The 140,989-nt window shown below is 51.5% G+C and overlaps 4 protein-coding genes and 1 long non-coding RNA gene across 11 annotated transcripts; 3 read left to right on the forward strand and 2 right to left on the reverse strand.

Moving 5' to 3' along the window:
* The first annotated feature begins 12,142 nt into the window (after positions 1-12,142).
* Positions 12,143-71,357, forward strand: OLFM2 (olfactomedin 2). 3 transcript variants are annotated; one of them, XM_070623708.1, is made up of 6 exons: positions 12,143-12,315; positions 66,219-66,368; positions 67,990-68,136; positions 68,384-68,603; positions 68,943-69,049; positions 70,240-71,357. In XM_070623708.1, exons 1-6 carry the CDS (start codon positions 12,244-12,246, stop codon positions 70,915-70,917), a joined length of 1,374 nt encoding a protein of 457 aa, XP_070479809.1. In that variant the 5' UTR covers positions 12,143-12,243; the 3' UTR covers positions 70,918-71,357. The 3 variants fall into 3 exon arrangements, with proteins under 3 accessions (XP_070479809.1, XP_070479808.1, XP_070479810.1); XM_070623707.1 differs by lacking the exon at positions 12,143-12,315 and adding an exon at positions 27,855-28,124; XM_070623709.1 differs by lacking the exon at positions 12,143-12,315 and adding an exon at positions 43,624-43,988.
* A 3,781-nt stretch (positions 71,358-75,138) lies between these two features.
* PIN1 (peptidylprolyl cis/trans isomerase, NIMA-interacting 1) lies at positions 75,139-87,953 on the reverse strand. Its single transcript, XM_070623710.1, has 4 exons — positions 87,657-87,953; positions 84,911-85,126; positions 76,615-76,725; positions 75,139-75,723 (listed from the first exon to the last, which is right to left on the reverse strand). The coding sequence occupies exons 1-4, from the start codon at positions 87,712-87,714 to the stop codon at positions 75,614-75,616; spliced, it is 495 nt and encodes a 164-aa protein (XP_070479811.1). The 5' UTR covers positions 87,715-87,953; the 3' UTR covers positions 75,139-75,613.
* A 7,076-nt stretch (positions 87,954-95,029) lies between these two features.
* UBL5 (ubiquitin like 5) lies at positions 95,030-96,604 on the reverse strand. Of its 3 annotated transcripts, none has more exons than XM_008530874.2 (5): positions 96,464-96,604; positions 96,102-96,168; positions 95,815-95,898; positions 95,638-95,675; positions 95,030-95,205 (listed from the first exon to the last, which is right to left on the reverse strand). In XM_008530874.2, exons 2-5 carry the CDS (start codon positions 96,155-96,157, stop codon positions 95,162-95,164), a joined length of 222 nt encoding a protein of 73 aa, XP_008529096.1. In that variant the 5' UTR covers positions 96,158-96,168; positions 96,464-96,604; the 3' UTR covers positions 95,030-95,161. The 3 variants fall into 3 exon arrangements, with proteins under 3 accessions (XP_008529096.1, XP_070479815.1, XP_070479814.1); XM_070623714.1 differs by having other exon boundaries at positions 96,383-96,551; XM_070623713.1 differs by having other exon boundaries at positions 96,350-96,520.
* On the forward strand, positions 96,570-100,658 carry LOC139083921 (uncharacterized). Its single transcript, XR_011541058.1, has 2 exons — positions 96,570-99,240; positions 99,485-100,658. It is a non-coding gene; the product is annotated as an uncharacterized lncRNA (long non-coding RNA).
* Positions 100,659-101,199: 541 nt separating this feature from the next.
* On the forward strand, positions 101,200-108,570 carry FBXL12 (F-box and leucine rich repeat protein 12). Of its 3 annotated transcripts, none has more exons than XM_008530875.2 (3): positions 101,200-101,654; positions 101,746-101,818; positions 107,126-108,570. In XM_008530875.2, exons 1-3 carry the CDS (start codon positions 101,551-101,553, stop codon positions 107,945-107,947), a joined length of 999 nt encoding a protein of 332 aa, XP_008529097.1. In that variant the 5' UTR covers positions 101,200-101,550; the 3' UTR covers positions 107,948-108,570. The 3 variants fall into 3 exon arrangements, with proteins under 3 accessions (XP_008529097.1, XP_008529098.1, XP_070479812.1); XM_070623711.1 differs by having other exon boundaries at positions 101,333-101,654; positions 101,746-101,905; XM_008530876.2 differs by lacking the exon at positions 101,746-101,818 and having other exon boundaries at positions 101,326-101,654.
* The last annotated feature ends 32,419 nt before the right edge of the window (positions 108,571-140,989 follow it).

Below are 140,989 nucleotides of genomic sequence, written 5' to 3' on the forward strand. Positions count from 1 at the left end.
CGGCGGCCCAGGGTTCAGATCCTGGGCATGGACATGGCACCGCTCGTCAGGCCACGTTGAGGTGACATCCCACATCCCACAACTAGAAGGACCTGCAACTAAGTTATACAACTATGTACCGGGGTTGGGGGGGGGCGCGTTGGGAAATAAAGCAGAAAAAAAATGCCAACATGGGGGAAGATACATCCTCACCTTTAAAGGCATCATTCTTTGGAGCATTGTAACATCATTCTTTGGAGCATTGTAAAAGCAGATGTACAATGCATGCTCAACAGGCCATGTCAGCCCTTTTGGAAAAACAAGGTCAGGCCAAATTAGTTTTAAACCAAATGGCTTCCTCAGATACCCCAGTATATCCTATTGTTTGTCATTTATTCAGCAGCTGTTACACGAAATTTATCTCACTTTCTTACCAAGAACCATTTGCTCAACTCTTCTCACAGACCATATCTTTATGCCCATATGAGCCGTGATTAGTTCAACTAGCACCACTACTCATGATAATAATGACCATTGATTGATCGTCGACGTGCTGGACACTGTTCCTCCAATGTTTTCCCTGGATCGGTTTATTTATTTCTCTTCACAACCTTTGAGGAAGGTTCCGTTACTATCCCCATTTTGCAGATGAGGCTACTGAGGAACACAGGGGCGGAGCAACTTGCCCAGAGTGTAGGGCTAAACAAAGAGCCATCTTCCCCCTTAGGGGAATTTTCTCCCTCATTTTAAAAAATTGCATCCAATACACAGCCCAGAGTTTGAATGCAGATCAGCTGGCATCAGCTTTTGCCACCTCCGATCCCACCCTGGTACAGGTATTTTGGGGAGGAACAATTAATAGCATCCTGAGGGCTCTTTAACGAGCTAAAAGCTCATTAAAGAATTAGAAGCTCAGCCTTACTAAATTAAAGGGTAATTGACAGAGGTACAAGGGGGGAATTCTGGGCCCTGTGCGCTCAGCTCTGTGTATTTACTCAGCATCATTGCCAGCACCCAGGCGGCTGCTAGGAAAGCCCCCAGCTGATTTGCATATTCAACAGCCATAATTAATCACACTGCTTGTGCTTCCTGAGCAATTACACCCACTGTTCTGAGCTGGGCGAAGGGCGGGAGGCCAGTGTGGGGGCTGCCTGTGGCTTTATACGTGGTTGTAGGGGGTGAGTAGAACAGAAGATTGTACACATACTCACAACACCATTGGAGATACACACAATGACATACACGGACTAAGGGCCCAGGAAATCAGACCCTCATCTTGTCACCTCCTTCCTCCCCGCCACAGCTGCGCATCCCCTCCCAGACCCACAGGCAGACTCAGAGAGGCGGACACACATTATACACGTGCCTACACCCTCAGCCAGATCCGGACACCCAGTTGTGCCTGCACACACACTCAGAGCCCCTCACACGCACACACAATGGTGTTCATTAACCTACACTCAGAGACGCAGTCACACCTGGAGAGAGGCCCCCATTGCCACACACAGGTCTACCGCAGGGTGGGAACCTGACACCTGCTAGGCACGTGGAGGGACACATGGCCCCACACAGAGAGCCACCAACACATAAGCTCCATACCCAGGCCCAGGTAAACTGCATCATGGATGTTTCAGAGATCCCTCCCTCTACACCACATGTTCGTTCCTTTGTTCATTCAAGCAGCAAATATTAAATGCCTATTGTGTGCCAGGCACTGTTCTAGTTCTGGGGATCCAGTAGTGAAGACCTCTGCGCTCGTGGAGTGGGGCTGACAGGCAGTAAGCAGATACATCTATGACACGGCAGGTGGTGCTATGGAGAAAAAGGCAGGAAGGAGGACAAGAAGGGTGTTCTTTGAGACATGGCGGTTAGAGAAGGCTTCCTGGAGGAGGCATCCTGGAAGCAGAGGCTCATAAAGAGAGAAGAGGGAACCATGTGACATCCCACACAACCAGGCCCAGAGGCACTGACGAAGAGGTACAGATTCACAAGCAGGCATGTGCCATGCAGACCCACACTGCCCCACACCTGGCCACACAAAGAGGCCCCATCCCCACAGGGATAGGTGTGTGGCCTCATGTCCCGAGTGCCCCAGACACCAGAGCTTCCTTTTGAGAGGGTGGCCCTGGACTCTGAAGGTGACAGTGGAGGTACTGGGCAGACAGGGGAAGCTGAGCAGAGGGAAGACCAGTGGGAGACTGAGAGGCTGTCCTGTCCTTCCTTGATGCTGATCTTATCTTTTTTTTTGGTGAGGAAGACTGTCACTGAGCTAACATCTGTTGCTGAGCTAACATCTGTTGCCAATCTTCCTCCTTCAATTTTTGCTTGAGGAAGACTGGCCCTGAGCTAACATCTGTGCCAATCTTCCTCTATTTTGTATGTGAGACACCTCCACAGCATGGCTTGATGAGCGGTGCGTAGGTCTGTGCCTGGGATCCCAACCCTTGAACCCTGGGCCACTGAAGCAGAGTGCGCAAACTTAACCACTATGCCACCGGGCCGGCCCCTGCTGATCTCATCTTTATACATGCTCCGCCCCTTGACATATTTCTTATTTTATTTTATTCCTTCATTTTGGGGGTAAAAAAAACACAACATAAAACACCATCTTAACCGTTTTTTAGTGTACAGGTCAGCAGTGTTAAGTGTATTCACATTGTTGTGCAACCGATCTCTAGAACTTTTTCATCTCGTAAAACTGAAACTCTGTCCTCATTAGACAACTCCCCATGCCCCTCCGCCAGCCCCCGGCCCCCTCCATTCTCCTTTCTGTCTCTATGGATTTGACTTCTCCAAGACCTTCACATCAGCAGAATCGTCAGCATTTGTCATTTAGTGACTGGCTTCTGTCACTCAGCATAACGTCCTCCAGATTCATCCATGCTGTAGCCTGTGTCAGAATTCCCTTCCTTTTCAAGGCTGAATAATATTCCATTGTGAGGACGGACCACTTCTTGTTTATCCAATCGTCCATCAATGGACGCTTGAGTTGCTTCCGACTCTTGACCATTGTGGATAATGCCGCTGTGAACACGGGCGAGCAGACAGCTCTTCGAGACCCTGCTTTCAATTCTTTTGGATCTATACCCAGAAGGGGGTGGCTGGATTGGTATATTTCTTTTAAAAAATTCATTTTCATCGAGGCATACATTATATACAATAAAATGCACTGATCTTTTTTTTTTTTTTTTTGAGGAAGATTAGCCCTGAGTTAATATCTGCTGCCAATCCTCCTCATTTTGTTGCTGAGGAAGACTGGCGCTGAGCTGACATCCGTGCCCATCTTCCTCTACTTTATATGTGGGATGCCTGCCACAGCATGGCTTGCCAAGCGGTGCCATGTCCACACCTGGGATCCAAACCAGCAAACCCTGGGCCACCGAAGCTGAACGAAAATGGACTGATCTTAAGTGCTCCGTTTGATGAGTTTTGACAATTGTCTACACACCCCAAACAAGATGTTGACTGTTTCCAGGACCCTAGGAAGTTCCTCATGCCCCTCCCGTACCTCCTCCAAGACACGCCCTCTCCTTGGATGCAATCCTAGTGTTACAAGACCGAAGAATGAAATACAGAAGGTGGACGGAGACAGTGAACTGCCGGCTCCGGGTTTCAGCTCCTCTGCTCTGACAGGTGGGGATTTCACCCATCTGAGCCTCAGTGTCCACAGCGGTAAAGTGGGGTGAACAATAGCGCCTGTATTGGGTGCAATTCTTTTTTGAGGAAGATTAGCCCTGAGCTAACATCTGCTGCCAATCCTCCTCTTTTTGCTGACGAAGACTGGCCCTGAGCTAACATCTGTGCCCATCTTCCTCTACTTTATATGTGGGAGCGGAATGTGCGCACTTAATCACTGCGCCACCGGGCCGGCCCCACCTAGCCATTTCTAAGAGTCCAGAACGGTGGCATTAAGTACATCCACACTGGGGTGCGGCCATCCCCACCATCCATCGCCAGAACTTCCTCATCTTCCCCAACGGAAATCCGTACCCATTAAACACCAACTCTCTATTTCTTCCCTTCCCTCGAATGAGGGCATTTTTGTCCTCAGCATCCTTCTCCGTGTTTATGGCCTTGGGGCCGTCTCCAGGGACGAGCCACGGCACGACTTGGAAATGACTAACCTCTGCCTGACTGGTACACTCTCGAACATGTTCTTTTGCAACTTGCTTTTTGGCTCCGCCAGAGGCTTCTGCAGCTTCTCCATGTGGACACGAGTCTTTCCAGGCCAGTCGTTTTCATCACTTTTCAAACACTGGCCTCAGCACAGTTCTGTTCTCTTACTCACGAACTTTTAGGTGTTTGCCATTTTGCTCTGTTTCAAACATCCCGGCATGTGTGTCCATGGAGAAGTGTCTCTAGGGCGTACTGGTATGTAAGAGTGGAAATTCTGGCTTATAGGGAACAGGCATCTTCAGCTGTCCTGCATATGATCTTTGACCAAACCTCACTATGTCCCTTTCCTCTCACCATTCTCCTGAGGCACCCTGGTGGCCCTGAGATAAAGTCCCCTACCTGGCAGCTGTGGTTTCACTTGTCTCTAGACTGCACCAGGAGACCTAATCTCTGGCACCTTGTGGCCCCAGGGCCTTTGCGTCTGCTCCGCGCACCACGCCTCGTCAGCTCTTTCTCATCCCTCAGGTGTCAGCTCCAGCGTCACTCCCTGACCCTGACTGTCCCCCAGGCTAGATCAGAGCTCCCCAAACAGGCTCAGAAAACCCTGCCCATCTGCACAGACACCACCCTCTTAATTCTCAATTACTTGAGGACGGAGGCTGAGTTGTTCATAACCACACCTCCAGTGCAGGCTGGGCCTGGAGCGAGCACCTGGTCTCTACCTGTGAATGAATGGAGGAGTGCCTGCATCTGGGGCTGGGGTGGGGGCTGCACAGAGACCTGGGCTCCCACACCAGCTCTGCCACTTCCTAGCTGTGTGACTTCAGGCAAGCGGCTTCACCTCTCTGAGCCCCTCACTCGCCTCTCCTGTGAAACCCTCCCCAGGGCTGTTGCAGGGGTTGAAATGAGCTCCAGCCGGGCCTGGCTCAGGCTGGATCACTCTTGGTAGGAGCTGCTGTGGTTCTGAGCCAAGTTCTGGCCCCGTAACCTTGGATTATGGTCTTGCTCCTTCCTGGCTTGGCAGGGCTGGGAAGCAGTGCTGGGTCTCCTTGTCCCGCCAGCTCTTCCCTCAATTCCCAGGCCGGTAATGGGAACCACATGCGCTGGCTGGCTGCCCGCCCGCCCCGCTTCCCTCCTCCTCTGCGAGAGAGGCTCCCTGAGTCACCCTGTCCACCTCCCCGCTTCTCACAGCTTCATTCCCACGCTGCCCTGCCTGGGGTTCGCATGTCAGAGGGCGTCTGTGTTGTGTCCTGGGTCCCTGCGGCTCTCTGCGTGTGTGAGAACTGTGCGCCTATGCTGTGTGTCTGTGTGCGTGACTGTGTCTGAACTGTGCGTCTGCGGATGTGTTTTGTACAAACGGTGTGCCTCTGTTGTGCGTCTGCGTATGAGCTGCCTGACTGTTTTGTGGGTCTGTCTTGTGGGTCCGTGCATGTGTTAAGCTGTTAAGGACGCGTCTGTTTTATGAATCTCTGTGTACAGGAATTGCACGCTTGTGTTGTGTGTCTTTGTGTGACTATATTGTGGTTTTATGGGTGTGTTGATGTATGAACTCCATGTCTATATGGGGGATCTGCCTGTATAGTGAGTGAATGGTGGGGTTTGTGTATTGTTGTGTTGCGGGTCTGCATGTGTGTTGGGTTGACTGTATTCCCAAGGGCCGGGTCGTGGGTACCTGTGGCTGGTTCTCCTCCGATGTTCCCACATCTGATGGTGGGTGCGTGTTTCTGTGGCCCTTGTACCTGGGTTGTGCATCTGGTTGTGTATTGCGTGTGGTTGTGGGTGCTGGTTCTGGGTGACACTGTTCTGTCTGGCGTGACGTCGTACTTGGACCACGTATCCGGGGATGGCGTCCTTGGATGATTGTGTGTTCATGTTGTGCATTTGTGTGTCCCTTCGCTCAAAGCCAGGGCTGGGCAGCTCAGAGACACACTCAGCGTGTGTGTATGTGTGATGCCTGGAGGGGAAGGAGTCCCTGTGGTGGCAGCAGTTCCACAGTTAGAAATACTCAAGAGAAGGAAAGAACGGGGCTGAAGGGTGGGGACAGTCTGTGGGGAGCCCCAAGGGCCGAGGGCTAGACTCAGGAGCCTCTTGCGGGACCTGGAAGGGGCTGTGCTCCACTCTGTGTGAGCACCGGGAGGGGCGGCACTGGGACCCTGGGTCTGAGGGGCACTGGGATGCTCAGCGTGGAGATGCGGGGCTGCAGAGGGTGATGCTTGGCCCACCTGGGTGGGGCCCGGCCTTCTCGATGCCATGGGAACACCAGAGGACCTGGCCCAGGTGTCCCCTGCACCCACAGCACCAAGAACCTCGTGTCTGCTCTACACCCTCTCTGTGGCCTTGGTCAAGTGTCTTGAGCTCTCTGAGCTTCAACGCCTCCATGTAAAAAAGGGGACGAAGGTGATGATGTTGGAGCAGCTCTCCCCCCGTGACATATAGGACCTGGAGCATGAACACCCACCTCCCTCACCCTCAGGTGGGGAAACTGGGAGGGGCAGCTTCCAGGCTCTCTCCCAGGGGTCCCCAGCAGGACTGACACTTAGTTGCCTACATGAATTTGATGGGAAAGGAAAGACGAACAACAAATAAGCCAATATAATGCTCCAGAGGTCGACAGGTTGGCTTTGAATCAGATAGAACCGGGTTTGAATCCCGGGTCTGACGTTTATAGCTGGGTGGCCTTGGTCAAGTTACTTAACCTCTCTGAGCCTCAGACTTTTTGTTCTTAAATTGAGGATGATATTTCCTACATCACAAGGTTGTTGTATAAGGGGTATAAGGGCTTCATGAACAGATGAGGCTCTCTCCAGATGGGCAAAGGGAATGAATATGCCAAGCACACGGCAATCAGGGTTTAGCTATTGGGAATAAGGACCCAAACCAGGAAGCTTGGCACTTACAAAACTGTTAGGAGGCGGGAGGATGGCACTCTAGGCAACGCCTACAGGATGGCTTTCTATAGAACCTCACTTCTGAATTGGCCCACCCAGAAGGTTCTGCTTCTATTATTCACAGGAAGGTGGGGAATAACCCACTGGGAACCATTGACTTCAAGAACACATCACCATAATGGATATGCAAAATGTGGTCCATCCATACAATGGAATATTATTCAGCCATAAAAAGGAATGAAGTTCTGATACATGCTACACCATGAGTGAACCTCAAAAACTAAGTGAATTGGGGGCCAGCCCCATGGCCAAGTGGTTAAGTTTGTGTGCTCTGCTTCAGCAGCCCGGGGTTTCACCAGTTCAGATCCTGGGCGCGGACCTACTACTGCTCAGCAAGCCATGCTGAGGTGGCGTCCTACATAGAAGAACTAGAATGACCTACAACTAGAATATACAACTATGTGCTGGGGCTTTGGGGAGGAAAAAAAAAAGAGGAAGATTGGCAACAGATGTTAGCTCAGGGCCAATCTTCCTCACCAAAAAGCACTAAAAAACAAAACAAAACAAAACAGAACTAAGTGAAAGAAGCCAGATACAAAAGGACAAATGTTGTAACATTCCACGCATGTAAACTCTCTAGAATAGGCAAATTTACAGAGACAGAAATCAGATTAGAGGTTCCAGGGGCTGGGGGTGGGCAGAATGGGGAATTATTGCTTAACAGTTACAGAGTTTCTGTTTGGGGAGATGAAAAAGCTCTGGGAACAGACCGTGTTGAAGGTTGCACAACACTGCAGAAGTAATCAATGCCACTGAATTGTACACTTGAAAACGGTTAAAACTGCAAATGTTATGTTATATATATTTTACTACAACTTAAAAAGTTAATAATGTAATATACCAAAAACCATTGAATTGTACACTTTAAAGGGTGAATTGTATGGTATGTGAATTATACCTCAATAAAACCTTTTTCTTTTTTTTTTTTTAAGATTTTATTTTTTCCTTTTTCTCCCCAAAGCCCCCCCAGTACATAGTTGTATATTTCTCGTTGTGGGTTCTTCTAGTTGTGGTATGTGGGATGCTGCCTCAGCGTGGTCTGACGAGCAGTGCCATGTCCGCGCCCAGGACTCGAACCAACGAAACACTGGGCCGCCTGCAGCAGAGCGCACGAACTTAACCACTCGGCCACGGGGCTAGCCCCTCAATAAAACCTTTTTCTTCTTTAAAGAATATGTCACCATCATTGCAACTTAGAGATTTGGAAGACACCCTCATTGTCACTTGCAACTACATCTCAAAAAAGCCTGATGACACTGGTGACATTGCTGACTGAGACGGTAACATCACTGGAGGAAAGCCAACGCCTCCACAACTGTGTTTGCCGGAAAGATGACCTCCTCCCACTTCTCCCACCCACGTCTCTTGCTTCCAATTGATAGAGCCTAACTGGATACACAAGTCTAGCTGCAAGGGAGTCTGGAAACCATAGTTTTTGGCTTTGCCTCCTCTGCACTGTAGGAATGCACAGGAGGAGGCTGGGAGGGTGCTGAGACTCAACCCACCATCTTTTGGTTTTGCTTGCACAGCATTCTTTCCCTCTTTAAATGGTGAGATTTCCATATCTGCCGCCTCTGCTTTGTTTTTTATCCAATGTAGGTTAGATGGGGCTAACTCCACTCTGACTCCAGGGGAGTGATCTATGAGTGAGTTCCAGCCATGCCACATAATCACTTCCTCTGAACCCATGGTTGGCTCAGGGATGGGCACATGACTTGGGATGGACCAATGAGAGTCATTATTTTTCAAGCTCTTTCTGCTGAAGTTGCTGAGCTTGGAAGGCAGAGCTTCAGGGAACTATTTTTGTCACCTCTTGGCTAAATGGGAATCCTTTGCAGAGAATAGTGAAGATGAGAAATGGAGAGAGACAGAATCCTCATGATGTAACAAAATCCCCTGGATCCAACCATGCCTGAATTCCATTACGCCTGGATTTTTTTTCTGTTATGTGAACTAATAGATATATTATTTTTTGCTTAAAACACTTCAAGTTGCCTTTCTGCCACCTGCTACCAAAGGAGCCCTGAATAATATAGAGAGGAATCAGCAAGAGCAAAGGCATGTGTAGACATGCATGGTGTAGATTTGTTCACTCATTACATTCTTCTTGATCATCTTTTTGGTGTTGGGCCCTGTGGAGAGTATGAGTATGGGAAAACACAGGCCTGGACTGTTTCTTCCTCTCACTGGACACAAGCAGGGGTCACAAAAGAGTAAAGCCAATGGCTGCCCAAGCACCAGTTAGGAAAAGCCAATGGGAGTTGGGAGTGGGTGGGGATCCAGTGCCCCTCCTCCCTGCCTCTGCACATTGTGGAGAGCAGACTTCACTCAGTGGTAGACCCTGAGCCACCCGGCCCATCAGTTTGGCTGCACAAGGTCCTTGAGAAGCTAACTCTCTTCAATGATGGTCCACAATTCTGACCAGTACACTAGCCACAGAGGACAGCAGACGCTGTGCTCATCACTGACCATGCAGCTGTCAACAATATAACTAGGACACTGAGAATGACCCTACCTACGGTATGACCAGCTCATAATTTTGACCATAGTGTGGCCAGGTCACTGTCCAAAGCAAGGGCAGAACAATGGCCACAGCATGACCAGGACAGCAATTGTGACTCTGACCACCACACAACCAGGAATGACCAGTGGAGACCACAATACTGACCACAATGCTGACCCCAGTTCAACCAGGATGCTGATGACAGCACAGATCACAGTTCAGGAGGACACTGACCACAGCACGATCAGGACTGAGATTGCCACTGACCGCGGCTGTGGTCATGACCACAGCAGTGAATGTATTGGCCAGGGTCCAGCACAACAGTTTGCCAGAATTTAATATGGGGATTTAGTCACTCTTAAGCTTTAAGAGTAAATGGAGGGCCAGCCCAGTGGCAAAGTGGTAAAGTTTGCACACTCTGCTTCAGTGGCCCCGGGTTCTCTGGTTTGGATCCTGGGTGCAGACCTACACACCACTCATCAAGCCACGCTGTGGCAGCATCCCACAAGGACTTACAACTAGGATATACAACTAAGTACTGGGTTTTGGGGAGAAAAAAAAAAAGAGTAAGATTGGCAACAGATGTTAGCTCAGGGCCAATCTTCCTCACCAAAAAAAAAAAAAAAAAAAAAAAGAGTAAATGGGAGAAGGCGAATTCACTCTAAAGTGGCAAGCCACCATCTCCCCAAAGGCTGAAGCAGCAAAAGAAGGAGGTGGTCACCAGAGTCCAAGGGCCGCAGCCACCTGGCTGGAGCTGAACCATGGCGGAGATTCCCAGTGGGTCTGAGACCACAGAGGAGACACAACAGCCACCCCCAGAGACACCCAAACTGGAGAGAGAGGGAGAAGTACTCTGGCTTCTTCTTTTCTGTCGCCTTCCAATCTCTCTCTAGGCCTCCCATTGGCCAAGCCTAGCCAGATGCAAGGGAGGCTGGGAAATGTAGTTTGTAGAGGGTCAAGGGAGGCTGGGAAATGTAGTTTTCAGGGGCCATCTCCCCTGACACAGAGCAGAGAAGGGGAGGGTGGGGAATGGACCTAAGAGCATGTTGGCCAATGCCAAGCACACATCACAGGCCATAGCTTGACCATGACAATGACCATCACACTGGACAGAGTGCAACGAGAACATTGTTCATGGTCCTGAACACTAGCACTAACAAGGGCACCACTCTGTAGGAAAGGGACGAGCAGTGGCCCCCCGCCCCCACTCCAGTGTTGGCCACTCTTGATCAAGAGCTTGCAGGTTCCACCAGCCCACATCCCTCTCATCCCCCGTGCCTGCTGCAGGCTTGGCCTGAGGAGTCTACAAAGGACTGTCTCCTATGTGGGACGAGGAGGCAGAGGGATAGATGAGAGGGGCTTTCTCTGGCTCAGACTGTTTTGTGTCCCAAGTCCCATGGCCAGTGTCCTTGACCCCACGCTTCCTGGTGGTAACGCCCTCTGGGGACTGAGCGCTGGCTGGGTGCTCTATTTACTGGAGAGTCACAGAAGTCTCCCAACAGTTCTGTGAGGAAACAGGTCTCCTAAGAGAAGGAAAGTTCTTTGCCCAAAGTCACATGGCCTAGAAGTGACAGAACCAGGGTTGACCCCAGGTGTATTGGACACCAAGCTCTTCTTCATTGCTTTGACAAAAGCATCATGGGGTGTTCTCTGCCTGGCACACAGTAGGGTCAGAAAAATGCCAGGTCTCCCCACCTCCATATCTTATGGCCAATTCCTTTGTAATCTAACTTGCTTGCTGGGGGGGCGGGGGAGGGCGGGTAGACCACTGAGGTGGGGATATGGGGAGAGGACGAGGAGAGACAGAGAAAGGCTGGAGGCCAGACAAGGACGCCCTTCACATGCAAATGCATGCACGTGGAGGTGGCGTTAATATTTTGATTCTCTGGGATCTGGTCTCACCTTGGGCCCTTGCTAGCCTGTTCCAGGTGTGGCCGGGAGGGGAGACTTTGAGCCGGAGGGCCCCTGGGGAACTGGGTGGGGGGTGGGGGGGGTGGGGGGGACGTGAAAACAGGATGCTCCTTTGGGGGCCAGGCCCACCAAGTTGGCCATCCCCATCGGCCTCCTGTCTATGGGTCCCCTGCCCCCTGTTTTGGTCTCTCATCCCCCCCTCTCAATCTCTGCCCCATCCTCCTTGTCCCGGCAATGACCCCCTTCCCCCAACATCCAATTTCATAGGCTCTGCCTCAGTTTCCCTGTTGATTCTTGAGTTCTTTAAGGAGGGGGCCTCTCAATTTCTCTTCTTTGCTTCCAGGCCTTCCTCTTTCCTGCTCCCCACGCCCCTTGAGCTTCCTCCTGCTCCCATCTTCAACGAGGGTGCGATTCACAAACACGAGACGGAACCCCCTCCCCCATCTCGGTGACCCGCCCCCATCGCCGCCGTGGGGGGGTGGGGCTGCCAAGTCTTGTCCTCAGCTGCCCTCCTCCCCGGTGCCAGCTCCCCCATCCCCGCCCCCAGACCCCCGCTCCGGCGGCGCCCGAAGACGAGCTGGGGGCGGGGCGGGGGCGGAGCCCGCGACAAAGGCTGGGAGCGAGCGCGGGGGGCGGGGTGGGCGGAATCCCGGCCCCGGCGCGGCTGGGAGGCGGCGGCCGAGGGTCGCCCGGGCCGGGCGGGCGGGGTGGCGCATGGTGGCGGGCCCCGCGCCGAGGCGCCGCTAGGGCGGGCGGGGGGACGGGACGCCGGGCCGGGGGCGCGTCATGTGGCCGCTCACGGTCCCGCCGCCGCCGCCGCTGCTGCTGCTGCTGCTGTGCTCAGGCCTCGCCGGACAGGTAGGGGCCTGGCGGGCAGGTGCGGGCGCACAGGGCTCCCGGAGACACGGGGCTTGGGGCTCCACGAGCCATCCCCCCCGGGTTGCAAGGGGCGGGGGTCGCAGCGGGGGAGGGGCTGGGACGTCCACCCGGGCTTGTGGGAGAAGAGGAGGGGGCTTCAAATCCAGCCTCAAGCTGGGATGGTTTGGGGGCCCACCTGACCCCACCTTCGGGGTTCCCAGCCCCTCGATGACCCGGAGCCCACACCCGCCATCTCGCTGGAGCTGAGTGGGGTTGCGGGGGGGGCGGGGCTCGACTTCACGGGGCCTTGGGGTGTCGCTTACCTTTCACTCCCCCATTGTGGCAGGAGGTGCCCGGTTTCTGCAGCCCCCCACTCCTCGCCTGCACCCCCAGTGTGGCGAAGGGGGCGGGACTCACGTGTGAGTGACTGATGGGGACGTGTACGGGGTGCTGGGTAAACGTGTGTGTCTTTGTGTCATGGCTGGGTGTGACTGAGAGTTTGTGAGTGTGTGTGTGGCTGTGCGGGTGTGTCCAACTGTGCATGAGTTGGGGTGTGATCGGCAGAGGGTGTCTCTATGTGAGGGGGAATCTGTGTGACAGTGGGAGGCTGTGCCTGAGGGTTGGTGTGACAGTGTGAGGCTTGTGAGCCCGTGGCCGAGAGTCGTGTGTCTGTGTGTGACTAGCGATGTGACAGCGAGTGAGGACTGTGGTAATCCTGGCAGTCTTTGGGCAGCCCTAGCTGTGTGTAAAGAACTGTGGGTGACAGTGTCCCTAGGACTCTGTCCATCTGCCTGGGTGTTGTACAAAATGTGTGTGACCAGGTGTGTGGCTGTGTGAGCGCTTTGGGGCGACCATGTGCCATTGTGTGCCTTTGAGTAAATCACTCTCAAAAGGGGGTGTGAAGGGCGAGGGCTGGGTGCGCAAACGTGTACACCCATGCATCTGTGTGTGTGTGTGTTGGTGCCACACACACTCCATTCATGCTTTCACAGAAGGAGATCTTTTTCTCCGTGGTACCCTATCTCTTGGGCAGGCTTCGGGGGGCCTTGCAAAATGTGGGGGTCCAAGCTTTCTTCAGCGATTGGCAAACCTCTTTCCTCCTCCATCTTGGGGATGGGAGCGCCCACAAGTTCTCCGACCGCTACAAGCTCAGAGGGAAGCTGGAAGGGGCAAAAATAAAATATGAATGATAATAGCAGCTAACGGTTAAGTGCTTCTTCTGCACTGAGCCCTGTTTCAAGCACACAGAATGAATGAAGCATTAGCATTTAGCCCTCGCGGCACCCTTCTAGTGGGTTCCATCGCTACTCTCATTCTACAGATGGAGAAACTGAGGCACAGAAAACTCACGTCACTCGCTCAAGCTCTGACAGCTCGGGGGTGGCAGAGCTAGGACTGAATCGAGGCAGTCCAGCTCCTGAGCCCACACGTTTACCTGCCTGTTAAATAATCCACTCCATGGGTGTGGACAGTGCCTGTGTAGACACTGGGAGGGGTTTTCAGGTAGAAGCTCAGAGGAAAAACAGTTCTGGCACCTTTTCTTTCCTGGTCAAGAGACGAAAGAATCAGACCCTTGTACCCAGCCGAGGGGGGCGTTGGGAGAGACGGAGGTCGGCTCTAGATGGAAGTATTTCCAGGTCACAAGGAGAGAGTGGGGGGTCCCTTCCTTTGCTCATGCGTCTCCCCATCCCAGAACCTCCGTCCTGGCTGGTTCATCAGGCTAGCATCAGGCTGCACAGAGCAGGTGCTCCATGGATCTGTGAGCCTGAGAGAAGTAGAGAGACACTGAGAGAGACAGAGACCAAAAGAGGCACACACTTGAGAGAGCGGAGTTGAATTTGGCTCCGAGAAGGATCCTTGGAACCCCGACCTGGGGATTTTCCCCGACCCCTGCCAGTCCCTGGGAACTCTAGATTTCCTGTCCTGTCGCCAAGACTGGCTGAGGGCGTGGGAGGGGGATGTGACAGGTGCTGCTGAGGCGCGGGTCCTACAGACTCCAGCGCGGGGAGGGAGTGGCCTGGGGGCGGGGCTAACAGGAGGTCTCAGGGGGCGGGGCTAAACAGCGGGGGCGGAGCTAAGTCTTTTGGGGCGGGGCTGGTGGGGTCCTGCCTCGGGCTGCAGCGCCTCCAGGCGGCCACCACGGGCACGACAGCGTCGTAAACCGGTCTCAGCCCCCGGGGTCTTGGGAAGGGAGAGGTCTGGAGAATGGATGCTCTGCCCCTTCTCCGCCCCCGCCATTGCCTCCCAGAGCTGCTTCCTCCGTCCCTGCTGAGTCCGGGGCTCCATCCGGGGTCCTTTCTAGAAATCATTCATTCGTGCAGTCAATCAACAGATACGGTTAAGCACTAGGAATCCAGCCAGGAACCGTTATCAAATCCCTCCTCTCCTGAAGCTGACGTTCTGGGAAGAGAAGCAGGCAAGGACCGAATAAATATTTAGTACAGTATCAACAACGAAATAAATGTATACTATAGTGCAAGTGGCATGAAGAATAATAAATAGGATAAAGGGGATTAAAGAGTGATGGTGGTGGGGTGGGGCCTCTTTTAGCAAGGGTGGTCAGGGATGGTGTCTCTGGGAGGTGGTGTTTGAGGTGACACGTGAAGGAGGTGAGAGACGGAGCCTTCTGGGTATCCAGGAGAAGAGCATTCAAATCGGGAATAGCAAGTGCAAAGGCCCTGAGGTAGGAGCGAGCTGGGTGTGTTTGAGGAGCAGCAGGGAGACTGGTGTGCTGGAGAGGAGTGAGCCAAGGGGAGGTTGGGGGGAGATGAGACCAGGGAAGCTAGGAGGGGCCAGACCACGTGGGAAATTGTGGGCTGTGGGTAGGAGTTTAGATGTGACCCTGAGAACAGGGGGGAGTAGCACCGGTCAGAGGAGTCATCCATCCATCCAGGGTCTGTCCCAGATGTTCCGAGTCTGGCCCCTGAATCTCCTGGAGCTACCGGAGAGCTTGCCTGGTCCAAGCCCCAGCATCTTCCCTGTGGGAAAGATGCCCCCTTCCTGACTACTGGGAAGTTCTTTCTAAGATCTAGTTATGTCTTTGGCACTATCTGAGTTTGAAGTCACCTCTTTCTTGGGGTCCGCTCAGGATGGGAGGGGACATGCAGTCCAGTGTGTATTGCCTGCCTCAGGGCCTTTGCACTTGCCATTCCCTCTGCCTGGGACACTGTTCCCCCAGGTCAATACTTGACTCCATCTCTTTCCTTCTTCTTAAATGTCACCTCCTCCATGAGGCCCACCCTAACCAGCCAAGTAAAATAACCTCCCCACTGCCACTCTCTGAGCTCTTATTTTTCTTCATAACCTGTTAACCCATAACAGCTAACCCTAACCCTAACCCTTTTTTTAGCTGTTATTTTTCTTCATAACCATCATCAGTGCATTTCCACGGTTTGTTTATTCATTTGTTGCTGTTCAGTAAATCTCTGTTGAATGAATGAACGAATCCCCCTCCTCTTCCCACAGAGTCTTTCTTTCTCAAACTGTGGGACTCTTACGCCAAATGTGGCTCGAGGGGACAACCTCCCCTTGGACCATCCCACACCCTCTTCCAGTCAACCATGGCTCCCGGGTCTGAGACATCAGCAAAACCGTTCTTCTTCGTCTGTGGCTAAAATTCCACCATTATGGGGCACCGATGTTTGGGGTTAAGACGCTGTTCTCCCGGGCTCCTCTAGAAAATGTAAATGTCCCAGGAGGAGGGAAATAAGAGGAAATCTTGAAGCCTCCCAGATAATAGCGAATTGGACATTTTCTTCCCGAGCAGAGCGGGGCTGGACCGGGCCCGAGAGGGAGGAGCTGGAGCGACACCTAGTGGTGGGATGGGGTTTGTGCAGAGACTGTGTGCGCGTCAGGGCCCCGCCCCGGGAGAGGCCACGAGGTGCTTGCTTGGGGTGCAAAATTGCAGGGCACGCCAGAAAACCTCAGCAACCAAGATCAATATTATTTTAATGCAACATTTTAAGAAAATCAAAATTAATGCGAAAAATGGATGATAAACAAAATATCAACATTTTAAATAAAGACTGGATCCAAATTTGCTCTTTTGCAGCTCACATCCATGACGTCGCATCCCTCACATTAGGGACCGTGTACCTGGCCTTGGCCAAGCTGGGCACAGGGACATGTGTGTGCCATAGGCACATCTGTGCGTGTGTCCGCACAGTGTCTCTGCCCCTATGGGTCCCGCATGTGGGCATGAGCGGGTCTCCTGCGAGCCCAGCAGCTGGTGTGGGCAATGGCTTTGTGTCTCCAGAATTCAGTGTCGGTGCCTGGGAGGCAGTAACCCGCTGTTTTCTGTTACTCACGCGTTCGTGTACAGTCACGCGCCGCATAACAGCGTTTTAGTCAACGACGGACCGCATATATGATGGTGGTCCCAGGAGATTCGCACCATATAACCTCGGTGTGTAGTAGGCTGTACCATCTAAATTCGTGTCAGTACGCACTATGATGTTAGCACAATGATGATGTCGCCTAACGACGCATTTCTCAGATCGTGTCTCCGTCGTTAAGCGATGCGCAACTGTGTTGATTTAGAGAGCAGTCATTGTGGATCTTCGGTGCTTCGAGCCTTATACAAACACCGAAAGCTGGGGGACAGTTTGAGCTCTCCCGGGGTGGGATGGACGATTGAACTTCTCTCAAGTTGAGTCTCGCTGTGCCGGGGAGAAGGCGTTGGGACAACAGCGGGAGACTTTGTTCCCATTTTTGGGGGACTCTTGTCCGAGAACATTGACGCGTCCTCACGCCCAGTGGAAGCCTGGTCTGTCCACAGCCGCATCCATCTAGAGTTCAGCTACAAACCAAGAGAAACCGCAAAGAGCGGAGCGGAGGCAGAATAGATCCCAGGAGGTCTGCCTGCAGAAGCCTATTTGTGTTGCTTCTGGACGCCTCAGCAGGCTCCTAGTGCCTGTTCCTTCTTAGGTTACACACAGTTCCAACAATCTGGGCAGCTGGCATCGCAGCCCCACCTGGCAGGTGAGAAGCCAGGGAGTCACAGCGTGACAAGAAAGAAACCCAAAGCACGGTCAGCTGAAGCCATGGAAAGAAGTGGCAAATAGCTCCTCACCTTTTAGGTCCTGAGGGAGTCTTGGTTCTTCCCAAGAAAAACACCTGGAGAGGTGAGACCCAGCCGTCAGGGAGACAGACATAGCAGGCACATAGCGGAATGTCAAGAGTCGGGCGGGCTTCCTGGAGGAGGGGGCATTTGAGTTGGGCCTTGAAGGAGGAGTGAGTGAAGATTAGAGGGTGGGCATTCCATGCAGAGGAAGGTCATTGGCCAAGCTGGCAAGACCTGACAGCACATGGTGGGTCCTGGAAACAAGAATCAGGTGGAATGGGGATGGTGCACACGGGGAGGTAAGAAAGGAGGTGAGGGGCCAGCCTGGTGGCGTAGTGGTTAAGGACATGTGCTCCACTTTGGCGGCCCAGGGTTCGCAGGTTTGGATCCTGGGTGGAGACCTAGCACCACTCATCAAACCATGCTGTGGCAGCGTTCCATATAAAACAGAGGAAGATTGGGGGCCGGCCTGGTGGCGCAGCGGTTAAGTTCACGCACTCCGCTTCGGTGGCCCAGGGTTTGTGGCTCGGATCCTGGGCGCAGACCTATGCACTGCTTATCAAGCCATGCTGTGGCAGGCGTCCCATGTATAAGTAGAGAAAGATGGGCAACAGATGTTAGCTTGGGGTCAGTCTTCCTCACAAAAAGGAAAGAAAGAAAGAAAGCAGGTGAGCTTGGGGAGGTAGGTTGTGATCTGACTGTGAGGACCTTGAAAGGTGGGTTGAGGATATTATAATTTATTGAACTGGCAATAGGGAGCCACAGAAGGGTGTGTGTGTGTAAATGTGTTTGTGTTTAAATAGAAGGGTTTTAAAAATGTTTTATTTTTAATTGTGGCAAAATACACATAACAAAATTTACCATCTTAACTATTTTTAAGTGTCCCGTTCAGCAGCATTAATACATTCACATGGTTGTGCATCCCCACCATCCATCTCCAGAACTTTCTCATCTTCCCAAACTGAAGCTCTGTCCCCATTAAACACCAACTCCCCCCCACCTCCCCCAGCCCCTGGCCCCATCTTCTCCTTCCTGTCTCTGTGGATGTGGCTCCACTGGGGACCTCACGTAAGTGGAATCAGACAGCATTTGTCCCTTTGTATCTGGCTTCTTTCACTGAGCATAATGTCCTTAAGGTCCATCCATGTTGTAACATGTGTCAGAATTTCATTCCTTTTTAGGGCTGAATAGTATTCCATTGTATAGATATACTATGTTTTGTTTAATCATTCCTCCATCAATAGACACTTGAGTTGCTTCCACCCTTTGACTATTGTGAATATGCTGCTGTGAACATAGGTATGCAAATATCTCTTCGAGACCCTGTTTTCAACTCTTTTGAATATACACCCAGAAGTGGGACTGCTGGATCATACGATAATAATGCGTTTAATTTTTTGAGGACCCGCCATACTGTTTTACCATTTTACATTCCTACCAGCAGGGCTCAAGGGTTCTAATTTCACCGCATCCTTGCCAACACTTGTTATTATCTGACTTTTTGATTCCAGCCCATCCTAATGGGTGGGAGGTGATCTCTCTTTGTGGCTTTGATTTGCGTTTCGTTAAGGCTTAGTGATGTTGAGCATCTTTTCACGTGTTTATTGGCCATTTGTATATCTTCTTTGGAGAAATGTCTAGTCAGGTGGTTTGTCCATTTTTAAATTGGGTTGTTTGTTTTGTTGTTGTTTAAACAAGGTTTTCGAGGCAGGAAGGAGACATGGTTGGATGTGTGTGAGGGACAGATCCTCTGGCTGTGACATGGAAGATAGACTGGAGGGGAGAGGATAAAGGTGTGAAGACAGAATTATCTCAGAAGCTGACAAGGCCTGAGGCAACTTGGTGGCAGCCAGAGGCACAGCTGGACAAACATTTGGGGGCAGAGGGAGCGTCCCTCTCATTGCCCGCTGTCCAAGGTCCTCAACCAGACCTACCGTCTCCTTCCCAGCCTCCTCCTGGAATCCTGAATCAGGTGGGAAAGCAGAGATGATGGGAGAGAGGGCGCCGAGAGACTGCTAGGGAGAAAAGAGGGAGATATGTTTTAACACCGTTTCCAAAAACTTGCTGGAACCAAGCAAAAAACGAAAGGCAGGCCCAGGCTGGAAGGCTAGCACCATCTCTTCTGAGGGATGCAAAGCTGCGTATGGGTATGTGTGGACACGAATTCGTGCCTTTCTCACGTGTGAATGAAATACCATGGGGGCTGAGGTGGCCCAACTGACAGAGGACGCCTAGGTTATTGCAAAAGACTCTTCGGGGCCGGCCCAGTGGTGTAGTAGTTAAGGGCATGTGCTCTGCTTCAGCGGCCCAGGCTTTGCTGATTCAGATCCCGGGCATGGACCCACACACCGCTCATCAAGCCATGCTGTGGTGGCGTCCCACATAGAAGAACTAGAAGGACTTACAACTAGGATATCCAGCTAGGTACTGGGGCTTTGGGGAGAAAAAAAAAGACTCTGTTTTGCTTGGTTTGTGTTTTCTAGCTTTTCTCTTGGAAAGTTTTATCATTTTTACTGGCTGCGCACCAGAGATGGACTTATGTTTTATCATGGATACCTTAATTTGTATTTTTAAGTAAACTTTCTTCTTGGTGTAAAACATGTCTGCAGAGAAGTGCACCAATCATAAAGGTCCAGCTTGGTAAACTGTCTGAAAGTGACGTGGTGTTACCAGCACCAGGTTGAGAAACAGGACTTTGCAAGAATCCAGAGGTCCCCTCCTGCTCCTTCCAGGTGCCACTCACCCCCAAGAGTAACTGCTAAGCTGATGTCTCTCATTAAGTAGGTTTTGCCTGCCTTTTTTTTTTTCTTTTTGGTGAGGATGATTGGCCCTGAGCTAACATCTGTGCCAAGGTTCCTCTATTTTGTATGTCGGATGCTGCCACAGCATGGCTTGATGAGCGGTATGTAAGTCTGCACCCAGGATCCGAACCCATGAAACCCAGGCCACTGAGTGGAGCATGCAAACTTAACCACTATGCCACCGGGCCGGTCCCAACCAATCTTCCTCTTTTTGCTTGAGGAAGATGGCCCCTGAGCTAACATCCGTGCTGATCTTTCTCTACTTTGTATATGGGATGCTGCCACAGCGTGGCTTGATGAGCGGGGTATAGGTCTGTGCCTGGGATCTGGACCCGTGAACCCTGGGCTGCCGAAGCGGAGCACGTGAACTTAACCACTACGCCACCAGGCTGGCCCCTTGGCCTGCTTTCTAACTTAATGAAGTCATTAAGTGCGTAGATTTTGGTACCCGGCTTCTTTTGCTCGATGCAATGTTTGTAAGATTCCTTCATGTTATTGTTTTGTGGTGGCTTGCCTGTTTCCATTGCTTTATGGCATTCCATTGTGTGAATCTGCCATGATACACTCATTCTGCTGTTTCTGGGCATTTGAGTCGGTGAAGTTTGTGGCTGACGCCAACAGTGCTGATATAAACACTTAGACACGTGTCTTTCGTGAATGCTTGTTCATATTTCTGTTGGGTATATATGTACAGTTAGATTCTCTTTATTCGCGGTAGTTACGTTCTGTAAAGACCCTGCGAACAATGAATTAGCGAATACAGAATCGCTGCATTGAATTATTGCAGGGTCAAATTCCTGCAAACCTCTAGTCACAACATTTTTGTCAACTGAACAACATGCACCCTTGTTTTATGTGTGTTTCTCTTTAAAGATACCTTATATATAGTCAATTCGTTAGTGTCAAACTCACAGCCAAAGGCGCTGTGACTCTCGCCTGAGTGAAGCTTATTGAGGAGCCGTATTTTCTCTGGAAGACACATCACAGCCTTCTTGCTCTTAGAAACACTAGACAGCACTTCAGCACTATGCGTGGGGGCCACTTAAAGTCGTGAAATCACCAATAAAAAGCACAAAAATGTGAAAAATTTGGTACTAAAGAGACCGTTTAAGAGACACTTGTTTTAGCTACGAGAGCTGAAACAAGAAGGCAGAGCGTGGCCGTGTTGGACCTCACTGGGAACATGCACGTGGGTGGCTCAATTTTTGGCCACTCTGTGCTTGTCCGCCAATGACCACAAAAGCCCCCGAGGGTTGATTTGGGGGTTACAAATAAATTGTACCAAGGAGGCGAGTTTGCCAATATGGAACCTGCGAATGATGAGACTCAACTGTAAATTAATACCTAGGAGCAGAATGGCTGGGTCGTAGGGGAGAAATATATTGAGCTTTACTGCCGAACAGCCTTCCAAATGTTCCAAAGGTTCTTCAAAGGGCTTCTCGACTTACCCTCCCCCTGTAGTGTCTGAGCGTTCCAGTTGCTCCACGTCACCACCAGCACTGGGTGTTCTCTTTCTTTTTCATTTTAGACATTCTGATGGGTGTGCAGTGGTATCAGCTTATGGGTTTAATTTACATTCCCTGATGACTAATAATGTTAAATACCTTTTCACGTGTTTATCGACCACTCGGATATTCGCATTTGTGAAATGGCTGTTCCAGTCTTTTGCCCGTTTCTCTGTTAGGCTGTCTGCCTTTTTCTTATGGATTTGTAGAAATATGTGTGTATATACAGATTTTATATTTATCTGTTCATATGTGATACAAATATAAAATCAAGGTATGAGTTTTTTGTTGGATATAAGGATTGCAAATGTCTTCTCCTACTCTCTGGTTTGTCTTTTCATTCTCTTAATGGTGTCTTTTCATCAATAGAGTTTCTTAATCTTTTTTTGTGTGTGTGAGGAAGATTGGCCCTGAGCTAACATCTGTGCCCATCTTCCTCTATTTTGTATGTGGGACACTGCCACAGCATGGCTTGATGAGTGATGTATAGGTCTGTGCCCGGGATCTAAACCTTCGAAAGCTTGGCTGCCCAAGCAAAGCGTGTGAACCCAACCACTATGCCACTGGGCCTGCCCCAGAATTTCTTAATCTTAATGTAGTCCAAATAACAATTTTTTTCTTCAAGATTAGGGCTTATTAGTGTCCTGTTTTAGGAATCTTTGCTTACTCTAGAGTAGTGAAAATATCCTTCTATATTTTCTTCTAAAAGCTTTAGATGTACAATCCATCTGGAATTGATTTTTGTGTGTGATGTGAGGTAGGGATCGACATTCATTCTTTCCCCTATGAACAGGTCCAATGGACCCAGCACCATGTAGACTCTGGTGCTCAAGTGTCCAGGATAGAATCTTGAGGGCCTTTGGGAAGGTTTCTTTGCATGTCTGTGCCTCTGATTCTTCACTTTTTTTTTTTTTTTGGTGAGAAAGATTGGTCCTGAGCTAACATCTGTGGCAATATTCTTCTATTTTGTATGTGGGACGCTGCCACAGCATGGCTGATGAATGGTGCTAGGTCCGCGCCTGGGATCCGAACCTGTGAACAGCAGGCCACTGAAGGGGAGCATGTGAACTTAACTACTATGCCACAGGGCAGGCCCCTGTTTCCTTATTTTTTAAATGGCAATTGTAATCCTATCTTCTTCACAATGGTATTCTGAGGGTTAAATGAGTTATGAAGTGTACATCACAGCAAATGGTGCCTAGCATGTGATACATACTCAATAAACCTTAGCAATTATTGTTATTGTTTCTGAAAGTTATGAATTTTTTTCCCGGCAATTTTCAGGGGAAAATACATTTCTCTCAGTGGCTCCCTGTCAGTGTATTCAGGTTGCTTTTACAGAATACCATAGCCCAGGTGGCTTATAAACAACAGAAATTTATTCCCCACAGTTCTGGAAGCTGAGAGGTCCAAGATCAAGAGGCCAGCAGATTTGGTGTCTGGTGAGGACCCACTTCCTGGTTCATAGATGGCTTCTTCTTGCTGTGTCCTCACATGGCGGAAGGGGCAAGGGAGCTCCCTGGGGTCTCTTATGAGGGCACTAATCCCACCCCCATGACCTCATCACCTCCGAAAGGCCTTGCCTCCTCGTACCATCACCCTAGGGGTTAGGTTTCAACACATGATTTTGGAAGGACATGAGCACTCAATCCACAACACTCCTCAACATGATGCTTAGTGTGGTGATGGTGGCGGAGAGGAGGCGACACTTTCTGGAAATATTTCTGCATCAGGATCAGCCGGCATTGGTGCTGGTTTGGATGGAAGAGTAGGGAAGAAGGAAGTAAGTAAAGGGGCACAATCTCTAGGTTCTAACTATGGGTACATCTGGCCAGGAGCAGGCCAAGGGAAGCAAGGGACCCAGGGTGCAAAATTGAAGGAAGAACTCATTTGCATGTCAGGGCAAGCATAGAGCACCTTAGGGGAGGGGCCTTGCAGGAAAGTTTAAGAATGCTCCCCCCAGGGGCTGGCCCAGTGGCACAGCAGTTAAGTTCACACCTTCTGCTTCGGTGGCCTGGGGTTCGCCAGTTCGAATCCTGGGTATGGACATGGCGCCGCTTGGCAAGCCATGCTGCGGTAGGCGTCCCACATATAAAGTAGAGGAAGATGGGCATGGATGTTAGCTCAGGGCCAGGCTTCCTTAGCAGTAAGAGGAGGATTGGCAGCAGAGGTTAGCTCAGGGCTGGTCTTCCTCAAAAAAAAGAGAAAGAATGCTGCCCCCTTTTTAACAGTTTTATTGAGGTATAATTTACATACTGTAATATCCACTGTTTAAATGTGCAGTTCAACGGCTTTTAGTAAATTTACAGAGTTGTGCAAACATCACCCCAATCCGGTTTTACAATATTTCCATCAACCGGAAAGGTCCCTTGTGCCCATTTGCAATCCATCCCCGCTGCCACAGTCACTCCAGGAAATCACTAATCTACTTTCACTTTGCCTTTTCTGGACATTTTGTGTAAATGGAATCATACAAAATGTGGCCTTTTGTGTCTGGCTTCTTTCACTTAGCAAAACATTTTTGAGGTTCACCCATGTTGTAGTGTATACCAACAATTCATCCCTTTTCATGGCTGCATGACATTCTGTTGTATGGATGTACCACAATTTGCTTATCCATTCACCAGTTTATGGGCATTTGGATGGTGTCATTGATTATGAAAAATGCTGCTATAAATGTTCATATATAAGTCTTTCATGGGCATAAGCTTTCGTTTCTCTTGGGTAGAGGAAATTGTTGAGTCTTATGGTAAGTTTCTGTTTAACTTTTTAAGAAACTGCTCAATTATTTCTCCAAGTGGTTGGAACATTTTATAGTCTCAGTAGCTGTGGGTTCTGATTCCTCCACATCATCACCAATACTTGGCACTGCCTGTGTTCTGATTAAATTTGTGCTGGTGGCTGTCACGTGCTATTAGTCCCGTGAAACACACAGGTGGAGATGTCCAAGATGCAGATGGGCATGGGGGTCTGAGCTCCAGGTGGAATCTGGGCCGTAGAAATACCTCTGGAAGTCTCAGCTGTAGATTGATTTAGTCAGTCGATTAACAACAATTTCTTGAGCACCTACTGTGTGCCAAGCACTGTTGCAAGCCGTGGGGATGCAGCTGTGAAAACACAGATATGTAGGTGCCCTCGTGAAGTTGGAAGTCTAGTGGAGGGGACAGACCATAAACAAATAAAAGTACAATACAATGTCACACGGTGACAAATACTGTTCAAAAAAGTAGAGCAGAGCAAGGGGCAGAGAGTGGTGGGGGCTGCCATCGTAGATGAGGTGGCCAGGGAGGGTCTTTCTGATATGATGGGGAACAAACCACTCCAGGTGTTTCAAAGAGAGGGAATCTAATGCAGGGAGCTGAGGAAGGGGCTCTTGTGTGGGAGCTGGGGCCATGGGGGGGATGTGGTCACTTTCAGAACACACCTCCACCCCAAGCAAAAATAGGAGAAATACCCTGGCCTCTCCCTTACTCTTCATCCTCCAATCTCCCTCCAGTGCCTCCCATTGGATGAGCCTAACAGGAAGCCCAGGTGCAAGGGAACCTGGGAAATGTAGTTTACTGGAGAAGGGTGGGGCATGGCTCTGACCCGCACAATGCTAGTGCAGAGATATAAATGAAGTAAAGGACCAAACTGTATGCGTATCTGTGGTGATAGTGTTCTTGGTAGAGGGGACAGCAAGTGCAAAGGTCCTGAGGAGGTAGTGTGCCAGATGGAACCAAAACCCTGGGAGTAGGTGTGAGGGACCAGGCACAGTGTACAGAATGAGAGGAGTTGGGACTTAGGACAAAGCCCTGGGAGGTACAAGCATTTAGGGAGAAGGCAGGAGACAGTGATGGTGCAGAGAGGTGGGGGCAGAACTAGGAAATGATGAAAGGTCTCTGAAATCAAGGGACAAATGACTAACCTGTGAGAGTGAGTAAATAAGGGCTGGTGTGAGGCTGTGGGACTGGCTAATGGAAGACCACTGGCTCCTTGGGTAAGGGGAGTTTTGGAGCGAGGCGGGAGGTGAGGAAGTAGAGAGAGCAAGTGCAGGTGGAGGTGTAGACCACATCAGGGAGAAGCCTGGCCGGAAGCAGCTGGCGCAGTTTCTTACAGCATCAACCGTGAGGCAGCGAGAACGTATCACTGGGTTCCAAATTTTCTAAGCCAGGAAGCCTTGGAGCCCAGTGGTTTTGGGGTCCAAAGCCAGAGAGATCTAGGTTCGAATCCTGAGCCCCGTTTATGGGCTGGGTCACCTTGAGCTGGTCCCCTCTCCTCTCAGAGCCCAGTTTCTCCATTTGTAAATCGGGAAGTCGCCTACTTCTTATGGGAGGTTGCAGGCGGTACGCAGCAAGCTCATTTGTAAAGTGTTCAGCACTCATAAACACAAGCTGTAGTACAAGGAGGCAAGGACACATCTCACTTTTTAAAGCTCGTTATCAGTTGCAAATAATAACAGTGGCAGCTACTATTTATGAAACACCATGTCTCAGACACCCGCAAAGTGCTTTACAGGCACCATCGCCCCTGACCCTCCCCCAGCTCACTCTGCTCCAACCGCATTAGCCTCCTTCCTGTTCCTTGAATGCTTCTGCTCCTGCCCCAGGACCTTTGCACTTGCTGTCCTGTTGCCTGGAACACTTCCGTCAGTTATCCAAATGGCTCCTTCCCTCACCTTCTTCAGGACTCTGTTCAAATGTAATTTCCCCCAACCACCCCGTTTAAAGTTTACTCCACCCCTTAGTCTGCAGCCCCCTTCCTCCCAGTAATGTATTTTCCTTCCCCCCCCCCCCCATTTCTTGTCTGTCTCCCCCCATTGAAGCTGCACAAAGGCAGGCGTTTTTGTCTGTTGTTCACAAGGCTTGGGATACCGTAGATGCTCAATAAATCTTTCCCTCGATTCTCAGGACACCCACGCCCTCTACACGTATTAGGTTCACGCACCCTCACAACCACCCTCTTTGCAGATGAGGAAACTGAGGCAGAGGGAAGTCATGGGGGGAGGTCACACAGGGGCAGAACCTGCCTCTGGGTGGCGTCGAGCTCAGGAAAAAGGACCGTCCAAGCCCCCCGAGGCGGCGAGCCCCCGGGCGAGCGGCCACGGCCGGGAAAGGCCTGAGTCATCGCCGCCTCCAGAAGGCAGCGGCCGCGGGCTCAGGGCGCCGGCGGCGGCGCGAGGTGACGCGGGGACGCCAGGAGGGGGCGTGAGTGCAGGGAAAACAAGGGAAATTAAAACCCGCCGGGCGCTCCTCGCCGCGCGCGCCGCCGGCTGGTGCGTGGGTGGGAGGTGGGAGGTGGGAGGTGGGAGGTGGGGGCGTTGCACTCCCCCCTCCCCGGAGGGGCTGCCCGCGAGCCCGGGGCCTGGAGGCAGGTGCGAAGCGTCCGCTCCCCGCCCCCACCCCGAGTTCGAGTTGCGAGCGCAGACCCGCCTGGGACTTGCCGGCCAGAGGCAGTGCCCTCCGTCTCCGCCGGTCATGCTGCCCCGCCCGGTGTCCTGGGGACCGCCCCCCACGCCGGAGCGACCCCCCGTTACCGCGCCTCCCTCCAACCGATCGCGTCTCCTCTGGGCTTCCCTCGTCCCGACGCGAGCGAGGGGTCCCCAGAGTGGCCCTGCTACCTGGGAAGCCCCTTCCCCCAGGAAAAGGAGACCCCTGGCTGCCCGACTCAGGGGAGCGCGCCAGACTCTCGCCCCCACGTCCCCACCCTGCGCCCCCGGGTTTAGAGCGCCGGGGCCGGTGTCCTAACCCGAGGTGGGTGGGGACTTGCCACTCCGGACCCCCGCGCGCTTTGGGTGGTCGGGGGGGGGGGCGGTTGCCCATTGTCCGCGCGGGGCCGGGCGCCCAGGGTGTTCACGGGGGCTATGCGCGGAGGGGGGCCCGGGAACACCCCGGGGCGGGGGTGGGAACCCCGCTGGGGGGCGGGGCTGGGGATGCCGCGGCGGTGGGGGTAGGGTGGGGGGGTCCCGCCTGCGGGGGCCCCCGGGGGCCGGTCCCGGGCACCGGGCAGTGAGGCTGGGGTGGGTTGGGGGGCAGCCGGGCGCCCCCCGCCCCCCGCGGGCTCCGGGCCGGAGCCGTGACGTCACGGCGGCTGGAAGTGCCCGGCGCGGAGGCGCGGGGGGGCGGGGGGGCCGAGCCGGCGCCTTATAAGCGGAGCCCGCCCGGCGCGCGAGCCGCAGCCCGCGTCCCCGACCCCCGGCCGGCCCCGGCCCCAGCCCCCAGCTCGCGCTCGCGCCCCGGGGCGGCGGGGCGGCGAGGGACGGCTCGCAGGCGGCCGGCCGAGCAGGGAGGCGCGGCGGGCGGCCGCGGGGCATGAGGCGGGGGCGCGATGTCGGTGCCGCTGCTCAAGATCGGGGCCGTGCTGAGCACCATGGCCATGGTCACCAACTGGATGTCGCAGACGCTGCCCTCGCTCGTGGGGCTCAACGGCACCGTGTCCCGCGCCGGCGCCTCCGAGAAAATCGTGAGTGGCCGCCGCGCGGGGGGCGCTCCCGGGAGGCGTGGTGCCCGCCGCCGCCGCAGCCCCCGGGGGCCCGGGCCTCGGCTTCCCCGCGCGCCCGGCCGGGGGCGCCCTCCCCGGGCTGGGGCTGGACGCGGAGGCGAGGAGCCCCGGGACCCCCAGGCCCCTGCGCGCCGTTCCTTCTGTTCCTGCTATTCTGCTGCTTTCTCACTATGAGCGAGCAGGGTCCGAGCGGCAACAATGTACTCGGCTCTGCGTCCCGGGCGGAGGCGGCAGGGGCTGCGGAATTGAGCCGGTCCGGGCAGAGTGGGGCGGAGGGGAGGGCAGATTCGGGGGCTGGGAGGGACCCCGCCTCTGCACGGGAGAGTCTCGAGGTCTCTGAGCGTCTCCACCTTCAGCATCTCTGCCTGTTTGCGTCTCGGTGTCTCTCCTTCTCTCTCTGTCTCGCTGTCTCTCTCTCTCTCTCTCTCTCTCTCTCTCTCTCTCTGGGTCTTTTTTCTCTGGGTTGCTTCTCTCTTTCTGTCTCTCCCTGTTTCTGTCTGTATGTCTGTTGCACTGTCTCTGACTTTGTATCTCTTTTTGTCTCTCTTTTTCTCTCTCATGCACACACCTCCTCCCCCCCCCCCCTTCTCCCTCCTCAGTACCTGCCTCTCATGTGCTGCATATTTATTGCCCTAACTCGCCCCTCCGAGGAGGCAGGCGGGTCTCAGACAGGGGCAGGAGCTGACGCTGCCCCCAGAAGCTCCAGGATTACCGCCGGCCATCCTATCCTCCTCTATCACCTTCCTCTTTCAGTTTCCCTCACCACAGAGCTGAGGGCGGGGGCGGTGCCCGGGGACTCAATCGGGGTTAATAAAGGTAGTCCTGGTGTCCTGGGGAGAGGGGAGGAAACTTCACTCAGCCTCCTCCAGATATGCATTCCCCACCCCTTCTCTTCTTCAGTCTGTTGGCGGAACTCCTCCCAATATTTGGAACTGGGATGCGTGGGGCTCCCTCTCCTGCTCGATATTTCCCCAACTTCGCCAGCGCCCCTGTTTAGCCCCCAGTGGCCATCACAGCGCCTCTTCCCTCCCCTCACTGAAAGGAAAGAGGTCTTTGCTCCCAAGGGTTGCAGGCGAGGGGAGAGGCGGGTGCCATGCACTGTGCCCGGACTTCGTGCAGCCCCCCGGGAAGATGGCCTTGCACTTGGCACCGGTGAGGGCTGTCAGTCCAAATTCTCAGACTGGAAGCCAACATGCGAAGCAGTGTCTTTCTGTGTGTCTCTCACATCGAGTGATATTATTTGCCTGTGTCCTGGTGTGTCTGTCCCTGCGTGAGTTTTTGTGTGTGTATGGGGGTGCGGAGTGTGTGTGGGGGGGGAGTTTTTGTGCGTTGCCAGCATGAGAGTCCAAGTGTGTCTTCCTGTGTGTAAGGGTGGGTCCCAGAATGAGCGTGGGCGTGTCCCTGAGTGCATGTGTCTGGGCTGTGTCTAAGTGTGTATCTGCAGTTGTATGTCCCTGACTGTGGGTCTGTGTGTGTTATATGGTTGTGTGTGTGCATATGAGTTTGTATACAGGAATCTGAGGCAGCCTCGTAGCTGTTGCCTTCTGAGGGGGGAGAGAGATGATGGCTCAGTGGAATCGAAGCCAGATTCCTCTCCGCCACCATGTAAAGAGTGTGAATCTGTGTAAATGTGTGCGTGTATTATGTGCAGCATAGGGTGTGTAAATGTGAGCATATGGTGTGCCTGGGGAATGTGTACCTAAGTGTGTAAGCATGTCTCTGGGTTATGATTTTGTGTGTGCATGTGTCTGTGCAAATAAATACATATGTGTACAAGTGTGCTGTGTGTGTTTGTGTGAACATATATAAGTGTGTGTGTATATGTGCAAGTGGGTATCTATGAATGTGTGTATGTATGCATGTGGGTAGATTCCTGTGTGTACCATGTGTTTTCTGTGTGTGTTTGTGTAGGTGTGTGTTGCACCCAAACAGACCTGGTCTCCACTCTAGCCCATCTGTATAGCTAACAGCACCTTGACCCAATGCTTCCATGAAATCACTTGCTAAAAGCTAATGGTTCTCCCATCCCCCTGATCCCCACCCCATCCCTCAGTTTCACGAAGCCTTACCAGGAAGGGCTCTGTGGAGTGAGATGCCAGGGGACTCAGGGTAGGACCTGAGAGGGGACTGTGACATGAGGGTGCTCTAGAAAGTGTCTTGGGAGTCTGATAGACCTGGATCAGAATCCAGACTTTCCCCCAACTTCTCTATGACTCGCTCTTGACTCTGGACCAGTGACTTCATCACACTGACTTCACCTCATCTATAAAATGGGAATAATTCCTACCTTACAGAACTATTGTGGGTAAGAGAGCTCCCCATCCATCCATCCTTCCCTTTATCCCTCCATCTATCCATATCCATCTTTTCCCCCATCCTTTCATCCATCCATCCATCCACTCACCCATTTATCCACCCATCTCTTTATCCTTCCATTTGTCTCTCCCTCCATCTCTCCATCCATCTATCTTTCCATCCATCCATTATCCATCATTTGTCTCTCCATCTCTTTCCATGCATCCTTCCTTCCATCTGTCCATCTCTCTATCCATGCATCCACCCATCCCTCCATGTGTCCATTATCCATCATCCAACTATCTCTTCATCTATCTTCTATATATCCATCCTTCTATCTATCCATCTCTCTATCCTTCCATCCTTCCCTCCATTTTGTTTGTTCAACTAAACTATTGGGTGCCTCCTCTATGTCAAGCATGTATATGTTTGAAGGCTTCAGCTCAGTACCTGACATGGTAGATGCTCAGTTAGTGACAGGACTCTGAGTTAATCATATCTGGGTTTGAATTCTGATCCTGCAACTTACTAGTGGCATGACCCTGGGAAAATTATTTCCTCTCTCTAAGCTCCAATATCCTCATTAGTCCAGGAGAGTTCAGAGTCCCCATGAGACCATAGGATCCATGAGGATGTCAGTGTTTTGCTCACTACTGAACCCTAAGGCCTGATGCATAGTAAGCCTTCGATAAATATTTGTCAAGTGTCTGAATCAGTATCTTCATAAGAATTCACGAATTTCACCTTCAAATGGAAACAAATGGCTGAGTGCATAGTAAGTGTTCAGTAAGGAGTTCCTTGTTCCCCATTGTAGCCAAGTACATAGTAGGCATGGAATAAATATTTGTCAAGTGTCTACATCATTAATCCACCTTCCCATGGATTGGGGAGAACAAATGGAAGTGACTGGGCACAGAGTAGGTGCTTAGTAAGGAGGAGTTGTAAGAAGGTATAGAGACCCAACATGGGTAAGCTGAGGGGTTCAGGAACCCAGGTAGGGAGAATTCCCAGTGATGAGGCAGAAGGTTGGATGCTGGTGTTTGACTTAATAAAAGACCTTAGTGGTGAGGAGGGGGTGGGCCCAGACCCTCTGGCTGTTCTTGTCTCTGGCTTCCCCTCCCCAAACAGATCAGAAGAAGCAGCTTAGCATTCTAGGGGATTCTAAGAGATGGTGTTACAGACCATCTCTGGAAAGGAGTGGGGAGGAAGCTGCCTCTGCTACTACCTTTGGCCAACTCCCAGTCATAAACCATCCTGTGGGTTGGGAGCCTTCCGCGGAACGGTTCCTCACCTGGGGGTCATAAATCAGAACCAGACTAAGAGCTGTCAGCCCCACTGCCAGCGACTGCCGTCATTATAGAGCCTGAAGTGAGTTACCTGCATCTTATATGCTATGCTCTTGCCTGTCCCCTCCTTCTTAAGGACTGGAGGGAAGGAAGGGGAGATGGCGGAGGGGTATTCTGTTTGGGGAGGACCCTTTTCCTCGAGGGAGGAGTGGGGAGGGTCTGAGCAGCACCAACAAAAGGCTCTTTGAAGACTTCCCTGTGAAGAACCAAAGCTCAGAATCCATGCCTCTTCTTGACAGTTTTCTGGGGGAAAAGGCCCCAGATACTCTGTATCAGTCGAGAGAGGCTGAGTTACGCTGTGGGAACAAGCAGCCTCACATCTCCACAGTTTGACATAGCGCGGGATTATTTCTGCCTTGTGTTGTGTATCCATTGGTGACTGGAGAGCTCTGTCCATGGTAGCCACCCAGGGACCTGGGATGATGGAGGCTCTCTGGTGACATGATCGTTGAGGCGGGAAAAGGAGCTCACAGCAAACCCCCCACTGTGGGGGGGGGGGGTCACATGTGACATTTCATTGGTCAATGCAAGTCATGTGACATGCCTAACCTCAAATAGCACCTACCGTCACCTGGACAGAGAGGAGTGGCCAAATATTTGTGCCTCACTCTGCTGATCCCTCCTCCTCTTATCCTAAGTGACAAGATTCTCTTAGAGAGTGTCTCCATTCATTCATTCACTCTTCTCTTCAACACATATTTATTGAGCACCTACTATGTGCCAGACACTATTCTAGGTGCCATGGATAAAAGAGTGAACAAAACAGGCAGATATCCTTGTCCTCATGGAACTGGCATTCTAGGCAGGGGTGGGGAGAAATAAATAAGTATAAAGATAAGTCTGTAATATTCCAGGTGGTGGTACAGGTGCCGTAAAGAAACATAGAGCAGAATAAGGGGGGTGGAGAGTGATGGGGGGACTAGTTTAGATTGAGTGGCCTCTCTGAAGAGGTGACATTTGAGTAGAGATCTGAAGGAAGTGAGAGAAGGCTCATATCAAAAGGAAGAGAGTTACAGGTAGAGGGAACAGCAAGTGCAAAGGCCCTGAGGTGGGAACATGCCTGAAATGTTGGAGAAACAGTGAGGAAACCATTGTGGCTGAAGGAGAGTGAGTGAGGAGGGAAAGAGAGGTGACAAGGGCAGGGAGGTGATAGGAGGTACATCATGCTGGGGGAGAGAGCATTGTAGGAATTTCAGATTTAACTCGTGACTCCTCGTGTGCTCCCTATCCTCCTTTCATACTTTTCTTTTCTTTTTGCATTTTTAACCTTGTAATATACTCTGTGTGACTTATTTATCTTGTTGCCTGATTCCCTCACTATCATGTCAGCTCCACAAGGGTGGGATTTTTTAAAAATCAATTTTTGTCAACTCTTGTAGCTTCAGGGCCCAGCGCAGGGCCTAGCACACAGTGGGTGTTCAGTAAATACTTGTTAAGTGAATAAATGGGATGCTGGGGAGGGTTCTGAGCAGAGGAGGGGTGGACTCTACTTAACTCTACTTAACTCGGGTGTTCACAGTTTCCTTTCGGCCCCTGTGGGGAGGGCAGACTGTGGGAGGTGAGGGTGGGAGCTGGGAGACCAGGGAGGAGGCCACTGCCCTGGTCCAGGTGAGTGACGATGGGGACTGGACCAGGGTAGGGGCCAAGGAGGTGGAGAAAAGAAGGCCCATTGTGGATTTGACCCGCATCTGCTGTATTCACCTGCTCCCAATTGTGGACTCCAGTTTTTGCTCAAAATGCAAGGAAATATTTAATGAGCATCTACTTTGTACTGGGAATGGTCCTGGGCTATGGACTATAAAGATGAATAACGCCCCCGACTTCCATCAGATCGCAGGCTCATCGACAGTACTTGTGTCACGACATGGTATATGTGGTGATGGGGATGTTTCGGGAGTGTTATGGGGGCACAGAGGAGGGATGCTGAAACCAGCAAAGATGCGATGGAGTTTTCCTGGAGGTGGTGATGCCCAGGGTGGTGTGTCCTAAAGTCAAGAAGAAATTGGCCAGGTGAAGACAGAGCAGGGGCATTCCAGACAGAAGGAACAGCCTCAACGAAGGCTCAGAGTAAGGAGCATGCTGGTAACCACAGAGAGTCTGAAAGCATCTCAGAGTCGCTGGAGACTTATGTGCCAGGTTTGGAGGAGTGTGGAAGTGGCCTGAGTGGTCAGGAGGGTCCATTATCACAAAGGGATTTGGCCTGAGGTGCCAGTACATCATTCTGAGTGTCAAAGGATGAGAAACTTGGAGGCATTTGGAGCAGGAAGGACATGTGAGGCTGCTGTTATAATTTTCAAGTGGCCTAATTGTTAGAAAATCCTTCTAGATTGTGCGTGTGAAATTTGCCTCCTTTTAACTTTTGCCCACCTCACTTGCACCAAATCTTAACTCCTTACCCTGGCCCAACTCATTGGGCCTCAGTTTCTTCATCTAAAATGGGGATCATAGTAGAATGTACCTTGATAGCATTGTGCTTAGCAGTGTGCCCGACACATGGAAGGTGCTTTAAAGGTTAACTATTGTATTATTACAAGACTCTACCTGCCTGAGTGTCGGATCTTGGACCAGTCTTCCGTCCCTGTCCACTCTTCTTTCTCCCGCCTCTGGAATTTTGCACTTGCTGTTCCATCCTCTGGGAACACCCTTTTTCTAGCCCTTCCCCTAGTCAGCTCCTTCTTACTGCTCTGGTCCCAGCTCAAATGTCACCTCCTCCAAGAGACCTCTCCTGACCACCCCAGCGAAAATGTCCCCATGCTATTATTTGAACCTGTTCTATTTTCTGCCTAGTACTCATGATTATATGAAATTATCTGGGTAATTGTTTGTTTACCGCCACTAGAATGGAAGTGCCATGCGAGCAAAAACGTTGTCCCTCTTGCTTATTACTGGGAGCTTCTCATTTGTGGCAGTAGATATTTCCTGAATGGTCTCAGTTCTGTCCCTTCTTTCCCCTAATGACACCTGTGAGCCTTGACAAGTATTTCTGTGACCCCCCAAATCTTCTCCCATGGCTTGGAAGCATCTGTTTCCTAAAGCTTTTTTTCTTGTGTCCTTGTTTCTCAACCCTTCTGTCTTTGAGTGGATGTCCAACAAACGTGCACATTGCTAATTTCACATCCGGTTATGGAGTGGTCTTGCCCCCAGAGAGCAGAGCAGAGTCATCCCCAACTAGCAATCATTGAGCCTGTCTATGTGCCAGTCCTGTGCTGGGGGCTGGGGATACACCGTGAACAAGTGGGACTCTGTCCTTCCCTCACAAAGCTTCGTAGGGAGACATAGTGAACATAAAATTATGCAAATCGCTATATAATTACAGTTTGGTAAGGGCCACGAAGGAGAAGATGTGGAACCATAAAGCTGTGCAATGGGAGGGGGTGGCCAGGGAAGGCTTCCCTTGAGGAGGTGACATTTGCCCAGAGACATGAAGGTTGAGTGAGAGTTGAGCAAAGACAGAACTGGGAAGGTGGAGGGAGAGAAGCTGAGAAAAGGGGATGTGTGAAGGTGTTGGGGTGGGATGGCAGGTGGCATTTGAGGATCTGGTGATGTGGGCAGGGGCCTAAACCCATCACAGGTTGCTGACCACCGCCCTCGGCCAGCCCAGCCCAAGTTTGACACCAACATATAGAAATGGTGCGAGGTGCTGCCTGCGCCCATCCCGTCAGCACCATGGACAGCCACCAAGGGAGGGTGGTCTGGGCCTTGGGGCCGCTGGAGGGAAGCACTGATTTTTGCCTCTTCGTGTCTTTCGTACCCCCCAGCATCCTTCTCACCTCCGGCCCTGGGCAGCTGGTGCCTCTTTGTGAAGCTCCAGCGGGGAGCAGCCGCGAAGCTGGGCAAGGAAGAAAAGCAACTGTCTGGGGGAGGTCCAGGCTCTCTGAAAGAGTTTGATGTGGGGTTGGGTGTGTTTGTGTGTGGGAGTGAAGAGGCTGCCACTGGGAGACCTAGGGGGCCGGGCTGGTTCCCAGTCCTTGTCTCTCTCTGTCTCAGCCTTCATGCTTCTCTATTTTTAAACTCTTGTCTTTTGCGTCTCACTCTCTGTCTTTCTCTTTCCCTTTCTCCCTCTGGTATCTTTATTTCATGAACTATCTTTATTCTTCTCTCTCTGTCTTAACTGTGTCCACAACACATAGTGGACATTCAGTAAATGTTTGTTGAGTGAATACTGATGGTTATCTGTGTCTGCCTGTGTCTCCATGTCTGCCTTTCTCTCTGTCATACTCTCTGTCTTCTCTCTATCTGTGTCTCTGAGTCTGTTTCATCCTGTCTGTCTGTCTGTCTGTGTGTCTCCTTCTGGAATTCTGTTTCCATATCACCATAGTTGCTGTGTCACAGTCCAAGACCCTGACAAGGTGTAGGGGAAAGACTAGAATTCTCAGATCTGAGAGGCCTCTTGAGACAGGATGGAACAAGAACCTGTGTTGGGTATTGGTCAGGAATCTGTGAGTGGGACAGGATGAGCCAGACTAGCACAAACCCCCGGAGGCCCTGAAGGGGACCCGGGGTGTGTGGACCCCTGGGGATTCTGGGGGTGGGGGCTAAGCTTTGATTGGAGCCTGGGGGGGGGGCTGGTGCTCAAGCTCCCAGTGACCCCCTGTCCTCCACTCCCCATCCCCACTCCCCCTGCTGCCCAGGATGGCATCTCTCTAGGACCCAGCCACCAGCCCCAGTGCTGGCTCCAAGATGGAACAGCTGTCTGGGCTGCAGCTGCAGAAGCTCATTTTGAACAAGGGAGATGATTGCAGGAGTGACTGGGGGAGGGCGGGGGGAGGGGAGGGTAGCTAAGGGCCAAAGGAATCAGGCTCCATTGTTGCTGCTGCCGCAGCGGGTGCTTTGCCCAGGAGATGGGGAGACCGGGCGAGGCAGGAAAAGGCAGAGGGAAGTCTCTCGGCCCAGCCGCGGGTCCATCTGTCCCCACTTCTGGTCCTCCCTGCTGTGAAGTGTCTCCGCCTGTCTCTGGCTGTCTCTCCCTCTTCCTGTGTGTCAGCGCCTGCCTCTCCGACTGCCTGTGTCGCTCGGTCTCCTTCTAGGCTGTTGGCCCGTCTCCTGCCCTGAATTTCACTTTCCCCATCTCTCTCTGCGTGTATCTCTCTGTCTCTCTGCCTTTCCTCTGCCTGGGTCTCTGCATATCTCTGAGCCTCCCCGCCTGTCCCTCGGTGCTGCCGTCATTATCAGAAGCACAGCGCTTTGCGATGCCCTTTCCTTTCTTGTCATTTCTGTGATACTCAGGGACTGGAGACAAATAGAGACAGCAAATTCCCAGGAAGCGATGGGATCGTGTCCTTCAATAAAGGGATATTTACAAAGATATCTCAATTAGGACTAATTAATTAGGCGAACTGCTTCCCCTGCCCTCTCCCCCCGCTGTGGTCCCACAGCCTCCTGGGAGAGAACCAGCCAATGAGGGAATGGCAGAGTCTGGTGCTCAGACGGCGTCTCAATGTTTAATTTATAGCAGCCTTCTCCCCACTGCCTCATCAATCCATCCAGAAAGCCAAGGTGGCCACAGGCGTGTAGACTCGGGTGGAGGACAGAGACCTGCCGGGCCCCCAGAGTGTGCTGGGGTGTGTGCATGTGTGTTGGAGCCTGCCCTGCATGTCAGGGCGTGTTGTAGCCTGTGAACATGTCAGGCACGTCTTCATGGCAGGCCTGCCCGTTGTGTAAGGAGAATCTGGTGGCCAGTGGGCGTGTCTGAGCTCAGGGGACATGTTGGAGCAGGTCAGAGCATGTCTCTCATGTGGGGAATGAGTGTCAGGGAGCATCTCTCCTCAGGGGCGTGATGAGGTATGTCTTGCAAGCCCCTTGGCAGAGATAATGGACGCATGACAATATCTACGGCTTCCAGGAGGAACTGGTCAGGCCCCGCCGCAGCTTCACACTCTGAGTGTCCCCAGCCCTTTCAGCACTGCTGGCTCAGGAGGGTTGAATTCCAACTCCTGATGCACTATTTTCTCCTCTGTCCTCTGTAGCTTCCCTCCCCTAGTGCATAGCTGCAGGGCCCCCAGTTTCTCCATCGCTATGGGTCCCTTAGGATTACTTCTCAACCTCACCTCTGCCTGCGCCTTCCCGCCCCACACAGTCTGGTGATGCAGCCTTCAGTGTAGTGCCCGTCAGAGCGATGCAGCCTTCAGTATAGTGACAGGTCTGGTGATGCAGCCTTCAGTGTAGTGACTCTCAGAGTGATGCAGCCTTCAGTTTAATGACAAGTCTGGTGATGCAGCCCTCAGTGTAGCACCCATCAGAGTAATGCACCCTTCAGTGTAATGACAAATCTGGCAACACAGCCCTCCGTGTGATGCCAGGGTAGTGTTTGGGCCATAAACATACCTCAAAATGTGACTTTGGTTCTGCAGACAGGCGCTGGCTGGGACATTCGGTGCAGAGAGAAGGAACGGGAATTTGCTCATTCCAGTGAGTGCATTCTCTGGCTATTCCAGGAGGCCAGGATTCCCCAACCCTGCTGGCCGAGGCTGGCTCCATTAGCCCTTGTAAGTGCCATATGACCTCAGCAAGACACTAGGCTTATTAGCAAAGCATAAATTCTGCAGGAATATTTCAGGACTGACTGAAAGGCTAATGAGTCAGTCGGGGAGACCTAAGAGGGCAGCTGACAGAATAGACACAGATGTCAGTTCCTACGGAGGAGTGTAGGGATGTTCGCAGATATAGGCAGGTGGCCACAAATGGACGTGGAGAATTATGCATGGAAGGGCATGGAAATTCTTGAATGGACTCAGATATGTAACATGTTTGTGGCTTCTGGGTAGACGTATGTGTGTATGTGGCTGTCCAGAATAGCACACAGAGGGCCATGGGTATTTATAGGGAGGCATCCACCTGTGTGATGGGCACCCTGGAGCAGAGCTGTTTGTGGGTCTAGGCAATGTGCATTTTACACATGTGGCTATAGAGCAGCGTGTGGAGATGGATGCTCATGGAGAGAGGCAAATAGACACGAATATATCTGGTGTACACATACAGTCGTTCCTCAGATTGACTTGTGGGCTCATGCATTGTGCACAGAGTGTATGGGAATAGAATATTTGTGGATGGGTCTGAACGAGGAAAATGATCGTGGCTGTGGGCAACAGTGCAAGATGTACATAGTCTTGCACTTGCCCACTGATGCACGCCAGCATTCGCCTAGATTTACACGAATGTGCACCCGTGTACCTAGCTAGTCGCAGATATGTCCAGATGTTCCATGTGTGTCCGGAACATAGATGCTCGCAGGTGCCTATGGATAAACATGGATGTCCACAGACAGTCGCAGGACTCCTGTGACACAAATACCCATATGCCACTATTTTGGGACGTGAATGACCAAATCCCCCCAAACTCCTTGGACTCTTGGTGAGGTGAGATCTCAAAGCCAACAAGAGTGGCCTCAGAACTGCCCCTGTGCCCTTTTTGGAGGACTAAGGAGGTCCAGAGTCACATGGGTGCCTGGGTGACTGGGCAATACCATCCAAGAATACAGAGCCCTGAGCTCTGCCTCGACCCCAGGCTGTCTTAGCTGAGATTCTCCCGTTTGACACCCCCCCCTCCATCAGAGCTAATTATGGCAAGCAATGCTCAGGAATGGCTCAGAGCGGTGCCCTGCTCAAGAGCCAGTGCATGTTGGGAACAACCATTATCGCTGAGTGGATTGTTACTACCATTACGAATATTCTCCTTGAGATGCAGAGAGATCCTGGTTCTTGGTGTCTAGTTTTCCAGCCTTTTCCCTCATCCCCCTACCTGTCCTGGCATCTGCCCTAGCATCCCGCCAGCTTCCCAGCTTCCTCTGTTTCTCTCCCGCTCTCGCTCGAGTCATTCCTTTAAAGTGCTGGTTTGCTCTCTCACTGTTGGTCGCTTCCCTGACATCTCTCTTCATCCTCATTTGCCTCCAAGCATCACAGTCCTGGTCTGTCTCCCTGGGGGTGGGTGGGAATCAGAGAGTCTGTTTGGAATAGACTAACAGCCCCCTAAAATGAAAGAGGAGCTTTGGATAAAGAATGCGGGGAATCTCCCAAAACCAATAGCTGGAGTTCCAGGGACTCGAAAGGCCACCATTCATTCACTCAGTTATCAATTCAGTTAGCAAATATTTATTACACACCTACTGTGTGCCAGGTAGACAAGATAGACAAGGTGCTTGCTCTCGTGGAGCCAACATTTTAGTGGGAAGAGATCAGTAACAAACCAACCAACCAGAAATTATCATCTATTAAAAGCGTCAAGTTAAACCAGGGTGAGGGATGCTGGTGGAGGCGGGGCTACCTTGGATTCAGGAGCAAATCTCCACTTTCTTGTCCCCTCCTCCACTCTGGGGGCCCTTCGCTACTGCTCCCCTCACTCCAGTCTGCCCATGGCTCTGGGTCTCTGTAGCCCTCGATTTCCCAAGCATCTTCAGCTCCACAGCCCCACACCTTTTAATTGCTTCAGCCTCCATGTCCCAATTCCATCTCCCTGGATGGAGAATTTACCTCTTTCAATTGTATCAGGAATATACTTGTCCAATTCTCCGAGACTGGACACCTTGGGCATGTGGGGACACATGGTTATGGAGGTCTCCCACTCAGTAAGGATTTGTGGGTAGGGGCATGCTCTTGGAAGGGGCACTGGGAGGGGAGGCAATGATAGACATCGTCACTCATTGATTGATTGATTCATTCATTCGACAAACAGTGATTGAGTGCCTGGAGTCTCAAGCACTGTTGTAGGTGCTGAGACAAAGGTGTGACTTCGATGGGTCTACCTCAGTCTCGTGGTGTGTTTATTACATTGGAGTGACAATAAACATGTAAGCAAATAAATAAACAAGTTAACTTTGGATAGATGAGTGCTGTAAAGAAACTAACAAGGAGATGTGAAAGAAAGTCACTGGGGAGCCCCATGTTGTTGGCATGTCAGGGTAGGCTGTCTGGGGAGGTGACTTTTTCTCCAGCTTTATTGAGATGTCATTGACATATCACATTGTGTAAGTTTAAGGTGAAATAATTTGACACATGTATATATTGTGAAATGGTGACCAGATTAGGGTTAGTTAACACCTCCATCACTCACATAGTTACCTTTTTGTGTATGTGTGGTGAGCACATTTAACATCTACTCTCTAAGCAACTTGCAAGGATTGTTGACTACAGTCGCCCTGCTGTACATCAGATCCTCAGAACTTATTCATCCTACAATTGAAAGTTTCGGGAGGTGGTATTTGAGCAGAGACCTGACAGATGAGAAGGCGTGGGCCATGGAAAGAACAGGAGAAGAACATTCTGGAAGAGGGAACTACAAGTGCCAATCCCCCTGACATGGGAATGAGCTTGTGGTGCCTTCTGGAAAGAGAGGGCTGGGGTGGCTTGAGAGGAGGAGGGGATGAGGTTGTACAGGTCAGCAGGAGACACTGCATGCATGACCTCACAGCCCGAAGTTAATTGCTGGTTTTTATTCTAAATGCAACAAGAAGCCGCTGGACAAGTTGCAGTGGGGAGGGGCCCCATGATCAGCTTTCCCTTGTTTAAAGATCCCTCTAACCTCTGTGTTGGGGATTCCAGGGAGAGAGGGTGGAAGCCGGGAGGCCGGGGAAGAGCTGACTGCAATAGGCCAAGCAAAAGCCACTGGTGACTGGGCCAGAATAGAAGCATCCAGAATGATGAGCAGTGGACAGATTTGACATGTGTCTTAGAATTAGAGCCCTCAGGACTTGCTGATGGATCAGATGTGAAAGATGAGTGAAAGAAAGGAACAGAGAAACAGGGTGATAGTTGGAGAGAGGCATGAGGCTGAGGGAGAATTTCTAAAAGATGGAGGGACCAGAGCAGATCGGATGGTAGCTGGGTCACCTGGCAGGAAGAGACAACGGCCTGAACCCCCTTCTACACTCTATGGAAGGCCAGTGTCTCCCCAAGATTTCTTCCTCCCTGGGGGGCTTATATTCTCTTGGCCATTCCTGCTTCCCACTTCCTGCTTCTGCTGAATTATTATTCTCCACTTGGCATCTTGTGCCCTTTCGTCTCTGCTCTGACCTTTCCCTGGACTGAGAGCTCAGTCCTCGAGGTGGTGGAGCAGCTCAAATGCCAGGGCAAGTCACTTGATCCTGATCCTGAAAGCAGTGGGGCCATTTGCCCATCCATGTATTTATTCAGCAAGTACTTCTGAGGACCTACTATGTGCCCGTCATGGAAGATAAGATGGTGAGCCAAGCAGACCTGGGTGCATAGAGCTTCCGTCAAAACTGAGAAGACAGGTAGTGATCAAATGTTCACAAATAAATATAAATGGCACCTGTGGTAACAGCTTTGAAGATAAGGTCCTTGGTGTTACTGGAACTTGTAATAAGGGGATTTGATCCAATTTGGAAGGTCAGAGAAAGCAAGAGCTGAGATCTGAAGCAGAGAGTAAAGGGTGCTCTGGGTAGAGGGGACTGCTTATGCAAAGGCCCTGGGGTGAGAGAAAGTGTGGATAATATGACAGACTAAAGAAGGCCTTGGAGGGGAAGGAGAGTGTGGGATGAAAGCAGAGAGGTAAGGAAAGGATAGACCCACAGGGCCTTGTGGCAGGGTTAAGGAGCTTTATTTGTATCCTAAGAATTAAAGGAATCTACCAGTAGGGTTTGGCTGGGAGGATGATATGATCAGATGTGCATTCTGAAGGTTCCCTGAGGCTCTCATGTGTAAAGTGGGCTGGTAAGAGAAAGGGTAGATTGAGGTAGACCAGATAGACTTTCTGAATTGTGAGGGTGGCTTGGACCGTTGAGTGGTGACAGACATGGAGAACCACGCATGACTTCTGGAAACATCTAGGAATTAAAGTCAACCAGTCTTGGTGAGGGAGTGGAAATGAGGGTGAGGATAATGCCTGGGTATCTGAAAGACTGACCTGGGAGGGTGGAGATGGTGACGTAGAAAGTATTGGATGAGAACTGGGTTTTGGAGAGAAGATCTTGCATTCCGTTTTCAGCGTGTTGAGATTGAGATGCTTTGTAGACATCCAAGGGTGGGGGGTCAAGGAGTCAGATGCATATATGGATTCGGAGTTCTGAGGACATGTATGCACGCAGGTGGTCATGGGAGATTTGGGAAGAATAAGAAGACTTAGAGAAAGATCAAGGTAAAGAGAGAGACTAAGGCTGAGTCTAGAGCAGTGGTTCTCAACTGGGGGGTGATTTTGCAGCCAGGGGACATTTTGCAATGTCTGGAGACTGTTGTCACAACTGGGAGGGGGTGTTAATGACGTCTAGTGGGTAGAAGCCAGGAATGCTGCTGAACCTCCTACAGCGCACAGAATTGTTATCCAGCCAAAATATCAATAGCGCTGAGGTTGAGGAACCCTGGCCTAGAGGAACATTTAATGGCCAGGTGGAGGAAGATGAATCTGAAAAGGAGATGCACTGAGGCTGGAGGGAACCATGCAGGCATGTGTCATGGCAGCCAAGGGAAGGAAATGTATCAAGAAAGAGAGGAGTCAACGGAGTCGAATCCTGCTGAGAGGTCAAGGAAGATGGTGGACTGAAAAGCGTCCATTGGATTTTGAAACATGGAGGCCATCGGTGGACTTTGCAGGAGCTGTGTCGGTGATACGATGGGGTCAGAAACTAGATAGGCATGGTGGAGGAGCGAGTTCAGGAAGTGAGGAAATGGAGGCGGTTAGTGTAGGCAGCTAAGAAGAGGAGGAGAGAAGCAGCAGACATATGGAGGGAGGAGTCAAGTAAGTTGTCTTATTTTTTAATAGGAGAGACTTGAGTTTATTTAAAAACCAATGAGAAAGCTCTGCTTGAGAGAGAGAGGTTGCGTATGCAAGATAAAAACAGAGCACTGATTGCATAAGATTCCCAAGAAGGCAGAAGAGGACCAAAGCAAGAATAGCCACATGAACCTTAAGATGAAGAGAAGCTCCTCCACTGCAAAAGGAGGGAGGGGTCTGGATGGGGCGTAAGTTCGTAAATTATGACGGGGAGAAGAGAGATTCTATTTTATGGTTCTTATCTTTTCTGGAGCATCAGGGAAGGTTACAAGAGAATGGAGAATGTTTCGAGTCTTCCTGTTTAGCTCAAATTGGCCAGTGACAATGTGCTGGCCTTCCCCGTGGTGCACGCTCATGAAGAAAGCCTTCTTCAAGGCCCCTTCCTGAACTCCTGGCCTGAGGTTTGGCATCTGAGCCTAGAGAGCACTTGGCTGAGGGGATGTCCAACTCCAGTATTTATGAGGTAAGACCCATGATGGGTTCTCATTAAATCTCCAGCTCTTGGAGATTAATGCCGTTTGTAATAGCCCATCAAGAAAGCCTTATAATAATCCTAGGAAAAAAACCATAAAACCTACTTTAATGAATTTTAGATGATGACTTTGGAAAAATAAAATCCCCCCTACCCTTATTAATCCTGGGACACACCAATCATTTGCAGTGGACATTCCTCCAGAGGCCTGAGCACCTGTGGGGAAGTGCTCCAAGCATGGGGAGATGCTCATGCATGAAGAGGAAACTTCAGCTATGGATTTCTCACCTGACTGTGAAAGTTGGGCAAGGGCAAGGTGGACTCAGATACTGAGATAGACCTGGGCAAAACTGGGTTCTGAGATACACCAGGCTCAGCTCAGGCCCCGAGACTGGGGATTATTCAAGTTCTGGGACAGAATAGGAATAAACTCCTGAGGTCTCAAGATGCTTAAGATGGTTGACTCTGGGACAGACGAAGGTCAAGCTCAAGCCCTGGATAGACAAAGGGTGAGCCTGGGTTTAGGGATAGACTGAAGATAAACCTGGTTCTAGGAGACCAGGAATGAAAACAAGTCCTGGGTGAATGAGGGCTACAATATGAGCTTGAGATAGACAAGGCCAAACCCAGGTTCTGAGATAGACCAGAGGTGAACCTGAGTCCTGAGATGGACCAGTGCTGAACCCACATCCTGAGATAGACCAGAGGAGAGCTCAGGAAGATAGAAACAAAAATGGGCTTATCTTGGAGAAGTTGGGGGAGAGCGATTTGCCCTGTGGGGATCTCCCTACTTGTTGAGCCACTTTGCTCAAACTGTTGAGTACCTCTGTGATTAATGTCTATTGCAAATGAGGTGGCATGTCATAGGACTAATGATGGGAAGTGAATTTTGTTTTCCAATGCCAGGTCACCCTAGAACCCAGCTTCGAGCCAGCTCAAGCCCATGGGCCTGGAAACATCTCAGCAGAGCTGACAGCTTGAGAATGCTCAGGGTCCCTCCATGTTGACCACAACCACTCTGATGCAGGCTAGAATGTTGCCCACACTCCACACAGGCTCATCACACACAGGGGCTCACACATTCATACTGCAGCAGATACACACACAGAGCACCCAAATTTGTGCCTCAAACACACAGCAACATGCTTTGCATAGACATGCACGCTGACACACAGCCACACACAAATCCTCAGACACACATGCATAGACCACATCATGGTCTCACAGGTACACTGCCAGCCAGCCAAGGCAGTGCATTCAGACTCCTACACTGTGACGCTTTTGTATTTACAACGGTGGCACAACCCTAGTGGACATGGTGTTCTCTGAGAACAGTGCCCCCTGCAGTTGTGCAGAGCAATGCCTCACTTTTCACATTCACATGTACAGTCTTGTACATGCTTACTCAGTCCCTATTTTATACACTCATATGTGTGGTTTCATGTACTTGCTGATGCTTGCCCACTTGGGCCTATAAATGGCTACACACCTGTGTGTTCTTGGCCACATGGACACAGGCGTGCCACACATCCATCTCATACACTCACAGGCTCTGTGCTGGTCAGCGTGGGTGAGGCTGAGCTGCGTAACACAGTCCCCACGTCTCAGTGGGTTAGTACAACCGAATGAGGTATTGCTCGTGCTACAAGAGGGTTGGCAGAGGTCTCCGCCTAGTGTGGCCACTTGGGGACCCCAGTTGATGGAGGTCTGCACTTCTACACGCACTTCTGCAATTGCTAGGGCAAGAACATGGCGAATCACACACTGACTCTTAAAGCCCTCGCCCGGAAGTCACTTCCGCTCACATGGCATTGGCTAAAGGAAGCTGCAGGGCCCCGCTGGGGAAGTGCAGTCCTATCACGGGCCCAAGAGAGAAGAGCTGGAAGATTTGTGAACAGTTCTCTTGACTGCCACAGTCTCTTACGCATTCAAAGAGTTACACACTTACATATGCAGGTCCACACACGCGCACTTTATTTCCTCCCGTATGGGCCAGTCTTTGTGACATGTGCCTCTTCGTGAGATGAAGCAGGAGGCCATACATGCCCTCCCCATGGCTTGCCTCCTGAGCTCTTTTGCCTTGTGGCACATCTGCGGGGTGTGCTCCTCCCTCCTGTGCTGGGGGTCCCAGAGTAATGGGTTTCCAAGCCAGAGCTGGAGTCGGAGCTGAGAAAACCATGCAAACGCCTTCTCTGCCCCTGGAGTGGGCAGTATTTTTCCATGGACACTGGGGAAGAATAATGATAGGCATTGGGAGATCTCCGTATTGGCCAAGAACCTTCCCCATCTTGCCAGCTGCAGCTTGGGAGGGGAGCCTGGAGGGGAGCCTGGAGGGGAGCCTGGAGGGGAAATGGCAAATCCAGAGAGACCCCAAACCTCCCCATGCCCACGACCTCCCACTGCCACTGGGGACCCTCTCCTTCCTCTCACACGGCCCACCCCACTCCTCCTTCCGACTACTTAAATATTCCAAGGCAGGAAACTCATGAATATTTATAGGGCCTGGCAGTGAGGGAGATAAAAAAAAAAAAAAACAACATTTGGAATTTATGAACCAGGATCCGTCTATAAATAACAGGCCTGTGGCTGATGGGGCTCTTCCCTCACCCACCACATTCCAACTTCAGCTCCAGCCCCAGAGCTACTCTTCCACACACACACGCACATACACATGCATCCACACAGCTTGGCTGTGGACACACAAATCCTCATCTTTCGGTGCCCTGTCACACATGCACACATCTGAACACAGCTGGGCCCACAGACAGGTGTTTGCACCTGCCTGGGGTCTGACCCACTGCCTCCCTTCCACACACTGACACTGACATGCAAAATCTGCCTGCACATGTCCAGGTGGCCTCCTGTGTCCACATTCAGGCAGATACAGACCCTCAGGCTCAGACCAGCACACACAACACACAGTTGCACACAATCACACACACATGGTCCCAGCTCACGACACCCCCCTCCCTGCCCCACGACCCCTCCTTGGGACCTCGGTTTCCTCATCTGCATAAGGGCGATGCTGAGAGCTGTTACCTCATAGCGTTGTGCGGATTTTTAAAAATAACAAATGGATACCAAACGCCTGTTGTGTGCAAGGTACTATTCTAGGTGCTGGCGACACAGCAGTAAACAAAAACAGGTAAAAAAAAAAAAAAAATCCCTGCCTGACATTCTGCAGGAGAAGAAAGATAACACGCAAAATTAATGCATCAGTGATGTAGTGTAGGAAGCTGATAAAGTGGGGGAGGGGTGGGTAGAGCCAGTTGTAGTTCTGACTCTTGCGGGCAGGGGAGTGGTCCGGGAAGCCCTCTTGCAACAATGACATTTAAATAAAGGTTTGAAGGAGGTGGAAGGACTTCCAGGCAGAGAGAAGAGCCAGTACAGACACTCGATAGAGAAGAAGCATGCTGGGGTGTGGCAGGGACGGCAAGGAGGCCTGTGTGGCTGGAGCAGAGTGAGCGAGGAGGAACGTGGAGGAGGGGAGGGCAGGGAGGACAGGGAGGGCAGGGGCAGATCCTGAGGCACCTTGTGGTCCAGGAGGACGACTTTGGTTATTACGCCTGCCCGAGTGAGGTGGGAGCCATGGAGGGTTCTGAGCAGGGGAGGGATGGGACCTGACTCAGGTGCTCACAGGTGCTGCTGTGGGGGGAACAGACTGCAGGCGGGTGAGGATGGGAGCCAGGCACCAGGGCGGAGGCGACTGCACTGGGGAGATGGCTATGGAGAGGGAGAGAAGTGAGTAGATGCTGATTGCAAAGCTGTGAGAGAAAGAGACAATTAAGTTTCTCTAAATGAATGCGTTTCAAGGATTCACTCTTTAATTCCAGAAATCTTTACTGAGCACCTACTGGGTGCCAGACGCTGTTCTGGTTTGAGGACACAGCCATAAACAAAGCAGGAAACATCCCTGCCCTTGGGCAGCTGACAGCCTCATGGAGGAGACAGACAAGAAACCAGATAAATTTTAATGTGGGGTCAAGGGGTAGTGCGTTTTACGCAGAGAAATACAGCAGAGTGAACGTTTGACAGTGATGGGGGATGCATGCGGAGATGGGAGGACTGGGCAGAATTGGGGATGCATTTTGAAACAAGAGCTTCTCTCGGGATTGGCTGACAGATTGCCATAGGTATGTGGAAATGGCAGAACTGGGTGGCTGGGTGTGAATATGAGCTTTGAAGGGACACCCACATAAATACCTTCTTACATTGAATGTTCATTGTTTCCGCCCAGCTTAGGTTGGGCTCCCCAGAAGCAGAGCCTGAGATGGGGGTTTGGAGCACATAGTTAATTGCAAATTAATTGCAAGTAAGAAAGAAGGATTGGGGAGAGAGATGGGTTGACCAGGGGTGACGTCTCAGGTGAATTCCAGACTTGGCCTGATCCAGTGGGTGGGGGCCCACTGGAATGTAAATTGCACTGCATTGTACATTGCACTCTGGGCTCTTGGGCCCCCGCATCAATCAATCATTGGGGTGGGGGACGCCTCCCCGGCATCTCCACAGTTTGCTGGCTCCCAAAAGCCAAGGGCAGGTCTCCAGAAGGTCACGGGTGCTAGCTATGAGCCTCGGCTCTCAGCAACTGTCGGGTGGGTACGCCCAGTCAGTGGAGAGATCTGGGCAGAGCCCCAAGAGTATTTCCTGTACCCCCAGGCCCCAACAAAGAGGGTCATAGGAGCACTGGGCATTTATGCCAATCATAGCATGGATGCCTGGCACCAGAACCTGTTCTCGGCTCTCTCGAGGTGAGAATCAGGCCAACCTGGCACCAGGGCTCCCCTGACACAGCTGAGATCCTTTCTGGATTCATTAACGGCCGGAGCCTCAGCCCTCTGCTTCCCAGGCTTGTCTGGGAATTGCAGGATGGAGCCGAGAGGAAGAGACGCTGCCCGAAGCAGGTCAGAATAGCTCATTTAATCCTCCCGTGGCCCTCTAGGAAGGCACTGATATCATCCCCATTTTGCGGATGTGGAAACGGAGGCACAGAGACGTTAAGTCACTTGCTTGAAGTCACACAGCTAGAAGGGGAAGGAGCCAGGATTTGAACTCAGGTTGTTAGGCTCTGGAGTCTGTGTACTTCAGAGCTACCGTCAACTGACTTAGACCCCACAACCCCTTCAAAACCCAGAGCCGCTGTATCCAGCCTGGGAGGGGAGGGGAAGAAGGGAGAGGAGCTGAGAGAACAGAACAGAGGATGTGTGGAGAGCGGGGGAGAAAGAGGTCGCCTGGAGGACTTGGAGTGTGCAGGAGGCATTCATTCATTCATTCACTCATTCATTCCCTGATGATGCCTGCCTACTCTGTCCAGCATGTGCTGGTGTTGAGGCCACGGTAGGAAAGAAGAAAGACCCAGCCCTGCCCCTTTGGAGCTCACAACCTAGCAGGGCATGCAACATTCACCCAGGCAAGGAAAAGAATGAACTAACTGTCAGAACTTTGTGAGAAGGAAGGGGTAGGGAAGTGTGGAGACACACACAGGAGGGGACCCTGAGCTGTCTGCAGGGATGGGGAAGGCTTCCTGGAGGTGGTGATGTTTCCTCTGAGGCCTGAAGGATGCACAGAGTTTGGAGAGTCCTGGGGTAGCTGGCAGGAGGACGGCAGAGTAGAAAACCAGCGTCTGTACAGCTCCACAGACCTGGGTTCATAATTCCAGCTCTACCACTTAATATACAGAGCAAGCAGCATTACCTTAAAGTTTGAAAAAATTGTACAAATATTTATTAAGCACCTACTGTGTGCCAAGCGCTGTTCTAGGCATTGGGAACATGATAGCGACCAAGACATGAGGAGTTTGCACTTGTACATTTCCCTCCTAATGGGAAGGAGCCACATCAGCCAATAAAGATGTAGGGTATGGTTTCTGTCATGACAAATGCCAGGCAGGGAGAAGGGAACTGAGAAGGGTTTCTTTAAGGGGGTAATCAGGGAAGGCTTCCCTGAGGAGGTGACTTTTAAACTTCGCTCTTCACTGTGGACAAGAAGGATCCAGCATTATCACCCTTCCTTCAAAAGCCTATGGCAGGGGGTGGGGGATGAAATGGGACAGTTGACTCCAGCAAATGCTCCCTAAATGTGTGGCTTGGTGGTTAAGACAATTTTAGAGAGAGGCAGCCTGGGCCCTGAGTCCCATGTGCTGGTCATTTACCTGGTGACCCTCAGATCCATTCCTTGCCTTTCTCTTGTTCTCTGTATCATGAGGAATTGACCCCTGAAAACTACGTTTCCCAGGTTCCCTTGCTCACTGGCTTCCTGTTAGGTTCAGCCAATGGGAGGCCATGGTGGGAGTTTGGAGGTGGGAGGAAGAGAGAAGCCAGGGGATTTCTCCCCCTGTGTTTCTTTGCTGCAGGCAGTGGCCTGGTCTCCTCCCTGGGCTCAGTTCCCAGCTGCCATCCGCTCAGGCAGCCATGATTCCTGCTTGGTGGCCCCAGCTCCTGGGCTCCCGTAACAGCCCTCCTGCCTTTCTCTGAAAATCTTGCAGCTTCTTTCGGTTGCTCTTCTTTTGATCATTTCCCTTCCCCCATTCCCTCTTTGAGCCCTTGTGGCTCCTCGACACCACACCCCCCATATCGAATTCCCTCCATGGAGCATGGCCTCTGTTCCCTTAACAGACTGATGGCAGGTCAGGCGCTGCCACTTGACTTTTCCTCCCTGACTTCCAGTTTATAAGCCCCCCAACATCACATAGCTGTTGAGAGGTGGATGGAAACAGTACCCTCAGTAGCTGACCTTACACGGTTTTTGCTACGTACAGTCTGAAGCTCTGTGCACACAGGCACTCATTTACCTCCACCACAATCCTAAGAAGTGGGTGCTGCTGTTAGCTCTGTTTTGCAGATGGGGAAACTGAGGCACAGTGAGGTTCAAGTCACTTGCCCAAGGTCACAAAGCTGGGAGGTGGCCCCAGGAGGCACTCCCTGGCCCATGGGCCGTGTTGGCAAGTTGGTGACAGTGCTAATCATTACATGTGGAGCTGGTCCCTGGCAAGTGTGAGGGTGGAGGTGATGCTGAAATTCCTTCTCAGATGGACATAGGTGCCGGCGACCACAATGCACGCTGATTGAAGGCCCTTCTGGGACCCAGTGCCTGGTGGAACAATCTTCAGGCTCCTGCTGGCTCCTGTCCCAGCCCTGGAGGAGAGGGGGCAAAGCGCTTCTCTCTGGCAGCTTTGCTTGGAGCAGCTGCTCAACGCTTAGCCGGGATCGATTTCCCGTCCATTCTCCCTAACAAAAGGGCTCTGGTGACCCAGGTGGCTGTCACTGCCCCCTCCCCTCCAAGCGGAGGATGTGCCTCACGGCCGGAGCTGTTTTCTGCCTTTGAGATTCATTTCTTTGAAAGCTCTGGAAAACTCCAAAGGATGGGCTGAGTCAGCCCTCAGCGTGCTGGCCTGGAGCTCGCCGATGGATTTCTCTGCCTCTCTGTCTTGCCCTGGCCAGTCCACCCTCCATAAGCTTCCTGACCAGATCCTTCCACCCCCACACATGGTTATGGGCTGAACTGTGTCCCCAAAATCGTATGTGGAACTCCTCACCCCTAGGGCCTCAGAATGTGGCTGTATTTGGAGACAAGGTCTTTAAAGAGGTAATTAAGGTAAAAGAGGTTACTAGGGTGGGCTCTAATCCAATAGGGCTGGAGTCCATATGAGAGGCGGTTAGGACACAGACACACAGAGGGACGACCCCGTGAGGACACAGGGAGAAGACGGCTGCCCATAAGCCAAGGAGAGAGGCCTCAGGAGAAACCATCCCTGCCCACACCTTGATCTTGGACTTCCAGCCTCCAGAATGGTGAGGCAGTAAACTCCTGTTGTTTAAGCCCCCAGTCTGGGGTTCTTCGTTACGGCAGCCCCAGCAAATGCCTACACAAACCCTTCGTGGCTTCCCACCCCGTCAGGGTGAACTTGAGTCCATCACTGAAGACCCTTCCTGATGAGGGTCGTGGTCAGAGTCATGGTTCTCTCAAAAGAGATGAGTGGAGAGAACTCAACAAAATGATGATTTTCAGAGGGGTGGGCCTGTTCTCTGCTGAAGATCCCTGAGGTCAGCAACTGAGAGGAGCTGTTGCCACCCCCGGGCCTCAGAGAAGGGCCTGTAGCTGTAGGAGGGGGCACTGGTTTGCTGTGGCTGCCATAACAAAATTCCACAGACCAGGCAGCTTTAAACAACTGACGTTTAACTTCTCACCGTTCTGGAGGCTGGAAGTCCAAGATCAAGGTGTCAGCAGGGTTGGTTCCTTCTGAGGCCTCTCTCCTTGGCTCATGGGCAGCCATCTTCTCCCTGTGTCTTCACGTGGTCTTCCCTCTGTATGTGTCTGTGTCCTGATCTCTTTATAAGGGCACCAATCCTATTGGTTTAGTGCCTACCTGAATGACCTCATTTAATCACCTCTTCATTTCTTTCTTTATTTTTTTGGTGAGGAAGATTGGCCCTGAACTAACATCTGTTGCCAATCTTCCTCTTTTTTGCTTGAGGAAGATTGTCGCTGAGCTATTATCTGTGCCAGTGTTCCTCTACTTTGTATACAGGACGCTGCCACAGCATGGCTTGGTGAGCGGTGCTAGGCCCGGGATCTTAACTGGTGAACCCACGGGCCACTGAAGCAGAGTGTGTGAACCCAACCATTACCCCACCGGGCTGGCCCCCTAATTACCACTTTAAAGACTGTGTCTCCGAATACAGTTACGTTCTGAGGTCGGGTGGGGACACAACTTAGCCCATGACAGGGGAGATACCCAAAGGAGCCACCGGCTTCAGGAGAAGAACAGCCATAGTGGAACGAATGACTGCTTGGCAGGAAGGGAACGAGAGGAGTAAATACCCCCCACTCTCTCTCCTCTGCCCCCCAGTCTCCTGGGACGGCTCTCATTGGCCGGACTCCATTGGAAACTGGAAGGCAGGGGATCCTGGGAGGTGTGGGCTGCGAGGATGGCCTCCCGGAGTGCAGAGTGGATGGAGAAGTGGAGAGAAGAGATCGGGAGAGGCAGACAGAATATTCCGGCTCACCTTCCAGCTCCCCGATTTGAGCTTCAACTCCTCATTGTAACATTTTTAGGGGCGCCGTACCTCTTTCTTCCAGAGTGGAGCCCGCATGAGGGCAGGGGTCTCTGCCCGACTCGTGTGCTGCTGTGTCCTCCAGCCCAGCACATAGTAGGTACTCAGTAAATATCTGTGGAGTGTACAGATGCTCTCTCCCCTTCAGGCCTTTGGAACCTTCTCCTCTTCACCCTACTGACTCCTGCACATCCATCTCTCTGTTTAGCTATTGCTTCTTCCAGAAGGCTGTCCTTGCACCCTCAAAACCAGGTTCCGTAGCCGGCCTCTGCTCTCTGGCGCCCCGCGCTGCCCCTATCACACTTGTCACACCGTTTATAATCGTCTCCTCCTTTCTCTTTCAAAATCAGCTCACTTAACCCTCAAAACACCAGTGTGAGCATCACCCTCCTCCCCTTTGAGAGACGAGGAGACTGAGGCACAGAGAGAACGAATAACTTGCCCAACGTAACGCAGAGCCAGGATTTAAATGCAGACCGTCTGGTCTCCAGATATCAGGCTGCCTTTTTGTGTTCGCTGTCGGCACTCACTAGCTTATTTTTATTCCATCGTCAATTTTATTGCTCTCACTTGTATATTACATTGCCTGTGTTAAGCTACTTGAATATATTAACAACAACCTCAGTGACATCAGTACTATTCTTAGCCCCAAACTACAACTGGGGAGACGGAGGCCCAGGGTGGTTAAGTCACCTGCCCAAGGTCACACAGCAGAGCTGGAATTTGAACTCAGGCGACCTGGTTCCAGAGTGGGTGCCCATCAACGATCATGTTGGGTTGCCTCGCCTCGGCTAGGGGAATTGAATGACTTAGAGACTCATTTCTTTGAAACCCTGGGATGTGTGGCAAAGATGCCGCCAGATGATAAAAGGTTTGGACTCCAGATTAACTTTCCACCCCCAAGGGCACACACGGAGCCCATAGAAGTGGGTTTTCAGGCAGTGCTGGCACCTGGCTGTCCCTGTGACTTATTAGCTGGTGGGTTAGTCCCCTGTCACCGTCTGGCCATGCCGTCCAGCCTTCGAGGCCTCTCTCCCTCCCTCCAGCCCCCGCCTGGGACCCTCACAGCAAACACCCCCATTTTGTGCAGGGGCGTCCATGGCCATCGGCGTGAAATGCCTCAGCCAGCCACGGAAGATAAATTTCCCCCATGACGACCTTTTCCACACGCCGACGGATTGATTTCGGAAATCCATCTCCAGCCACTACGCCCAGCCCCGGCCCCCACCGCGGGCGCTGATGGCTGCAAATTTATGCCCAGGCCAGAAATTGAATTCCTGTAAGTTGAGGGGACTGTCGGAAAAGCTCACCCAGGCTCATTTTTACTTCTGACAAACTTCAGGCAAGAGATGAAACCTGGGCCAGTGTCTTCCAGCAACAGCGACCGTGGTGGCAGGGAAATGACCTCACTGTGGGCATTTTTCTTACATCCTCTGACTTCACCTCGGCCTCCCAGGGCCGAGAGATCAAAAGCAGCGAGACCCACAGGGCTGCGTGGTTAAAGGGGATTCCCATTTCTGACCAGCTGATGTCAGAAGAGGGGCATGCTCTGTGTACCTAAAGGCAAGCCTTTTGGTCCCCCTGACAAATATTGATCCATTCAGAGGGAAGGGAAGTAAAGCTTCTAATTCATCTCCATCACCAGCCAGGCCCCTGCACCAGCTCGGTCTCGGCAACTTTGCGAGGTTCTAATTAAGCTTCCTTGCATTGGGCATCAAAGTTTGGATAATTTCAGAACCCCTCGGCCCCACTCCACCCCCTGCCAGAGACCCGGAGGCCAGGGAGGGAGAAGCAGAGATATCAAGTGATAGCTCTGGGAAGGAAGAAACCCCATCTTGCTAGAAAGATCTCTCTTGCTTGCCTTGAAAAATGACACATCTGATGCAAATGTAGCTGCTTCTCTTTGGTTCAAAAGCTCCTAAATATTAAAGAAATGAATCCTTGATGTCTACAAAGGAAGGATCAAAAACGAACCTTTCTGAAAAGAGAAGAGCTTTTATTTCACTGTGAACTTTTCTAGATCTAGCCTCTGGCAGCGATGCCTCCAGAACACGGAGTGCGGGAGGGTGAAGAAATAAATGCCTGCCATTCATGTATTCACTCATTCAGGAAGTGTCTGTGAGGCAGCTCCCGCATACCAGGCATCGGGCTGTGAGCCAGGGAAGCTGCAGGGAGAAATCAGGACCTGGTTCCTGCCCGCACAAGGCGGTGCAGCACTAGTCCCTGGCCACTAGTCCTTAAAACTGGCAAGGTCATCAGAACCAAAGAAAGACTGAGAAGGTGTCACAGACCAGGAGAGATTAAGGAGACGTGACGACTAAATGCAATGTTGGGTCCTGGATGGGATTCTGGACCAGAAAAAGGACACGAGTGGAAAAATGAGGGAAATCCTGTAAAATCTGGAGTTTAATAATAGTGATGCCCCAATGTTGGTTTCTTAGTTGTGACAGAGGTACCAGGGGGAATGTAAGATGTTAACAACAGGAGAAATTGGGTTTGTGGCATATGGGAGCTCTTTATCCTGTTGTCAAAACTTCTCTGTAAATCTAAAATTATTCCAGAATAAAAAGCGTACTTTCAAAAAAGTCCACAGGGGACGTGGAACAATTCCAGAACAGTGCCGGTTCTGTGAGTTGATCTAAAAGCTCCCGGTGTCTGGGAACTCACTGTGTCATTGACTCTTGACATGTCTCATCATCCTGAACAACGACCTTGTGAAGCCTGGACATTATGATCCCAACTTTTAGATGAGGAAGCAGAGAGGTTAAGAAAGGCACAGAGGGGTTAAGCTACTTGCCCAATATCACACAGGGAGGAGAAGATCAGAATTTGGACCCAAGCAACCCAGGCTGTTAAAATCTACAACAATTGAGGCTGGCCCAATGGCGCAGCAGTTAAGTGCACACATTCCGCTTTGGTGGCCCGGAGTTGGCTGGTTCACATCCCAGGTGCTGACATGGCACCGCTTGGCAAGCCATGCTGTGGCAGGCGTCCCACATACAAAGTAGAGGAAGATGGGCATGGATGTTAGCTCAGGGCCAGTCTTCTTCAGCAAAAAGAGGAGGATTGGCAGCAGATGTTAGCTCAGGGCTAATCTTCCTCAAAAAAAAAAAAAAATCTACAACAACCTGTTCGTGCACAGGTATTTATTGAGAAGCTACTCTACCTCTTAGGGGCTGACTAGAGAAACCGAACTCTTCTAGGCCTTTCAGGGATTTTAATCCAGGGAAGCGGTTACAAAGATGATGGAAGAGACGAGAAACTAAACAGAGGATGGAGATGAACCTCAGAGATTAGCAACAGCAGAGAGCCTCTATCCCCTGAGGACCGGGGTCAGATAGGAGAGGTGGTATAAATGGGGCCCAGGAGCAGTGGGAGCTGAAGCCACAGAGGTGATGGAGCCGCTGCCAGAGCACAGGAGGCAGAGAAAGGGGGGAAATACCCCTGCTTCTCCCTTTCTGCCGCCCTCGGATCGTCCATGAACACTTCCCATTGGCTGAACCTTCCTGGAAGCCAGAGGGCAAAGGAGTGTGGGAAATGTAGTTCCCAACCTTAGAGAGCAGGGCATGGAGGGAAAGGGAATGGAAAATTCAGCAGGCAAGCAGCTTACACTTCAGTGTGTGTGTGTGCGCGCGTGGCAGGGGGTCGGGGCAGGGGATGGATTCAATCCCCATTTTACAAACAACAGAGGCAAAGTGATCTGCTTAGGAACTCAGAAAGAAGAAGCAGCAGGTCCAGGATGTGAACATTTATTGTGGTTCAATCTTGTCCGGTTCTTCTGAGGACCAGTGAGAAATGAGCTGCAAGCACTTAGAATAGGGCCTGGCTCACAGGATGTGCTCCCTGCGTGTTAGCTCTCATTGATGACGGTGATAGTAATTGTTGTCATTGCTGCGATGCTAAAGGACCTCCCTGGGCATAGAGCTGCCACATCGCACTGTCACAGGACTCTGTGTCTGTGGGGGTGGGGTATTAAAATGCCAGAGGGGCATTTAAGCGGGGCGCAGCGGGGGACAACCTGGAACCAGAGCACCCCACTCTGCTGAGGCCCGAGTAGGTTTTCCCCACGTGGACGGGGAGGGGGAGAGCAAAGAACACAGCATGGACAAAGGTCCAGAGGCAGGAAAAGGGGAACTGAAATAACCATGTGGGTCGAGATAGGAGAGCAGTGAGGCGAGCATTCAGCCAGACCCAACGGGGCGGGACTGGTCATTGTGTCCAGGTGACCTTGAGCTTTATACTGAGGGCCCTGGGAGCCACGAATGGTCTGCTGTGGGAGCGACACATCTGGCTTCTCTGGGGGGAGTGGATCAGAGGGCAAAAGGCTTGGGGCCAGGCTTCTCCGGAGGGAAGCACTCTTCTCCCCGACCCTGGGCACAGTGGCTAAGAGCGAGGACTTGAGAGCATGATGGCCCGGGGTCCAAATCCCGGCTCGGACACTTACCAGCTCTGTGAGTTTGGGCAACTGACGTTCCTCTCTGTGCCTCAGTTTTTCCATCTGTAAAACGGAGCTGGCGTTGGTACCTGCCTCCCTGGGAGAGGGCAGACGACAAGGGCTTAGTGTTTGTAAAGCAGCTCAGAAGAGTGGCTTCGTCCTCTGTGGCTGCGGTAACAAAAATGCCACAGGCTGGATGGTTCAGGCAACAGACTGATTTCTCACAGTGCTGGAGGCTGGAAATCCAGGTCAAGGCAGACTCGGCGTCTGGGGAGAACCAGATTCCTGGGTCATAGACAACATCTTCTCGCTGCGTCCTCACAGGGCAGAAGGGTTCAGGCAGGCAGCTCTCTGGGGTCACTTATAAGGACACTAATCCCACTCTCAAAGGCCCCGCCTCCAAATACCACTGCATCGAGGGGTAGGTTTCAACATATGGATTTTGGTGGAGGCAGAAAGATTCAGCCTATAGCAAAGAGCGAGCTCTGTAAGTGTTAAATCCAATATGAAAACTCGGTGGGAGGTGCTGGGGCCTGGCGCTCTCCTCCATCGGTTCCCGTGACTTTTAAGCCCTTCTCTCTGCTGACAGCACCCAAATGCGTTTCTCTAGCCACGCCCTCTCTGCTCCTCTCCCCCGCCTCTGACGTAACATTTCCACCTGGATAGGGTCAGAAGCATCATGAAATGAATGTGCCTTCAGGCTGGACTCGATTTCCTTCTCCCCCCAGATCTGCTCCTCCCCCACTCCCCGTGGGCTCCTCCTCCAGCCTTCTTCATCTCAGTAAATGGAGTCATCCTTAAGTCCCTTCTTTCCCATCCCCCCCACACCTGGTCCCTCAGATCCTGTGGGCTCTGCCTGTAAAACATGGGACTCCACCCATTTGTTTGTCCCCATTACAGCTACCCTGGTACAAGCCCTCATCAGGACTCAGCTGGGTGACTATGGGGTTGGGCAGCACATTCAAAGGCCCTGGGGTGGCTCGGGGATGATTGAGGATCTGAAAGGAGACCCGTGAGACTCAGGAGGTTCAAGTGGGAGTTTGTTTCCTCCAAGAAGGCTCTCCTCAAAGGAGGTGTTCTTGAGCGTGGGGGCCTGGGGGACGTGCACTTTCTCAAAGCAAGCTTGTCTGATGACTGGCGCAGCCCTTGCATGAGAATTTGTAGCCTCGATGCGGATCCCTGTCCATGAACCCCACTCTTAGGGCTGTCTACACGGATCCCTGGTGGTTCCAGCACAGTCTGGCCACCCTCAGAGGGAATTAACTGTAAATTCTCGCATGAGGCAAGCCTTCAGCACACCTTCCCTGGACTCTGGGGAGGGAAGTCAGCCAAACTCGGAGACCTGTGTCTCTCCCCACCTTTCCCAAGAAAGTCTGTTTCACTGATTATTGGTCCACAATGGCCCTGGGACGGCAGAGTCTAAGATATCCTGGAACATAAGTACGGCCTGGACCGGGGCTCACGGGGTGCTGGGGGCCTTCTGTTGAGGCTTGAGGGCCTTCAGAGGGTGAGAGGATGGGGCCGGCCCAGTGGCGCAGCAGTTAAGTTCACATGTTCTGCTGTGGCAGCCCGGGGTTCACTGGTTTGGATCCCGAGTGCAGACATGGCACCACTTGGAACGCCATGCTGTTGTAGGTGTCCCACGTATAAAGTAGAGGAAGATGGGCACAGATGTTAGCTCAGGGCCAGTCTTCCTCAGCAAAAAGAGGAGGATTGGCAGCAGATGTTAGCTCAGGGCTAATTTTCCTCAAAAAACAAAAAGCAGAGGGTGAGAGGTTGTGCTGTGCTGGGGAGCCTTTCAAGGCAAGATGGGTTAACTGTGTTGGGAGGGGATGAATGAATGAATGAATGAATGGACTTGCATTGCCCCTCCGTTCCGGCCCCTCTCCTGGCCATGGGCTCTCACAGGCAAAGCCCCCGTGGCTCAGGCTGAGGGAGGCCCCGGTTCCCTGTCTTGGCGCGGGGAAGCTGACATCTTCTTTAAGGTCTGTCAAGCTTATCACTCAGGGATTTGCCTAGTGCCTTGAGGTCTGACAGGGCAGCCTGCTATTATCTCAAGCCCTCCAGAGGGACGCGGCCTCCGTCACGGCTCAGACGTGGCAGACAAGCATGTCCCTGATCATTCATCACAGCCCTTGTGCCTTCCCGGCACTCAGAGAGAAGCCACGGCCGCCTCGGAGCCTGCCGGGCGCCCATCTGCAGCCAATCTGAGAGTATTTCTCCCTGGGAGAGACGGAGGCCGGTCGGGTGGCAGAAGGGGAAACGTACAGTGGATCCGTGAAGATGTTTGCTCTCTCTCCCCCCGGCCGATGAGCGAACAGTCATTCAGCAAACATTCACGGGCCAGGCCTGGGGGATTCAGCGATGAGCAAACTCCCCACCCCCATACTGTCTCCTGTGCGGGGGGCGGAGGCAGGCTTTGAGCCAGTGGCCACACCTGTGAGGTCCTCTGGCCATTCTGATCAGGGCTCGAAAGAGGACACAGGAGATGTGGCATGGTGGTGTAGACTGTGGAGCCAGATGGCCCATGTTCGAATCCTGGCTCCACCACTTACAGCTGGGATGTTCTGAGCAAAAGAAGTGATCCCTTCCCCCGCCGCCGAGTTTCTTCACCTATCAAAGGCGGATAGTGACTGAGCCTTCCTCCTAGCATTGTGGTGACAGGTAAATTGGTAAAAACATGAACAGTGCTTAGAACTAGGCTCAACATATAGCAAGAAATAGAAGTATTAGGGAAAAAAGCACAAGATGCCTTGCGAAGGTGGGGGGTCCCATAGGGCAGAAACAGGGGACTGCTTTTAGAAGAGACATTTAGAGACCTTTAGGCTTGAGCCCCGGGGATGAGGAAGCGTTAGCCCAGCCGTGAGACAGGGCGAGAGTGTTGACCGCAGAGGGTCCAGCTGGTGCGAAGGCGCGGAGGTGGGGAAAGCACGGTGTCCAGGAAGAGTGAGGCGGACTGTAGTATGCCAGAGAGAACATGGCAGCGGGAGCCTTGTTGATTGCCTGGCAAATGAAACGGGACTCCCCCTACCAAATTCTGTCAAGGACAGGAAGCCAGCTGAGCCACCCGGACATGGGGAGGGAGCAGGCATCTCTGTCCCTCTTCCGTGGGGCTCGGCTCCCTCATTCCCTTCTCTCCGATGTTGGACTTTCTGTGACGCTTCCTCATCCTGCAGCCTCAGCCCCAACTCCACAGGACTTCCATCGATCCTTCCAGATCGTCTCAATTCAGCGCCTGCACCGACCTCTAGCCATTTTGACTTCAGGAAGTTACTAAACTGACTTCCAACTGTTAGTAATAGTAACAGTAATAGCAAACGCTTATAAAGCGCTTGCTACACGCTGATGACTGTCCTAATTGCTCCTGCGTATATTATTAACTCATTCAAGCTTCTCAGCATCGCTGTGAGGTTGGTACAGCTTTTGTGTCCATTTTACAGATGAAGAAATGGAGGCACAGAGAGGTCAAACGACCTGCCCGGGTCACACAGCAAGTGGGTGGCTGAGCCAGGATATAAACTCAGGCAGCCTGACCCCAGGACACTGCCCTGAACCGTCTGGCTCTACTCTACCATCTGAGTCGGAATAAGAATCATCCAGAGGAAACGAGTCATTTCTATCGTAAGGACATTGTCTGGAAAGATTCGGTGACATCACACGGACTCCTTTTTGGGAGGACCGTGGGAGAGATCCTTGCCTGTTTTGGTACCAAAAATAGCGAGCTTTCTCCTGAGCATCTGGCGTGCTTTTGTTTCGGGACACCAAGAACCGCAGAAATGACCAGCTTTGCCTTTTTTGAGTTGGCTGCTCAGAAGCCTGGAGCCAAATATATGGCCCAACCATATGCTGGTCGTTTGAGTTTTTAAGAGATGAGTTTTTCTTAGCCTCATTTCTGGCTCTATGTCCTCCCTTTTCTCCCTTGCAAAAAACAAAAAAAAATTAAGGGATCGAAAAAAATCTTTACAAGACCACTATGTGTTCGTTGTGGAAAACTCAGAAAGTACGATAAGCGTGAAGACAGCGACAAAAATCCCGACTAAGCCCCAATTTTAATGGCTGCGTAGTATTCCCTCCTGTGGGCGCATCTTAGGTTTTGAAGTCAGTCTCCTGGGGTCAGATAACTGGAGGGAAAAAATTCCAGCCGTGCAGTTTTAAACAGCGCTTTAATAAGCATCGTTCTGGCCATCGGGTGCTGGGCCACACGACTTCCCAGAGCGGGATTCTGAGACTCGGATGGGCTGAGCTCGATGCAAATGCAGGAACCTTCAGGCTTCGGCTCTGGTTTGGCAGACTGCCCTCCAGGAACATGTAATTCCCACTCTTGTTTAAGTCGAGCTGTCTGTGGTCTTTTACATATCCTTGTAACACTCTTCAGCAAATCCTCGCTGCAACCAGGCAGGGCACAAATAAATATATAAGCCTCAAGCCACTTCTGCTTCCTGATTAAATTATCCAGCCTCAAACGCAATAATATCCTTGTCTTATTAAGAGGCAGCCGCGGGCGCTCTTTCTGTCGGCTAATCCCCATGGCCTGTGCTGGCTGGCAGGCTGGCTGGCTGCCCCCGGCTCCTGGATCCCTCGGCCCCACCGGGAATTGTTTCTGAACCAAGATGTGGGTGGCTGAGCTGGAGGCTGAGAAGGCTGCTGGGTGTGACAGCAAGAGCAACTTTGCCTGCGTCTCCCTGTCGGTCAATCCTGGACCTGTTGCGGAGTGGCAGCTTCATTGGGGCGACAGCCACAGCCCGAGGATCTGGAAAACCCCAGCCAGGAAAGACAATTGGAGGCCCAGCTCCCTGGGCACAGAGATTCCCCTCTTAGAGCCCGTTAGTGGGAGGATTCAACCCACCACTGGCGGCTCAGCCAAGTGTCCAGCTTCTCCATCGCGTCTGCCACGTCCCAGGGGAGACAGGCCACCCAGTTGGGGGTGTCTGTACCTGGAACGCTCACCTGGGCTCTCACACCTGCCATTTCCTTTTGTATAGACCCTTCTCTAGCCATCGGACTGTGACACCCCCGGCCCCCCAAGAGTGTATGACTTTGGTCCCATCTAAACCCCCTCTGGGAGAGCTGGCATTTGGATTCTCAAACAGTGAGCCTTCCAGAACATTCCACCGGTCCCCGGGGGCATGAACTCGCCTGCGTGTTTGAACTTGAACCCCGACAGGCAACACTCCGGGTCTCCACCATGCCCGAGATTTGGCAGCCAAACCCCAGGCATTTAATTACACGGCCGCAGAGAACACTCGAGCGAGGTGCGCGCGACGCAGACAATTATTTCAGGAAAGCCGCGGAGGCCTCCTCTCCTCGCCACTTAAATCTCGCTTCTCTTTTACAATTCAATATTTCAATTGTTGAGAAAATGGCTTGTTTGCTTCAAAGGACACGCTAGGCAGTGTCGGAAGGAGATGTTAATTATGTTGGACCTGCTTTGTCTCTGCGCCACTGAGGCTCCCCGGGGCTTCTGTCCAAATTGCCAGGGGAGCACCGCGAGGGGAGCACGGGTGGGCTGCTCCATCTTCCATGCGCTGTGTTTTGCTTTTGTTTTGAAAGAACTGGATGTGTTGTGAAAGGCGACAAAGCTGGTTCTGCATTGTCCCAGACCCAAGCGGGGAGGCTGTCTCGGGTCCCCCTTCCTGTCTTGGGTCGGGCTCCCTCAGAAGCAGAGCTGGGGGAGAGGAGTTGAGTGGAAATATCCACCGGGGAGGTGAGTCCCCGAGGAGCCAGTGGGGGAAGTAAGACAGGAAGCGAAGGAAACGCACGCAGGGCGAGCTAACGAGCAGGCGGCGCGGCGGGCACAGGGCCCAGTGGGCTCTCCGGGGAAATTGCAGGCAACGCGCAGCTCCGGGTTCTCCCACCCGAGAGGCAAGGGCCACCTGGACCCCCCCTGCGAGCGAGGAAGGCAGGGAAGGTGCGCGACTCCCTTCCTCCATGGGAGAGATGCAGACCCGTAAAGAGGGGGTTCCCCCAACCTCGGAAGGGTGTGCCTGCGACAGTTGCGGACGGCGTTTATGAATGGTTTGTTTTTCTTATAAATTAGCGGGGGCGTCGGGCTCTTCTGTGTAATGCTATCACTCGCCCCCGTTCCCACAAGCCTGGAAAGGAGGATGTACTGAGTGGGAGCGGAGAAGGCGGGCTGACGGCTGGCGTCTCCGGGGTGGCTCCTCTCTGCGCAGCTCGTGGGACCCGCCTCTGCTGGGCGATCGGGAGCGGCTGCACAAAGGATCCATTATCGGGGGGCTTTGTTTTGCTATAAAACGCTGGGGTTTTATCAGAATTTATTCCGGGCCCAAAGGAATGCATCCTGGAAAGGACCAGAATCTTCCACTTGCCCCCTCTATGGCCACCGCCCGTCAGTGCTCGCAGGGACTCTGCCCCCGTCTCCCGCCTCGGCCCCCCACCGTCTATTCCCCCCACAGCCGCCAGAGGGCGCCTGTGAACCCTTGAGTCAGGTCCTATCCCTTCTCTGTTCAGAACCCTCCATGGTTCCCATCTCACTCAGAGCAAAAACCAAAGTTCTCCCCACAGCCTACAGGCCCTGAACGCACTGCCCTGTCCCTGCCCTGTCCTCCTCTACCCCAGCACTTACCCCCTTGCTTACTCCGCTCCAGCCACACCAGCCTCCTCCATGTTTCCCAAACACACTAGGCACAGCCCAACCTCAGGGCCTTTGCACATACTGTTTTCTTTGCCTTGAACATCCTCAGATATCTGCATGGCTCCCCCCATCACCTCCTTCGGGTCTTGACTCAAATGAATCCTTCTCTTGGAGGCCTTCCCAGGCCACCCTAAAATGGCAACCGCTTACCACTCCCAACACCAGTGTACTCCATCATTTCTTCCTTGCATTAGTTCTCTCTGTGGCACTCATCACTCTTCAAATATTTGATATTTCCTTGTTTATTTTCATGTCTCTCTAACGTACGCTCCTGGAAGAGCTTTTGTTTGTTTCATCCACTGCAGTGTTTTCAACACCCAGAATAGAGCCTGACATGCAGTAGGCGCTTAATAAATATTTGTTGAACAAATGACACCATCAAGCCCTGATACAAACAGAAAGATTGGGACTGTGACTAACTCCAGTATGTTCTGGGGAAGCTGGAGGGCCCGTTCAGGGAGGAGTCAATGCTTCTCGAACAACGTTTCTCAAATCCCTCCAGATACTGATTCACATTTGTGGGGCCAAAAGGGTCCCCTCCTTTCTCCCCTTCTCCTGGCTCATTCAGCCCTCAAGTTGAGCTCACGTTGTGCGGCGCCTCCTCTGAGACCCCCAGATCCCCCTGCACTTTCTTGGAGGCCTTCACTGCAGCGTATCATTCTAGAAGTATCAGCAGGATTATGCGTTTGATATCTATCTCCTCCACATCCATGGGCAGCGACCGGATATGGTTTCCTCACCCCTCTCTTCCCAGCCCCTACCCCAGACTCCATGCCTGGCATAGAATAGGCGAGCACTAGATATTTTCTGATTTTCGTATTTGGAAAACTATGGCCCTCTCGAGTTTCTTGATGCACACTAGCATTTCGAAGGCTCTGATAAGTCCTGCATTAAAGAAACTTGTTTCACCCAGCAATGCATAAACTCATTTGACCACAGCACCCGTTTTCCAGTGTGTCTGGTGACTTGCCACTGTTCCAAGGAGCATGACATGGGAAACACAGTCATAATTGATCCCTGAATTATCTGAGTGGCATAAACTGACTTGAAGTTTAATTTAGGAGGGATCTGAAAATGACACCTTCTGTTCAAGGGCCTGGAAGTCTCTTGAGGATTCTGTCACTCATTGGCCATGACCTTGCCTGGGTTCTCAGGACCAGCGGTTGAGGGGGGATGACAACAGTAAGATTGTACTTAGTGCCTCCTGAGGTATGTCCAGAGTCACCGTGGGCTGGGGAAGCAGAGAGGAAGGTCCAGGTTTAGGGGTCAGTATGAGTGGGTCTATTTCTTTCTTTTTTTTTGGTGAGGAAGATTGGCCCTGAGCTAACATCTGTGCCAATCTTCCTCTATTTTCTATGTGGGACACCACCACAGAGTAGCTTGATGAGCAGTATGTAGGTCCACACCAGGGATTTGAACCTGCGAACCCCAGGCTGCTGAAGCAGAGTGCGCACACTTAACTGCTGTGCCACTGGATGGGCCCCAAGTGGGTCTATTTCTTTTTTTTTTTTTTTGAAGAAGATGATTAGCCCTGAGCTAACATCTGCTGCCAATCCTCCTCTTTTTGCTGAGGAAGACTGGCCCTGAGCTAACATCCGTGCCCATCTTCCTCTACTTTATATGTGGGATGCCTACCACAGCATGGCTTGCCAAGTGGTGCCATGTCCGCACCCGGGATCCGAACCGGCGAACCCTGGGCCGCCAAAGCGGAACGTGCGCACTTAACCGCTGCACCACCGGGCCAGCCCCAAAGTGGGTTATTTCTAATGGTGCATAGGGAGGCAGCGTTGTGTGTGTCAGAACATGTGCAACAGAGTGAATTCCCGTCTCGTGGAAGGGCTCGAATCCCACCATTTCTTGCCATGTTTCTTAACCCCTTGTCCCCCAGTCTTGTCATCTGTAAGATGGGGCTCCCTGAGGAGGGACTGAGATCCGTGCATCGGGCACCCAGCACACAGTCCGGCACTTTCCAGGGGCCCGGCGAAAGGCATCTGTCCTTCCCTGGGCCTCCCATCTCCCCCAGCGGGGGCGGGGCAAATCCCCCACTGGGTTCCTGCCCTCTGACCCCTGACCTCCTGCAGACCCTCTTCCAAAGCCCAGAGGAAGGCTGGCAGCTGTACACTTCGGCCCAGGCACCCGACGGGAAATGCATCTGCACGGCCGTGATCCCTGCTCAGAGCACCTGCTCCCGCGATGGCCGGAGTCGCGAGCTGCGACAGCTGATGGAGAAGGTACGGACCTTCCGGGTTCCCCGGGGAGGCTGGGAAAATCTCCCCTCCCACCCTGCCCTCTGCCCCCGTCCAGGCCGGCTGGGGCCAGGTGGAGCTGTGCAGGTTATTCAGAGCTGGCAGACACCCCGGCTCCCCTCCAGGAGATACTTTAGTCAACATCTGTTTGGGCCTTCTTCCGAGGGGGAGCAGAGCGCTGTGTGGGGACCCAGAGGAAGGAGGACCCCAGGGGAGCATCTTGGTGTCCTGTGCGTGAGCTCTGTCCCCTGTCGTGCACGCCCCACTCAGCCCTTCAGTTCCCCAGAGTCACCTGCTAGATGTTGTGTGGCCCTTGGGGCGGGGTCTCACCCTCCATCCCATGAGACTTACAGAAAGCTTCTCCCCTTCTCATGTCGGTCAATATCAAACGCTCCCCATTCAGTACATCCCCAGTGATGTCTCAGTGCCCTTTATAGATGGACTGCTGTCCCCTGACACCGCCCGGCTGAAGTCCCCCTTAGTCAGCCCTGAGTCGATGTTGAGAGGGACCAGCAACCTCCCACCATCGTCCTATAGAGAGGGGAGCTGAGGCCCGGCAGAAGAGACCCCTGTCGGCGCTGGAGTCTCGCGCCCGTTAACTCTGCCCACGACCCCAGAACTGCTTCCGCCAACGGTTTGGGCCATCCACGCGATGTCCTCTGACTGTGGACAAAGGCTGTAAAGATGTACTGTGGTGTCCAGGATGGGTATCAGGCCGTTGGTTTCTGAGACGGTCCAAGTGTCACGTGAACGGTGGTTCAGGCAGTTGTAGATCTCAGCAAGCGTTCCGTGCTGTCTCTGGGTTCACCTTGGCCAGGTGGAGCCCACCTCAGCCGGGTGGAGGTGGGAGCCAAGGGGGCCTCCGTCTGCGTTAGGAGAGGCCGGGGCGAGGGAATTCAGTTCGCTCAAGTAGCCAACACGCATTTATTGGGCACTGGGGATGGCGCTGTGGACAAGCCAGATGCCGGGTCTGCCTCCGAGGACCCCACCTGAAGGAGGGAGATGAATAAGAACATTCCACATTGTAGTCACAGCTGGGAAGAAAATAACCACGTAAAGGGAGAGAGGGTGAGCCGCTGCTTGAGGCGGGTGGTCAGAGAAGGCCACTCTGAGGAGGTGACACTGGAGCTGAGACCTGAAGAATGAGAAGGGAAGACGAGAGGAACAGCACTCCAGGCAGAGGGACCAGCAACTGCAAAGTCCCTGAGGCGGCAAGGAGCTTAGAGTCTGAGAGACACAGGCGGCTGGTGGGTGGAGGGGGTGAACGTGGAGAGGTGGCAAGCGTGGGGGCAGGACCAGCGCGCGCGGTGTGCAGGAGACAGCGGTGATCCAGTCTTCCTTTTGAAAAGCTCCCTCTGGCTGCTGTGTGGAGAACGGAGTGCTGGGGACAAGGTGGGAGACGAGGTTAGGAGGTGAGAGGTGAGAGGTGACAGTGGCCAGACCAGGCGGGAGCCGACGGATAGATTGGGCATGCCATTGGCAGCTTGCTGGTGAGCCCAGGGGAGAAAGTTGGGGGTGTTTGTCTGGCCTCTGGCCCCGCCCCGGCTCGTCTGTGGCATCCAGGGGGCGAGCGGAGCCTGGCTGTCCCTCACCTTCCCGTTCCTAGGTCCAGAATGTCTCCCAGTCCATGGAGGTCCTCGAGTTGCGGACATACCGTGACCTCCAGTACGTGCGCGGCATGGAGACCCTCATGCGGAGCCTGGACGCACGGCTCCGGGCGGCCGATGGATCCCTCTCGGCCAAGAGCTTCCAGGTGGGTCCTTCTGGGTTGAGGTCAAAGGTCAAGAGAAGAATTGGGATGGGTGCCCATGAGTTCTGAGAGTGGGGTCACATCTGGGAAGGGCTGACGGTTGGCTGGAATCCAGGGTCCAGGATGGACCAACTGTCAAGGGCCAGGTGTGCATCAAAGATAATGGGTGAGGTCATGGGTCAAGGTTTGGGGTCAGGTCTGGGTCAAAGATCAGGGGTCGGGTTCAGCGAGCATTCCACCTTGGTGGCAGGAGCTGAAGGACAGGATGGCGGAGCTGCTGCCCCTGAGCTCGGTCCTGGAGCAGTACAAGGCGGACACGCGGACCATCGTGCGCCTGCGGGAGGAGGTGAGGAATCTCTCCGGCAGCCTGGCGGCCATCCAGGAGGAGATGGGCGCCTACGGGTACGAGGACCTGCAGCAGCGCGTGATGGCTCTGGAGGCCCGGCTCCATGCCTGCGCTCAGAAGCTGGGTATGCCTTGACCGTTGACCTTGACCCCTGACCTCCACACTCAGCCCTCATACCACCTTTGTGCCCAGAACTGGACACAGTTTTGACCTGTAACTTCTAAACTAGGACCCTTGACCTCCCTCCCCAAGGTGAAAAATAGACCCAGAAGCTGGAAATGGCCTTGACTCTTGACTTCGAGTCCCTCATCCCCAACGTAACTATCTTGGGACCAGATTTCTGGATCCTCCCTCACCCCTGGCCCCAGCTCTTCCCAGTTTGATCGCACCACCTCACCCTTGCCTGCCTCCCTCGGGCTCTTTCCATCCCCCACCCTCATCCCGCCCTCTTCCTGCCTCCCAGGCTGTGGGAAGCTGACAGGGGTCAGTAACCCCATCACTATTCGGGCCATGGGGTCCCGCTTCGGCTCCTGGATGACCGACACGATGGCGCCCAGTGCAGATAGCCGGGTAAGTAACTGCCTGCCCCAGTGATCAGAGCCTCAGGGAGACAGCTTGTGGCTGCCCATAGGTGCCCAGCGATGTCACATCAACGATTCTCCTGTAGGGTGAAGTGTCCTAGGATCTCCAGGGCCCTGGGATCTCCCCTTGACTATCTAGTGACAACCAAGTGACTAAGGACATTTCAGCCCTGTGATTCCCCAAGTCTATTGACCGCCAATGACTGTACAGAGACTAATGGTTCCTAGTGCTACTGACCAGCTCCCCGTGACCAATGACCTCTAAGTAATTACCAATGACCAGTACCTTCCCAAAGACTAGAACTTACTCGCACTGCTCAGTGACCTTTGGACCTCTAGTGGCCTCCAATGTTCATGGTGGCCCATCACTTTTGACCCACAGGAATCCTCCGCTAACTGCCCAGTGACTATCCTAGTGACTGACATGGGTTACCAGGTGGCCACTGAGTACCATAGATTAGAGATTCGTGACTAGCCACCTCCTCACCATGATCTGTGGCCTCCCAGGGATTATCGTGGTTCAACTAAGTGGTTAAGAGCTTGGGTTTGGCAATCAGCCTTGGGTTTGCATCCCGCCTCCCCCAATCCTTAGCCAGGGAACCTCGGGCAGGTTCCTTAACGGCCCTGAGGCTCAGTTTCCTTCTCTTCAAGGTGGTTGTGATAATGTTGGCATTAAAGCTTTTCAGATGCTTAGCCCAATAACCAGCACTAGTAAAGGCACTCACAAATGCTAGTTAACATGGAGACAGTGAGCAATGATGACAAAGAAGATGCTGATGACAGGCCTGGTCACCTTGTGGTTGCAGGGGTAACCCGTGGGCAATGAATTCAAGTGACTTCTTATCACTCAAGGGCTGCCCAATGACAACTAAGCATCCAAGATCCAGGGGCCAGTGAATTCTGAGGCCCAGTGAGTCACAGGCACGGTGGTGTCCCCTGATGCTTAGGCATCAAGCACTGTCCACTTAGTGTCTGCCTTAAGACCAATGGCACTCCTGGACCCAGTAGTCCCAGTGGCTGGGACTATGATTGGTCATGAATGGCCACTGGCTGCTCCATGACGGAGTAACGGCCACTTAGTGACTGTTGATCCTAATGACCGTGGGCGATTCCTGAGTGGTCACTGGGTTCTTTGGGTCACCGGCAGTGGTCCCGCAGTGACCAGCGCCTCTCCCGTAGGTCTGGTACATGGACGGCTATTACAAGGGCCGGCGAGTCCTGGAGTTCCGCACCCTGGGGGACTTCATCAAAGGCCAGAACTTTATCCAGCACCTGCTGCCGCAGCCGTGGGCAGGCACGGGCCACGTGGTGTACAACGGCTCCCTGTTCTACAACAAGTACCAGAGCAACGTGGTGGTCAAGTACCACTTCCGCTCGCGCTCTGTGCTGGTGCAAAGGAACCTCCCGGGGGCCGGCTACAACAACACCTTCCCCTACTCGTGGGGCGGCTTCTCCGACATGGACTTCATGGTGGATGAGAGTGGGCTCTGGGCCGTGTACACCACCAACCAGAACGCGGGCAACATCGTGGTCAGCCGGCTGGACCCGCACACCCTCGAGGTCGTGCGGTCCTGGGACACTGGCTACCCCAAGCGCAGCGCGGGCGAGGCCTTCATGATCTGTGGCGTGCTCTATGTGACCAACTCCCACCTGGCCGGGGCCAAGGTCTACTTTGCCTATTTCACCAACACGTCCAGTTACGAGTACACGGACGTGCCCTTCCACAATCAATACTCCCACATCTCCATGCTGGATTACAACCCCCGGGAGCGGGCGCTGTACACCTGGAACAACGGGCACCAGGTGCTCTATAATGTCACGCTCTTCCACGTCATCAGCACCGCTGGGGACCCCTAGGGCTGCCATGGCTCAGGCCGCCACCCCAGGGCGTCCTTTCTGAGCCTGTGCCCCTTCAAGCTTATCTTTGTCTGCGTCCTGCCCTCTCTCCCTTTCCGCCTTGCCCAGCTCTCATTCCCTGCCTATTTCTATGGGTGTGTTTTCTCAACGTTGTCTCTTCTCCTTTATCGACCTCTGATTTTAATACGCCACTTCTTTCTCGTTCTGCCTTTTTGTGGCTGGCCCTCTGTCTCTTTTTATTGATCTGACTCTCCAGCTCCCTTTCCCTGTCTCTGCCTGTCTGTCTGTCTCTCTCTTCCCACCCATTCCCCTCTCCCTCTGTCCGCACCCCCCTGCCCCGCTCCCCCTCCAAGGAGTTGAGTGCATGGATCTGCCCTTTTTTTTTTTAATTTACATCTTTTCTTTCCGGGTTGCTGGAATAAACGGGACCTCGGACATTTGATGCTTGGTGGCTGTGTGTGTCCCGAAGGGGCAGAGGCGGTGGTGGCAGAAGGCAATCACAGCCTGGGACCCATCTCAGCGGGGCCCCCCTGTCCCATGCCACAGGCTTTGTGAATGGGGGCGCAAGCCCAGCCTGGGGGGCGGGCGGGGGGCATGGCGGGGCGAGCCCTTTGGGAAGCCAGGCGAGGAGACCCAGTCCGAAGTCATTTCGGTTGAAAACAATTCGTTGAAAAGCAATTTGACCCAAACAACTGAGAATTCTATCACAACGATGAAAATTGGCCTCAAATGAATATTCTCCGTCACTGGTTTTTCTACTCATTGATCACTCTGGCGTGTCGCTGAGCCGTCTGGCAACTTTTTAAATAGGTTTTTAACAATTTGGCTGCTTTCAAAAATTTGGGTAGGAGAGGGTAGGACACAGTAGAATTTTTCCTTGTTCTTCTCTTTTTGCTTTGTAATTTCAAAATGACTTTAAATGAGGCACAGCTGTTCGGAGTTAATAACAGAAAGCTAGGAACAGCCTGAAGGTGGGCTGGGTGCCTGCTGTTGAACACACCCACACTCCGTGCCTGGGGCTCATTAGCTGCACGGGGCTGGGGCAGGGGTGGGCCCCCGAACCGGGGACCCTGGGGACTGGAGCTCCTGGAAGGAAAGGATGGCCGGGCTGGGAAGAATCAGAGGCAGGAAGAGGAGTGAGAGGGAGTCGGGAAGACACTGAACAAGTAAACAGAGGCCACATCCTGGGGTTCCTGGTGCTGCAACTAAGGGAGGGGGGTCTGGCAGTTACAGAAGGAGAAGAAAATGAGGACTTGACTTTAGCCGGGTCCCTGGTGGCCACAGTGGGAGGAGGCACCTGGTGGTTGGGAACAAACGTAGTGCTGACCAGCACCCCCATATTCACCCCAACTCACAGCCCCGTGAGAAGGAACATTGTGCCAAGAGCCCCACCGGCCTAGATGCCACCCGGCTGCGGCCACAGAGGAGGGAGACCTGCCCCTCTGGGAGGACATCCCCCCCTGCCCCGATCTCCCCATCTCTAATTAATGGCCTCTCTGATTAAATCATCTCTGCCCCGTGCTGGCATCTCCGGGAACTGGGGACACCGGGGCCATCTTGCGAACGAAATCAATGAATAATAAATGTGACTGGCTAATGCACTCATTTAAAACCAATTTTTAAAGAAATCTTCGAGAAAAGCAATGAATGTTGATTTAAATTAACGAGTTTGACATCGAAAAAATCGATTCCTGGATAAGCACGTTGACAGGTGTTTGCCTTAAAAAAAGGCACAGGGCTGGGACACCAGGACATCTGCGTCCCCCCACCCTGCCGTGTGTATTTATTTGGAGACAAATCTCCGAGGTGAGCATAGTGATGGGGAGGGGGTTGTTCATGGGTCCTTGATGTCGAAATCCCCTCAAAGCAAGGTCGGGACTTCCGGCTGCTGAATCTTTGTCCAAAAGACACACAGACCCGGAGACCCACATTCCCAAACGGAGAACAGGGCTGGGTGTGGGCGTGGCTGTCACATCTGCAGCCCATCCTCAAACAGATGCCACAGGCGCTTGGCATCATAACCACTCGCTCACTCGCTCTCTCACACACACACGCAGGCCCAGCGCTCCTCATGCTTTTGTTTGTGGCTTTTGTTCCAACTAAGGATGGGCAGGAGGAATAACTCCCCTGCCGCTCACCAGGCCAGGATCATGTCATCCTCATGTGTGTGCACACGCGTGTGTGTGTGTGTCTTAGGCTGCCTGCTGCTAACTCAGACTTCCCCTCTCATGGATGCGTCCCTGGCTACCCTGGGGAAGCTTTGTGGCCCATCCTGTGGCAGGACCTGCGTCCCCCCCCCGAGTTGAGGTGACCCACATTAGCCCTGCCCCGTGGCCACAGATGCCTGAGCTGGTGCCAGCGGCAGAAGAGTGGAAAGCAGCCCCCTGGGGTGGAGTTTCAGCTGGAAGGTGCCAGACCAAAGGGAGGGAAGGAAAACCACTGTCACCATCCTGAAGGCCTGGGATTTACAGACCCCTTTCCGGGCAGGAGGTGGCGACGGGGGGGGTGGCAGGGGGTGGCGGTTGAGCAGGTGAGGGAAGCCGCAGCTACCTGCTCGTGAATTCACCCCAGTGCTGAGTGGCTTCCAGAGCACGTTTATCGAACAGCAACGTTCTCTCGTATTTGGGTTTCGGCTGCTACACAGCTGGACAAAGGGGGAGGTCCGCAGAGGTCACACCCAGAGGGGGGCACTCCCAGGGTCGCACAGAACGCACACCGAGGGACAACTAGAGTCACAGAGCCACACGCATGCTCAGGCAGACGCACACACACACAGACGCCCAAAGCGACAGGGAGTACCATGAAGCCCATTTCCCTGCCAGCAAAGGAAAATAGGACCCCTGCCTGGCAGCATCTCAGAGAACCTTCCCCGGGCCTTCGGTGCCGAGATGGGCATAGGCCCGTCCTCTGGTGGCCCCTCCGCCTTGGAGCAGAACTCCTCAAACCCTTCTGCCCCCAAAGCACTCATTTCTGATCCTTCCTGAGGCCCCATGGGGCCAGGAGGGAGGCAATTGCTTCCCCAATCCCACAGAACTGTGGGTGCCAACAGCTGGGCTGCTGCCTGCCCCATGGCCCCCACAGGCAGCGGGAGAAGGTTCTGCGTGGAGGTGCAGCCAGCCCCCGGCTCTCGCCAGCCCACTGGAGCTGAGAGGAGATTCATTTCACCTTCCTAATGACAGGCGCTCCGACAGGGAGATGGAGCGACTGCGCCAGGAACCGGCCAGATGGGAGTGGGCCCGGGTGACTGTGACTGGGGCCTTTATTAGACTTGGCCCTTGTGGGGACTCCCTTGGGGTCGATCGAGCTGGGCAGGGCTTTCTTTTGCCCAGGTCCCCAAGTCCTGCCAGCCTGCCACCCTCCTTGATCCGGGCTGGTCCCTGTGAGGGAGGCAGAGAGGGCGTAACCCCCTAAGAGACAAATGCTGGCACTGAACTGTGACCCGCCCCCGCCAGCCCAGGCCCAGGCCCTGGCACAGGAGCAGCTGTGGGAGGTGACGGAGAGCAGGTGGGCCACACCTGCCATCCCGGCAGGCGCCCCCACCCAGAAGAGGAGGGAGAGCCCACACCTTCCCCCCCTGCCACGGGGATCCCTGCTGCTCCATGACAGCCCCCTCCCCATGTTCGAGGACAGGCTCCCCCCACCCAGGGGTCTACGCAGGGTCCCTGCTCTCAGAGGTGCCTGGCAGTAGCCCCTCCCCCCCAGGCTGGCCCCCCGTTGCCATGGTGACAGCATGGCAGAGGGTGCCAGCTCTGGCAGCAGGACCCAGGCACGATCTGCCAGCAGTGCTGTGGTGACAGGGAAGCGGCTGTCTGGGTGCCATCAGGGCACTGGGCTTAATTCCTTCTAACTGGAGAGCAGCCTGTGTGTGGACAGGGTGGGTGGGGGGTGTGTAGCGAGCACCTCAGGCAGAGGGGCTTCAACCTGGCTCTCCCAGGACCCCATGCACACCCCCCAGCTCCACCCCGACCTTCTGAAGCCAGAGCTGTGGCGTGGAGCAAGGCCCCCGGATTCTAGAACATTCTTGAACACGCTGGCAGTGAATGGCGCCACACCTCCCTGGGCGTCTGGCTGCTGGGAGACGTCCTGCTGGCAATTCCCTCTTTCTCAGGGAAGAAACACAAGTTGGACGCTTGGACACTAGGAATGGCGGGAGGTAATGGCTTCCCCGGCAGCATCCCTCTGGCCCCAGCCGCGAGGAAATGAGACACAGGACAGCAGAGCAGTGGTTCCAGGTTTAATCAGGGTCGGGGTGCTGCACTGCCATGGAGAGGGCCCCCAGCCCCCTGGGCCCCACACACAGCATCTGCTTTTTGCAACTGAACAGAGGAACATGGCAAAAGTGGAAACAACTAAAGGCCCCCAGCCCCCGCCCTGGACCCAGGGGGACCCAGGGGACAGCTCAGCTGACTAGGCCTTCTCTTTGGGACAGGGCACCCCCAGCCCCTGGGTCTCCCCACCCCAGCTGCCCTTCTGAAGTCAATTCCTAAAGGGGAGGAGAGTCTAGCAGGGGCAGCCCCAAGTGGGGGCAGACGGGGAACTCCTAGTGGTGAGGAGCTTCCCCCCCAGCCATTCTGGGGACAATAAATACTGCGTGACGGTAGCAGGGAGGGGGCCCATCGGCCGGCGGGCCGCGGGCAGTGGAGTCTGCAGGCCCAGCCCCCTGCCCGCCCCCCAGGCCAGGCCCAGCCGCCCACCCTCACTCGGTGCGCAGGATGATGTGGATGCCGGAATCCGTGAACACGGGCCCGCTCATCTCCCCTGTCCGCAGCGCGAAGGAGGCATCTTCAAATGGCTTCTGCATCTGACCTGGGGACACAGGAGGGGCGGGGCATGGGGGTCAAGGCCCGGGCCACAGACCAGGCCGAGGCCGGCCAGGCAGATGTGGCCCCCGCCTGCGCTGAGCCCTGCACGCCTTCCGCTCATCTGTCACGCATTTATGGCGCTGTCACGGTGCAGGCTGGGCCCAGCTGGGGGCGGCAGGGCCATTAAGGAGGCCCCGGGAAGCCTGGGGACAGCATGAGGGATGGCAGGCAGGGCTGCTGTCGCGCGTGCAGATGCATTTTGGTGATGAACTTGTCTTCCCGGGCCTGATTCCCAGCTCCTGCCACATCATTTGTCCCCCTGCCTTCTGGGGTGGGAGGCAGGCGGCCGACAGCCCCTTGCTGGCTCCTCACACCCCTCGCCCCATCCCGGGTCCCTCCTTGATGCTCTGTAGACCCCAGGGACGGAGGAGACGGGGGAGGAGGAGAAGGAGGTGGCTGGTCCCCTCGGCTCCTCTTTCTACCGCCCCCGCCAGACAGGCCTAAACTCAGGGCGGCTGACTGACCCCTCCTCCCCTCACCCCTGGTGGGTGACATGCCCTGGGGCTTTCGGGGCCCTGTGCCTTATGTTCCCAGCAGGAGGAGAGGCAAATGGCAGGAAGTACCCGCCCTGGTGGGCCCATGATGGGGACAACTGTGCAGACGGAGTCACACACCGACCCCGCACCCCAGGAGGGAAGGTCCCGGGGAGAAAGCTCTGCAGCGCCCACCTCACCCACATCCCAGCAGCCTCTGCAGCCTGAGGGACTGTGCTGCCACCTGGTGGACCCCGCAGGCCTATGCAGCTGGGACACCTCTCCCACTTTTCCCGGGCTGGGGGGCCCCCTGCTGGCCTGAGGGTCCCCCCAGGGCTTGGTGGTGCCCGCTCCTCACGCACCTCTGCTGAAGGCACCGAGGTCTCCCCTGGCCTTGGCCGAGCTGCAGTCGCTGAACTGCGAGGCCAGAGATTCGAAGTCCTCTTCCCCCGATTTGATCTTCTGGATGTAGCCTGCAGACATGACACAGGACACACAGGGAGACCTCCGCGTCAGAGCAGGGCCCGGGGCCCCAGGGGCAGAGCAGCGCCTCCCGCAGAAAGGAGTGTGCAAGCCCTCCCCTAGCTGTGGCACACACATGCACACACACGTCACACTTGTGCACATGCAAACACATCCTTGAATGTCTTCTCTCTGCACAAGCACGCGGTCACACCTGGAGTCACGTGTCCATGAGGGGTGCCCTCCTCCTGCACACTGTGACCCTAGGGTGACCTCGAGAGCCAGGCCGTCTCACACTCCATTCCCACACCCTCGTTGCCTGTGTCACTCTCTCTCTTCCACACATACACACACACGCGCGCATGAACATACACCCCTGACACACACTTCGAGAGAAAATCGACCTGCAGGCCCCATTGGGGAGGACAGCAGGAGACAGGCAGAGGTTGAAGAGGGACCCTGGGAGCCAGGGTCCCCCTAAACCCCCAGGGCAGTGGTGGGAATGCTTTCTAGAAGCTTCTAGGAGACAGGCAGGAGGCCAGGGCGCAAGCCCAGCTCTGCCTTGAGAGCCAGCTGAGTCCTCAGCCGTGGGCCTCAGTTGCCCCATCTGTGAAAGCAGGTGGAAGGCTGGGGCTGCTCCCTGGGGCGTTGTGGAGACCCCCTGAAGTGTGGGCCTGGGGAAGTCACTCCCTTGGACTATGGCCCCCAAGGCAGCTACGTGTTCTCCCAGCTGCCCCCCAGGGTATACCGGCAGTGCACCAACTGACCCTCTGTGTGACCTAGACTGTCCCCACCGGGTGCCGATGCTCCCTGGGGAGAGGGAGGCCGAGGCTGACGGGCGGGGAGGAAAGGATGACGGGGGAACGTGCTCCCCGCAGAGGGGCTCATGGTGGCAGCGCCAGCAGCTGCATGACTCACGTTTGGGGAGCGGGTAGCAGGAGGACACGTGCGGGTGGGGAGGAGTCGCCGGCAGCTCCCCTGAGTCCAGGCAGGAGCCCTTGGAGCCCAGCGTCCTTTCCTCCCACACGGCTCCGACCTGCCCTGACAGCTGCCCAGGCACACCAGAGGGTGTCCCTGCCAGCCTCCTCCCTGCGCCCAGGGGCACAGCCATGGGCAGGGTCCCAGGACATCTGGTCCCAGCCGGCGGGGACAGGCCCTCACCTCGAGCTGGGCCTGCCTGGCTTTCCTGACAGCCACTCTCTCGGGGGCGTTCTCCCTGAGGACCCTGGGGACACCGGGGGCCACGTACCGGCCTGGCTTAGCAATGGGGCACCAGCTCACGTTAGATGGGAGGGTCATCCTGTCACACCCGCTGGGTTTCTGAGCACCACCACGACACTTCCACCCGTTGCTCCTGTCACCTAAACGAGGCTGTGACACGCCTGTCTGGTCCCTGTCTGAGCAGCACAGGGACACTGCTGATTAATCGACCTGGTGCTCAGACACCCACCCAGCCTGGGACTGCAGTCAACATGGCACAGCCGTGACAGCAGCCGACCATCCTGACTCGCCACAGATCAAGGCAGCAACCACAGTGTCCTGTTATCAGATCTGCCCGGCCACCCCTGTGGCTGTCCCCATCCCCCGCCTGCCCCGTGTCCCTGTCCCTCTTCTTCTGTCCTGACCATCCTGTTGCCTCTGAGCCCGAACTGTTGGTCATTGGCCAGCAGGCCACAGTGACACGCAGCATAGTGCCCAGCACAGGGAGACCCTGACAAATGTCATTGCTGTCACCACTCTCCCTTCTGTGTGGGCTGCACGTCCCAGTGACGAAGCTGCCCCTGCTGTCTCTGATCTGCCCATCCCTAGTTTCCCTCGCCTGCCCGTCTCAGTCCAAGCTGGCTGTCACCAAGACATGCTGCCTGGTCAGAGTGGCTTGCCAACGGCACACACCCCAGCCTCTGTGGACTGCTCACTGCAGTGGCTTCTGCCTGTAATGCCCTGGCATGGCTGGAACAGCCCCATGGGGCTGCTAGGTAGTCCCCTGTGCCAGATGCATCCATTGGTGACTCCGACCTGAACCGGACATCACCGGGATACCCTGGATTTCTGGTTATCTCCTTGCCCTCACCTGCGCCACACCAGATTCCTCCTCCTCCTCGCTTCTTCTTTGTTTTTTTGGTGAGGAAGATTGGCCCTGAGCTAACATCTGTGCCAGCCTTCCTATATTTTGTATGTGGGATGCCACCACAGTGTGGCTTGATGAGCGGCGTAGGTCCACACCCAGGATCCAAATCCACAAACCCTGGGCTGCCAAAGTGCAGCATGCGAACTTAACCACCACACCACTGGGCTGGCCCCCTCCTCTCTCTTCTGTCTGGACCTCAATACACCGGCCAGGGAATCCTGAGCACACGACACCCCGGGTGTCCTGCCCGCCTCTAGCAAGCACGACTGTCCACGTGCCCCGCTCTTGCAGAGTCAGGCCCCGCCCTGAGCCAGCACAAGCCCCACCTTGCCGCATCCTCCAGCAGCTGGAACCCTGTAACTAGACGGCCTGGGCCAGGGGCAGCCCCAGGGTGGGCGCACCAAGCGCTATCAGCCTACAACTCAAACATAGGTCCAGCTCCCCGCCCCCACATAGTTCACAGCACCCAAATCTTCCTCTGACCAGCCAGCTCCCTCAGCAAACATTCTGCTTGGCTACAAACCTGAAATTATTTTAAAAACTACGCTTCCTTCCTGCGTTCCCCTTCCAAGAGTCTGGTCACATGCCAAGAGGCACGGGAACACTCAGACCCCCAGGGTCCCCTCAGCTAAGTCTTACGGCCCCCATCCCAGGCCTGCCCTGCTCTCTGCTCCCCGCCGCCCCCGCCCCCTCCAGGCCTTTATTTAGGCGTCCCTTCCTAAGACACCTGAAGCTCGCCTGCGTCCCCTGGGCTCACCCGGGTGTCTTACCTAAGCCCTCGCCGCACGCGGTGTCCCCTGGGCCCTGCATTTACCCGTCTTGTTTGTGCGTCTTGCCCCCTCATCCCGTGAGGACAAGGGTGGGTCGGCCTTGCTCACTGTGGTGTTCCCAGCAGCCCGTGCTGTGCAGAGAACAGGTGTTCCCGCAGGTGGAAGGAATTCATGAATAAATGAGATGGGAAAACGCTGTGGGGAAGGAGGGAGAGGGATCCGCCACCGGGCTCTTTAGGCAGACATTCTGAAATCTCTGGAAAATTGTGCAATTTTGGTGAACTTGGGAGGAGAGAAAGGAAGTGCATCCGAGACCCCCCGGCCTTTTTTGGGCAACGCCCAGCAGCGCCTGGCTGCACTGGCACCCCTCACCTAGACAGCGCCAGCCACCGGGGCTCCGTCTGGGGCTCCGGTTGCGAGCGAGGCAGCCCTGGGGCAGCCTCTCAGGGAGGGCCCAGTCTGGGCCTCCCAGCAGCTTCGGGGAGGCCAGGAGCCCCTGCAACTGGATGCACACCAGAACAGCGTTTGTCTCCGTTGACTGGTCACAGGCCGGCCTGCTGAGTGTAGCCCTGAGGCCAAGGAGGGTGGCCTCCGGACCCAACAGCTCGTTCAGATCCCAGCTCTACCATCCTGAGCTCTGCGACCCCGGGGGGAGTGTGCCTCTTGGAGCCTCACTCGCCTCGTCTGTAAAATGGGCTTGGAGAGCTGCTGCGAGGAGGAAGGGAAAAGAGCCTGGGGCAGAGCGAGCCCCACAGTTACCACTCCATCTAATACGGACAGAATGTGTCCCCCCAAGTCCCTATGACGAAGCCCTAAGCCCCAATGGGACCGTATTTGGAGATGGGGTCTTCGTGGAAGGAATGAGCTCTCAAGGGTGGGGACTTGACCCAATAGGATAAGTGTCCTTATAAGAAGAGACACCTGGGGCCAGCCCCGTGGCCAAGTGGTTAGGTTCGCACATTCCACTTCGGCAGCCCAGGGTTTGTGGATTCTGATCCTGGGCACGGACATGGCACCACTCATCAAGCCATGCTGAGGTGGCATGCCACATGGCACAATCAGAAGAACCTACAACTAGAATATACAACTATGTACTGGGGGGGATTTGGGGAGAAGAAGCTTGGCAATAGATGTTAGCTCAGATGCCAATCTTTAAAAAAAAAAAAGAAAAAAAGAAGAGACACCTGAGGGATCACTTTCTCCCCACGCGCACGCACGGAGGAGCGCACAGCGTGAAGGCAGCCGCCTCCAAGCAAGGGAGCGAGCCCTCACCAGAGACCGAATTGGGCAGAACCCTGCCCTCGGACTTCCGGCCTCCAGAACTGCGAGAAACAACTGTTGTCCGAGCCGCCCTGTCTGTGGCATTCTCTTAGGGCTGCCTGAGCTAAGGCACCAGAATTTCAGAGACAAACCATGGAGGGGGCCTGGACAGGGAAAAAGGTGACAGGATGAGGTGTGCTGTCCCAGAAGACCCAAGCTCCAGCAGGAGAGGCCCAGAGAAACCAGAGACCCGGCCTGAAGCCAACAGGCTGGAAGGGAGTCACCAACCTTGGGTGGACACACTGGGCCAAAGGTGCTCACTGACCCTCCTACACTGGGCACGGGCATGAGGGGGGAGGGGCTGCTCACACCGGGGCCTCCCTGGGGCAGAGGGATGGGGAGAAGGCAGGGAGGGCTTCTCCATGGCCTGGCCTCCTTAGACAAGGACACCGGCAATGACAGCCCCTGGCCGCAGCCCAGCAGCCGCAGAGGAGCAGCCACCGGGAAACGGAGCCTCAGCAGAAAATGCGGACGCGCTGGTTTCTGCTGCAGGCAGCCCATCCCCTCGGGTCAACAGGGCAGGCCCGGGTCCAAATGGGTCCTGATGAGACTTGGGCCCAGGCTGCGGGCTGTGGCGTGTGCTGCCAAATCCTGACCACCTGGAACAATGACGAGGCAACATCCACTTTCACCGAAGAGACAATGAGGCCAAAAGCTCGCTGACATGGCACTCTGGCCTGCATCTCGCTGCAACCTCCTAATGACCCCCCAGGGGACCTGCGCCAGCTCCGTCTGTGTCTGCAGACACCGAGACCAAGACGGAGGTCATGGCTCAAGGTCATCACAGGGTCTGCACGTGGAGACCCCCAGGCCCCCTGCACCTCGCCCAGAGCTTTCCACGGGCCGCGGGGAAGCTGCAGGGACTGCCGGTGAGCAGAGAACTTATCCTGACCTTGGCCTCCCACGACACACACCTGAACGACTGGGGACAAGGCTCCGCCGTGGAGACAGCAAGCACCAGACACGGAGCCCATCACTCTGTTGAGCATTCAGCTCCAGGCCGGGCCCTGGATCCCCACGGCCACCTCGTCCCCGTTCTGCAGAAGAGTCAACTGACAATAACCGGGAACTGTGGCAATGAAGCCACTTGCTCGAGGGCACACAGCTGGCACCAGGATCCATTTCTGTGCGACTGCAGGGCAGGCCACACTGGTTCTGACCTTACCCCACCCCCACCCATCTAACCCATCACCCAGTCCGCCTGATTGTGCGCCCTAAATGTCTCTAGAATCTGCTCCCCACTGCTACCCGCCCCCAAGTTCCAGTCACCCTGCCTCTGGCTACAGTGCCTCCCACAGCTTCCACGGGGCCCTCGGGCACAGGCAGGCGTGGCTGAGCCCTGCCAACACTCCCGAGTCTGCGTCCACTTAAGGTTAGGCCCGAGGGCCCCGACACCCCTCGCCAAGACCGGAGCAGCACCCCCAGGCCCCCACCACAGCGTCAGCCCCTGCAGACACACAGCTGTCCATCTCAGCGATGGGGGAGGCCCCCTCCCCACTCCCAGGCAGTCCCCACGGCCCGACAGCTTTCATCCAAGCCACGCTCAGACCGCACCGTGCCCACTGCCTCGGCCTCCCGCCGCCCCTTGCCAGGAAGAGCCCACGGGGCTCCGGCCTGGCTGCTCTGCTGAATTCAGCCCCTCCTAGTCACCTCCCCCGCATCTCCTCCTCGGGGCCCCCCCAGAATTAGCGAGTCCCGCCCCAGACTGCACCCCTTCCTGAGTGCCCCCCACCAGCGACGGCACCTCCCAAGGCACATGACCCCTTGCTCACTCTCGGGTGGTCTGGAAGCCTCAGAACAGACCACTGGAGCCGGGAGGGCCCGAGGGGTCATCTGTGACTCTCTCGGGGATCTCCCCCACTTCCTCCTCTCCCCTGGGGCAGATGCTCACGGCTGGTGGCAGCCAGCCTGGGCTCGGGGCCTCTGCCTTCTCCGGCCTCACGCTCCAGCCATGTGACTTTTTCCTGAAGGCACAGCACCGAGGCCCCGCTCCCTGTCACCTGAGGCCACGTTTCCTGCTGCCTCCAGGAAAGGCCCCAAACTCGCCTCACTCTGGGCCCTCAACCTGGCTGGGACATTGACCTGGAAGGGTCTCATCCCTCCTGAGGGCCCTGCACGGCCTTCCCCTGAGTCCTAGGCCTCGATTTCTGCCAATTCCTCAACAGGAACTCTTCTCGCTTCCTGCTGGCTCATGAACCGATGCTGTGGCGCTAACGCGGGCCAGGCTTGGGGCCTGGCAGTGGGAAGACAGCGGAGAGAGAGAGAGAGCCAGTCCCTGTCCTCAGGGAGCTCAGAGGTGAGCTCTTTAATCCGCCTGCAAGATTGTGTGCAAGAACTCGGCTCCTGTCTCTGATGTGATGAAGTAGGAGGCTAACAGGTGCCATTTACACGCCTGACACCAAGTGGGCCATGTGGGTGTGTGTAACGTCCTACAGGCCGAGTACTGGATCAAGTGATGTGACAGTAAAACAGCCAATACCAACCAAGTAGGCTTTTTTTTTGGTGAGGAAGATTGGCCCTGAGCTAACATCTGCTGCCAATCTTCCTCTTTTTAGCTTGAGGAAGATTAGCGGTGAGCTAACATTTGTGCCGATCTTCCTCTATTTTTTGTATGTGGGATGCCTCCAAAGCACAGCTGATGAGTAGAGCAGGTCCACGCCTGGGATCTGAACCCATGAACCTGGGCCACTGAAGCGGAGCGTGACCAACTTTAACCACTCAACCACGGGGCCGACTACGCTCCCTCCACCCCTCCTGAGTCTGCACTGTTTGCCTGGCCTGCGCTAATAAGCACAACAATCATAACGACTGCTGGCAACTACAGAACATTCCAGATGCCAGGGTTGTTATCCATGCTTTACTGCATCATGTTGGAGCCCCCAAAGCTACCCTACGAGGTGAGTCCTATTATCCTAATACTAATTTTACAAGTGAAAAGATTTGAGGCTCAGAGATGTTAAGTTACTGGCTCAAGGTCTCACAGCCAGGACCTGGCAGAGCCGGATGGGAACTCAGGCTGTTATGTGGGGAAGGAGAGCCTGAGTGGGGCCCGGGGTCTCTGCGGAGAGAGGCTAAGTGGATAATGAAGCCACACGTGAGAGCCAGAGCTGCAGTGTCCAAGAGAACTTTCTGGAAGGATGGATATGTTTTATCCCCGTGCTGCCCAAGACGGTAGCCACTAGCCACATGAACAAAGTGTGGCCAGCACAACTGAGAAACCAATCCATAGTATTACTTAATTTTGATCACCTTAAATAGAAACAGCCACATGGAGATGGTGGTGGCCATACTGGACAGCTCTGGACCAGGGCTCTGCAAATGATGGCCCGAGGGCCAAAACCTGCTGTTTCTGTAAATAAAGTTTTATCAGCACATGGCCACATCCATTTGCTTCTATGTTATCTACAGCTGCTATCGAGTTACAAGGCAGAGCTGACAGAGACGAATGGCCTGTCAAACCTAGAATAGTTACCCCCGGTCTTTTCAGAAAAAGTTTGGAGGCCGGCCCCGTGGCCCAGTGGTTAAGCTCATGCTCTCTGCTTTGGCAGCCCAGAGTTCCTGGGCTCAGATCCCAGGCGTGGACCTAGACACTGCTCATCAGCCGTGCTGTGGCGGCGTCCCACACACAAAACAGAAGAAGATGGGCACGGATGTTAGCTCAGCAACAATCTTCCTCAAGCAAAAAGAATCAGGGCCAATCTTCCTCAGCAAAAAAATAAAAAGAGAGAAGCTCACAGGGGCATAGCTACCGTCTGAATCCAGGTCTGCCAGCCGCCAAGGCTGGGTCCTCCCCACCTATCCCGGCTCACCCTCAAATAGCAGATGGAAAGGAAAAGGAAAGGTGGCCGCGTGGGCCAGGCTCATGTCAAGTTCAGGCACCAAGGCCACCCCTGATGGCTGAGCGAGCTGGGGCAGGTCTGATGTGGTTTCTACAAGGCTGGCTCTGGCTCCTGGGGAGAGGCCCCCTGCCCCGCTCACCGTTGATCAGCTCCAGGGCCTCCTCCTTGGTCCGGGTAATCTTCTCCTGCCGCCAGGACGAGGGCCGCCGGGACTGGCTGTGCTTGACCAGCAGGTGTGAGCAGCGGACCCTGGTGGGCTCCCCCTGTCCATTTTTGCCACCGCCGCTGCTGCTGTTGCCGCTTGGCCGCTCCCACTGGCTGGCGTTGGTGATGTGATTGAAATAGTACACCCGGCCTGGGGAGGGAGGCGGGAGGTCAGCTGGGACCTGCTGGGACACCCCCGAGGCCAGCAGAAGGGACTGGCTGCTGAGACGCCTTCAGTCAGCCAATCTGCTGTGTCCGCCCCATGCCACGGGCCCCGAGGAGGCCAACAATCTAGGGGGACACAGACAGGTACCCGACAGGCAAATAAGACAACGTGACAACTTCACTCGTAACTTCACTGAGGAAAATATCCCAGAGTGATGAAGAGAGGAAGCCTCGGGGACAGAGAGGAGTTCAAAGCAGCAGGCAGCCAGACCCCCGTCCACACCTGGCTCTGCCACTTCCTCACTACCTTCCCAGCCTCGGGCTTTCTCACCTGCAAGATGGAGATGACGACAGTATCTGCCTGCAAAGCCTGAACAAGTTCACATTTGGAACTGATGCTTAGGATAACTCATGCTCAGGATAGCACCTGGCACACATTAAGACTGTGACAGCTGTCATTTTCTTTTCCTTTTTTTTTTTTTTTTTTTTTGTGAAGAAGATTGGCCCTGAGCTAACATCTGTTGCCCGTCTTCCACTTTTTGCTTGAGGAAGATTGTTGCTGAGCTAACATCTGTGCCAACCCTCCTCTATTTTGTATGTGGGATGCCACCACAGCATAGCTTGATGAACAGTGTGTAGCTCCACGCCCAGGATCTGAACCTGCGAATCCTGGGCCACCAAAGCAGAGCATGAGAACTTAACCACCACACTGCCGGGCTGGCCCCTATTTCCTCCATTTTAGAGACAACAAAACCGAGGCCTCACCTTCCGCATCATTGGTAAGGTTCCCTGAGCGTTTACTCTGCTCCAGGCACAAATTGTGGGAGGCAGGAACTGTACCGGGGTGGGTCAGACACAAAAGCTCTGCTCTTGTCCCCTACCCGGTGTGCAGTGCTGCAGAACTAGGGGCCAGCATTACTGAGAGCCAGATGTTACCCAGGGACTGAGGAGGATGAAGGAGTGAAGGCTGAGAATAAGAAGCTCGAAGTGGGGGCCAGCCCAGTGGCACAGTGGTTAAGTTTGTGTGCTCTGCTTTGGCAGCCCAGGGTTCACAGGTTTGGATCCCGAGTGCAGACCTACACACAACTCATCAAGCCACGCTCTGGTGGTCTCCCACATAAAACAGAGAAAGATTGGCACAGACGTTCGCTCAGGAACTATCTTCCTCAAGCAAAAAGAAGATTGGCGACAGAGGTTAGCTCAGGGCCAATCTTCCTTACCAAAAAAAGAAAAAGAAGAAGAACAAGAAGAAAAAACTCAAAGTAGGACCCAGTAGAGATGGGGTGTCATTCCAGGGGCCCAGAGTTGCCCTGGGTGCCTTGAAGGACTTGTGTCCAGCACCACGAAGGGCTGATGTCACCCCTAAGAAAGACTGTCAGGGGTGAGCCAGGCAGAAATGGCAGGAGTGGGGGCCCAGAATTGGGCAGAGCATCAAGTTTACACCGCAGGTCACAGGCACAGGCCAGGCCCCGGGGCAGGGTGGGCGGGAGCTGAGCCAGCATCTGCCTCTAAAACCTCCGCATTGGGCTCCATCCCTCTGAACCTCAGTTTTCTCATCTGAAAAGTGGGAGTGAGGTGAGAGAATAAGGACATCAGCCTTCACGGGGTTAACATGGAGTCAATGACGATGCATGCAAAGCGCTCACCGGAGCGCCTGGTGGTCAACAAACGGGAATTATTATGCTACTGTGGCGACGATGGGCTACGGAGCCAGGGCAGTGACATGCTGGGCAGGGGTTCTAGCTCAGCCCCCACCCCCTGAAATAACGACCCTGGGCGAGTTCCTTAAATTTTCTGGCCTCAGTTTCCAGACCTGCAAAATGGGAGCAATAACGACCTACCCCCCCCCCCCCCCCCAGAATGGTGGCGGTGCAGAGAGCGCACACGCTTAAAACGCTTGGCACAATGCTTGGCGCCGAGACCAACGGGCCCCGCGAGTGACATGCACACTAAGGATGAGCCTTAACCCGGGCCCCGCTCCCAGGGCCGTCCTCCGGGAGACCCGCACCCCCCGGGTGGATGTCGCAGACTCAGCATTAGGGGTGCGCGGAGGCGTGGGAGCAGAAGAGGGCTGCGGGTTCGGGGCCGGGCAACACCCTGGGGCCACGCCCTGCGCATGGGGGTGGGGTGTCCTCCCCCAGGGATGCCCGGGCCCCGGGGGGGCAGAGACGTTCCCCCGGGACGGCAGGGGCATTCGGCCGAAAGGGGTCGCCCGCATCAGCAGGGCCAGGGCCCGAGGGGATGGGTGGGTGCAGCGGCATCACCGGCCCCTCGCCCCCGGCTAGCGCGCTGGGCCGCTCCGGCCCCGCCCCTTGCCTCAGTTTCCCCGGCTTCCCCGCCACTCCGGCTCGCAGCCCTACAGGGCGGGCCGGGGCCGTTACCCGGGGCCGCCGCGGAGCAGCCGAGACCCCACGGCAGTCGGGTGGCGGCGCCGCACCCGAGGGGAGAGCTCGAGCCTTCCTCCCGCGGCCCGCGCGGCCCGCGCGGCCCCGCCCCAGCCCCGACCCCCGCGGCACCTGAGCTTCGGCTCATGCGCTTCTCCCAGCCGGGCGGCAGCTTCTCCTCGTCCGCCATCTTCCCTCCTGCCGCAGCGCCCGCTCCGCCTCCGCCGCGCCGCCTCTACCGCCCGCGCCCGCCCGCCGCCGCTTCCGATTGGCTCGGTGCGCCGCGCTCCGGAGCCTGACCACGACGCTCATTGGACAACTTAACTGTCCGGACTCACTCCCAGGCTCTCTATTGGGCAGAAGCGAGAGTGGGCGGCTCCTCCCCCGGTTTCCCTGGGCCCCGCCCCCGACCGGCCTCACCCCGGCCCCGCCCCCTTCCTCTCCTCGGCCCCTAAGTGGCGGGGAAGGGACGCGAGCCCGCCTTCTCAACGCCCTTTGGCGAGCTTCGAAGAAGTCCCGGCCCCTCCTTTGCGTCCTTCTCCGCAGGGCTCACCCGATTGGCTGCTGCAGCCGCAATGCCCGCCTTCCTCAGCCGTTCCCCGAGGCCCGCAGGCCCCCGATGCGGAAGTGTCTGGCTGGTGCGGCGACAACGGCGGCCGACGAGGTCCTTGTAAGTGGCGGTGCTGCCTTTGCTGTTGCCACAGCAACGGGGTTGCCTTGGTGATGAGCAGCTAAGAACCTAGAAACCTAAATTTGGCTCCTCCAGCCTCCCTCTTCCCACCTGTTTTCTCCAGATGTCCAAAGCTAACCCACCCCCTCTCATTTTTTTTTGCAAGGCTAACGCTTTCCCTATGCCACTGACCCAAACACCTTCCACTTCCTTTGGAACCTTCTTCATTTCACTTATTCCCTCTCAATCTGGCTGCTGCCTCCGTCCTGGATGACTGGTGGGTGTTGGCATTGCCACTCAGATGGGGACACGGGAGGAGGCACGGGTGGGAAGATGATGAGCTCGGATGAATCAATTGAAAATTGAGTCTGCGGCTCCCGTGGGACACTGAAGGGGTGATTGGGGACCCGGGGCTGGAGCTAGCCACGGAAGTCAAAAACACCAACACACGGAAGAGTTCAATGACGGTTCATCTATAGCATAGACCCCTATGTGACCATTAAAAAGAATGAGGCGTAGTGACGTGAAACACAGGGAAACATGGCCACAACAACTTATAGAGGCAGGCTGCGGTGGGAGGTGAAGGGCACTCAGGAGCCAGCGTTCAGATTGCCTGGGTTCAAAACCTGGATCTACCATTTGCTATGACCTTGAACTAATTACTTAACCTCTGCACTTCAGCTTTCCCATCGGCAAAATGAGGACAAGAAAGAATACACATCGCATACATACCCTTGATGTAAAGATTCAATGAATATAAAGCATGTAGAACAGTGCCTGGTCCATAGCAAAGATAATGTGTTTGCTGGGTGAAAAAACAAGTCATAGTCCAGCGTAGCAATTATAGTATTCATGAAAGCATAACATAACCAAAAAATCAACAAATAAGATTAATTCCAAATAAGGCCATCACTTATAGAAAGATAGCATAAAAAAGCCATTAAAAAGCAGGCTGCTGTATGAGCAGTATGAACAGGATGAGTATTAACAGTATGTATAGTAATTATCTCAACTGTGTAAAAACTATAGGTTAACATTACAGAAAATTTCTGGATGCATTCAAATGTTAATGACTACCATTGGTGACGCAGGTGAAGATATGAGGATCTTAAATGCTAATATAATAGCTTTATTTTTTACAAGCATGTATTAGCATAATAATAATCTCTTTATAAAGATAATTTTAGACTTAGAGCAGAGTTGCAAAAGTAGTAGAGAGTTTTCATATACCCTTCAGCCAGCCTTCCCTTCTATTAGCATCTTACATAATAGAACAGCGGTGATTTGGTTCCCCAGGGGACGTTTGGAAATGTCTTAAGACATTTGTGGTTGTCACAAATGGAGGGAGATGCTAATGGCACTTGGTGAGGAGAGGCCAAGGATGCTGCACAGTCTCCATGACAAAGAATTATCCAGCCCTAGATGTCAACAGTGCCAAGCTGAGAAACCCTGCCATAGAATAATTGTCAACACTAAGAAATCAGGGGCCGCCTGGTGGCTGAGTGGTTAAGTTCGTGTGTTCCGCTTCGGTGGCCCAGGGTTTTGCCAGTTAGGATCCTGGGCATGGCCATGGCACTGCTCATCACTGGGGGGCTTTGGGGAGAAGACGATGAAGAAGAAAAAAGATTGGCAACAGATGTTAGCTCAGATGCCACTCTTTAAAAAAAAAAACACTAAGAAATCAACATTGGTACACTACTATGTGTTAACTAGACTAGACTTAAAAAAAGTTTTCCATTAACATTCTTTTTATGTTCTGGAATCCACACTGTCATGTCTGCCTAGTCTCCTCCAACATGTGATAATTTCTAGGTCTTTCCCTGTCTTTCATGACCTTGATACTTTTAAAGAGTAGAATGTCCCTCATTGTGATGTTTTGTCATGATGGGGTTTGTCGGCTATTTTCTCATGATTAGGGTGAGGTTTTGCATTAGTGGGAAGAAGACCCCAGGGACCATGCGCCTTCTCAGTGCCCATCCCACCAGGTATTACTGTTGTATTGCTGGTTGTATTAGGGTATCTACTGCCACACAACAAATTACCCCACAACTTAGTGGACTACCATTTATGATCTCAGCTTCCGTGGGTCAGGAATCCAGGCACGGTTTAGCAGCAGGGGCGGCCGTGGTCTCATCTGAAGGTTCGACTGGGGCAGGATCTGCTTCCAGGCTCACTCACGTGGCTGCTGGCAGGATTCAGTTGCTAACGGGACGTTGGACTGAGGACCACAGTTCTTTATTGGCTGGGGGCCTCTCCAGCTTACATATGGCAGCCGGCTTTCATCAATGAGCAAGTAAGAAAGCAAGAGAGCAAGCAAGACAGACCCAGTTTCTTTGCAACCTAATCTCAGAACTGCCATCCTATCACTTTTGCCATGTTCTATTTGTTATAAGCAAGGTCCAGCCTATGCCAAAGGGGAAGGGATTACACAAGGGTGGGAATACTTGGAGGAGGGGATCTTTACCGGCCATCTTAGAGGCTACCTACCACGCTTGTGATATTAACTTTGATCACTTAGTTACGGCAGTATCTACACTTCCTATTTTCCCCTTTGTAATGAATGAATACATTTTTTTAAAGTCTTTTTTTTTTAAGATTTTATTTTTCCTTTTTCTCCCCAAAGCCCCCAGTACATAGTTGTGTATTTTTAGTTGTGTCTCCTTCTAGTTGTGGCATGTGGGACGCCGCCTCAGCATGGCTTGATGAGCGGTGCCATGTCCGTGCCCAGGATTCGAACTGGTGAATCCCTGGGCCGCCACAGCAGAGTGTGCGAACCTAACCACTCAGCCACGGGGCTGGCCCCTGAATAAATACTTTTGATGAGATACTTTGAGACCGTGCAAATATCCTACTTCTGCTTAAACTTTCGCCCACCAATTTTAGCATCTATCAATGCATCTTGCCTACAGCAATTTACCACGATGGTGATACAATGGTGGGTGATTTATTTCCTTCTTCCCTTCTACATTTATTAATTGGAATCCTTTTGTAATGAACAGTTGCTCCTTTTCCCCCATTTATGTATTCAGTTATTGATATGAGCATGGGCTCAGGGATATTTATTTTATTCTTTGGGTTATAGTCCAATACTATCCCTATTTTGTTGCTCAAGTTGTCCCAAATTTGGCTACTGGGAACTCTTTCACAGGTTGGCTTCTATGCCCTTTCCACATGCTTCCATCCTCTTCCTTTGAGCACTTCTTACTTCCTGACACAAGATGCTCCAGGCTCAGCTTGCACTTTTCCTGCCCTAGCACTGGAACCAATCCCTTCCCCAAGGAGCCCTAGTTTCTTTTTTTTTTTTTTTGGTTTGTTTGTTTTTGAGGAAGATTAGCCCTCAGCTAACTACTGCCAGTCCTACTCTTTTTGCTGAGGAAGCCTGGCTCTGAGCTAACATCCGTGCCCACCTTCCTCTACTTTTATATGTGGGACGCCTACCACAGCATGGCTGCCAGGCGGTGCCATGTCCGCACCCGAGATCCGAACCAGCGAACCCCGGGCCGCCAAGAATCGGAACGCGCAAACTTAACCGCTGTGCCACCGGGCCGGCCCCCCTTGTTTCTTTTCTTGGAGAATGTTATTTAGAAACCAAGATCTGGGTGCTGGGTATGCTCACTACTGGGGTGTCGCTGCTTCTGGTCCCTCTAAGCAGATAATGCACGGAAATATATGTACGTATACGGACATATTTGTATTTCTGTGTGTGTCTATGTACATATACATGAGTTCATACCAATGCTGCCAACTCTAATCCACTTCATTCTAACCACACCCTTCCACCCATCCCCACCTCCGATTTATTTGTAACTTCTTTCTCCAGCAGTGAGACACCTGGCTCTCATTATCTACTATGTATTTATCCATTTGTTCAACCCTGTGTGTGTATACATGTACAAAACTAGTTTCAAGGGGCCAGCCTGGTGGCGTAGTGGTTAAGTTCACATGCTCTGCGTTGGTGACCCGGGGTTCGCAGGTTCAGATCCTGGGCATGGACCCACACACTGCTCATTAAGCCATGCGGTGGCAGCGTCTCACATACAAAATAGAGGAACATTGGCACGGATGTTAGCTCAGTGACAATCTTCCTCAAGCAGAAAGAGGAAAATCGGCAACAGATGTTAGCTCAGGGCCAATCTTCCCCACCAAGAAAAAAACAAACTAGTTTCAGAATTTCTAAATCATACCACTGTGAGGAACATATATACACCAACCAGAGCAGTGTTTTTATATAATCCTTTTTGTTTTTAGCCTTTCAGTATCCAGCCAAAATACTTCCAAAGTTACTTTTTTCCAAAGCTCCTTTCTTCCCCACCCCCTTCAGTGTGGTCATGTGCTTCGTCTATAATATGGGCAGATTCATTCAACAGCCTGCATTCCATTTTCCTTCCCACATCCTCGTGGACAAATGCAGTCCTGCATCCACTACCACAGTTCCAGACAGGGCAGTTCCATCACCCCAAAATCCCTCCATACCACCCTTTATTTTGTGTGAGGAAGACTAGCCCTGAGCTAACATCTGCCGCCAATCCTCTTTTTGCTGAAGACTGGCCCTGGGATAACATCCGTGCCCATCTTCCTCTGCTTTATATGTGGGACCCCTGCCACAGACACCAGGGCTTCATAAGCAGTGTGGAGGTTCACACCTCGATCTGAACTGGTGAACCCTGGGTCACCAAAGCGGAGCATGCGAACTTAACTGCGGCACCACCAGGCCAGCCCTGAGAAACTTAATTTTTAACAAAACATTTGGATTTTTTTACAAGCAGACATTAGCAGAGTCATCTTTTATTTATTTATTTATTTTTTGAGGAAGATTAGCCCTGAGCTAACATCTGCCACCAATCCTCCTCTTTTTGCTGAGGAAGACTGGCCCTGAGCCAACATCCCTGCCCATCCTCCTCCACTCTACATGTGGGACGCCTGCCACAGCACGGCCTGCCAAGCAGTGCCATGTCCACACCCGGGATCCGCACCTGGCCATCCAAACCGGCGAACCCCGGGCCGCCGAAGCAAACATGCGCACCCAACCGCTGCGCCATTGGGCCGGTCCCAGCAGAGTCATCTTTTAAAAATAAAATTGAAGTTTATGTAAACGCAGTGAAAAAAGCCTGACCTCGGGAGAGAAGGGGGTGAGAAGGGCTTTACTTTTGGTCTGTACTTTTCTGTAATGATTTGAAATTAACAAGGAATCACCTTGCCAAGGCTGTCATGTAGTTAAAAAATTTTTGTTGGTTTTTTTTTTTTTAAAGATTTTATTTTTTCTCCCCAAAGCCCCCCGGCACATAGTTGCATACTCTTCGCTGTGGGTCCCTCTAGTTGTGGCACGTGGGACGCCACCCCAGTGCAGCTTAGATGAGCAGCGCCATGTCCACGCCCAGGACCCGAACCAACGAAACACTGGGCCGCCTGCAGCGGAGCGCGTGAACCCAACCACTCGGCCACGGGGCCAGCCCCTGTTGGGTTTGTTTTAAAACAGACGGGTAAAGGGGAGACTGAGCTCTAAGTGCAGGAGTAAGGGTACCAGGAAGCGGGCCTTTTTGGACATGTCAGGAGGAAGCAAAGCCTAGGGACAGGAAGGGAGCCAAGAGGCTGGGTAGGGAGATGACTAATGGAGACCAAGGAGAGACCATCCCCAGTGAACTACAGGCCAGCAGCATCCCAAGAAGCTTGGTGGCGGAAGGAAGGCAGAAGGCTGGGTAGAGCTTGGGGGGAGGGGCGGAGCAGTGGGCTAGCCTTGGATGTGGTTATGTACTGAAGAGGATGGCCAGGTCAATACAAAAGAGGATAGAAGGGATGGGGCAAGGTTCTAGGCGAAGTTTCCAAGGACTCCAGAGTGGAGGGCTCTGGGAAAGGACAGGGCCAAGGTCAACCTCAGGATGTGGGGCCAAGGGAACAGAGATGGGGTTTCTGGTGTCCTGTCTACCCACACCTGAGGGAAGAAGGCTGGAAACAGCTAATGGCACTATGTGCCAGGCATCCCGCCGCTTTCACGGCATCACCTCATCGAGATGCGGGGGCCATCAAGGTCGCCCTTTTTAGAGGAGGAAACTCAGGCTGACTCCCCCAAATTCCACTGCCAAAGATCAGTTAAGGGGCTGGCGTAGCGGTTAAGTGCACACGTTCCGCTTCGGCGGCCCTGGGTGCTAGTTCAGATCCCGGGTATGGACATGCCACCGCTTGGCAAGCCATGCTGTGGTAGGCGTCCCACATATAAAGTAGAGGAGGATGAGCATGGATGTTAGCTCAGGGCCAGTCTTCCTCAGCAAAAAGAGGAGGATTGGTGGCAGATGTTAGCTCAGGGCTGATCTTCCTCAAAAAAAAGAGGTGAGTTAAAATTCAGCCTATGGCATGCTGTCTCACTCTGTCCACTAGGATTTCCCAAGTGCCAGGGACTGTGGATGCTTACCCACGCTTTATCTCATCTACACTTCACAACACGACAGTGCAGTAAACACCTTCAGTCCCAGTCTGGATAAGGAAATGAAGGCGTAGGGTGGTTAAGTAACTGGGCCAGTGTCACCGCTGGTGGCAGAGCTGGGATTCCAGCCATAGTCTGTCTGAATCCAGAACCTGTATTCCAAACGACTACAGACTGTCCTTACTCACAGGCTCCTTCGTCTATTAGGATGACGATAATCCCAGGCTCTCTTGACCTTCGTGGCAAGCCCCAGCCCTCTGGGCTTCCACTCAGGCTCCCAGTGTGCTGGCTTCCTCTTCCCTCACTGATCCAGTCGATCCTGACCTCTTATTGAGCAGCTGGGTACTGAGACAGTGACAACCAGATACCAACCCTCCCCTCTTTAGATAGCCATCACTCAAAGATGACAACAACGAAGCAGCTTCTCGGTTTTTATTAACATCAGTCTTTAAAAACAAGCATCTATACCAGTGTGGGGGGTGAGGGTGGGAGGGGAGAAGAGAAGAGAACAGAAGAGAAGCGGGCAGAGCAGGGGGAAGAAATTCTGCTCTACTGGTAATAAAGCTCCAGGTTCATGCCATCGTGGATTTCATCTGAAGTAAAGGGTTAAGGAGTCCTCACTGGGGGCTCCATTCCCACCCCTCCCACCTCTCACACCTGGGTCTAGGGACCTGAGGACTCAGCCCAGGACCAAGGAAGCCATTATGGTCTGGGTGCTGCTGATTGGGAGATAATCCAAACAATAAAAATAATCGTGCACGGGTCTCACTCCACCTTGACCAGTCTACACTCAGGTGGAGCTCAGTAATAAATATCTTGACCTTCAAGGGCCTTCTAAGCCGAGTCAAAATATCTCACCAACCTCCCCCAACAAAACGACACGGCTCTCATTTTCTAAATGCCTACCATGTGCCACATACTAACAAACACATTATGTACATAACCTCATACGGACTCCAGTACTGAACAAAGAAAACTTAGTCTGGGTATGTAGACCCTTCCTCAAGAAGTCACACAAAGGATACAGTCCCCCAGGGACACGTGGTCCTTAAAAATCGTGTACCTATGGGATGCAAAGCTTTCAGACAGACGCCCAAGGCGGCTCTTTATCCTGCATAAGCAAAGGGCTGCCGGCAGCGCTCCCCCAACCACAACCTTCTGGCCTAGTCCTGCCCAGCCCCCAGCTCTGCCACCGCACTCACCACTTCTTAAGGACGATCTTGTTCCAACGGGTGCCCGTTTGGGCTGCGATCAGCTTCTTAAGGTCCCCGATGGTGTCATCCGTGCTGGGCGCAGAGGAGTTAAGGAAAATGCAAGGCGGGGAGGTAGAATGCGGAAGCGGACCTTCCGGGACTGAATGCACCCTGCCAGGACCCCATCCGCCCCCCTCTCCCGGGTTTAACTAAAATCACCCTACAACGCAGACGGAGTTGCCTGCGTCATGCCCAGCACCCCCAGGGACCACTGCCTCTCGGCTGCCGGTGGATACTTGCACTTAACGCGGACCTTCTTGCCCAGACGGTCGTTGCAAACAACCTCGATCATCCTGTCTGGAGCTACACAGGGCGGGGGACGGGAGGCAGCAGAGTCAGGACTTCGGGGGTCTCCGAGGCCCCAAGATCCCCGGTTACAGAGCCTTACGTTCACCCTCCCAAGCCCCAGACCCGAGTCCTCCCGGGCCCCAGGTGCCGTATCCCGGGACCGCGGCCCCCAGGCAGCCGGGCCCCCACCCCTCGCCGCCATTCAGGCCGCCCCCAGGCCCGGCCTCGCCTCTCGCCGGCGCGCAGACCCGCGATCGCGGGGCCCCATCAGCTCTCCCCGACCCGGGACCGCTCTCCCTGGCCCCCGCACCTCCAATCGCCTGGAAGCAGCGGACGCCAGAACCTCGTCGCTCGAGGGCAGAGCCGGGGCCGCAGTCGACGCTGAGAACCGGAAGCGGAAGTGCGCCGCCGGAAGCGCCCGCTTCTGCTGCTCCCGGTGCCAGTCAACAGCCGGCCGGGTTCTTCCCGACCCGAGGCCCGGCTTTGGGGTCCTGAGCCTGGGCTGGGGGACATGTGCGGTCGGTATGCGGGGCCGAGTGGGGGTCCCGGCCCACGCAGGGGTGGGGAGGGTCGCGGAGGGAGAGTCGGGGGTCAGGGGCCGGCGCTTAGCCGGGTGGAAGCCGTTAATTGAGGCCCCTTCGCTATGGGGAGACACCGACTGTGTGGCATCTGGTGGGGACGCCAGGGAGGCCCGGGGGCCATCCCAGGAGGTGGGGTGACCTCTCGTTCCTGAGCCTGCCGACTCCTCTTCCTGCGGCTTCGGAGAGCCTGGGTCGAGTCCTGCCGTCGGCCCGGCCGGCCCCCGCCTTCATTCAAGTCTGGGCCTCGGAAGCATTGGCTCCTTGCTCCCCTCTGGCTGTGGCGCCCCCGCCCTGGGACACCGGGACACCGCGGGTGCAGACTACGGTCGATCAGCGAAGGAGCCGCCGCATCCTGGCCTGGAAACCAGCGCTTATTAGACTGGACGTTGCACACCAGCCTACAACACCCGGAGGCCCCTGGAAACAAAGCCTTCCAGGTCTGTTCTTGGAGGAAGGTCGCTCCCGCCCTGCAGGGGGCACTTTGTACTCAGATCTCAGCCTTACCTTTCAGCCCCCCTAGTCTGGTTCCCCAGGACTGGTGGGACAGGGGACACTTTTCTCTAAGTTCAACCAAAACAGCTGCTAATGGAACTGTTCGACTGTTCCTTCTCAGCCGACGGGATTCACTCTGAGAAGGGGCCACCACGTCCGATTCGCCCGATCCGCCTTCTCAAACTCGCATGGGAGATTAGGCGGAAGACATAAAAGGCCGTCCTGGGGAAAGGGCGGATGCTCTGGACCCTGTGGGGACTGGTCTGCCTTAGGGAGCTGGCTCAAGAGGCCGTCCCACAAGCTCGAGGCTCAAGGGCCTTCCTGCCACAGAACTTTGACCCGTCCTTCTCCAACGTCAGGGTCCCTCAGAGAGGGCTCGAGAGGGCAGGGAGTCTGAATGGAAAGCTTATTCAGATCGGAGGCACAGACCTTGGATCCAGACAGATGAGTCAAAACCCCAGCCTCATCCCTTCATGTTAAGCGGGATGGCCACAAGACGCTTCCCCTCTCTGATTCTCGTTTTTGTCATCTGTGGAAAGCAGGTAGCAAGTCCCACCCTAAGATTGTGGTAAGGATTGGTCTTGCACCAGCCCCTGACAATTCTCTAAGAGTTGGCAGAACAGATGGGGCAAGAGGGGAGATCAGAAGGTCCAGGGTGAGCTGAGGGGACGGATACTCCCAAGGAAGTTTGGAAGGAGCACATCTTTGCATTCACATAGAAATTCTGGGTCCCCTAAGGTGTTGATGCGGTTACCACTAGTCAGTAGAATTGCTGAGGCTCATTTTCCTCTTTGATGCTTTTTATTTCTCCAGATTGTCTACAATGAACGTGTGACTTTGGTAATCGGGGGAAAAAAGTAAATGTTAGTTTTTTTAAAAAAAGCTTTGGGGGGCCAGCCCAGTGGCACAGCAGTTAAGTTCGCACGTTCTGCTCTGGCCTCCCGGGGTTCTCCAGTTCGGATCCTGGGTGCGGACATAGCACCACTTGGCAAGCCATGCTGTGGTAGGCGCCCCATGTATAAAGTAGAGGAAGATGGGCACGGATGTTAGCTCAGGGCCAGTCTTCCTCAACAAGAACAACAAAAAGCTCTAATTTCATAAAGGCTGGGATTGTTGGGGGCTTGAGCTCCAAGGGGAGTGGGGGGGATCTCCTGGGAGGCTGGCAGCCCCAGCTGGGCTACGCCATCGTGAGGAGAGAGTAGGGGATGGGCAGCGGGAAGGCTCAGGACTATGCTGTACTCACTCTCTCTCCTGGACCCGGGAGGGCAGAGGAGGGGCCTCAGGAGACAGGGCACCTCACACCCTCCCGGCACCCTGGTAGTTATAATTCTGGGCTTCCCATGAAGGGACTCAGTGACTGCCCTTTGACGGGCCAGGGCAGCCGCATGCCTCTGTCTGGGCGGCAAACAGATCTGCTATCAGAGCTGCTCCTTTTAGGAGGAGGTAGGTGCTTCTTAGAAGGGAGGAGTTCTGGGCAAGACCCAGGGAGTCAGCTGGCAGGCCCCTTTGTCCTCTTGTTTCCTGGGGTTCTGACCCAGAGGCAGGAGCTGGTATGTGGAGGTCTCTTCCCTCCACCCTGTGTGCTGGTGGGGCAGGAGATGGTTCTTAGGAACCCCCTGTAACTGAGCCGGGGGCAGGAACACCTGGCTTCTGCTGAACGTAAAGGCAGCATCACCCAGGGTTCACCAGAGGGGAAATAGTCCTGCAGTACAGTGTGTCACGTGCTGTGAGGAGGGAGCCCAAGGCACTGGGAGCAGAGGAGACGTTGCCCCTGCACGATGACCGGGGCTTTCCAGAGGGAATCGTGACCATAGGGCACTGTGGGAGAGGCCCAGGCTCTGGCATTGGAAAGATCTGGGCTTGTGGCCCTGGCAAGTGACTTGACCTCCCCCATGTGATTCTTTTGGTCTTTCCTTCCACAGTCCCAAGATGGCTGCCAAAGCATGAAGCACTTTTTCTGTGCTCTTGGTGGAGGACAAATATCAAGGGGTTTAATTTATTAAGAAAACATTAGGTGGGGCTGGCCCCGTGGCCGAGTGGTTAAGTTCGCGCGCTCCGCTGCAGGCGGCCCAGTGTTTCATCAGTTCGAATCCTGGGCGCGGACATGGCACTGCTCATCAGACCACGCTGAGGCAGCGTCCCACATGCCACAACTAGAAGAACCCACAACGAAGAATACACAACTATGTACTGGGGGGCTTTGGGGAGAAAAAGGAAAAAATAAAATCTTTAAAAAAAAAAAAAAAAGAAAACATTAGGAACTTTTTTTTTTTAAGGTACTGCTTGCACATGATAGAAATTCAAGCAGCACAAAAGTGTATACACAGCAGCATAAAGTCTCCCTAACCATGCAGACCCAGCCTCTCCCCAGGGGCAGCTGCCAGTAAGTTTCCATTTCTGAGCCAGCCCTGATGGCCTAGTGGTTAAGTGCTCTGCTTCAGCAGCCTGGGCCCTGTTCCCAGGTGTGGAACCATGCCACTTGTCTGTCAGTAGCCATGCTGTGCCTGTGGCTCACACCAGAAGAACTTACAACTATACACAACTATGTACTGGGGTTTTGGGGGGACAAAGGAGGAAAAAAGGAAGATTGGCAATGGATGTCAGCTTAGGGCGAATCTTCCCCTGCAAAAAAAAAAAAAAGTTTCCATTTCTGAGAGTCTGCATCTTCAAACATGTGCTACGGAGCCTCCTAAGAAAATAATAAAACTTTTCAGATGTTAATAACATGTTCCAATAGAGACAGGGACTTTATATTTTCAAGTACATGCAATGTGTTAAGTTATGTCAATGGGCAGAAACAAAACAATTTAGTTTTCATACAGGCCTTTGTGTATAAAGCGGAACACATAAGAAATTGTGTATGTGTTTTATTGGAGATATATATGGATATGGATATATATGGATATGGATAGATATACACATATCTATCCAATGAGATCAAACTATATACACTGTTCTCTACACTTTTTGTTTTTTAAAGAAAACGACATCCTGGAGATTATTCCAAACAGCACAGAAAGATCTACCTCATTCTTTTTGACATCTTGAAATCCTAAAAGTGGGATTGTGGGGTACAATGGGGCTGCAATCTGATATTGCCAAGCAGCCTTCGAAGAGTCTGCATCAGTTCGGCCCCATCTGCAGTAGTGGAGAGGGGCTGTTTCCTCACACCAAGGCAGTGTGGGTACTTTCCAGCTTCTCATCTTTCTTAATCTGATAGGTGAGAAGCCAGAGTGTTTTTATTTATGAATAAGTGTGAGCATACAGATGTATATTTTTAGCTTTATTGAGGTATAATTGATATAACAAAAATTGCACACATTTAGTGTATACATCTTAATGACTTTTGCTTTTGTTTTAAAAATTGTTTTCAGCTTTAAAATAGTCTCCAATTCCTGCTTTTGTGTGTATTAAAAACATTTATTGCCATTATAGACTCTTGGAGCAGTGATTTAGTATAATTAAACTCACATGTCCCTTGACCCATCAAAATGACTCCTGATTATCCTGTAGAAATAAAAATATAGGATGCGCACCCATACGTATATATGGACATACATGCATATATAATGAAGAGCCCTTAGCTGCATTAGTTTGTGGTAACAAGAAGTCTGGAAGCAACTTGAATGCTCATCACTACGGGAATGTTTAAACTACTGTTTTAAAAACGAGCGATCTACATTTGGTGGGAGTGTCGGCTCAAGACTGCCTCTGAACAGTTTGACAGTATCGGTCAAAACGACAGGCCCTTTAAAAAGCTATCTCACTTGTGCAAATTTATCCTGGCGTACATGCATCAAAAAGCATTATTAAGTAAACAGTAAAGACCACGCCCTGCACTCGAAGTCTAGTCTCGCCACCCCACCCTCCCCGCCCGTCACCGCCCCAGCCATGCCTTCTCGGCTTGATCCTCGTCCCGCCCTTAACCCCGCCCTTGATCGGCCTTACCTCCGTTAGCCACGCCCCCGTCTTCGTCACCGCCATGGCCACGCCCACGAGCCTCGTCCCCCACCTCCAGCCACGCCTTCCGGGACTGGTCCTCGCCCCAAGCCCCGCCCCCGGAGCCTCGTCCCCGCCCTAAGCCCCGCCTCCAGCCTTCGTCCCCGCCCAGCCACGCCTTCCGGGCTTAGTCCCCGCCCGCGGCCCCGTCCTCAGCGCAGTGTTCCAGTCCCGCGACACGGCCGTCTCTGCAGCCGGGGTACAGCAACGTCCCCGTGAGAGGAAAGCAAGACAGCCTCCGCCGGCTCCCGCGCTGCCGAGCCCCACTTCCCCACTTCCCGGGAGCCCCAGGTCGATCCCCGCGTCCCCTTCGCCGGAAGCGGAAATGCGTGTCGGCGCGATCATGGCGACGTTTGCCGACCTGCCGGACTCGGTCCTGCTGGAGATCTTCTCTTACCTCCCGGTCCGGGACCGGATCCGCGTCTCCAGGTGGGGAAGGGCCGGGCGGGGGGCGCAGCCGGAGCTGCGGACCTGGTCCCCGCGGGGCCGGGGTCGTTCTAACCGCGGTCCCCTCCCCCAGGGTCTGTCACCGCTGGAAGAGGCTGGTGGACGACCGGTGGCTGTGGCGACACGTCGACCTGACCCTGTACACGGTACGTGGGGCCGGCCTGGGCCGCGGCCGGGTGGCCCTAAATCGAGGACCACCCCTCTCACGCTGGACTTGGAGCCGGCAGTCCCGGGTGCGTCCCAGCCGCGTCGCTTACCTGCTCCTCCGCCACCTCCCGGCCTCAGTTTCCCCGTCTTCGAAATGGGGCAACCGAGATTCTGCAGGGAGTGGGCGTTGGTAGTGTCTGGCCTGTAGTCAGCATAGACGAATGCTGGTTTATGATTACATTACCACATATTATTATTATTGGTGAATTTTCGTGCAGAAATCATTTTCCATAGTCAATTTATTTCCAGAATGAATTTCCTGAGTAGTGCAACCGAGCCATTTCTCCTTTCTCCCGGTCGCATTTTATTGTTTTGTTTTTATTCTTAAACTATTTCAAATATATAGAAATGTATAGAGGATAACGTGGTTTCAGATAACAACCGTGTCCTCACCACCTTGATTAACCTATTTTAACCTTTGCCCTTATTTGCTGCAGATCGTGTGAAATACACATGAAAATGTTATGTATACATATATGCGTATACAATTTGTAGAGATCTTTGTTGCACTTTTTGAAACCCTCCTCAGAGGCAACCACTATTAGAAAGTGGGTTTGTGTCCTTTCTTTTACATTTTTATTTCCTTCCTATGTGAGTGCCCTATATAAGCAATATACGGTATTGTTAACGTGTTTCTAAAGTTTAGATAATGCTTTTCTATTTATTTATTTAATTTTTTTTTAAAGATTTTATTTTTTCCTTTTTCTCCCTAAAGGCCCTTCCCCCCCCCGTACATAGTTGTATATTCTTCGTTGTGGGTCCTTCTAGTTGTGGCATGTGGGACGCTGCCTCGACGTGGTTTGATGAGCCGTGCCATGTCTGCGCCCAGGATTCGAACCAGCGAAACACTGGGCCGCCTGCAGCAGAGCGCGCGAAGTTAACCACTCGGCCATGGGGCCAGCCCCGCTTTTCTACTATTTAGATAATTAAATGCTATTTTACTTACAGATCTATCTACAACCAGCTTCCTTCCCACAATGTCGCTTTTGAGGTTTATTCTAATTGGCGCTTGTAAATCTAGGTCTGTCTTTCTAACTGCTGTTAAATTAATGTGCCACCATGTGTTTCTCTGTTTTCCTGACAGACATTTAGGTTATTTCCAACTTTTTACGATTACAGTGTTATGAGGGAGTGTCTCAAACTTTACTGTGCATATGAATGTGTGGGGATCTTGTTAAAATGCACGTTCTGATTCAGCAGCCTGGAGTGGGGCCCCGGACTCTGGATTCTAACCTCCCAGGTGTCACGCACACTGCTGGTTCTTGTTCCATGAGAATATGCTGTGTGTGTCTTGTGTCCAAGTATGAGTTACTTGGAAGCCTAGAAGCTTGATTTCTTAGGGTAGAGTCATTTATACTTTATCATCTTCCATTCCTTTCTGCCATTCCAAAATCAAAAAGCCTGCAAAGTGAGTGTTCTTTTGGTAAGGTTGGCACAGATTCACTTGGTGGCAAAACCTGACCTGAGCTCATATGAGGCTGTCAATGTCCTTTTCCTTATCCCACTTAGAATAAATCGTCTTATGTTAGACTGAAAAATATTAGTCCAATAATGAGGTGCTGCCCTAGACCCCGATGATGGTATTATGTGTGGTGTCTGCACCATATGAATTCTGAATTCTGAACGCCCTCTGTCCCAAGGATTTTGGATAAGGAATTGCAGCCATGTATAGAAATGATTTTTATTGAGATTCACTTTTAAAGAATGATTTTTTTCCTGTATTAGTTGTTTTTTCCCACCATTTTATTATGAAAAATTCCAAACATACACAAAAGTTGAAAGGATAGAACAGAGAACACCAAGACACCCGCCATTAATATTTAACTACATTTGTCTTCTTCCTGTTGATGCATCCCGCCATCCCTCTTTCCATCCATCAATCCATCTAATTAAATTAGTTAATTTTTTTTTTTTAAAGATTTTATTTTTTCCTTTTTCTCCCCAAAGCCCCCCGGTACATAGTTGTGTATTCTTCGTTGTGGGTTCTTCTAGTTGTGGCACGTGGGACCCCACCTCAGCGTGGTCTGACGAGCAGTGCCATGTCCGCGCCCAGGACTCGAACCAACGAAACACTGGGCCGCCTGCTGCAGAGCGCGCGAACTTAACCACTCGGCCACGGGGCCAGCCCCTAAATTAGTTAATTTTTTTTTTGCTGAGGAAGATTTGCCCTAAGCCAACATCTGTTGCCAGTCTTCTCCTTTTTTTAAATTTTTATGTGAGCTGCGACCACAGCATGGCCTCTGACAGAGGAGTGGTGTGGGTCCACCCCAGGAACTGAACCTGGGCCCAAGAAGCAGAACGCACTAAAATTAACCACCAGGCCACCAGGGCCAGCCCGATCCATTTTATTTTATTTTTATGTATTTGTTTTTTTCCTAAGCTTGGCACCTGAGCTAACATCTGTTGCCAATCTTTTCTTTCTTCTTCCTCTCTCCAAAGCCCCCCGGTACATAGTTGTGTATTTTTAGTTATGGGTCCTTCTAGTTGTGGCATGTGGGACGCCGCCTCAGTGTGGCCTGATGAGCAGTGCCAGGTCCGTGCCCAGGATCCAAGCTGGCGAAACTCTGGCCCACAGAAGCAAAGTGCATGAACTTAACCACTCGGCCAGGGGGCTGGCCCCTTCCATTTTATTTTTTAAGTGCACTTCCAAATAAGTTGCAGACATGAATCCACTTCATCCGTAAACCCTTTAGCAGACGTGATAGGGATTAACTGGAACATTTGTTTTACAGTTCTCTTTTTGAGATAAAATTTACATACTAGTGAAAGTTAATTTTAAAAAATCACACGAATCACGAATAATTCTCCTTGTAAAAACGTTGAAATATTGCCACAGATGAAGCTAAGAGCCTTTGACAGCTGTCGTCTGGTGTCCGCATCCTTTCCCCTGAGGAGCCACTCTGAGTGGAATGTTTCCTTCCATCTGTCTTATCTGCGTTGACACCCTTGTGTCTGTGTAGGGAAGAAACACCAGTGGTGACAGGGCAGGATTCGGCTTTGGAGTCAGGCTGTGTGGACACTTACCTCATCCTCTTGCAGCAAGATTCTGGCCAAGATGTGTTTCCTGGGGTGGCTGCCGCACGACCAGGCAGTTCCGTGCTCAGTGCCGAGCACTGTACCTACCAAACAGCGGATACTCAATGAGTGTTGACCATTATGATGGGAATATTGTACCCACGTAAAATAAATGGTATTGGGGCCAGCCTGGTGGCATAGTGGTTAAGTTCGTGTGTTCCACTTCGACCGCCTGGGGTTCATGGGTTCAGATCCTGGACACAGACTTACGTACCGCTCATCAAGCCATGCCTTGGCGGCATCCTACATACAAAGTAGAGGAAGACTGGCAACTGAGGCTAGCTCAGGGCCAATCTTCCTTACCAAAAAAAAATATATATATATATATAGTTTTTTTCTTTTATCTATAAAGCATCATTTTGCCACTCTTTCCCACAGGTCTTGAGGAATTACCCATGTTCGTATCTCTACATCTGCTTTGTTCTTAAATCCTACGTAGGTAGCTATTATGTTACCAATGGACGTTTTAGTTTTTTTCCTAGATTTTGCTGTTAAAACAGTGCTGTCAGAAACCAGTGTTTCTCTAGGGTGAATTCCAAAAAAGAGGTATTACTAGGTTGGGCAGTGTGTGCATTCAAACAAACTAAAGAATTAGTTTTTAAAAATAATAATAGATACACAGGATTCAAAATATGCAATATCGTAAAATGTGAAAAAAAAGGTCTCCCCCTAATTCTGTCACCCAAGTCACCCCATTCTTTCCCCCAGAGGCAGCAAATGCTCCCATTTTCCTTTGAGTCCTTCTAGAGATACTCTCTGCATGCAAAAACACAAACATCTCTATTCTTCAGAAACAAAGCAGGTGGTAGTGGTGTCCGCATTTTACGCTTCTGTAGAAATCACCAGATTGTGTCTGAGGTAACCAGACCAATTCCCACCAGCAGGGCTGGAGATCTGCTTCTCCAAATCTTGGCCAACATTTGATATTACAAAACTTCAAGAGTTTTCTCATTTGTTGTTTGCAAGTAAAAGTTGGTTTACTCATTGGCTTTGTGCCCATTTAATTTTATTATTTTTTTGGTGAGGAAGATTGGCCCTGAGCTAACATCTATCCAGTCTTCCTCCGGTTTTTGTATGTGGGACACCACCACAGCGTGGCCTGATGAGTGGTGTGTAGGTCTGCCCTCGGTATCCAAACCCATGAACCCCAGGCCGCCAAAGCAGAGTGCATGAACTCAACCACTGTGCCACCGGGCCAGCCCCTGTGTCCATTTTAAATTTAGCCTCCATGGCTTCTAGCCTTGTGAATTACCTTTTAGTGGCCAATATTTCTAGTAAGTTCCTTTCCCTGGCCCCAAACTTGCAGATCTAAATTTGGGCAGGAAGATTTGATTATTCTGTCAAAAGCAGTCCACAAATTTCATGCTATGCAGTTCCTTTTTAATTTCTTTTTCCTTCCTTCTTTTCTTTTTTGCTTAAGGAAGATCAGCTCTGAGCTAACACCTGTGCCAGTTTCCCTCTGTTATGTATGTGGGTCACTGCCACAGTGTGGCTTGACGTGTGTAGGTCCACACCCGGGCTCCAAACCCATGAACCCGGGCTCCCAAAGCACAGTGTGCTGGACTTAACCACTATGCCACATGGCTGGCCCCATTCTTTCTTTTTTCTTAAAGGTAAAATAGACATATAGTGAAACATACAGTGCTATCAGCTAGTTATATTTTGTTTGTTTGTTTTCCAGCAAGTCAAACTTCCAGGGTTTTCTTCAGCTTTTTGCTATTACCAGGCTGTGATTTTTTCTTTTGTTTTCAACCTGGATCTGATTTGCCCTGGACCAACGGCAGCTTTAGCCTTTGTCATTTTCCTTTTGTGTTACTGCCGCCACTGGTGGTGATTAAGAAAGTGATACAAATACCAGTGGGTCGCTTTGCTTTCTTCTTATTCCAGAAGATAATGAGAATCCACTCTGTGGCTAAGACAGCTCTGTTATGATCTTCTCTTTCCCCCATTGTTTTTGTTCAAAGCTAGAAATCAAAGTGACGGGGTTAAAACGTCTTGTTGCTCCTGGCCAGGTGTCTGGCCTGGCGAGGCTGGCAGTGGACAGAAAGGCAGAATTTCAAGGCAGTGCCAGACCCCCAGCTGGAGTTTATCGTGTCCAGGCAGGCAGGGACCCTGAAAGATGGCTCTGTATCTGCACCTCACACCCCGTCACCCATCTCTGCCTCTTACAGATGCGGCCTAAAGTCATGTGGCACCTCCTTCGCCGGTACATGGCGTCCCGGCTCCATTCACTGCGGATGGGCGGCTACCTGTTCTCCGGCTCCCAGGCCCCGCAGCTGTCCCCCGCCCTGATGAGGGCCCTGGGCCAGAAGTGCCCCAACCTCAGGCGCCTCTGCCTGCACGTGGCCAACCTGAGCATGGTGCCCATCACCAGCCTGCCCTGCACCCTGAGGACCCTGGAGCTGCACAGCTGTGAGATCTCCATGGCCTGGCTCCTCAAGGAGCAGGACCCCACGGTGCTGCCCCTGCTTGAGTGCATCGTGCTGGACCGCGTACCCGCCTTCCGCGACGAGCACCTGCAGGGCCTCACGCGCTTCCGTGCCCTGCGCTCGCTTGTGCTGGGCGGCACCTACCGGGTGACCGAGACAGGGCTGGATGCCGGCCTGCAGGAGCTGAGCTACCTGCAGAGGCTGGAGGTGCTGGGTTGCACGCTCTCGGCGGACAGCACCCTCCTGGCCATCAGCCGCCACCTCCGCGACGTGCGCAAGATCCGGCTGACGGTCAGGGGCCTCTCTGCCCCCGGCCTGTCCGTCCTGGAGGGCATGCCGGCCCTGGAGAGTTTGTGCCTGCTGGGCCCTCTCGTCACCCCAGAAATGCCCTCCCCGGCCGAAATCCTCTCCTCCTGCCTCGCCATGCCCAAGCTCAGGGTGCTCGAGCTGCAGGGCCTCGGCTGGGAGGGTCAGGAGGCCGAGAGGATCCTGTGTAAGGGGCTGCCCCACTGTATGGTCATTGTCAGGGCATGCCCCAAGGAGTCCATGGACTGGTGGATGTGACCTCACCTCTCGTCCCTGGGACCATCAGCTTTCATGAATGAGCCCCAGCCCCTCTGCGCAGGCCTTGTGGAGGGTGCGTAACCAAGCTGGGGAGGCCTGAAGGCCACTGGGAGGGAGAACCGAGGCCCTGGGGCCTCCAGACCAGTGGTATTATTGTTTGCAGGCTGTGTGACCTCTGTGACATCAGCCAGCCCCTTGGAAGCCCGGGCCCCGCATCTAGAAGTGGGAAAGACCATAGCTACCTCATGGTTATGCTGCAAAGCCTTACTCTCTTCCAGCCCCGGGCCCCAAAAATCCTCAATGAAGGGTCGTTCTCAGGGTCATTCACAGGGGCAGGATGGATGCAGAAAGGTGGAGTAAGGAGTTCGAGGGACCTGAGGTGCCAGGCCCCTCGGGAATCCTGGAAGGAGTGTCTATGCCTATGCACCCACACAGCCACACACCCCTGACATACCTATGTGCACCTGGGAGACACGAAGAGAAAGGACAGATGTGACTCACGCTTTGATGATCAAAACTTTAATAAAGGTTCTAAATTATATGTTCTGTATTTTGTATTCTGTATTTTCCAAGTTTTCTACCATATATATTATTTTGCTATTAAATGATTTCTTTTCAACAAAGTGCTTTCATTTATTCATTCAACAAAACTTTCTTTCTGTTTCTTTTCTTCTCAAAGTCCGCCAGTACATAGTTGTATATTCTAGTTGTAGGTCCGTCCGTTTGTGCTATGTGGGATGCCACCTCAGCGTGGCTTGAGCAATGCTATGTCCACGCCCAGGATCCAAACCAGTGAAACCCTGGGTCACCAAAGTGGAGCGTGTGAACTTAACCACTTGGCCACCAGGCTGGCCCCCTTGACAAACATTTCTTAAGCGCCCGCTATTTTGCAGGCACTCTTCTGGGCACTGGGCCAGAACAGTGAAAAAACAGAAAAGATCTGAGAAGGCAGGTGAGGACACCCATGGATAGCTGTGGGGACTCAGGCAATGAACCAGGGTCACGTGATGGAGGTGTGGACATCTGGAAGGGTGGGCAGGGCAGGCTCTCTGACCCGAGACCTGAGAGGTGATGAGGAACCAGCCCTGGGAAGTGCTGGGGAAAATAGAAAAAGCAAAGACTGAGATGGGAATAAGCTTGGCATTTTCCAGGAATGGGAAGAATAGTCCATGTGGCTGAGGAAACAAAGGATGAGCAATAGAAAGTAAAGTTAGAGAGACGATGGGGCAAGGTTGGATGGGGCCTCACGGGTGGCTCAGGTTTTAGGGGTTCAGGAGGAAGCAACTCCTCTTCCTGTCTTTTGAGTCTGAACCACTTAAAAGATGCAGGTGGCAGACCGATAGTGATCATGGGCGCCCACCCGTGAGATGAGCGTGACTTCTGAGCTGAGCTGGGTAGGAGGGTGGGTGTGGCTCACCACCCGCCCGCCAGTCCAGGGCGCCTGCTCTGTGGTGGACAGAGTTGGGGGAGAGAAAAGGGGCTGAGAACAGCATCCTTGGCTCCTTATTCCAAGCTCACCCATCAGAGAGGACCGGATGTTTCTCCCGTGCTTTTCCCGCTGCACAGTGGAGTGGAAATTCCTTCCCCACTTGGGTACATGAGGACTGGGGTATGAGTCCCTGCTCCCACCCCCTGATGTGGCTGTGGTTAGGGTCTACTTGCCCCACGCTGTGACCAAAACTGGCAGCTCCAGCCCTGGACACCTGGGGAACTGGGTCGATCCAGGCTGGAGCGTGGGGACTGGAGTAGTCTCAGGAAGGGACATGAGATCTGTTTTGCTGGTGGAGGGTGTCTGGAGATGTGTGGTCTGTTGTAGGGAGTATGATGGAGGGGTCAACAGCAGCCCTGTGCTGGGCCCTGCAGGTGGGCTGCTGATGCCCCACCTGGAGCAGTTCCCCAGGGGACAAATCTTCCTTCCTTTCTCCTCTCTGCCTTTCCAGGAGGAACGGAGTAGCAGACATGAAGTTAGGGGCAGTGGTAAATGTGGTTAACGTAACTGTTAACAGCCGGCGCCAGCAGGTGGAGGGGAAGACCTAATTCGTATTGTTCGCAGCATTTGCCAATTTCTGTGGTTTAAATTCTCTCACCGTGGCTGGTTTCAAGCTACCGACCGTTTAACAACTCTTTCACAAAATTCCCAAAAGTTTTGTGATCGGCTCTCCCGAGCTGGCACTAGCTGGCTGCAGCACACCACTGGTGGGAGGTGCCTTTCTCCCAGGTGCACCCAGTGGAGGGCTCACTCTGACTTAGTGATTCCTTCCCTGGGTTTAGCTCTGAGGGGTGTTGGGGTTATAGGACCCCAGACGCAGCTGCCATCAGACACAGGGGCATCTTGGGATCTCCCCGCCCCTGACCATTGCCTTCTCCCAGATAAGGGGCTGGAGGCTTAAGGCTGCCCTCTGTTTTAAAATGTACCCGGGATTTGTTTTTAATCAGGTATGGAAAGGCGACAGACATGGAGACAACTGTCTTTGAAAGAAGAGTTTACTGCTTAAAATTCCCCAGAAGAGGGGGCATGCCATACCACGCAGGGCCACACGGGGGAGCATCAGGACTGATCAGAAGGAGTGAGGGGAAATCATGGGCTAGAGTCTTTATTAGGATTTTTGGGAAGGAATGGACCAGACAGGGTAGACAAGCTGAGGAAGCTTAGGATTGCATAGTTTGAATAATTTTAGTGGGCTCTAGGCTATAGTGGTGGTCCCTAGCTGTCTGTTACCTGGTCCTGGTGATTTAGGGCAGAGGGAATATTGGTTTAGTGTGGGAGAGTAAGATAAGGGAGGGGGTTGAATTGGTTGGTTTGCATTTGAAAGTCATGCTTAAAGCAAGTGTTTCCTATCTCTAGGAATTACCTAACCCTCAGAGGGGCGGTCCTTCCCCAGGTTTGCAAGGCCCTAAGATGTCAGAGCATCATAAAATACAGAAAATAAAAAACATGATCCATACACCCTCCAATGAAGGTGAAATCACAATAGGTGACATCTATTGAGTATTTATTACATGTCAGGTGCTTTGCTCAGACCTTCAAGCATGAACTCCTACCAGCAGCCCAATGAGGAAGGTACAGAGGAGGAAACTGAGGCACAGAGAAGTGAAATTGCCCAAAGTCATGCAACCAGAAAAGCAGCAGAAACTGAGTAATCTTATTCCACAACCTTCACCATCATGGGAAGCTGCCTTGCTGACATGTGACAATAGCTGAAAGGATGGCCTGATAATTGTGTTCCATCAGGGGACAAAGACCAAATATATAAAATTTTTATAGCTTTATTGAGGTATTACTGACATAAATAAATAGCACATATTTAAGTGCAGGATTTGATGAGTTTTGACATATGTGTACACTTGTAAAACTGTTATCAAACCTCTTAATTCTCAAGTTCGTGTGCCTGATGATCAGTAAGCCAAACACTGAGACATCAGTTCTTGGAGATGAATGAAGCTTTATTCAAATTGGCCAAAATGAGAAGGTGGGAGCATAGGTTCTTTCAAATCCGCCTTAACAAGAGAAGAAGCCAGGGGTTTTATAGAGCTAACAGGTGTGGCAGGAGGAGTTTCAGAGAAACAAAGGGGTAATGGTATTTCTTTCACTCCCAATAAGCCCCTGGGCAATCTGACTTCTGGGCATCGACAGCAGCTGGGGGCTGGTTATCTGGTGATCCCTGAAGGCGTTCTCTTTATTCTGTCAAACAAGCTCATCAATCCTGTGACCCTTGAGTCACCCCTCAGGTTAAACAGGAAAATGGAAAATTGACAGGATTAACGTCTTTACGTAACAAGGTCAAAGGTAATCATATTGAATATTTACAGTAACCTTTAGGTACTAGACTTCAAAACCATCACCACAATCAAGATAACAAACCTTTCCATCACCCCCAAACGTTTCCTCATGGCCCCTTGTAGCCCTCCCTGCCTCCTCCCATCCCTGGGCAACCACTGATCTGCTTTCTGTCACTATAGATTATTTTTCTTTCCCCAGAATTTTAGGTAAACGGAATCAGATAGTATGTACTTTGTGTTTCGAGGGGAGAGGGGTCTTGTTTCTCTCACTGAGCATAATGATTTTAAGATTCATCCAGGTCACTTTAGGAATTAACAGTTTGTCCTCGAGTAGTATTCCATCATATGGCTATAGCACAACTTGTTATCCATATATCAGTTGATGGATATTTGTGTTTAAACATGTCTGTTAAAAATAATTTTTCCTGGGGCTGGCCCCGTGGCCGAGTGGTTAAGTTCGCGTGCTCTGCTGCAGGCGGCCCAGTGTTTCGTTGGTTCGAATCCTAGGCGTGGACATGGCACTGCTCATCAGACCACGCTGAGGCAGCGTCCCACATGCCACAACTAGAAGGACCCACAACAAAGAATATACAACTATGTACCGGGGGGCTTTGGGGAGAAAAAGGGAAAAAATAAAATCTTTAAAAAAAAAAATAATTTTTCCTGATGTCGAAAATAATACACACTTGTAAAGAATTTTAACATTACAGAAAGTGAATCTCTTTCTCATCTCAGGCCCCAGAGGGAATCATTGTGAAAAGTTCGGTGTATAATCTTCTAGAACTTTCCTTGTCTACTACTGGGACTTCAGAGAAATATCAATTGATGACATCTCTTAATTTCCTTCCTGAGTTTGAGACCAGTCACAGGAATCAGAGATGAGAACATCAGCTTCATGATTGATGAAAGCAGGGTTGGAGCCTATGTCTTCACTCTGCAGCCCTGGTGGGCTTTCTGATATTTCACCCCCGAGTCTGCCAAACCTACTCAGGCGTGGCACAGCTAGTCAACCACAAGTTTCCCCTGGATGCATGGCCCCAGCCTGATCCAAATACCCGTTCTCTGGGGTCCAGCCAACTCCCAAAAGGAGAGAGAAGGGTGTGAGCTGAAGAAGCCCTGTTTCTTCTTCTAAACCCACTAGTCAGATAAAGTGTGTGGGTGTGTATGTGCAGAGAGAGGTCAGGACTGTCACTTCAGCTGAAATTCCCCCTACTTGGACACAGGGAGCTGGAGGAATGGAGTTCCCTCCCTAACCCAGACTAAAATAGATGCATACCTGTTTTGTGTCAGTCTCAGCCCACAGATAGCGATGCTATTGGCTAGGAATGCCTGAGGCACTCACCTGGGCCCCTACTATTCATGGCGAGTCCTCACAGACATTTCCCCAACCAGAGCCAATGTTGTGGCTGGACCGGTTCTTGTGATTCTTATTATGACTGCAAGACGCACCTCAGCAACAACCATGAGGGAACTTTGAAGAGACAAGGTTTATTACTCACAAGTCCTGGAGGGTACAGAGCATGCCCAAGAGCCACACAGCAAGGTCGCACACAGGTAGAGACAGAGAGAGAGAGAGAGCATGGACCTGGGGCTCTGCCTTTACTGGGGTCAAGGGTGAGGTGCTTAGGGTTTTGTGGGTTCACTCTGTATTGGTGAATTTAAAACACGAGCAGGAATTAGGGTGCAAGAAGAAAAAAGCAGGCTGACTCAAGCAGTCAGTTATCTAGGTTTCTGTGGGAATTAATAAAACAAACCTTCATTAAGTTGGAGTTGGGAAGGCCTCGTGCTGTATCAAACATCATCAATGACACCAGACAAGAAGTAAAAGTCCTTTACTACCGAAGGAAGATTTCTCTCCCCACCCAGCAACAGCCCAGCCAATGAGAAACGCCACAGCTCAGCCAATGAGAAGCCCCACAGTTCAGCCAATGAGAAACACCGCCGCCCAGCCAATGAGAAACACTGCAGCCCAGCCAATAAGAAGCCCCACAGCTCAGCCAATGAGAAACACCGCAGCCCAGCCAATGAGAAACACTGCAGCCCAGCCAATAAAAAGCCCCACAGCTCAGCCAATGAGAAATGCCACAGCTCAGCCAATGAGAAGCCATTTCCGCCCCGAGCTGTTACTCTCCTCCAATGGACTTTCCTTTAGAATAGCCCCTCCCTACTCCTCCTTTTTCTCTGTAAAAACAGCTTCCCTCCTTTGTTTTCTAGATTTGCCTATGGTTTCCCATAGCATGCACATTTTGAATTGCAATTCTTTTGGCTCTTCCTGAATAAACTCATTTTGAGGATAAAATAACAGACGAATTTGCTTTTTAACTTGACAAGTGTTAAGGGTAAAGCTCAAGCAATACATTTGGGGGATCTTTTGTTTATGGAAATCCCATTTAAAAAGAAAATACAAAAGGAAAAGATTTGACTACATCGAAATTAAATAAAAAGTTGGAAGATAGGAAAAAACCCAGGAGAAAGTATATGTGATATAAAAAAGATAAAGGAATAAATCCAAGATATATACGTACATAACTTGCTCCTATGTATCAATGACAAACAAGCAAGCAATTCAATAGAAAATCAGCATGGAAGTAGGCAATTTATAGGAAATATAGGAACTGGGAAAATTAATAAAAGGAAACCTCATTGCAAATAGATTCAGGAGGCCAGAAGGGGGAGCTCCCATGTAGTACTACTCAAGGTCAATTACTGGAAAGATGGTCAATCACAGACCCCAACAGAAAGAAGGCATCAACAGGAAAATATTCAATCACAGACCCCAACAGAAAGTCCCCAACAGTAAAGAATCATCAATTACAGGAAGAAATGTACAGCATCCCAAACAGAAATCGACTACTCTAGCAACTCAGCCAATGAGAAGCCATCACCACCCTGAACTCTTGCTTTTCTCCAATGGACTTTTGCTCAAAACAACTCCTCCCAATCTCCCCCTTTTTCTCTGTAAAATAAAATTCCTCTCTCTTATTTGCCTACAGTCCGCCACAGCATGCACGTCCCAGATTGCAATTCTTTGGCTATTCCTAAACAAACCCGTTTTGCTGGTAAAATAACTGGCTGTTTTATTTTTAAGGTTGACAAACATAACATTAAAGATTGACCAGTTGAACTACACTAAAGAACTCTATCAAAAAGACGCCGTTAAGAAAGGGAAAGTAAATTATAGTAAGGGGTAAGACATTTGACTACTGTCTAGAATAAAATAACTTCAGCAAATCATAAGAAAAAGACAAAATATCCAGAAGAAAAATGAGCAAGAACCTTGAGTAGACAGTTCACGAGAGATTTCCAATAATCAATAAAGATATGAAAAGATGCCCAGTTGTGGTGATCAGTGAAATGGCAATAAAACCACCCTGAGATGCTAGTACACACTCAAGAGAGTGTTGGAAATTAAAGGCTAACGATACCAAGTATGGGTAGGGATGCAGAAGAACAGGAAAGCTCGTGCACCGTGTGGGAGTGTAAAGTTGTACAATCATATTCCTTCTGACCAATAAAGTATGGCAGAGGTCATGGGATGCAGCTCCTGTAATTATGTTGCATTACCTAAAACTGCTAGCCAACTTTTTCTAGAGTCTTCCTGTCTTTGTTGCTGGTGTTTAGGAAGCAAGCTCTCCTGAATAGTACAGCCAAAAGGAAACTAATTCTGCCCACGATCTGACGGAGTTTGGAAGTAGACCCTTCCCCATCTGGGTCTGATGAGACCCAGCCCTGGTGACACCTGAGTTCCAGCCTTGTAAAACCATAAAGCAGAGAACCTAGCTAAACCACAGAAATTGAGATAACGTGTGTTGTTGTGAGCCACCAAGTTTACGGTAATTTGTTACACACCATAGAAAACTAATACAATCCACTTGGAAAACAGACTTTTCATGATGGGAGATAAGGATACCCAAGGACCCAGTAATTCTATTCTTTGGACTGTATAGAACAGGGATGCTTACACATGGGCTCCAAGAGATATGTACAAGTACAGGAATTTTTTATTTTATTTTATTTTAAGGAAGATCAGCCCTGAGCTAACATCTGCTGCCAATCCTCCTCTTTTTTTTTCTTTTTTTTTTTTTTTTTGCTGAGGAAGACTGGCCCTGAGCTAACATCCGTGCCCATCTTCCTCTACTAGAACAGGAATGTTTATACAAGTGTTATTTGAAATTGCCCCAAACTGGAAACAATTTAAAGTCCATCATCATTAAAATGGGTAAATAAATTGTGGTGTAGTCATACAATGGAATACAATACATAATTATCATGAATGAACTCAAGTATACACAATATGCATGAATCTCATAAACAATGTTAAGTGAAGAAACCCCTAAATTAAAAAAAGACCCTGTATGATTCCATTTCTCTAAAACTCAAAGACAGGCAAAATTAAACTGTAGTATTAGGAATAAATACTTATGTGGTAAAAAAAAAATAAAGAAACGCAAGGAAGTGATTACCATAAAGGCCAATATATTGCTCCCTTTTAGGTGGGAAGGCAGGGGTTTGTGAATGAGAAGGGACACACGAGATTTTGAAGGTTGTGGGGGTTTTCCTTTTAAAAGTATTCACCACCGTATAAATTTGTTTTGTCCTTTTTGTGTGTTGTATTTATTTTTAAAAGTTAAAAAAAATGAATTTCCACCAAATGCAATTTGGAAATGTACTAGAAATATTCCGACGTGGCACTGAGATGACAGGTTTTCTTGTGTATTTGTTCCACCATCGTAGTGTCCAACTGAAATAAAAGTTCTGTGAAGGCACGGCTCAGTATTCATTAAATGAATAAATGAAAGGAAAAGCATTACTAAGGGAAATGACGGTAACCACATAAAAGTAAAAGCAAAAAATAATGGATATAGAAAAGATCTAAACATGTATGTACCTATAGAAAGTCTAAAAGTCCTTTACAAATTAATCGTATAAAAACGGAAAGATTTAAATAAAATCAACAGTCCCAAGATTAACACACAAGTTTAAGACAAATTCAAAGATAATACTGAAAGACTTCTGAAAACGGCCAAGAAAGGTTCGCAGTGAAGACTGGTGAAGAGGGATGTGCCCGTTGTCCACCGCAGCGAGGAAGGCCACTTCCTTGCACACGGCTGCGACAGCCCGGAGAGAAGCATCTTCCAGCCTCCGGCGGCCGGGCAGTCCGGAGCCGGCGCGAGGCCCCGCCCACGGGCCCCGCCCCGTCCTGGCCCCGCCCCCCGGTCCTCCCGCCCCCCAGTTCTCCCGCCCGGTGCCGCCCCCGAGGTCCCTGGCGGAGCCTGCGGGCGGGGGCCCCAGCGCGTCCCCGCAGGAGGCCACGAAGACTTCGCCCGAGACTGGAGGACGCGGCCGCGCCCGAGCCGTCCGCGCGTCCACGCCTCGGGCCACGGGGGAGCGCGCGTTCCCAGGCGGCGGCCCCCGCCCCTGTAACGGCGCCCGGCTTTTCTCGGCGTCGGCCTCGGCCACCGCCCAGCGGCTCCAGGTGCGGCCCCGCCACTCGGGAGGCGGGAGACGGGCCGTGGGAGGAGGGCGGGTGCCAGCGGGGGCGAGGGGACAGGCCGTGGGGGGCGCATCCCGGCGGGAGCTGGAGATGGGGCCGTGAGGGCGCGTCCCGGCGGGAGCGGGAGACGGGGCCGTGGGGGCGGGTCCCGGCGGAAGCGGGAGATGGGGCGGTGAGGGGCGGGTCTCGGCAGGGGTGGGGAGACGGGCCGTGGGGGGGCGGGAAACGGGCCGTTGGGGGCGCAGCCCGGCGGGGGCGTGGGGGGGGCGGGTCCCCGCGGGGGCGGGAGATGGGGCGGTGGGGGTCGGGTCCCGGCGGGGGCGGGAGACGGGCGTTGGGGGCGGTGTCAGCGCGGGGCTGGAGGCGCGCTGGCGTTGCGCGGCGCTCGGTCCTCCAGTCCTCGTGAGCTGGGGATGTGGTCGGCGTTTGGGGTGAGACGCGCCGGCGAAGTTTCTATCAAGGGGGTCCCTTTCTGCCCTCTTTATGCAACAGAACTTCACCCGTGACTTTGGCTTCTGTGAACATCCTTGAGGTGAGGATATCATAAAACTTTTAAAAAGTTTTTATTTTTGATAAATTCATTTGGGAAAATTCTTAAGATTCCAGGGTGACGGTAAATAAGTGTAATAAAGAAAATAAAAGGAAATAGACTAAGTGCGAATGTAAGTAACAAGCCTTACAATTGAAGTGAGATTGTTCGCCTCTGTACTTCCCAGGTCAGCTCCCCTCTCCAGAGGCTGTGATCGCCGCAGGGATCGCCTAATGATATCATTCAAACGGCGTTTGGAGGCGTATACTTGTAGCTAAAGCATAAATTGTGAGTGAAATACATGAAACTGTATGTATTGAAAACATACGGATCTCCAGGAGGTAAAGGAGGAAGCAGCGCCTTCCTGATATTAGTAGCAGAAAGTCGAATTTACTAACGTTCAAAGAGCTGTGTTTTGATCAAGTGGGGTTTTTTTTCAGTGAGGTTAAAAACTCAGGAATGAGAAATTGGAGGAAAAGTAATTCTGGAGGAAATTCAGCAACGCTGCCTCCTTGTTTCAAAAATAATATTTCGCACACCTTGCGTTTTTCATAAGAATTTTTCTTAAAAGTTTCGGGAATAATACTGGTGGTTTATATTGTGGACAGTGTCAACTAGCAAAAATAGAAGCCGGTTTAAGGGCTGGCTGGTGGTGCAGCGGTTAAGTTTGCATGTCCTGCTTGGGCAGCCCGGGTTTGCCGATTTGGATCCTGGTGTGGACCTACCCATGGCTCATCAAGCCATGCTGTGGCAGGCGTCCCACCTAGGAAGTGGAGGAGCATGGGCACAGATGTTAGCTCAGGGCCAGTCTTCCTCAGCAAAAAGAGGAGGATTGGTGGTAGATGTTAGCTCAGGGCTAATCTTCCTCAAGAAATAAATAAATAAATGAAAAATTTAAAAAGCAGCAGCCAGTTTAAGAGGCAATGAGTTTCTCTGGGATCAAAGAATTGCAATTTGGGGAGCACAGATTGAGGCAGAAACCTAAATAGTGTCGTGATTACAGGAGAGGGGCTCAGGGTTTTTTATGGGAAAAGGGAAGATGAGGTGAATTGTCTTGAAGAAGAGTTCATTGGTGCTAGATGAGGTAAGACTGGGTTTGTAGTTCATACATTGGCTTGAGATTGGATCCTCAGGCCAGAGGCTAGACTTGTACCTCATTGATTGGTTAGTGATCTGGTCATTAACAAAGTCCAGTTCCATCAGTCCTTACAGACTACTGGATTGAGAATGGATTCTGGTTCCTGGATCGAGAATGGACTTCAGGAAGCATAGAGAAGGCATAGCATCTGGAGAATAAGTCTAGGAACAGCGTAACTTAGCCTAGATTTAGGATGTGGAATGGGAAAGAAGTGTATGCAGTCCAAGTGATAAATACATAAATAAAATATACAGTACTGTTCTCATAGTTACGAAAATGACAAGGTCTCCTCAGTTCAAGGGAGATGAGAAAAATGAGTGGGGTTATTAGAGGGACTGGCTATAAGCGGGTGGGGAGTGTTCTGAGGGAGTGACATTTGAATCTGTGACCGTGAGGGGGAAGCTGAGGGAACAGAGTAGGTGGGGATGTGCTCAGGGGTCCTGACCTTCAGTGTCCTCGGCAGAATTCTTTGATGAGATCTGTGAGGAGTAGGCTGTGTCAAGGGCGGGTTTCCATCCCAAGCCGCCGTTCATTGAGATGGGGCCAAATGGTGTTGGAGGAATGAAGCATTCACAGGAAAAGGAATTGATATTCATGAATTGATGTAGACAAAGTCAAAATGGGCAAGGAGGGGGGCGATGAAAGTTTATGACTGTTGTAATTGCATTGTATAGAAAACTAGTGGAGGAATTAAAGAGATTTGATGGCCAAGCTGTGAAAAGTAAGTTCCCCATGAAAATTCCTCCGCGGAAATTTATCAGTGTTGTCTCCAGTGTATGTCTGTAAACAAAGGATCCGAAGCTCTATGCGTCATCTTGCAGCCGCCCCAGGGTCTCTCCTGAGAACCCAGCCGGTGCCTCCACCCCAACCCAGTGCATCAGAGGAGGTCCTGTCCAAATGGACCGGTGCTGAGAGATTCTCCTGGGACTGCCAGAGTCCCTGCTCACTTGCCTCTGGGCTCCAGCCTTCCTCCACCTCTCCCCAGGGGCTGGGCTGTACCTAGTGATGCAAATTGGGTTTCCCCCAGAGAGAAAAGAGAAAATCTGGGGATAGAGAAGGTCAGGCAGCTCAGAGACAGTTGTGTAACCCTGGGAGGGCCCAGGACACCTGGGCATGGAGGGGAGGGGAATGGAGGGGGAGGGGAAGGTGCCACCTCCATTTCTTGCTGGGAAAGCCTAGGACAAGTTCTGCCTAAAAGGCAGATAGTTTTGGGTGGTCTCCTAGGGTGGGGAAGACGGGGGAGGGCCTGGGAGCCAGAAACCAGACGCTCGCCTCCCTGCTTAGTACTAGCTCCTTCCGCTGAATCCTTCTTCCCTTGGGGAATCAAGAACCAGGAATTAGGGATGGTTTAGGGCCTGAGGGTCTGGAAGGGCCCCCCACCCCCACCCCTAGTCCCTCAGGCAACGTCCGTGTTAATTACTGCTGTTAGGCTGTTGGGTTGCTCAGCCTGGCTGCCTCCACCTCTGCTTCTACATTAACCGGCCTCTGGCTGCGAGGAGGGCGTGGCCTTGAGTAGCTGGCCCCCGGGTGAGTGCAAATGAGGTGGCCGAAGCCAGGGAGCCAGGATGTCCAGAGATCAAGGAGAGGATGCCGTTGCAGTCAGGCTGCTTGGGCTCGGCTGCCTGGTTGGGTCCCATTTTGCCCACTGAGGAGGAAAGGGAAAGGAGCCAGCTATGCTCTCTCCGCACTGGGTTGTTACCGAACCAGGTTCGGTTTTGCCCGTTGCCTGGAAAGCCAAACACTGAGATGACATTGCAGCAGAGAGCGGGTTTAATCATAAGGCAGCCACATGAGGAAGCGAGAGCATGAGCCTCAAATCCGCTTCCCCGAAAACAGGGACTCAGGGATGGGGGCAAGGTGGTCTGAAATGTGGGGAGAGGTGATGGGAGGGGAGGAGAGGTGAGGGAATTGATCTGCGCATGCGTAGTCAGACTCGGTGCCTCTTCGTAGGTTGCATGCTCCCATAATGGCCGTGTGAGCATGACCTGAGGGTGGAGTTTTTGGCCTCGACTTCAAAAGGTCACTTATCAGACATCTGTGCGGGCCCAGTTGATGAGTTGGTGGTCTCAAATGGCCTCGAGTGGACAAGTGCTTCTAATTCCTGAAAAACAGCTCACACACCCGTTACCATGGTGACCCATGCTCCAGGGAGATGTTATCTATGGGAGCCTAGTGGAGTCAGATAGCCTATTGCCTAAGCAGCACAGTTAACAATGGGTGGGTTAAACAGCTAAAAGCTATAACCAGTAATTGCCAAAAAAGAAAAAAAACCCTTTAGTTCCTAGCTGCCTAATCTCAATGGGAACTACCGGTTTCACTATGTTCATGCCAGAAGCTTCGGATGGTGCAGGTTTGACTTCCGCCCCTCCTGAGCCGATCCTAATGAGGATCCTGGGCCAGCGGCTGGGCCTCCTGCCCCTCGCAGCAGTTCATGGGAACCCTGAAGCCTGAGCCCATCTCTTAGCTGGGGAGGCTGGTCAGAGTCCCAGGGGAGAGAATCTGAGTGTGGTATCAGTGACCTGGGTTGGGGAGGCCACTCTGTTTTCCCTGCCCCGCCCTGCTACCTATGATGGGGACCCCGAGTCTTCACACTGTGGGGAACGTGGACCCCAGATCCAGCCGTTTGCTCTTCTCGCCAAGCATGGCACTGACCTGCTCTGAAATCCCTCCCACTCCCCCCTCCCCCAGTCCCACGACCCCCACATTCTCCTCCTGCCATCACAATGTCGCAAGTCTGATATTGGGAGCAGCCGCTCCTCCCGATGCCACGTTTGAACGAGGAGTTGCATCATCATCATCGTTATTGTTGCACGGAGCAACTAGTGGTTTAAAATATATTTATAGCTGTGCCTCTGTGTGTTACATGTGTATAATAGATCTAGGTAGAGTTTGTGTGTTTGTGTCTGTGAGAGTTTTGAGTGTTCATCGTATAGAAATTGAACGGAGAGTATTAATTACCACCCGTACCACACAAGTTCCCCTTCACTGTCCCCATGGGGTGAGGGTCTAATGAATTGGGAGCATGGGGCCCATCCCCTCCCTGTGAGTGGAGATGGCTGGGCTGGGCTGGGGGACTCCAGAGGTAGCTGCTTGTCCCTGTGGCTAGGACACCCCCGCAGACCTGCTGACTCTGTCTAGTTCCACTGGGGGCACGTGGGCTTCCTTTGCTGGCACCACTTTATTCACTGGAACAACAAACCTATGTCACTTGCTTACTCTGAACTTGGCACAGGGCCTGCTTCAGGGACAAGAAAGACATGACACCATGGGAATGGCACTGAAATATTTATATGTGTGTCACGTAGAACATTAAAGTTGGCTTTTCTGTATATTTTGTATCCTGTAAAAAATTTTTAAATTAAAATTGCTATTTGAGGGGCTGGCCCTTTGGCCAAATGGTTGAGTTCTCATGCTCTGCTTCAGTGGCCCAGGATTTCACCAGTTCCAGTCCTTGGCACAGACACGGCACCACTCATCAGGCCATGCTGAGGCGGTGTCTCACACACAAAAAATGGAGGAAGATTGGCACAGATGGCTCAGTGGCATTCTTCCTCAAGCAGAAACAGGAAGACTGGCAACAGCTGTTAGCTCAGGGCCACTCTTCACCAAAACAAAAAAAAGGAGGGGGCATGGAGGGGAGGTACAGGCTGTTCTAAGCAGAAATCCCTTGGGGAAAGGTAACAGTTCAGAGCTACAAGGGCTTCTCATTGCCTGGGCTGTGGCCTTTCTCATTGGCTGGGCAGTTGCTGGGTGGGGAGAGAAATCTTCCATCAGTAGCGAAGTAGTTTTCTCCTGTCTCAGATGCAAGCTTCCCTCTCTTCCCGTTGGGTGTAATTGATGACGTGTGATAGGATGTGAGAACTTCCCTTACAGGCCTTCCCACTCCAACTTAGTTAAGTTTTCCTTTTTAACTTCCACAATCATGATTTTTCTCCTTCAGTTTGTTAATGTTGTACATTCCATTAATTGGAATTATTAGTTGGTTTTTCAAAAAGTGCTAAACCTGACTTGGATCCCTGCATGGTTGTGATAGATTATCTTTTCTCTTCATTAGTACGTTCCCTGTGCTCATACCTTTTTTATGCTGTTTGCATTTATGTTGATGAATGAACGGGCTCCCTTTTATTATCTAGTGCCTCCTTGACTTACGTTGCTTTTCTACGTCAGCTGTGGGTTCCTGGGAACCCATGGGTGGGAATCTTCTGTGGCCTGGTGGGAGCTGAGTTTTTGCAGAGGTGATGTGCGTGTGCTCATGTCAGCTCCCTGCATGAGGTGGTGTGAATTTGGACCATGGGAGGGTGGACTTGTGTTTGCAAATTCTCGGGAGGGAATTTTGCCCCACAACCCAGCACTGAGACCACAAGGACCTTGGTCCTTCTCCTGGAATCCTTCAGCAAGCATTCCTGCCAGGGGAGGGTGGAGGTGTGGGAAAGGCTACCTGGAGCCAGACGTTGGAGGGTCCCCCCTGTTGAGTTTGGAATTTGGACTTTGTGCTGTTTCCAGTAGGAGGCATTCTAGAAGTTCCTAAGCAGGGAAGAGGCATAATCAGATCTGAACGCTTTTTTCCTCCTTGAGAGAATTCTGTTAACCTCATAGAGCCTTATTAACCAGAAGGCATAGAGATACAAGGGGTCAAAGGAACCAGCCTGGAAAACATTGGAATCTTCTCGGTGGGGGGTGGTGAGAGCCACATCTTCGGCATATTATATGCAACTTATAATAACATTGCCTTCGTAATGCACAACAATTTTTGCTTCACGCTATTCCTAAAGATAAGATAATGTGTATGGATGCATTCATAAGACTGTAGATGTTTGATTTAAAGAAGCTCTTTCTCGGGCCAGCCCTGTAGCTGAGTGATTAAGTTCATGTTCTCTACTTTGGCAGCCCAGGGTTCACGGGTTCAGATCCTGGGCGCGGACCTACACATCGCTCATCAAGCCATGCTGTGGCGGCATCCTACATACAAGGCAGAGGAAGATTGGCACAGATGTTGGCTGAGCGACAGTCTTCCTCACCAAAACGAAAACAATAATAATAATTAAAAAAGCTCTTGCTTTGGTTGGAAAGAAAGATGGGAAGTAGATGAAATGTGAGTCAGCGGTTAGTAACGAGTGGATGTAGAGGATGTCGTTGCCAGGCTCCTGGTGGTGGGCGCTTGGTGTGTGTGGGTGGGTGAGATGGCAGAAGTCACTTTGAGCAGTGAGATTAGCTGTGTGCAGGGGTGAGGCTTTGGCCACAGACATTATTTTTGTGTGTACTTGACTGTGTAATTTTTCTCAGTGACACAAGGAATACATGGATGTGTTGTTTTTGATGTTTAACATTCAGAAAACCATAGGGTCAAAAGGTCAACATTTCCCTTCACATTCCCCCTGCCAAGTGCACATAAAACAGTGTCACCCTCTTCTCCAGAGACCCCCACCCAGTATTACCAATAGCACTGTGGCCTTGCAGACTTTTTTTGTTGTAGTAAAATATACTTTATGTAAAATTTACCTTTTAACCTTTTTTGAGGGTACTTTTCTGCTGGTATTAAGCACATTCACAGTGTTGTGCAACCATCCCCACCATCTGTCTCCAGAACTTTCTCATCTTCCCAAATGGAAACTCTGTCCCCATGAAACACTAACTCTCCATCCACCACCCCCAGCCCCTGCCCCCACCATTCTACTTTCTGTCTCTGTGGATGTGACTCCTCTAGGGACCTCCTATGAGTGGAATCAGGCAGCATTTATCCTTTTGTGTCTAGGTTATTTCACCGAGCATAGCGTTTTCAAAGTTTCTCCTTGTCGTAGCATGTGTCAGAATTTCCTTCCTTTTTAAGGCTGAGTAATACTCCATTGTAACTATATGCATTGTGTTTATCCGTTCATCTGTTGATGGACATTTGGGCTGTTTCTACCTTTTGTCTGGTGTGAATAATGCTGCTGTGAATATTAGTGTACAAATATCTGTTCGAACCTTTGCTTTCAATTCTTTTGGGTATATACCCAGAAAGAGAACTGCTGGATCATACAGTACCTCTATGTTAAGCTTTTTGACGAACTGCCATATTGTTTTTTTTTTTAAAGATTTTATTTTTTCCTTTTTCTCCCCAAAGCCCCCCGGTACATAGTTGTATATTCTTCGTTGTGGGTCCTTCCAGTTGTGCCATGTGGGACGCCACCTCAGCATGGTTTGATGAGCAGTGCCATGTCCGCGCCCAGGATTCGAAACAATGAAACACTGGGCCGCCTGCGTGCCAACCCAACCACTCGGCCATGGGGCCAGCCCCTGCCATATTGTTTTTTGCAGTGGCTGCATCATTTCACATTCCCACCAGCAATGCATGAGGGTTCCAGTCTCTCCATATCCTTGCCAGCACTTGTTATTTCTTCTTTTTTCTTTGGGTAATAGTCATCCTAATGGGTATGAAGTAGCATCTCATTATGGTTCTGATTTGCATTTTCTTAATGATTAGTGATGTTGAGCATCTTTTCTGTGTTTATTGGCCATTGGTGTGTCTTCTTTGGAGAAATGTCTGTTCAAGTTCTTTGCCTCCCCATCAATTTTTCCCCCCTTTCTCCCCAAAGCCCCAGTACATAGTTGTATGTCCTAGTCGCAGGTCATTCTAGTTCTGTGTGGTACACCGCCACAGCACAGCTTGATGAGCAGTGTGTAGGTCCACACCCAGGATCCAAACTGGCGAACCCCAGGCCACTGAAGTAGAGTGTGTGAACTTACCCACTCGGCCACGGGGCCGGCCCGCTCCCAGTCATTTTGAATGCATGTACATACCTCTCTGCACATAGATATTTTATAAATTATGTAAGTATGTTTATACTTTACCTATACAGCTATGTCAGCTTTTTATTTTAAATACCATAATTGTCCCTTGTAGGTAATTCTTTAACTTCTTGGTGCGCTGTAGGGTTAGTTTAGTTGGTTCCAGTTTTTACCCATTGTGAACACTTTATAGTGGACAAACTTAAAAACACACACACACAGACACACACCTGTCTATTTATCTCTGTATCTGCACAGGTGCCAGGGTTTCTCTTAGTTAAAATACTAAGAGTTGCTGGTTGAAGGCACAGGAATATTTAAATTTTTATAGACATAAATTCCAATTTTTTTTTCCCCAGCACAGTCCCAGCTGTCACTGGCCTTTGGTCATCCTTTGTCATCTGTGGCTAAGATGGTTTGCCTACCAGGACTGAGGGACAGGTGGCTGCCTGAACCTGGAGCCCAGATGAGACGTCCGTAGAAGCCTTCCCTCGGCCTGCTGGCCTACCACATTTTGAAATTATTCCCCCAAATCCTGTCATTTCCATGAGCCCAAAAAGAGCCCTTGCTATGCCTCTCACGAAAAAACCCTCTGCCCTATCATACCCCTTTTAACTTGATGGGAAAATATGCTATATGTAAAATATGCTATATATATATGTGAAGGATATTGATTATGATACATACATATTAATTATCACATATTATAGTATATGTATATATGTATTTTTTTGTCCCCGCACAACCTCACCGTGAAGGAATTTGCCCCTCCATAATCTTCCCCTCTCAAGGGAGGACACCACCAGCTACTGGTTATTAGTGTTGTAAGAAGACTATTGCTGTAGGCAGAGCAGTCCCACCGTAGGGTCAGGCCCTGAAGAGCTTTTCTTTGATAGGAAAGAGTCAGCAAGGCTGGGAAGTGGGACATGGGTGGGTGGGGTGATAGTCATTAGGGAGTCAGCTGATTGGCAGTGAGGGGCTGGTAAAGGGTGTTCTGTGTCCCAACACCGAAGGAGGGGCCAAAGTTCAGGGGCCCTGGAGGAGAGAAGCCACACTGAAGTTTGGTGAAGGCATTTGCTCCAGGCTGTTCAGAGGGGTGAGCAGTTCAGCTACTCATCCATGAGACAAAGACTGGGAGTTTGGACAGTCTGTGCCTGGCCTTGTCACGGAGGGGTCATCCTGAGACTTATCTAAGTCATGGGGGAAGGGTGTTTCATTGTGATACTGAATGTCTTAATCTCAAGTTTATGAGCCTGACTGCAGTAAGCCAATCACTGAGACATTGGTGGTTGAAGATGGAGAAAGGTTTATTCAAATTGGCTAAAATGAGAAGGTGGGAGGATAGGTTCTCTCAAATCTGCCTTCAGAAAAGAAGAAAGCAGGGGCTTTATAGAGCTAAGGGGCTTGGCAGGAGGAGTTTTGGAGAAACAAAGAGGTAATTGTGTTTCCTTCACGCCTGATAAGCCCCTGGGCAACCTGACTTCTGGAGTCGCGGCAGAGGGGAGGGGGCTGGTTATCTGGTGATCACAAAGTCCCTGAAGGCATTCTTTTGTCAAACAAGCTCATAAATCCTTGAGTCACCCCTCAGGTCAAACAAGAAAACAGCGAACTGACAAGAACTTCTTTTCGTCTATGTCTGTGTTGGGAACAATGTCAAAGCTCTTGTTGAATATTTACAGTAACCCTCAGGTACCCGGCTTCAATGGCAGACAGCCGTTTCCTGGAGCACAAAAGGGTTGGGGGGATTTCTTACCATCTTGGTTTTCTAGGAGCACAGGGCTCCTTTGCCGGCTGTGAAGTTCAACATCGTCAGTATAAAAACCAGATCCCTCCTTGATTTCTCTAACTTCTCTCACTGGCTGCGTGTCTTTCCCTCTCCCCTCTCCCATCCCAGTCTAAGTCCCTAGCAAATCCTTTGATGTTTCCTCCAAACTGTGTGCCATATTGACAGGAGATTTTCACGTATTGAGGTATATGAGATAGCTACTTGGATTCTGAACTGATTCAGCTTGAACTAAAGAAGGCTCACTTATGGCCTATCAAACATACATTAAACATCTGCTTTAACCATTAAAGTAAAGAGTGCATTCTTGGGGCCAGCCTGGTGACATTGTGGTTAAGTTCACGCTCTCTGCTTTGGTGGCCCAGGATTTGCAGGTTTCGATCCTGGTGGTGGACCTAGCACCACTTGTCAAGCCATGCTGTGCTGGCATCCCACGTAAAAAGATGGGCACAGATATTAGCTCAGTGACAATCTTCCTCACACACACACACAAGAATGTATTCTTTTAAGGTAAGAGCCCGTACTTCCCCATCTATGCCCCATTTTTTTTCCCTTCTTCTCCCCAAAGTCCCCTGGTACACAGTGAGTGTACCAGAGAGCTGTACCAGTGAGCTGTGAGTGCCTCTGGTTGTGCCTATGCCCCATCTTAATGCCCTCAGTAATGCCCGTATTAATCCCTTTCCTGGCATCATGGTCATGTTGACCTGCTAATTTACACCTGAATCCCTCTCTGAAACTTTGATGAATGTGTATCCTGGGCATGTTTAATGTATGTTCTTTGTTCTAAAAAGACGTAATACTGTACTGAAAATCATGCTTCTCTGGAAAACTTTCTTCCTTTGTGGAAACTGCCTTCTCGGGTTGTAACCCTCACCCTGGCTCCAGTAAAACTCGCCTCTCTCTTATCCATAGAATGGTTATTGGTTATTTTGCATTGACAATGTTAACCATTTGCAATTGTCTCTGCTGCTCCTCCCATCTCCCAAGGCTTCCCCATCCCCATTCTCACCTGGACCCTGGAGCCACCCCTCACCTGCCCCCCTGCTTCTCTTCTTACCCTCCCCAGTTCTGGCCTGTGAACAGCTGCCAGTGTGATCTTAAAAAATATAAACAGGAACAGAAAGCTTTTCTTACAAAGCGATCCCACTAAGCTGCCAGTCACAAGGTGTGAATCCAGATAGGATCCAGGCTGGCTGCCCTGGTCTTGACCCAGTTCCTGGTCCCTCTGCCACCCTCTCTCAGCACTTTCCTACCCAGACGCCCCAGTTGCCAAGCTCCAGCCGCACCCACAAGGGTTTCTTGGAGCTAGATCGTAGCCTGGCCATTTTCATTTCCCCAAGACTCTCTTCTTCCAGGGCTCCCGAAGGCCAAGACTAGGTGGGAGTGGAGCCCAGGAGCCCCCGGGTCTGCGCATGTCAGTGTTGGTGCCTTTTAGAGTTTGATGTGTTTGGGGGCTAGTACTGTGGTATTCCTTGTACTTGTTTTATACTCTGGGTCATTGACTTGCTGGACCTCTCTGAACGTGAGTGCCCTCAGCAGTCACAGGAGTTTCTAGGCTTCCTCGTGGGCAGCAAGCCCCAGGCCTCTCGTGGGAGAGACAGGACTGACGTGGCCTTTTAGGAGACCTGTGTGCAGGCAGACGTGTGCTTTGCTTGTGTGCGGGCTAGCTGTGTGAGTGTGCAGGCTAGAATCTAGGGCATGACCTGTCTCATGACCCCTCTCGTGTCCTCTAGCTGTGCCTGCTCATGACTCTGTCTGCTGGAGGGGAATGTGAAGGAGGAAGCAGTGGCTCCAGGGTTGCTGACCTGGTCACAGGTAATCAGAAATCCTCCTCTTTCCAACATGGCGTCTCCCTTCCCTGCGGGTGGGTCTGTCTCCTTCCAGTGGCCTGGAGCCTCAGACCCATCCAGGACTTCTCCCCACAGTTCCTCAGGACTCTTAGTCTCTAATGGTGGCCAAGGGACTTCCCAGAGAATGCTCTCATTGCTTCAGTATTTATGAATTTTTTTCAGTGCCTTGTCCTTATTAGCTCAGTACTTACTTCAGGGCTGTGACAGAAAACCAAGAAAGGCAATGAGATGACTTTGTCTCAGGAATTCCTGGGGACATCCCTCGTTCATTTACTAAGTATTCCTCTCAGGCTGCCATGAGCTCAGGGCGGTGTGGTGCCTGACTGAGGGCACCCAGGCTGTATGTGTTCATGGACTGGTTGTGGAGAGAAAAGTTCAATCGTGTTGAAGAGTTAATGAATCGACGAGGCTGGTCGAGATTGCTGAGGGCGTGCAAGTGGAGAGAGCTGAGGGCAGGGTCCCTCACTGGAACTTACTGCTCCTTGATCCTCTGATGCCTTCGGCCTCATCCCCCACCCTCCTGGGACACTGATGGAGATGGGTCTTGGCTAAGCCCTCGTGTGTATGCTGCTTTAGAACTTGGTGACCTTTGAGGAAGTGGCGGTGGACTTCTCCCAGGAGGAGTGGGCACTGCTGGCCCCTGCTCAGAAAATCCCGTACAGAGACTTGATGCTGGAGAACTTTGGGAAGCTGGTCTCAGTCAGTGAGGCCGACCTCACCTCTTCATCATAGGATTCTGCTGCAGATACTTCTTAGCACTTGTTCAATTCTGGGAGCTGTTGTTGGTCTTGGGAAGAGCGATGAAAGAGATGTGGTCCACCCTTAAGAAGCAAAAATGCAGAGTGGGAGTGGGCACACTTTTCCTTAAAGGGCCAGAGAGGAAATATTTTCAGCTTAGTGGGCCACAGAGTCTGTGTTACAACTACTCAGTGCTTCCAACGTAGTGCCAAAGCAGCCACGGATGGTACAGAAATGAACAGGCAGGGCTGTGAGCCAATAAAACTTTATTTACAAAAGCAAGTGGCTAACCCCTGGGCTGTAGTCACCAGCCCCTAGTCTAGAGTCTTCCCCTTGAGAATGAAGATTCATCCATTATGGTGACTTTATTTTCTTCATGAGTATAAGCTTTGGTGCTCCTGAAGTGTGTCTCTGAGCTTGGCTCTGAGGACCCCCGGTCCCTGCAGGGCGTGATGTGAGGGAGTTTGAGTTTTGGGTCCTGGGTACCAGTGTGTCACTGTTAGTGTGGTCACACGTGCCCATCCTCTGAAAGTGTTAGCCACATCTAGACAGGAAGTTTCCTTTCTGTCCCTGCACATCCTGCCACCTTGTGCGTCTCTCTGTGTTCAGAGTATCACCTCCGTCAGCCCAACCTGCTCACCCAGGTGGAGCAGGAGGTGCTGAGGACCATGGAGAGGAGAATTCTGCAAGACACTTGTGCAGGTGAGCCCTGGGCAAGAAGATCCCCTTCAGGGAATTTCTAAAATACCATTTTGTCTGAGAAATCATCTCAGGCCACTTTCGGTGAGTTTACTATCAAAGCTTCAGCTTTCGGGCCAGCCCAGTGGTGCAGTGGTTAAGTGTGCATGTTCTGCTTCTCGGCAGCCCAGGGTTTGCTGGTTCGGATCCTGGGTGTGGACATGGCACCACTTGGCAAGCCATGCTGTGGCAGGCGTCCCACATATAAAGTAGGGGAAGATGGGCACGGATGTGAGCTCAGGGCCAGTCTTCCTCAGCAAAAAGAGGAGGATCGGCAGTAGTTAACTCGGGGTTAATCTTCCTCAAAACAAAACAAAAAAAGCTTCAGCTTCCCTTCCTCTCCTTCTCTCTTTTCTTTCCTGCTTTCTTTTGCTCCCAGAGAAAGCTCTGTCCTGCTTCCTCTTTCCAGAACATTTCCTCTTTTGTAAATAAAGTTTTATTGGAATGTGGCCCTGCTATTCATCTGTCCACTTTCCCATTGTTCCCAAACTGTGCTTTCCTGATAGTTCCCTCTTTCAGATTATTAGCAGCCATCTCATTTTTTTCATGGTTTATTGTATATTGTACTCTATAAAATTCTACCACTAAATACTCAAGTACATGCTGGCCTTATGACCAGATTTTTGAAATGTGAAGATAAGAATGTGCTATATTATACATTGTAGAATACATTAAACAATTATAGAATCTAAGGGTGGTAAAACTGTCTGTACATTTACATTTAGTGGCACAAGTAAATGCTGTAGGGACAGTAAGACATGTAAAACTTGGGGTTATAGTTGGAGGAAAAATCTATTCAGGACTGAACTGAGGTCCTTGGTTGCTCATCAGTCTCCCCTAGATTGGACAAAATCCTGGTGAGTCAGGAGAAACAGGAGCACCAGGATAGATTAAGAGATGGGCTCATCGTCAGTTCAGATGGTGGGGCCTAGCTGAAGGCTTGAAGTCCAGTTGGATGTTGCCACTGAAGTCCGGGATCTATAGATTTAAAAAATTGGGAACAGTGGAGGCAGAATGTTAGTGTACTTCTCAAAAATCCTACTTTTCCAAACAAGCTCCTAGGATGCTTTCCTTAAAGGGGAGCCATCTCATTTTTGATGAAATCATTTCTTAGCAAGTCATCTGTCATTTCCACCCCGTTCCCATCATTGTCCAATTCTTCACATTGCTGAAATCCTTGAAGTCTGTCTTTAACTGCTGGCGCATTCTTCCCTGTCACATTGACTTCTTATGTTTTGGCTTAGTATATGAAAAAAATTGACATGGGCCTGGATTTTAAAAAAATCATCTTTGTTTCATCATTTATTTCTCTAAGAGCTTAAATATTTGTTTTCTCTCCCTCCAGTCATTTCAGACCGGAATTCTTGTCTTGAAACCAAAGAGACTACTGCAAAGCAGAATAAAGTTCGGGAATAACCATCTACTGTTTGGAAAAGGGTAAGGCTCATGAGGGCTTATTGCTGGTTCTCTGCAGTAGAAGTCTGGGATTTCCCTGAGAAAGAAAAAAGCCCCACAACCACTAGGGGGCACACTTGAGGCGGTGGCCGTCACCCAAAAGTTGTGTCTCAGGAGATAGTATCTTAGTATCATGAATTTGGGGAACATCCTAAACCAATTTCAAAATTTCTTCACAGAGTTCTCACAAATAAGCATATTCATAAATATGACTCACATGGTGATTATTGACACACAATTCAGTTTTTGTTTAAAAAATTATCAGGAAAAAAATCCATACATAAGAAGCCTCATGAATGTCGTGGCTATGATGGAAGCTTGGAGTGGAGCACTTTCCTCACTCAGCTGGAAGAGCTCAGACAGGGCAGAGACAGTACCCAGGCCAGAAAATGGTAGCAACTTCTAATGTAGGAATTTGCTTTTGCTTTTTTTTTTGCAGTGCAGACGTTCTGAGAGGGAGTATCCCCAGAGTGCAATGAAAGTGAGAAAGCCTTTAGTTACCACTTATCCTTTAATCAACAGGCACCAGCTCAACCCAGAGAGAAACCCCATGAATATAATCTGTGTGGGAAAGCCATGAAAAGGAATTCTAATATTATTTTGCTGAAGAGAAATTACACAGGAGAGAAATGCAATGAATGTAAAGAACATGGGGAAGTGTTTAGTTATCCTTTATCCCTTAGGATCCACACGTGATCTCATGCTCATGTGAAAACCTAAGAATGTTTTTAGTGTGAGAAACCTGTCGGTCATCATCACTTGTCCCTTAGGATGCACATGGAAACTCACACTGGAGAGAAACCATGAGTGTAACCGATGTGGGAGATTCTTCAGATCCAGCTTGAACCTCACTGTACGCAAGAGGATACAGACTTGGAAGAAACCGTGTGAATGCAATCACTGTGGAACGGCCTTCATCAGGAGCAGGGCCTGCATAAGAGAATGCACACCAAGGAGAGACTTTATCTCTGCGATGACTATGGCCAAACCTTCATCAGGACCTTCCATCTGATGGTGCACGTGAGAGTTCATACTGGGAAGAAGCTCCTCCAATGCAGTGACTGTGGAAGAGCCTCCAACAGGAGCTGTGGCCTGGTTGCCCACAATGGGGCACACACAGGGGAGAAGATGTGCTATGGCAATGACTGTGAGAGATTTTCCAGTAGTCACTCATCCCACAGGAAACATGTGAGAACTCATAGTGAAGAGAAGCCCAGGAATGGAAGTGCATAGGAAAGCCTCATCCATCTCACGTGAGCAACTCTGTGGATATCTTCAGTGTGGGGAAGCCTTCCACTAGCACTTGACTTCTGAACAGGGAACCTCAGAGTGAGAGAGAAGCTTATAAGTGTTATAAAGGTGGGATTGCTTCTATTGGTGTCTTATCCTTACGTTGGAAATGTAACTCATTACTTTTCAGTCTGTGTTCTTGAATATAAGCATTTAAGGCCATAGATATCCCTCTAAATAGCCCTTCAGCTACATTACGTGGGGTTTGATCTGAGGTTTTTAAAATTTTGACTTAGTTCCAAATACTGTCTCATAGCTATTAGATATATTTTAACTCACAGCATCACTTTACCTTGAGCCTGTCAAAATACTGAGGTTGTACACTGCATCACGATGGTTCAATCAACAAGTGACTGCATATACAATGGTGATCCCATAAGGTTAGTACCATCTTGGCTAGGTGTGTAGTAGGCTATACCATCTAGGTTCATGTAACTACTGTGATGTTCACACAATGACAGAATCACCTAAGGACACGTTTCTCAGAACATATCCCTGTCATTAAGCAACTCAGACCGTACTTCATTTAAATTTCACCTAAATTCTCTTCCCCAAATCATATAATAATCCATATGTCTTCATTTGTTTGGTGGGATGCCCCATGGTTCCTCAGGTGTCTGGTCTCCTTCATTGCAATGAGTGGGTAAACCTGACTTAGTCAGACTATACATTTTGTCCCTAGTGGTCTTTGGCTAATTGTATTTGGACAATAACATGCAGTCATAAATATTGTCAACTTAAAAAGCATATTCTCTTGTTATTTTACCCTCAAAATGAATTCACTTGGGAATAGCCCAAAGAATTGCAATTTCGGAAGTGCATGCCACGGCAAACCATAGGCAAATCTGGAAAATGAAGGAGGGGAGGAGGGTGGGGCTGTCCTGAACAAAAGTTCATTGGAAGAAAGTAACAGTTCAGGGCAGCAAAGGCTTCTCTTTGGCTGGGCTGTTGCATTTCATTGGCTGGGCTGTTGCTGAGTGGGAAGAGAAATCTTTGGAATTAAAGTAGTTGGACTTCAGGGCCAGCCTGGTGGCATAGTGGTTAAGTTCGCACGTTCTGCTTTGGCAGCCCGGGGTTCGCCAGTTCAGATCCCGGGTGCGGACATGGCACCGCTTGGCAAGCCATGCTGTGGTAGGCATCCATGTATAAAGTAGAGGAAGGTGGGCATGGATGTTAGCTCAGGGCTAGTCTTCCTCAGCAAAAAGAGGAGGAATGGCATCAGATGTTAGCTCAGGGCTGATCTTCCTCAAAAATAAAAATAAAATAAAATAAAATAAAGTAGTTGTACTTCCTGTCAGGGATGCAAGCATGACTAATGATAGCACAGGAGAGCTCCCCGACAGGCCTTCCTGACTCCAATTTAGTTAAGGTCCTTTTTTTTTTTTTTTTTTAAATTTCCACCTTATGTTCTACTCTCTTCTCTTCTAAAATGTTTATAAAATATTCGTCTAAAGTGTCTTCTAAAATAGTTTTCTATCCATTACTGATTTTTATATGTAGTGTCAGGTGGGGTCCAATTTAATTTCTCCCTTGGTAGTTAACCAATTTTCTTAGAACTCGAATCAGGAGGTCAGCTCCCGTAAGTTGGTTCTGTGTGCATGGTTTTATGTTTCTGGGCTTGCCATTCTGTTCTAGGCAGTTTGTTAATCCTGGACTAATATGGCACCATCTTGAATAATTTTGTACTATTTTTAATATCTGAGAGGCAGGTTCCTGCAACTTCTTCTACAAGAGTGGTTTATTACTTCTGGGCCTTTTATTTCTCCATATAAATTTAACAATAAGCTTTCAAAAAGTTCCACAAAAAATCATATTGAGATCATGTCCGGAATTGTATTGAATCAGTACTAGTAAAATCAACGTCTTTATATCATTAAATCTTTCAGGCATGGGGCCAGCCCGGTGGCGCAGCGGTTAAGTTCACATGCTCCACTTCTCAGCAGCCCAGGGTTCGGATCCTGGGTGTGGACATGGCACTGCTCATCAAGCCATGCTGTGGTAGGCATCCCACATATAAAGTAGAGGAAGATGGGCACGGATGTTAGCTCAGGGCCAGTCTTCCTCAGCAAAAGGAGGAGGATTGGCAGTAGTTAGCTCAGGGCTAATCTTCCTCAAAAAAAAAAAAATCTTTCAGGCCATGAATTATCTATAATTATTTAGCTCTTCTTTAATGTCTTTCAGTACAATTTTATATATTTTCTATGAAGGTCTGACACATTTGTTGTCAGATATCTTCCATCACTTCATCTTTAAAATTTTTCTTGCTATACTGTTGTGTTTTAAAATTATCTTTTCTAAGTGCTAATATGTTAAAAATGTGATTTTTCTTTGTAAAGATATATTGTTTCTTAATGTTTTTTGGTGCCAGAGATAAATGTTTATTAAAAATTCTACTTAGGTGATATCAGCATCATGGTGGAGTGGGTTGTTCCCTCAGTCTCTCTCCTTTAAGTTACAACCAATGGACGTTCACTTACCAGCAGAGGATCCCCTGCACAGCACAGCAGGACCTCTGAGAGATCCATGCAGCTATACATCTGAAGGTGGGTGGACTGGATCCCTGGGAGGCAGTGGAACTAAGTAAGCACACCCTCCCCTTCCCTGGTGGCAGTGAGCCAGTTTGTGGATACTCACACAGCAGCCATGCCCCAGCTGTAATAGGCAGGGACAGCCTGACCTGTGCAAATGCTTTCAGAGTTGCAGCTTGTCCTGCTGGAGTGCCCAACGTGCCACGGCATCCCCACCCATGGGAATGCTCTATACCAAGTGGCAGTGACTCAGCCTCCACATGGGCGGCTCCCCTGCTAGTGCAGCACAGGTGAAGGGCATCCCACATGCTCAGAAGGCACCCCTGCTCGCAAAGCACAGCAGCCCAAGGGATCCACTGAGTGGTGGCTCAGCCCCTGTGTTGGTTCCCCTTCTGCCTAGTGTGCAGCAGCTCACCTGATGCCTTGCTGAGCAGAGAGGCCCTGAATATGGTGCCTGACCCAGCCACCTAGTGCAGAGGCCCTGCCCATGTGAGCGCAACATACAGAGTGGCTGTGACCAGCCCAAGTGAATGCAGAGCAGCCCGACTTGCACAACTTCCAGCAGATGGGGTGGGATCAGAAAACACACCTTCTGCCTGCCCCCCAGTGGTGGCAAGTGGAATCTGTGACCTGATACTGCCACAGATGTGCTGGCAAAGGATCACTTGATCAAACACCATGAAGCACTACATTAACACTGCAGAGCAAAAAGAAAATGACAAGTCAGAAAGATAGTTCAATGAGCTCAGGAATAAAATTAATGAGCAGAAGGAATACTTCACCAAAGAGATTGATACCCTAAAAAAAAAAAAAAACCTAACAGAAATTCTGGATATGAAGAACACAATGAGGTTTAAGAAAAGTCTAATGCCAGCCCTGATGGCCTGGTGGTTAAAGTTCAGCAAGCTCTGCTTTAGTGCTCTGGCTTGGTTCCCGGGCAAAGAACCACACCACTTGTCTGTCAGCCATGTTGTGGTGGCAGCTCACATAGAAGAGCTAGAAGGACTTACAACTAGAAAATACAACTATGTACTGGGGCTTTGAGGAGAAAAAAATAGAGGAAGATTGGCCACAGATGTTAGCTGAGAGTGAATCTTTCCCAGCAAAAAAAAAATCTAGAATCCACGAAAAATACAGGTGATGTTATGGAGGACAGAATTAGTGATTTGGAGGATAGAAATATAGATATACTTCAGGTGGAGGAGGAGAGAGAACTAAAATTGACAAAAATGAAGAAATTCTTTGAGAAATATCTAACACAAAGAGGAAAATCAACATAAGGATTATATGTATTCTAGAGGGAGAGGTAAGGGAGAAAGAAACAGAGAGCTTGTTCAAAGAAATAGCTGAGAACATCCCAAACCTGGGGAAGTAACTAGACTTAAAGGTACTTTGAGCCAATAGAACTCCTAATTACATCAATGTGGAAAGACCTACTCTGAGGCATTTATTATTAAAACTGGCAAAAGTCAATGACAAAGAAGAAATATTAAGGGCAGCAAGTCAGAAGAAAATAACCCACAAAGGAACAGCTATCAGGCATTCAGTGGATTTCTCAGCAGAAATATTACAGGCTAGGAGAGAATAGAATGATATATTCAAAATACTGAAAGACAAAAACTTTCAGCCAAGAATACTCTATCCAGTGAAACTGTCCTTCAGATACAATGGAGAAATAAACGCTTTCCTAGATAAACAAAAGCTGAGGGAGTTCATTACCATAAGACCTCCCTTACAAGAAATGATGAAGGAAGCCCTCCTACCTATAACAAAAAAGCAAACGTCTACACAACCTTGAGCAAGGAGATAAAGGAATCAGGAAATTGCAGCTATCAGAATAGGTCAGTAAAAAATTATAAAAAACAAAGGGAAGGAAAGCATCAAAAATAACTATAAACACTTCAATTTAGTCACAAACTCACAACACACAAAAGAATAATTTATGACAACAACAGAAGAGGAAGAGGAAAGGGGTAGACCTTGCTTAGGCTAATGGAGATAAAAGGCTATCAGAAAATGGGCTATCATCTATGAGATCTTTTATACAAACATGATAATCAGTAAATAAAAAATCAGAGCAGAGCCGTAAGTCAAAAATAAAGAGAAAATTGTCACAGAAAACCACCAAACTGAAACGGCAGTCAGAAATACAAGGGAAAAGAAATGATGGAAATATAGAATAACCAGAAAACAAGAGATAAAATGACAGTACTAAGACGTCATATATCAATAATGAGTCTAAATGTAAAAGGATTGAATTCTCCAATGAAAAGACACAGAGCAGCAGGATGTATTAAAAAACAAGACCCAACAATATGCTGCCTCCAGAAAACACATCTCAGCTGTAAGGACAAACATAGCCTCAGAGTGAAGGGATTAAAGACAATACTCCAAGCAAATGGCAGGCGAAAGAAAGCAGGTATGGCCATACTTATATCAGACAAAACAAACTTCAAGATAAAAAAGACAATTAGAGACAAAGAGAAGCAGTCTATAATGATAAAAAGGGCATTCCGCCAAGAGGACTTGACACTTATGAATATTTATGCACCTAACACAAGAGGACCAAAGTATATAAAGCAACTATTAATAGACCTAAAGGGAGAAATTGACATCAGCACAATAATAGTAGGAGAACTCAATGCCCAACTTTATCAGATAGACTTAATAAATATATATATAGGACAGTCCATTCAAAAACAGCAGAATACACATTCTTGTCAAGTGCTCATGGAACATTCTCAAGGGTAGACCATATGTTGGGAAACAAGGCAAGCCACAATAAATTTAAGAAGATTGAAATCATATCAAGCATCTTTTCTGACCACAATGCTATGAAACTAGAAATCAACTACAAGAAAAAGGCTATGAAAGTCACCAATATGTGATGACTAAACAACATACTGCTGAAGAACCATTGGTCAATGAAGAAATCAAAGGAAAAATCAGAAAATACCTGGAGACAAATGAAAGTGAAAACACAACATACCAACTATTAAGGGATGCAGCAAAAGTGGTAATAACAGGGCAATTTATAGCAATACAGGCCTACCTCAACAAAGAAGAAAAATCTCGAGTAATCGAAAACTACACCTAACAGAACTAGAAAAAGAAGAACAAAACAAAGCCCAAAGTGAGCATGAGGAAAATAATAAAAATTAGAGCAGAAATAAATGAAATAGAGATTAAAAAAAACAAACAATAGTGTTGCTAATGAAATGAATACACGAACACCAGTTGCTGTGTAGTAGTCTTCTGCTCCTGACTTTCTCGAGCTCTTTATTATTATAGCCTCTAAACAAAGCTGGCCTTTTGCCAAAGCAGTGAGTCAGCGACCTAAGCCTGCGCAAGCATCCCACAATAATGACCTTTCCCCTACACATCTGTTCATAACAGGTTCCTTCATAATGTTTCAAACTCCCAAGGTCCCAGGCTTGCTCCTTTTGAGGAGCTGATAAAACATTCTTGTTTGCAAGCAATGTTTTCCCTGGGGCCTTGTGAGTTCACCAGGCAGAACATTCTGTTTGCAGAAAAGTCCAGCCAGTCTTGTGGATGCCTCGCGTGCAAGAACAACCACATTTCATGCCAGGTCTCCTTCACAATAGAGAGGATCAATGAAACTAAGAGCTGGTTCTTTGAGAAGATAAACAAAATTAACAAATCCTTAGCCAAACTCATGAATAAAAGAGAAGTCTCAAATAAACAAGATTAGAAATGAAAGAGGGGAAATTACAATGGATACCACAGAAATACAAAGGATTATGAGAGAGAACTATGAAAAACTATATACCAACAAATTGGATAACCTAGAAGAAATGGATAAATTCTTAGACTCATACAACCTCCCAAAACTGAATCAAGAACAAATAGATAATCTGAATAGACCAATCAGAAGTAAAGAGATTGAAACAGTAATCTAAAACCTCCCAAATTCAAAAGTCCAGGGCCAGATGACTTCTCTGGAGAATTCTACCAAACATTCAGAGAAGATTTAATACCTGTCCTTCTGAAACTATTCCAAAAAATTGAAGATGATGGAACATTTCCTAACTTATTCTACAAGGCCAACAGCACCCTGATCCCAAAGCCAGACAAGGACAACACAAAGAAGGAAAATTACGGCCAATATCACTATGAACATAGATGCAAAAATCCTCACCAAAATATTGGCAAACTGAATACAGCAATACGTTAAAAGGATCCTACACCATATCAAGTGGGATTTATACCAGGGACGCCAGGATGGTTCAACAGCCACAAATCAATCAATGTGATACACCACATCAACAAAATGAGGAATAAAAATCACATGATCAGGGGCTGGCCCCGTGGCTGAGTGGTTAAGTTCGCGTGCTCCACTGCAGGCGACCCAGTGTTTCGTTGGTTTGAATCCTGGGCATGGACATGGCACTGCTCATCAAACCATGCTGAGGCAGCGTCCCACATGCCACAACTAGAAGGACCCACAACGAAGAATATATAACTATGTACCAGGGGGGCTTTGGGGAGAAAAAGGAAAAAAAATAAAATCTTAAAAAAAATATATTAAAAAAAATCACATGATCAGGGCTAGCCCTGTGGCCTAGTGGTTAAGTTCAGCGCACTCTGCTTTGGCAGCCTGGGTTTGTGGGTTTGGATCCCAGGTTTGGACCTACACCACTCATTGGCCATGCTGTGATGGTGCCCCACGTATAAAATAGAGGAAGATTGGTGACAGATATTAGCTCAGTGCTAATCTTCCTCAAGGAAAAAAGAAGAAGAAAAAAAAGAGTAAGATTGGTACCAGATGTTAGCTCAGGGCTAATCTTCCTCAGGAAAAAAAAAAATCACATGATCATCTCAGTAGATGCAGAGAAAGCATTTGACAAGATCCAACATCCATTTATGATAAAATAAAAACCTCAATAAAATGGGTATAGAAGGAAAGTACTTCAACATAATAAAGGCCATG

Source organism: Equus przewalskii, chromosome 6 (genome assembly GCF_037783145.1).
Source record: "Equus przewalskii isolate Varuska chromosome 6, EquPr2, whole genome shotgun sequence".
NCBI lineage: Eukaryota > Metazoa > Chordata > Mammalia > Perissodactyla > Equidae > Equus > Equus przewalskii.

Bases quoted from the DNA above. Each gene is read 5' to 3' on its own strand.
- FBXL12 (XM_070623711.1), top strand. From the start codon at position 101,551: ATGCGTGTCGGCGCGATCATGGCGACGTTTGCCGACCTGCCGGACTCG. The intron at 101,655-101,745 runs GTGGGGAAGGGC...CCCCTCCCCCAG, and splicing joins GACCGGATCCGCGTCTCCAG to GGTCTGTCACCGCTGGAAGA. The intron at 101,906-107,125 runs GTGCGTCCCAGC...TGCCTCTTACAG, and splicing joins CTTGGAGCCGGCAGTCCCGG to ATGCGGCCTAAAGTCATGTG.
- UBL5 (XM_008530874.2), bottom strand. From the start codon at position 96,157: ATGATCGAGGTTGTTTGCAACGACCGTCTGGGCAAGAAGGTCCGCGTT. The intron at 95,676-95,814 runs GTGAGTGCGGTG...TGCATCCCATAG, and splicing joins AAGATCGTCCTTAAGAAGTG to GTACACGATTTTTAAGGACC. The intron at 95,206-95,637 runs GTATCCTTTGTG...CCTTTACTTCAG, and splicing joins CCACGTGTCCCTGGGGGACT to ATGAAATCCACGATGGCATG.
- PIN1 (XM_070623710.1), bottom strand. From the start codon at position 87,714: ATGGCGGACGAGGAGAAGCTGCCGCCCGGCTGGGAGAAGCGCATGAGC. The intron at 76,726-84,910 runs GTGAGCGGGGCA...TCATGTCTGCAG, and splicing joins GGCCCTGGAGCTGATCAACG to GCTACATCCAGAAGATCAAA. The intron at 75,724-76,614 runs GTGCGTGAGGAG...CTGTGTCCCCAG, and splicing joins CCTCGGTGCCTTCAGCAGAG to GTCAGATGCAGAAGCCATTT.
- OLFM2 (XM_070623707.1), top strand. From the start codon at position 27,990: ATGTCGGTGCCGCTGCTCAAGATCGGGGCCGTGCTGAGCACCATGGCC. The intron at 68,137-68,383 runs GTGGGTCCTTCT...CCTTGGTGGCAG, and splicing joins TCTCGGCCAAGAGCTTCCAG to GAGCTGAAGGACAGGATGGC. The intron at 69,050-70,239 runs GTAAGTAACTGC...CCTCTCCCGTAG, and splicing joins CGCCCAGTGCAGATAGCCGG to GTCTGGTACATGGACGGCTA.